Below are 118,052 nucleotides of genomic sequence, written 5' to 3' on the forward strand. Positions count from 1 at the left end.
GGGCACTTTTTTTTATGACCACTGTCTTCATAAAACTGACAGTTCACCTGTTTTGTCAAAAAAAAAAGGGTTCCATGTTATAGACTTGGTGTCTTTCTCAGTCCCCTTTGGAGTGCCCGGAACTTAATCTCAAACTTTTTGTATACAAGCAGAATCTTTCTAAGGTGAGTTTCAGAAACTTGATCTTGAAGCATTGGCGAGCGAGCATTCTAGAGAATCTATGGCAACTGCCTTTTGCAACAGGGATGAGGCCAGGATTTGAAGGTAACCCCATGCAAATTTCCAAAATTATAAAAGAGCATCCATATTTTTAAAAAAATATTTCTATACTGGTTTGCTACTGATAAGAAGCAAACAAATTCATTTTTAGAATATAAAAAAACTAAAGAGCATATTTTTAAAAGCTTTGTGACAGCACTTAGTAAACCTTGTTTGATCTCAAAAGGTTAAGCAAAGTCAGGCCAGGTTAATCCTTGAATGAGTTGTCAGCAGGGCTGTAGGCTAATCTGGAAAATTGAAAATAAATGTCCAAGAAGAAGGCAATGTCAGATCATTTCTGTCAACTACTCAGGGATGCATGTCTATGAAGTCCACAGGAGTTGAGCTCAGTGATACTTTATCTGTTTATTTAAGAAAAGAAAGGATTTATGTAACACATTTTTTCTCCATGCCTTCATCACTTCTAAATAATTAAGATGTTGTGAGATGAGATTTAAAAAAAAGCATTTCTTGTACCTAACATTCTAACCCCTTGGCAGAAAAGACCACAGCAGATCTAGTGGCTTCTTATAAAGCAAACAATCTACTGATTATTATATAACTCAGCCGCTTAATTTTCATGCAAGCCTATGTGCTAGCTATTAATAATGCATATTCCTGGTCTTTGTTGATGAGAATGTTTCACCTCCAAAGAACAGCAGCACAACAATGAAGTAGAAAGGATACTCACTGAAATAGCACAGCAGCCTGCTCTCTACAGCACAACTAAACAGAGGAAGCAGGCCCTTTATTCTCCACATCCATAGGACTGCAGACTACAAATGGGGGATGGAGGTGGAGAGGACAGTATAGGAATGGTAGACCAGATATCACTCATCTATCAAAAGGAATATAAAACAGATCCATCAGGCCCATACTGTGTATTGATGAGGTGATATATGAGGTGATATATGATGACAGTCCCAAAATGTTTCTCAGAGAAGCATTTCCTCCTGCTACTATAGAAACAATTATGATGGTTATTGCAAGATTTCCAGCAACTCCACAACCAGCAGAAGATTCCAGTGGATGGGTGCTTCCTGGCATTTCACACTGTCTCTAGGGGAAGATTTTGCTTGGGATGCATCTGGATAAAAATATTTTTAAAAAGGAAGAGAGACAGATTTTACAAGGAAACCTGAATATCTAGTCAATGGGTTGCTTTTTATTGCATGTACTGCTCAACATCTTCCTCTACCTTTCCCTTACAATTTTAAAAAAGGGAGTAAAATAAGGATTATATTTATGGACACAGCATACACTGTTCCTTCAGAAACACAAAATTAAAACTTGCACTTGTAAACAAACTGGGGAAAACTACTAGAGTTAATATTTCACATGTTATGAGCACATATTATGATCTATATTCTATAATCTACTTTATGGCACATAATTAACTTTATGGCAGCATATTAAACAATTCTTTCTGTTTGCAATTCATACCTCTATCTAACCAAACAAAAAAATCATATCTTGTCATTCTGGGCCTACCAACATATACATGCAATAAATTTCCCTGATAATTTAAAGGTACACATAGGTGACAGAAAAGAAAAGCAGAAGTGAAAAGCTGAAGGTGCCTGATTTCATAACATTCAGAACATTATTAAAATTGTCAGACTGACTCTGTAATCCAGCACAGCTGCAAGGAAGGAGAAACTATTTGTATGGCTGCAGTATTGTTGCCATTGCCTGGCTATGTTTCTCAAATCTGATTTTTAGAAAAAGCTTCAGCAGAATTTAGGGATAGTAAATATAATGGTCAAGGAAAAACACAGTATTATATGGTCCTATCTTTAAGATGATGTATTAATCTATTTATTTCACTGGACCATGTCCCTGTAAAAGTATCACATCTAAGAGTAAACATGTAGAGTAAAAGCGCTAAAAATATCCAAACATGCTATGTCTCAAAGTATGAAACTGTTGAAACTGTTCTTGCAAGAGGATTCTCACAGAAATTCACAAATGAGAAATGAAAAAATGACCTCGCTGCTGTGATCATGTACAATATCAACTTAATTTCATCCAGTGTGAAACCCTTTACTATACCCAATAAGAACAATTGTGGGGAAAATGGAATTTTTCTCTTCAAAACATTCTGCATAACCCACCATATTTTAATCCAAAAAGCCTTAACTTTCTTACAATTCCACCAAACATGATAATATGTAGCATCTAAACAATCACATCTCCAACATTTTGGCTGAACATTAGGATACATACAGGATAATTTCTTGGGATCTAAATGCCATCTGTAAAACATCTTATAAAATTTTTCCCTCAAATTCTGCGATTGTGTAAATTTAACATTCTGAACCCATATCTTTTCCCATGTTTCTAACATCACTGGTTCTTCAAAATTTTGTGCCCACTGAATCATACAATCTTTAACCAATTCAGTTTCTGAATCCCTTTCTAACAAAACATTATAAAGCCTTTTAATATGCATTGGACCTTTCTCTTTTATATGTCTGACCAATTCTTCCTCATGCAACATAATACCAGTTTTTTGGTCCTCTTTCCATCTCAATTGTAGTTGATTATATTGTAACCAAGTTAAATTAATTCCTTCATCCAACAGTGTCTGTAATGTCTTCAACTGCCATCTGCCCGCATCTGTAAAAAGAATCTCTTTATATAAAAACCCCCCGAGTGACATTATATTTGTATTCCACATAGTATGACCAAGATCCAGCCATAACGGTATTTTGTAATCCCATTTGAGTCGGTGCTTCTTCCAAACTCTCATCAAAGAGTCTCTAAGTATATGGCTTTTAAATACTTTATCCACTTTGTTATCATAAAATAAATAAGCATGCCATCCAAATTCAAGATCAAAACTTTCTATATTCAATATTCCAGTCTTTTTCCTTCCAAACCAGTCACTTGCTTGAGTCAAAGCTGCTGCTTCATAATATAACTGTAGGTTTGGAAGTTTAAGACCTCCCCTTTCTGGAACATCTTGCATAATTTTCAATTTCACTCTCGGTTTTTTCTCATTCCAGACAAACTTATTCAGTCCTCTTTGCCACTCTTTCAGTTGTTTATCACTTTTAAGCACCGGAATCATTTGAAACAGAAATAGAAATCTTGGCAAAATATTCATCTTTACTGCTGCTATTCTTCCAAGTAAAGAAAGCTGCAGTTTTTTCCATGTCTCCATGTCTTTTTGCACCTCTCGCCACAAAACCTCATAATTATTTTGAATCAGTTTCATATTAGATTCTGCAACCTGAACTCCTAAATATTTAACCTTTGACACAATCTCAAAACCTGCCCTCCTTTCAAGTTCATATTTTCGTTCTTGTGTCATATTTTTGACTATCATCTTAGTTTTTTTCTGGTTCAGTCTGAATCCTGATACTGCACCATAATCTCTTATAATGTCTTTCATCAGGATTATTGATTCCATCGGTTGTGTTAGGGTAACAACCAGATCATCTGCAAATGCCCTTATTCTGTAATCTTCTTGCCTTATCACTATACCTTTCAAGCTAATCGAATCCCTTATTATATTCAACAAGACTTCTAATGTTAAAATAAAAAGCAATGGGGATAACGGACAACCTTGTCTTGTTCCTTTTTCAATTTTGAAATCTGTTGTCAAACTTCCATTAATAATAATCTGTGCCTTTTGCTCTTGATAAATTGCTGAAACCGCCAATATAAATTGATCCCCAAAGTCCATTTTTTTCAAAGTCTTTAATAGAAAATTCCAATCCACTCTATCAAAGGCTTTCTCCGCATCCAAAAAAGCCAGCACTGCAGGGATCTGTTTATTCTTCTCAAGATATTCCAGTAAATCTATCACTTGCCTTACATTGTCCTTCATATATCTACCCTCTATAAATCCCGCTTGATCTTCATGAATCACCTCTTGAATCACTGGCATCAACCTGTTGGCTAATACTTTTGCATAAATTTTGTAGTCATTATTCAGAAGAGATATTGGCCTATAATTTTCCGGTTTTTTAGGACCCGCTTGCTCTTTTGGTATCAAAGAAATATAAGCTGTTTTCCATGATGGGGGTATTTTACCCCCTTGTTGTATATTACAAAATAAGTCTCTAAGTTGTTCCACCATTTCTGCTTGCAAAGTTTTATAATACACTGCAGTCAAACCATCTGTTCCCGGAGCTTTTGCAGTTTTGAGTTGTTTTATTGCTACAATTATCTCCTCAGCTGTTATAGGGTGATTCAGTCTTTCCTTTTGTAAGTTAGTAACTTTTGTAACTCTTTTATTTTCTAGATATTTTTCTATAAGTCCATTCTGTATGTCATCTTTAGCATATAGTTTAGTATAGTAATCTACAAAAACTTCTTTAATTAATTTTTGTTGATAAATTTCTGTCCCTCCAATGTCAATACAGTCGATGGTCCGCATACTCTGCTTCTTCCTTAGGGTGTAAGCCAGCCATCTGCCCGGTTTATTGGCATTACAAAATGTGTTATGCTTTGCATATTGTAAATTTGTTGCAACCTGGTCCGCCATAAGCATTTGGAATTGGTCTTTCAAGAGTTTTATAGCACTATGTGTTCTTTCATCTGTTGGATTTTTAATAAGTAACTGTTCTTTTTTCTTTATTTCTGCTTCAATTTCAATTCTTTTCTTTTGTCTATTCAATTTGTGCTTAGAGTTCATGTAAATGAGTACCCCTCTCATATATGCTTTACTCGCATCCCATACAATTTCAATAGGGGTACCCTTGTTCAAATTAATTTCAAAAAATTCTTTCATCTGCTTCTTAAGTTCTATTATATTTTTTTCATATCTAAACAGATTTTCATTTAGTCTCCATGATCTTCTCTCAATTTTTGCAGTCTCAATTTCTATCCATACTGGACTATGATCAGATAAAGTTCTTGGAAAAATTTTTGTTCTTTTTGTTTTGACAAGTAAATCATTTGATACTAAAATAAAATCAATCCTTGAAAAAGATCTATGTCTGTCAGAAAAGAAAGTATAATCCAAGTCTTTTAAGTTATGTATTCTCCAGACATCCTTTAGTTCCAAATCTTCTTTCATTTCAAAAAAAGTTTGTGGTAGTCTAATCTTTGACTTCGCCAGACTTCTTTTATCTAGCTTGGAATCAATTACTCCATTCCAATCTCCCATAATCAAAATTGATCTATAGTCCCATTGCAACATTTTAGTATGCAAAGTTTTATAAAAGTGATCCTGCTGTTGGTTGGGAGCATAAAGCCCAATCACAAGAATTTGACCATATGGGGTACACAGTTCAATTGCTACAAATCTACCACCTTCATCCGCTTCTATAATTTTAGCTGAAAATCTTTTGTTTATATAAATAACCACGCCATTCTTTTTTTCCAAATTTGATGCTATGAAATGTATTCCTAACTTTAAGTTTATCAAATATTTTTGATCTTGCGTTCTGATATGAGTTTCTTGTAAACAAATTATATCATTATTAAATTGTTGTAAATATGTAAATATTTTCTTTCTTTTCTGTGGCGAATTCAGTCCATTCACATTCCAAGACAAAAACTTAACCATCATGTATACCTTTTTGAAGCGACGAGCAGAATTGCCGGATGTCTTCCGAGGCCACCGACGTTGCTCTCCCCATGGCTTCCCTTTGATCTGTAGTACTCTTAGCTCCTTTTTTATATTGTTGTGCCGTAGCTCTTTCTTGCAATTGTTTTTCTTTAAGTTGTTTTGAAACTGCACGAGTTATTCGCTGGTCTTTAGCTTCAGCCATATGCTCTAGGTCCAGTGCCACATCTCTTGTAGTCAGAATTGGAGAAGATTCTAACAGGGGCTCATCCAGAAAACCTCCTTCAGCACCCTGCGCTTCCGTTGGATCTAGTTCAATCTGCTTAAGCTGCGCTTCCAATTCTTGCTGGGGTTGCTTCTCCTTCTCACTCTCCTTTATCTCCAGTACAGTAGATGAGCGTGGAGATGGTGACCTCTCTTTAAAAACATTGTAGTAAAAATATTCCGCTTTTTCAACAGTATTCAGTCGGTGTTTTTCCCCCTGGTACTTCAAAATTATACCCGTTGGGGCATCCCACCGAAATGGAATCTGTAATTTGTTTAATTCCTTTACTAGAAAACCAAAATCTTTTCTATCTTTCAGCATCTTTGGCGGTAACTCTTTATAAATTCCAACTTGAGTTCCCTCAACTTGCACAGAGGAAAGAAAAGATTTTTGCAGAATATCATTTCTCATTCTTCTGTCTGTGAAATAAATCACCACGTCTCTTGGTAATTGTCTTTGTCTGGCCACCCACGAGTTCACTCTGTAAATTTTATCTATTTTGCATAAAATCTCATCAGGATCAATTTTTAACAACACAGCCAAGGCATCAGCACAAACCTGTCTCAGATCTTGCCGGTCACTCTCCTTGATACCTCTAATTCTTATAGCAAATTCCATGGACCGGAATTTCATCATCATGGAAAAATGAGGCTTTACCCACTATTGAAGAATGGACTTTGAAGATGGCCAGTTTTGCGGAGATGGCGAAGATCTCAGCATTTTTAAAAGATCGCTCACAAGAGATTTATGAATGGGAATGGAAAAAGTGGATAGATTATGTGCAGAACAAATATCAAGTTAGGAAATACCAAATAGCTTTTCATTGAAAGTATTATATAAAAATAGAAATGTATGAATACTGTGAGGGGGGGGATTTTTTTTTTTTTTAAGGGGGTTTGAGGGGTTCAAGTTTTGTAAAAAGGGGACTTTGATGGGATTATACTTCATGGAAGTCAGGGGGGGAGGGTTAGGGGGGGTTTGAGGGGGGTTAGGGTGGGGAGCGGGGGGTGGGATGGGGGGGGAAAATGGGGTGAAAATGTAATTGTAAAACTTTTGCAATAAAAAAAAAAAAGAGAAATGAAAAAATGGCAGGACACCAGAAAAAATATCTTGGATGCCTGCAATTCATTTCCCTTTGATGTGTTCAAAGATGTCATCATTCTAGCAGGGATTTGAGTTCAACTCATTTTGCTGGTTGGATTACCAGACTTCTGTGGTGGTGGGGGCTTTCCTCTTCTGTGCTAGAGGATTATTTTCACGCTTGATTAATACATGAAGTATATGGTAATATAAAACCAAGTATCAAATGCTGAGTTAATAAAATGGAAGTTGTTTCATGCCTTGCATTTGTGGTTGCACTTGGAGGTACACTATATATATATATTCTTCTTAGATAGTAGCAGAAATCATCGCTTAATTATGTTAAATAAATACTCAAAGAATTCAGGAATTTCTTTGGTTCTCAAATTTTGGTTACCTAGAGTTATCTGATGGCAAACGTTTGTGGAAACATCCTTTGTTTTCACAACCTGACTTTGAGGTGTCTGCCCACTCTAGAATAGCATGGAATTACATTTCTGCTTTGGAAGAATACAGTGAAACAAAAGCATTTTTCTTCTCCACCACAGAAGCAGCAAAATGTGTAATAGCTATAATTTAATAATTTAATATATGCTGATAAAAGCACATGACCACTCAACTCACTGAGATAACTAAATCAAATCTCTTGTATTTTTAAAGAAATGACTGTACAAATTTACTCTAGTAATCTTAAACTGATTTGCATAATTACCACGCAAAGTTTTGACTTCTATCATTTTTTTTTCATCACCATCCACCACCCAGACACTGGTCACTTCATATTATTTTAAAGAAGAATAGGAGACACTGATATTTTCTCCTTGGTTAGAGAATTCAGGATTGTAAGACATCTGCTTCTCTTTTTCCCACCCAGCACTGATATTAACATAAATGAAATGGCCATGTCTGTAGATAAAATTTTTGTCTTACTGAATAACATCTGTACTGTATCTCTTAGATTTGAATCTTACCATTTTGTCACCCTGGTGGTGCCCATATAGATCGAAGACTCAGGAACCATCATGTTAGCCATCATTAAAATGGATGAATGGATACTGTACTTTCTCTCCTTCCACAATGTAAGCTTAACAAGCTTTTGTGCCTGCACAAAGGACCTTAGTCCTTTGTACAGCATTCATGCATGCTTTAGAGAAAATGTTTGTCAGCCTCAGCTTGCCTGCTTCAGCTGCCATAAGAAACGGGGGGAGGGATTAGTATGGAGCTAAGGGGGGGAAGGGAGCAGGAGTTGACAATGTTCCTGAATCAAAACGATTAAGCACAATTAATCTGTAAATATTTATCAGCTGGTTATGAACTGCTTTTTTATCCCTCAGTAAAAATCAGGTGAGAATGAAATTCATAACAGATGTTGAAAGTCCTCTATTACCACAGGGTTCACAGATCATATTGTATATTACTGAAATATGGCAGTTTTAACTGCATCAGCTTTTTAAAGTGATAATAATTCCTGGGATTCAATAGCTCCAGTCCAGCCCTTCTGAAGTCTGTTCTGAAGACTGGGTAGGGGAACTGGCATTGACACATACAGTGGGGCAAAAAAGTATTTAGTCAGCCACCAATTGTGCCAGTTCTCCCACTTAAAAAGATGAGAGAGGCCTGTAATTGTCATCATAGGTAGACCTCAACTATGAGAGACAAAATGAGAAAACAAATCCAGACAATCGCATTGTCTGATTTGGAAAGAACTTATTTGCAAATTATGGTGGAAAATAAGTATTTGGTCAATATCAAAAGTTCATCTCAATACTTTGTTATATATCCTTTGTTGGCAATGACAGAGGTCAAACGTTTTCTGTAAGTCTTCACAAGGTTGGCACACACTGTTGCTGGTATGTTGGCCCATTCCTCCATGCAGATCTCCTCTAGAGCAGTGATGTTTTGGGGCTGTCGCTGGGCAACATGGACTTTCAACTCCCTCCAAAGGTTTTCTATGGGGTTGAGATCTGGAGACTGGCTAGGCCACTCCAGGACCTTGAAATGTTTCTTACAAAGCCACTCCTTCGTTGCCCGGGCGGTGTGTTTGGGATCATTGTCATGCTGAAAGATCCAGCCACGTTTCATCTTCAATGCTCTTGCTGATGGAAGGAGGTTTGCACTCAAAATCTCATGATACATGGCTCCATTCATTCTTTCCTGTACACGGATCAGTCGTCCTGGTCCCTTTGCAGAGAAACAGCCCCAAAGTATGATGTTGCCACCCCCATGCTTCACAGTAGGCATGGTGTTCTTTGGATGCAACTCAGCATTCTCTCTCCTCCAAATATGACGAGTTGTGTTTCTACCAAACAGTTCTACTTTGGTTTCATCTGACCATATGACATTCTCCCAATCCTCTTCTGGATCATCCAAATGCTCTCTAGCAAACTTCAGACGGGCCCAGACATGTACTGGCCTAAGCAGGGAGACACGTCTGGCACTGCAGGATCTGAGTCCCTGGTGGCGTAGTGTGTTACTGATGGTAGCCTTTGTTACGTTGGTCCCAGCTCTCTGCAGGTCATTCACTAGGTCCCCCCGTGTGGTTCTGGGATTTTTGCTCACTGTTCTTGTGATCATTTTGACCCCACGGGGTGAGATCTTGCGTGGAGCCCCAGATCGAGGGAGATTATCAGTGGTCTTATATGTCTTCCATTTTCTAATTATTGCTCCCACAGTTATTTCTTCACACCAAGCTGCTTGCCTATTGCAGATTCAGTCTTCCCAGCCTGATGCAGGTCTACAATTTTGTTTCTGGTGTCCTTCGACAGCTCTTTGGTCTTCACCATAGTGGAGTTTGGAGTGTGACTGTTTGAGGTTGTGGACAGGTGTCTTTTATACTGATAACAAGTTCAAACAGGTGCCGTTACTACAGGTAATGAATGGAGGACAGAGGAGCCTCTTAAAGAAGAAGTTACAGGTCTGTGAGAGCCAGAAATCTTGCTTGTTTGTAGGTGACCAAATACTTATTTTCCACCATAATTTGCAAATAAATTATTTCCAAATCAGACAATGTGATTGTCTGGATTTGTTTTCTCATTTTGTCTCTCATAGTTGCCCCACTGTACTTGCTGGAACTCTACTGGATTAAGTCAAGAGACTAAATGAGTGATTTAACATGCTCTATTCATTTTCCTCTCTAGGGTTTCTGTTCAATTTGGTCTCAAAGAGTGTACTTTATGTTGAATTCTCAGGATATACTACAGATGTTATTATACTCAACCCATTCTGCTGCCATTTAGTCATTCTCTTTTTGCTGAAGATGTGGCTCTTATATTAAATGATGAAGATTCCCAGAATAGTTCTTCTAGAAAACCTTATGCATCACACAAATTGCTATTTTCTACATTGCAAGTGTTCAGTATACTTCTGAACTGTAAAATAACCTCTTCTAAAACTGTTGTACTTTAATCAACAGAAATTTGCTTTTTAATGGTGGAAACGTGGAACTGAAAACTAAATGAATACAACATGGAGGGCAGGGCACTTAATTAGCTATCCCCAAGAATTAAGATGTTACTAATTTTTTCATTTGGTTGTTAAGTGTTGAAAAATAACCTGAACTATGCAAAATAGTCTAACTTGCTTAATGATGCTAAACTCATTAGCTTCATTGCATCTGAAAAACACTGGCCACTGCTTGGCAAGAAGGGGAAATGATGATAGTGAATATTCATTCATTCTTTCTACTTTATTAGTTTTGTTTATTTATCAACAAATAAGAGGGAAATGCAGCACTGGTCTAGAGTCATTTCAATCTTGAATCAGCATGACTAGCTGAGGAATTCTTGGAGTTGTAGTCCACATAACTAAAGTTGCTGAGTTTGAGAAGCACTGTTCTAGAATCTTTGGTAGTTAAAATGGTTCTATTCAAGGCTGAGCCAGCTCCGGAGAGCTTTATTGACACTTGGCAGTTAAGTGGTGACTCACAAGTTATCTTTTTGCCCTTATCTTTACTAAATCTTTGAGCACAGTCATCATAGGCTTTAGGTTAAGACCTCATCTGTCCACTTTATCACATACAGTGTTGAAGTGGACAGTATTATCCTGAAAGGGGATTGTACATCCATTGATACTTGAGGATGGTGAAGAAGAGAAGTGTAAAAAACAAGCCATGAGCCATGAATTTACAGAAATACAACTTTAATCAGATAATGTATGTGGGAAAGATTCTTTTCCAGAATTTCTCCCAAGTGGTGAAATTAATTCTTTTCTGAAGCTGAAAGTGTCCACGCTGGCTGCTTACAAAAGGATGTCAACCTATATCCTTTAAACCTAACTTTTAGCAGTTGTTATTGTCGTATTTATTACTTTGTTAAGTATATTGCAGATATAAAGTAAGTCTGATGGTGAACATGGATTTTGTCGACATTTCTGCTTTTTTTATCTTGAGGAATTTTCTCTCCCTCTCTTTTTATTAATCATTCAAGGCAGTGAACATATATAGTACTGCTTCCTCTTCTTATTTTCCCCACCTTGTGAGATGGGTTGGACTGAGACAGACTATTTGATTTCTAAATATTTTTGAATGTTTTGAATATTTATGCATATGTCATCAGCAGTTATTAAAGCAGCACAAGCATATCCTTTAGCCAGATAGCACCACTATCAGAACAAAAATTGGCTTATTAAGTTTCCTGTTTTTATTTAATTACTAGAACAGGTGTCAAACTCACATCGTCACAATGTCATCATGTGACGTATTGCAACTTTTTTCCCCTTCGCTAAACCGAGCATGGTCATGGACATTGCGTAACGTATCTGGCCCGCATCTGATGTTGGGTGTCCATTTTAGGTCATGAGATATGGTAGAACCTAGAAATTTGAAGGTCTTTACTGTTGATACTATGTTGTCTAGTATTGTAAGAGATGGTAGTATGGGAGGGTTTCTCCTAAAGTCCACCACCATTTCTATAGTTTTGAGTGTGTTCAGTTCCAGATTGTTCCGGTCACAGCACGAGGCTAGTTGTTCAACCTCCCGTCTGTATGCGGATTCATCATTGTCTCGAATGAGACCGATCACTGTTGTGTCATCTGCGAACTTCAGTAGTTTAACTGATGGATCGTTTGAGATGCAGTCATTGGTATATAGAGAGAAGAGAAGTGGAGAGAGCACACAGCCTTGTGGGTGTTATCAACTAATGATGTTATCAACTTGATAACCTTGATATTATCAACTAACCTCTGGATCTGAGAAGGAAGGAAGAATCAATAAATACTATGATTTTGGGATTCTCTGAAAGGGTTTATTGGATTGCAATCTTAAATGTATTTAAATGTGATATACTACTTAATTTAATTTAAATTTGTTATGTGAGTGAAGACAGTGCAGTTGTATACAGTAGGCAATTACATTTTTCTAGATCAGACATGCATTTTGGCAGTAATCGTTGTTAAACTTGAGTTTTTACTGTACTGTATGAAAAGGAACCACAATGCATGATTGATTCATAGTCACAGGTAATATTCAAGTCAGTTTGTTACATATTTCTCAAAGTTGTGCATTTGTTCTGTAAAATGAATAAATACATTATTTCCTGAAATAATATATATTTTTTAAATTCTAGTTCATATAATATGGCACATGAATCTGGTCATTAACACCAGATCTATTGGTAATGTAAAATTTGATGAACTAATAGATGTGAAATTTTTATTGCTTAAATCAACGATGTAAAAGCATTAAGAGCATGACTATGTACTCGAAGGACCAGTTAAAAATATTCTGCCTCATTTATTTTGATTTTTCTGGAAAAAGTAATTTATTAATAAATATTAATTTGAGTGGGCTATCTACACAACATAGCTAAGGTACAACTTTAATTAGAAAGCCAGAGTGACCGTGGGCTTTCTACTGATCAACACTCATACACTGAAACAATACTACCCCAAACTATGCTTCTAGACTGAAACGTAATGTTTAGCAACAACATTTCATTTAAACCTCTTAATGGAGGAATAAATCATGAATCAGTATTTTTCAGTTCCAGAGGAAAACTCATAAAATTGTCTTATCACTGTTAGAACACATTAGCATGGATTTTGCAATAAATATTGAGCATATCTCAATCTCAAGTCTGAAAACTTACTGTTTAATTGCTGCCTCACCCACATGGACAGATATCGAATGGCACGCTTCCCTGCCTCCTTCACATTGGTTACAAAATAAGTATATCAGGAGATAAAACCTGCTTGAGTAGGCTTTTCTACTAGGTTAAAACTCACAGAGCCAAGAAAATCAAGCTGATATAAAACAAGACTTTGCAATTGATTGCTGTGGGAAAAGAAATGACATTTTCCTCAATTACATTCTTGCTAGGTTTTCACAGAATAGATACATTCTTATGACATATGAAAATAAGAGCTAATGGCATCAGTGTTCTATCAATGCTCTATAAACTTGAAACTGAATCTTGGTAAAATGTTGAAGTACACTGAACATTTTTTCTATGGCATTCATTTCAACTAAATATTAGCCAGGCCAAATACAGAGTCCCTGATTACGACCTTGTACATGAGAACAAACTAACTTCACTACTAACATGGGCAGCCTCTTGCCCACGCCCTCTTATCTTTCTTGGTGACCTCAATCTACCTCTTATTAATTGGACCCTAAACAAATGTACAACAGAACTAATACATACAACCATGTACAATGCCGTTACTAATCTGGGATTGGGTCAACTAGTAACAAACAACACTAGACTCAACAACTACCTTGATCTCATCTTCTGCAATAGTATAAACTCAATCTATGGTCTACAAATAAATGAACCCTTTTCCAACCGTGACTACAGTATGACTAACTTTTGTCTCAATCTATGTCCTTACAAATACGATCATAATGATGGTATCCGAAAGTATAACTTTAGAAAAGCCAACTATGATCTCATAACTGACTACCTCTCATCTCTTGATTGGCAAACTCTGTTCACAGGCTGCAACACTGCCAAAGACCATTATAACATTTTTTTGCATGAAGTCAAAAGAATCATCAAACTATATGTACCACTAATAACCCCCAAAACCAGGAAAAACAAATTACCCATAACAATAAGGAAGCTTCAATTAAAAAAAAAACCTCTTTGGCGCAAAAACCAAACTGGCTACGTAGCTAACTTCAAAAGTCACTGCAAAACCTTATGCTGACAGATAAGGACGGAATGCATCAGATATCACAGCAAACAAGAGGAAAATCTAGTACGCATGAAATCCACCCTCAATAATTCAAATTATTCTCTATTACCCATACTGTACAGCTAAAGACAATACAATCTTTTCTCACTCATGCATGAAATTAAAGTGATGACATGGAGATCTAACTGAATAAAAAGTAATGCCAAGGCGTTTTTGTGCCATGGTTTGTTGCAAGTGGGAAAATCCCTTAGTGTGCCTCTTGGAAGTTTGTTAGCTCATTCCTTAGGATTATCTAAGGATGGATGAGAACAGCTGCCAAATTTCTAGTCTTGGGGATCATGGCAGAAAAAGTTCCTTTATTTCCCCAGACAGCAGAAATAGCTTCTTAGTACAGTTCAGACCCAAACCTCAGTCCAGTTCAACCAAAGGACCAGGGATTTAATTCATTGAAGTTCAATTTATTCTAATTACTAGCAGGACGCCCATGCTTCGCTACGAAACTATGTGCTCAGGCTTGATAAATTGACACTTTCAGCCTGAAACTTAATGTAGAATGTGTAACTCCATAGTATCAGAGTGTGTTGATATAATGCAACTGGCAGTTGGAACAGAGGGGGAAGGGATGTAGAATGTCCCAGTCTGCAGCATCAATCAGAATTCATCTGGCTATTATCCTGTCAGTGTGTGAGAGAGTTGAGGGTTTTTTTGGAAACTCAAACAGCATTTGCTGTGTGAGCAAGAAGGAGACAGGAAGGAGGCTGGGCGTGGCTTAGCTCAACTGTTCTGTAGTAAAGCTGCTTGCTGCTGTGAAAGTAAAACTGAAAGTGAAACTCCTCTCCTCTGCTTGTGTTTTGCATTTGGAACAGATTTCTTTTGAGGTGGGGAGAGTGAGTAGAACTCCTTAGCATCAGAGCGTGGAACAGATTTTTTTCAGGTTGGGAGGGGGAGTAGAACTCCTAAGTATCAGAGGGCTGTTTGGAAAGTGAAACAGTATTGCTGTGTGAGCAAGAAGGAGACAGGAAGGAGCCTGGCCGTAGCTTAGCTCAAGTGTTCTGTATTAAAGCTGCTTCCTGATGTAGAAACCCACGCAACAAAATGGAGGAGGCTGGGTCTTTACAAGCCCAACTGACTGCCAGTAGACCCCAGCTGGATTTAGACTATAGACTCTATAGGCAGTCAGTTGGGCAGCTAAAGCTTGCAAAGACTCAGTCTCTACAGCCTGTAGTCAAGGCAAGGTTTTTAAATGGGATAGAGATTGGAGGGTTTAGTTTTAGTGCTTCATTGGCGCTAATGGAAGTGGCCACCTTTTATGCAAGGGTCGGTTTCCCAAAGGAGAGCTTTGCAACCTCCAGGGTGCAGGAAACTTTGAAAGACTAGGAAACTGGTTCCCCCCCCCCTTTTTTTTTTTACCAGGGGCAAAATTAGGAAAAGCAGCCCATGGCCAGGATCTTCCTTCCTCATTATTGTTCTCTCTGGCAAGACAGTCAGCTGTATGGTGGCGGACATGCCAGGCACCCAAGAGGAAGAATTGTAGGTTTTCTTTTACTTGCTGAATATATTCACAGTTGTTCAAAAGATGGGATCTTTGAAGGAACAGGGTGTAGAGAGTGAGAAAGATGATCTTGACAGAAATATGCAGGAAATGTTACCTAGGCAAAAGGGTTTGAAATTTAAATAGGGAACGATGTATAACATTTGAAAGTAACTAAGGCAAATGCTTCCCTAATTCACTGAAATATAAGGGGGAGGAGGAGGGAAAGCATAATCAGACTTGCAAAAGTTTTGTTATTTTGGCCAGTTTCAATAAAAGTAGATTTCATGTGGACTTCATTTCCTGCTCTGGTCTACCTAGGGAGGCTACAGGAGGCAAGTGATAAGCAATTGAGTTGGGACCATAGAATAGCAGAGCTGTGTTTAGACTACAAACACAGCTATGAAACCTTAGGTAACTGTTTTTCAAGATGCGTAGGTTTGCTGAATTGAATTGGTCTGTTCAAGTGGCCTCTTTCCTCACCCCTCATAAAGTCCTTGCCACTGGCTGTCCTCTGGGAAGAGTGTGCATAGTGACAAACTCAAACCTGGGGGAAAAACACACTTAAAGCCTGGAATCCTCCCTCCACTATCTATATGACCATTTCCACCAACTGCCTTATTAAAAAGATTCTAGCTGTTGGTGCTGTTCCTTCGCACCCCTACTGCCCAAAATAGCTTTAGGTTTCATAATGATTGATGTTACTTGCAAGCTGTCTGGTATTATTAGTATCTTGAAAGATGGGATATAGGGAACAGTGATCAATTATAAATCTCTCTCTCTCTCTCTCTTGTCTTAGTTTTTCTCTTTGTCTCCCACCAGTTCCCGTGAATACCTCCTGATCAGAAGGAACTGAATATACATATATATGGCACTTTTATTTATTTATTTATTTTAAAAAATTGCTTAGTTGTGAAGTGACTAAAATAAGTATAATCTCGATTTCAGCAGAATTCTCAGCATTTCTAAAATGAATAAACCAAGTGGCAATGTTTCAAGAAGTGATTTAAAAAGGGGATTCCAACTATTTGAATAAATCAGGGATATTGGTATATCTGCTGCTGAGATAATTGGATATGTTATTTATTGGCATATTTCATCCCCTTCTCAGCAACTCTGGACTATATAATAGTTTTTTTTTTTAATTCCGCAAGCCATCATGAATTCAAGGGGAGCACTCATTATAATACCTTCCTGAAATTCCGAATTACATTTCCGAAAGAACAGTTTGTCCCAATCTAGTAGAAGGAGAGGGGAAAGAGAGAGGGAAAGGAAGTATTATAAGAGGACAAAGGGGAGAGAAGGATTCCTGAAAGAGAAACATGGGCTCTACCACTGCTAGGTGTTGCCCTGTCTAAGACTTGCTCCAGCACAATCCATCATCAGCAAATATTTACTCTCCAAAGATGTCCGAAAACAAAGTTCATTCTTGCTCTATATATTATAGCAGATTACTTAATCCTATTACACAGTACTGCAGACTGTTGGCTAGATGCAGCACCCTCCTGAAGAAGATATGCCTTTTTTCAGATACATAAGGTGTAACATACCACAGCTGCTCTCTCAGCAGGAGAAAGAAAAGGCCTGATCCTTTCAAAACTAGAAATTTAAGAGAAGTTGTACTGTAAAGCAGGGGACACAGCCATGTTCCTTATACTCACTGAATAATATTTGGAATTTCCAAGAAGCTGAGAGAATTAACTGAACCAGATAACATTTGTTCAAAACATGTTATTTCTTTAGAATTAGATAGACAGTTAACCAGAAATCTCTCCATCTGAAAAAAATCTCTCCAAATGAAAAAAGTTTCATTTTTATATTCTGTGTATTTTATATACTGTGTATTCTATATTTTTCTGGTGAACTAGGTATATATCTAGCTCTATCCAAACTTAAGGCTAGACATGAAGATATCATTTTTATTTTTGTGATCTGAAATAATTTGAATTCTGCTGCAATATCTTTATATACTTTTTAAAAAAATAGTGCAGCAGATCATTGCCATCTTGTGGTCTTAACAAAACACGGCATTTTATTTTGGGATTTCCTTTCAACTAATTTGCAAAGAGTTGCATGGGGTCCTTTGATATGAATAGCCCTGCAATTTATCCCCTTCAACACAGATTTTTGATTACTTAAAATTAAGGTTTAAATTTTTTATTTCTTTTATTTTTTTTCCATAGTTAGAATATTTTTACAAGCAATAAACAAAATCAGTCTTCCAAAAGGGAAGAGTTGAATCCTCTATCCATATGCCTTCAAAGTGATAGAACTTTATAGAGCTTTTTTTTTTTTCAACTTCCATATACTGATTTTCTAATTACCAGAAAGGCAGTACCTGTTGTGACCATCCTACCTCTCATACACCAAGGCACCTCATGGAAGACACCTTGGGGCAAAAGAGCTGCAACTCGGTACAGGAGGTAAAACCAGATCTAAAGACCTAGAGGGCTTCTAGAAGGGAAGATTTGAAACCTCCGTCCTTACATCATATGGAGTAAGCTATATTACACTGACAAAGGTGCATTGTGATTGACCTGGGATTCTTTAATAATGAGAAGAAATAATATTTTGCAAAGTTGAGTTTCCACTGTTGAACAAATGGTTGGGTTGTGAAAAATAATGATAAAAATAAGAAACAATGTTCTTAAATGTTCTTTAGTCTGAAGAAGAGACCAAATAAACAAAGTATAATATGAAGAAGTAAGCTTCTCTGTTGCTCTAGAGCAGTTCTCTATTGCGTTAGAGCATAGTAGTCCACTTTATCAAAGAACCTAAAGCTCACTCTAGTACAAAATACATATATATAATATTTAAATAAATTTAGAAGTGGCTGCTATACTTTACCTGGACTATAAATCCAATCTATGGTATGCATGCAACTGTTTGTGAGCCACTATTCTAGAGTGTATGGCTTAGAACTGGGTAGACATTTGAAGAAGCTAAAAAAGTATTTGATGTAATAGACTGCCTTGGTAGTAACTAGATTCTTAACCAGATGGAGAGATTTCTGTCAGGGTCAGTGTTAGAATATCCTGCACTGGTTTGGTTTATATCAGAGGTCACCAACTGGTGGTCCGTGGACCACTGGTGGTCTGTGGGAAAATTTTGGTGGTCCGCAGAAAAATTATTTGCATTTTTTATATTGCACTAAATCAGGGGTCCTAAAACTACGGCCCCTGGGCTGGATACATGCAATGAACATTTGTGTTGCTGCAGAGAGTCTCCCCCTTCGGGGTCTTTTTGTGCAGGTTGGGGGAGGGGGGAGAAATTCAACTTGGGGTCTGCTTCAGCCTCCTGGTGCGGGGCTTTGGGTGAAGGCTGGAAGGAAGTGCCACTAGTGGTGAAGGGGCGAGTGGGTCTTGTTCCAGTGGGACTGCATCAGGGCCTGGAACTGACTGACAATCTCAGCTTGTGAGCCTCCAAGCGCCAGTACCTGGCCTTGCACTCCCGCAGGTCTTCCTTCTGCTTGGAAAGCCTATGTTCGTAGTCCTCAGTGAGGTGCTTCTGCTGAGCCTCCTTCTCAGTCAGATCCAATTTGAACTGAGCTAGCTGTTTTGCCAACTCTTTCTCATGGTGGCTGCTTAGCTCCAGCAACTGCTTCCTGTTGGGGCCCTAAGGAGCTCGGGTGGGCAGGCAAGGAGTATCAAGTAGAGGCTGGCAAGGCACCCCTTGACGTGAGTGACATCGAGTTGGCCATGCCCACCCAGTCACATGACCACTTTGCCACACCCTCCCAGCCAGTCATTAGGCAGATCATATTAGTGGTCCACAGGATTTAAAATTATGAATTAGTGGTCCCTGAGGCCCGAAAGGTTGGTAACCCCTGGTTTAGATAATGCTCTTCTTCTGGGCACCTCCCAAAATATTTTTGAACTAACATTTAATGGATGTTAGTATCCATTATTAACTGGGTTTAATTAATTAAATTTAGAATGAAGTATATGTTTTAACTGCCACTAAAATGCTAAATGTGATCCTGAGTTCAAGAATAGTGGGATACACTGGTCTACAGTCCCAAAGGTGCTTTTTCAAGAGGCAACTGGTCTTTCTTGTTTTTCTTTGAAGACGCTTCGCTTCTCATCCAAGAAGCTTCTTCAGCAGCTAAAGAAGCTTCTTGGATGAGAAGCGAAGCGTCTTCAAAGAAAAAGAAGAAAAACCAGTTGCCTCTTGAAAAAGCACCTTTGGGACAACTATGTCCTGGATGACTAAGAATCTCAATAGACACTTGATCTACAGAATTACTATGGAAACATAGAATCTGCCACCTGAGATAGCATCTAGCAGGCAAAAATCCTCATCTTATGTTTGATACTAAGTGGAGGGCATTACTTCAATAAATCTCTAGATGTACCTTTCTTTTTCTTCAGAATTCTCCTTTTCATGCCTGAATGTTTGTTCACTGAATTTGTTTTTATTTACTTGAACTGCAAAAACAACTGACCCCAAATAAAACTTATTTCAATTCAAACATTAAATCTATACTATCTTCAGAAATAGTTAGTGAACTGCTAATGTGACATTGTAATTATAATAATTTTCTCTATTAGATATTTCAACTTGTTTGCAGTTTAAATGGCTTATAAAGACATTATTCTGTTTTTGACAAATACAGCATGTGGACTATGCCACAGTTATAAACAAAATTTGAAGAATTATAGACTGAGATACATCCTTGTCTCCTTTTGACAAAAGATATTCAGATTAACTCATGAAACAGTGCATTTTATTGTTATTATTATTTTATTTTCCACTTCTGTTTTCAAGGGAACAGGGCCGGTAAGCGTGAATCCATAGGCCAACTGTCAGAAATTGTTTGGGATAGCTGATGAAAGCAGATGAGACGGACATTTGTTTGTCAAGAATTCCAAGGATTTATAAAACACTACCTGGATCGTGAATAACTGCAGATATGACCAGAAGGGGAGAAAAAGAAAAAGCTTTTAATTATAATTGTCAGCAAGAAGCAGAAAGATAAATTACATGATCTTTGGACTTGAGAAATAAACTGATAAAAGTTTTTCTGCCCAGTAAGCGGAGCTTTCATGTAAAAATAGAAGTTCAATCATGCAACTGAACCCAGGGAGCTACAGGATTACCTTAATCTATATTTTATCTTACAATGAAGCCCAAATAGAGCTCAGGTTTTTTCTGCATGCGTCCACATAAAACAACTACCGGTAAGTTTAAATGTGTGTGGTCATCACATAAGCATATATAAGTATACCTTATATAGTTCCTGTATGCATCTCACTTGATCATGGCAACTATGACATTTCATCCACGCTGCCTGTTATTTGTTGTTGATTTAACAGTCAGACTGGCAAGTTATCCTGACTAAGTTTCTTCTCCTCTCACCTTAGCATTTCCTTTGCTCTTTGATTTTGCATTGAGGATTCCACACATTGTGCTGAGCACTGTTTGAGCTTATCTTTAGCAAGAACACTGTTCTTTGTGAGTTCCCTTCGCCCCTCCTATTAGTTATATCAAAAATGTATGCAATTCATCCTTCCCCTATTCTGCCTCTTGCTCCGATTTGCTCCTTCTCATCTGATACCTATCAAAGTTATGCAACAGTCTGATCACATCAAACCTAAAAATGGCAACAGTGCTCTTATCTACTTTTTCTGCTTAAAACACCTGCCAAACCACCTTCATATCCTTTGTGTCCATGATTCTTCTGTCATTTTTTCCCCTTATCACTCTGATCCCACAGTCCCTTCTTTGATTTCTATCTGGGCTTCCTGTCTCCTCCTGAGTCCAATTCCGACATTCCATGGGGCTGGTCTCCTATTCCCTCGACTGTCCTGTCCTGATATGTGCCTGGCCTTGGTGTTGCTGCTACAGCTCTGCTATCACATGTAGTCCAAAAACCTGTTTCTTCTGTCTGGCAAATGTGGCCTTAGCTATCTTCCCTAACTGGGCGAGGACCTTTAAAATGAATCAATTATTGTCCAGCCTTAAAAAGCAAACCACATATATTAAAAAAGTGTGCAGCCTTTTCAAACAACATCTCAATAAATACTTAAATGAGGATGGGACAAATAGGCAAACCAATGACAATTCAAAATCAGGTGAAGCGACAGTGCTTTAAATATTTAAAATCTTCCTGTGTAGAGCTACAACTTTCAAAGACTTCAATAAAATAACAATAAGAACCTACCTTCAAAACTTGCAAAAATGATGAGATTGTCATTTTTAACAAATTTTTTCCGATACAATTCACTATATGGCAAGATGTAATGCCATCCCCATCCAGGGCCTATATGAGTGTTATAGAAAGGATCAAAAGTTCCAGTAATGTCGGCCTTATCCCAAAAAAATTTGCCATCTGTCAAGAAAATAAACAAATAATCATAAAAAACTGAAGTGGATCAATATTTTATATATACAACCACCAACATTTTTAGTAGGCTATATAAGATTCAAATAATCAGACAACATTCCCATCCAACCTTTTTTATAGAAAAAGTACCTATTTGGAATATAAGATAATTTTGCCTCAGTGGTGGTGGTGGGGGGTGTGAATGTTGTCCTCCCTACATTATTTTATAAAATCTGTGTTAATAAGCTATATCATTCTACAGGCGAATTCCTGAAAAAAAATCTAATTACCATAACTTTCATTATAATTAGCTTCACACGTTACAGAGTATGGCTACTTCTGAAAAATAGAGACTTGGCTTAGACACATCTTGTTTATGACTTGTTTCTGCATTCTATTTTGCCAGTGAATACAGATGCAGCTAGATGCATGTTTATTTTCAGAGACATGCTGTAATTTAAAATGCTACTAATAAGCTTTAAAGAGTCATGTTCTGAGTGCACCTGCTGTCCCAAATGGAGGAGCTGGGGGAATTATCCAAGTAGCCTTGACTTCTGTAATACTATTTGTAAACACATTTCCAAGTGCCTAACATTTTGTTTTCTTTTTAGGTTCAAACTACAAATACTTTTATACCTGATTTTTTTCACTTTATTATCACCTGAATTTGTCATAGATTCTAGGAATTGTCTCAAATTTACCACTAATCAAAGAATTTGTAGAATTTCCAGATTGGATTTCACTCAGTAAATTAGAAATGGAGGAAAGGGTATAAAATACAATAGTTAATTCAATTCTGCACAAAATTAGACCTGCTTCTTGATGCTAACCTAACCTTCCAAAACTAAAAGTTCTATTCTATTGATGCTACACTATCTTCAACAATTCTATGATTTTTAACCTATACAATTTGATTTTAATCTATCCAGTCATAGGGATCAGATTTTTAGCAGCTGTACAATTATGCTTCTAAGCAAGAGAGAAAGCAGTCAGTTGTCCACAACCCAAACAACTGTTAGACTTACTGTAACGCTGGTTGGGGTCTGTAATAAAAGTTCGGCTTGCTGACATCCTTTGGGTGATGTCAGGATCTTGCTCCATTATGGTGAATGTCACTTGCCTGTTCCCAGCTGGCCACTCTAATGCTCCATCATTCTGGCCACTACATAAAGAAAAAAAGATTCCTAGATAATCTCCATTTGAGTTGTATGGACCACGGGGATAGAGACTGAGCACAAAGCAGTAGCCTTCAGAGTTATAAAAGATAGGGCTTGACACATAATCTCCTTTTGAGGAACTCTTTACAATGGAAGTGAAGTTTCTTATCTGCCAAACGCTGGTAGGACATTGCGTTTCAGTCAGAGTGATATCATCAATGTGAATTCCTCCTTTGGAATTCTGTGGGTCTCCTTTAAGGCCATGAAAAGCATAGCGGAATTTGGTCCGGCTGTTGAAAGGAATGTTTGCAAAGTTCCACTGCTTCTCTCCATCACCTGAAAGGGGAGAGGGGGGGGAGATCTAATATTTGATTCATTTACACATTCAACCCATTTTATGCTACTTTTCCCGCGATTATCTCAAAGCGATATTTAGCAGACATTAAGTGAGGAAGATATGACGATGAAATTACTATAACTTAAAAGAGCTAAAGAAACAATTGTGCATTTTAAAAAGTTGGAAGGTCCTCTGCCATAGGAGAAGGCAACGATATCTGATGCTCCCTTTAGAAGATAAAGTGTAGTCCTGGATGTGTCATTGTAACTAAATCTTCAAAGTTTATTTGAGAACTTACGATGGATGCTTTTCATTTTCATTGACTTCCTAACGTTTCCAGTACCATCATCAGTTTTAAGCCATATAATCAGCTCATCTTTTGGACTGCCATCAAATTTGTAATAAAATTGTAGACACTTTTCATTTCTTCTTGGATAAAGAATACGGGACTCCAAAATGGCTGTTTCACCTGAAAGGCCTTTGGTGGTATCAAAGCTCATAACATAGTCTTTCTCTGTAAAGTAAATGAAGGTGATTTAATGTCCTGTGGACCATGATTCATTTCAGACAATTGTGCAGGATTTCACTGGGTTTAAACTGAGGCGCTCGTGAAAATGTGCTACTGTAATCTTATAATAATAGTAATATTAGCATTCATAACTTTGGTTTCCTAGCCCTGTCTACTTCAAGGGGCTGGCATCATTTTTGCAGGTCTGAATATGCTTCCCTCTCCTTCCCTTCTTCCTGTTATCTTTCTGAAACCCGGGAAGGGTCAATTCTGAGACACTTTCTCAAATTACTTTTGCACCCCAGATTTCTTTTGTTTGGCCATTGCCTTGGTTGTGGGTCTCCCTCCTGATCCTCAAGGTTTTTCCTTCTGCCCACAACATATAATTTTTTTAATGCCCCTATATTTGCAAGAGGAACATAATAATAATAATAATAATAATAATAATAATAATAATAATAATACATATATATATGTATACTGGTATATATATCATGCTTTGCGTGATATATATACCAGTATATCACGCTTTGCTTGCACAGACACGAAGCCGAAGGCACCAGCCTGAAGATAACGAATGGGACCTCGTCGAAACGTCGCCAAGATACTCTCAATCTTACATGGGAAAAGACCCAAATACGCCAAGACTTGCATACATACATACATACATACATACATACATACATACATACATACATACATATATATATATATATATATATATATATATATATATATATATATAAATATATGAATATATATAAAGAATTTCATTTCTGATTACTTTGTCACATATTAACACTTTGGATATAATTAACATTTCTAATTTTGTCTTTTTCTTTCATATGCTATATCCTTCCTATTGGTTTTCATTACTAAATGATTTCCAGTTGTACAGCCACTTTCTCATCCATTTAAATTACACATTAGTATGTTACCTAAGCAGTTGTTATTGTTATCCCGACTTGTAGTCAAGGTATGTTTCCAGTCCGCATCGTCTCTTCCATTTTGCACCATGCCACAGATATTGATGGACTCAAATGTACATTGGTCAAGCAGAGTAAGACTGGAAGCTGCAGGAAACAATCCCCACATTTCAGATTAAAGTAATCTAAAGACAAAGAAGACAGGTCTCTGTGCTGCTTAACAAACCTCTTCCCAAATTAGCGTTGTGCTCCTTCAGAGAATTAAAACATCATCAAAACTACCTTGTTAAGACAACCTAGGACAGTTTGAGAACCATTCCCAGCTCCATATGAGTGAGCATTAGTGTAGCATGATGTGCTATAAGTGTTCTGAACAAATAATCGAGTCAATTTTACACAATCTTTTATAGACTAAGGGATGTAGTGAAGTAGATGATCAGAGGGCACTAAAGGCAATTAATGAGGACTAATAGTTTGATCCCTTCTGCTTCAGGGTCATAGGCAGCCTTAGGCCACAGGTTGTGTATTCATTGATTATGTAAGTTTGGTGGTTGTTGAATGAAACAATGTGGATGTTACTTCTTTGGTTAATTTAATATCATTGCACTGGTCCTTTTCAGAGGTGATAGATTGGATAGGAGAATTCATGCGTAGAAGCTACTGAAAGATTCCTTGGTAAAAAAACATGTTGTATGATGTTGTATATTCTTGGGGGATGTCATGCAAGGCTTAAGAAGTTGCAATGGGTGTGTCTGCATTCTGATGAACCCCCCAAACACCTTTGTGCTTTCAATTCTGTAGTTTTCATAATTAATATAATATAAGGTGATAGACTTAGTTGTTAAGGAATATTTAAGATTTAAGTCACAAAGGTGCTGAGGTGAAGAAGCTTCTTGGATGAAAATTGAAACGTCTTCAAAGAAAAACAAGAAAGTCCAGTTGCCTCTTGAAAAAGCACCTTTGGGACAACCATGACCTGGATGACTGAGAATCTCCATAGACATTTTAACATGTAAGGTCACCACTACTATAGCATAAAAATTGAGTAAAATAGAATAAACTTACCACAATGGTACATGCGGTTAAGCCTTTCTAGATCTATCTTGCTCATATCCTGGCTTTGCCCAATGATATTGTTGAATTCTGGAATTTTTGTCGTAATTGAAGGGACAGAACTGTTCTTATTGAACGAATAAGGTCCATAATGCAAGACAGATTCATAATCATATGGAGTGTTTAAATCAGAAATGAAACTGTCATCATATTTGTCAAAGTTATATGCCTGACCTAGAAAAGAAAATACCAAAGCTTTTAGGCAAGTTTGAAAATTAATGCTTTAATATGTTATTAAACGATTAGACAAGACAATCAATTATAACAGATCAAACTTGTACAGCTTGGTCCCTAATACATTACTTAATACATTATTTACTTTGTAATACATTTTCTGTCCCTTCCACTTACCATCAATGATTTGATTCCACCAAATCTTAACATAGTCGTCTCGATCAGTGCGTGACTGTTCATGATAAAATCCAAGGGCATGCAAGAGTTCATGCTCCACAGTTTCTTTATATTCACAGCGTGATCCAATAGAAACCACCTGGCCATTCTGAAGATCTCCCACGTAAGACCAGCATCTGTTATACCATGATATGTGCATTCATTCAAAACATCTGATTTAATATGACAACTAATATAAATACATAACCGTTTAGGCTAGAGGAGCCAAATGATAGCGGAATGAGAGCTTCCCATCTACCACATAGCATACCATCTTACTTGTCTAAGCAACCCATTCAAAAAAAATATACTTTATATCACCCAAAAGCAATTGTTGGATGATACCATTCTTATACTTCTTAATAGACAAAAGATCATAGGGCTATTCAGATCTTAATAAACAGGCCTTATATCAAACGTTCATGAGTTTTGCAAAAATGCACAAAGGTACAGATGAATGTACAGAAACTGTACAGAGGGGAAACTGTAGGCATGTACAGAAAATCTGTCTATATTCTTTCAGAAAGGAGGGGGGGTGGATGGAGAAATAGTCTAGTTTGTGCTTTATACTAGTTTCAGTAAAGAACGAGGGAAGGAATACAGCATCATTTTGTGCACTTAAACTATGGGCAATAATTATTTAAATGCTACAGCTTTCTATTATAACATTAGCTTGTCTGTTTGAATAAATTTACCCATCCAGCTTTTCGAACTGGAGGTAGGACTTCTCTCCTTCATAAGGTTTAAAGTCAATACAAGACTTGAGTCGAAACATCTCAAATGCTTGAATTATGACACCCTTGGTATTCAGGTCTGAAAGAAAAGAATGCATGTTTTATATTCTTATCCAGACTGTAGACAAATGAGAGATTCAAAATTTGCTCTTAAATAAAATATGTAAGATATTTTTACATGGCTTTGGCGATACCATAGCTACCCACAAAAACATTATATACTTTGACAACAATATAAGAAGTAATAAAGTAGACAAAAAAGCGAATGCTACTAGAAGGATTCTCCCAGTAGTCATTCGTTTTTTCTACCCATCACAGCTTTAACCAATGATTTGAAGCAGGGATAAAGAAAATGACTTGCAAAGCTACTTTCTTGAGTACTTATTATTGGAGCAGTATGTTACTTAGTCCTTGAATAACAGTATTTGGTTCTCAACAGTAGCACCCTTTGATATTTGAGTTCTTCTTCAGCAGTAATCAACATTAAATGATCAATACACACACACACACACACATTACATGATATAAATATATATATATTTAAGAGGTATGTTAGATTTTGAGATGGAACAAGTGAAGATGACTAATGACTTCGCACTAACATTAACATTCCTATCAGGCATCCTGACTGTTTTGGGTTATCACTTTACATGTTTGGGGTTGATTTAACACTCCACTGTGATTCATGACTTACAGCAGGAGGGGGGGAAATGAAACCTATGGAAATCTCTTTAAATCAGAAGTAATACTTTTTAAAAATGACTCCCTAAATAACTGTGTTTCATTACCAGAACCCTCATTCTGACTCAGTGCTCCTTCCTCTCTATCAGGGCTTGACTAGAAACATCCTGGAAGAAAGCAAACCGCTTCTGTATTGCTACCAAGAAGGTTACATAGAGGTAGCTAACGGGTCAGACTCAATGAGATTTTGTCTTTATCTACTAGAAGCCTCAAAAGCTGGCTGGAAACGTTGAAACTGAAAACCAAGAGGAAGTAAGCACTCAATTAAGGGAACTCTGAAGGAACATTTTAAGGGAGTGGCAAAGGAAAGAGAGAAGATGATCCACTCAATCTGCCCTTTATTGGAATTTACTGCTTAATCCATTCTATCAATCAAATTAATGGTCAATCTAGTGTTCTAGAGCAGAAAATGTCTTGTTACCTATACTGGAGCCAAATTTGTATGGAATTGGAAGTTTCCATCTATAGGACTCGTCCCTCAGTGCATTCCTTTCAGGCTGTTAAAAAAAATTAAACTATGTTTTTTAAAAAGTTCATTTTGTAACCTCTTTATAAAGAAGTAATTAACCTTACATACCGGCATGATAATGTCACCTTCAAAGAACTTCTTTCCTGTTGCTAAAAGTAGAATGAACAATAGTTAAGGGCAAAGCATTATTTAAAGAATCATTAGACATTTTGTGTCCCCTAATTTTAGATGCATAAACAACAACAACAAAACCAACCAGCATTTGATAGAATTTTTTTCGGTTTACTATTTAACATGTCCATATCTAGGCTGGGAATCAGATTGGATTTTTGCTGCATTGCTATACACTTTAGCCTGAACATTTTTTTACTGGACATAACAGAGTGAATAGACATAGATTGGATGTCATTAGTCATATACTGATGTAGGTTCTTTATCGTAAACAATCTCTCAGACCATTCTCTGATGTAGTGTGTATGAAGTAAAATAATTGTGATAATGAGGAAGATATGATCAGTGGAGAAGGGAGACAAGAAATAAAGGAAGCAAGTCATTTTTTTTGTTTTTTTGTTTTTCCAGAATTGTCCTCAGAGAACAAATCAGGTCTTCGTTTATATGACATCCCTTCATAAACTTGAAGAATGCAGTCATAGGTCCTTCAAAGTTTTCTTCTCCAAACTAAACATTCCAATTTCCTTATTCTCTTATGATGCTTCTAATTTTCTGTTTTGGCAGTGACAGAACTCATTCGGATTCATTACTGTAGTACTCAAAACTTCACATCAAACAAGATAGTCCTTCCAGACCTCACCATCAAGAATGGCTGAAGCCAATATGCTATCTTGATTGGTTCTTTGTTTTGATGTTCTGTATGTAGCCCTACTCTTTTCTATTGATATCAGTGGATCCCAAGCAAGTATCCCTCCCCCTCCCCCAATTTATATACATAAATATACAGTACAATAGTTCTCTCCAATGGATTTGCTTACCTGCATTGATTTCAGGAATGCCTGGCCTAGGTTTTCCTTCATCTAAGGAGTGCCCTTCTAGATAAATAAATACATACATTAGTATTCAATACGTACTTCTTTACAGATAATTATTTCAGATTGCATGCTTCCCACCTTAGAAAAAGATACTTATTTCTTTTTGAGTTTGTTTTTATTTACCTTCATGCTTTGCTGTCCTCCTGATCTGCAATGGCAATTGGATATTTTTAGAAACTCAAGCAAGGAAAATAAAACAGTATCATATCAAATCCAGAAGTATCTAGGAAAGTATCATACCGTAAAGGTGGAAGAGACAATCAGCAGTGCAGCCAGGCACAGGAGCCGAGGTGAAGACATTTTGGAGTGGCTTGGAATGATTGAGGGCATGGTATAAATAATGTGTAAACATTCTGGACTTTGTATTCTGTGTCAGAGAAATTTATTATGAATTAGGCAATCACAGGCTAATATTTAAGCCATCTTATTATTTCCTAATTACACCCTAAGGATCAATAAACTCATTTTTTTCTTTATATAGTTTTCCCTTCTTTCTCTAGAGAATCAGAAATAATGATATTGACTTTATAGCTTATTTAGATGTTTAAAGAACTGTTCATAAATTCCATGAATAAAATATTCATCTATATGGAACCATGTAAGTACTGGTATTAATAAATAAGATAATGGTCTGGCCATTCTCTCATTTATTAATAAATAATACATACTATTTTATGTATTATTTATATATTATGTATTTACCCCTAGAAAACAGATGAAGGGAGAAATGAATCAAATGAATGGAACAGGTAAATATCCCTATCTTTCAAAAGAGGAGGAAATAAGAACTAAGGAATTACAGGCCATCAATCTAACAGCTATATTTGTGGCAATTCCAGAACAAATCATAAAGGCAGCCATCTGTAAACACTTTGAAAATAATATGACAATTACCAGAAATGAACATGAATTTGTCAAGAACATATCTTTCCAGATTAAGTGTACCCCATATTTTGACCAGATAATTTACTTAGTAGATTGAAGGAATGCTTCAGTCATGATATGCTGTATTTGATTTGACAAAGTATCCAGTGACATGGTTGATTAACAAACTCACTACTTTGCAGTGGATAGAATGATCATTAAACTATCCTGACAGATAGGCTTATCAATGATTCCTCATCATATTGGACGGAAATGTTAAATTTAATCTTGGTCTTGCATTTTTTAAAATATTTATTAATGAAAAATAAGGAAGTTTGTCAATCTTGCATATGACACAAAATAGGTGGGATACTATTCCCTGTAACCCAAAATACAGAAAATTCAAAACATTCTTGACAGGCAATAATAATATTTTTAACAGAAATTAAAGTAAATGTATATAAATAGGAAACAGAATTCAGATGATTACAAAACGGATCTTTTCTTTATTATGGGCGATACGTATCAATTCAAAAGTAGGCTAAGGAGAAGTTGCAAGGATAGGCAAGTTTGATATAGGTGAATGGAATGAAACTGGCGATCACCTAGTGCCGTGATGGCAAACCTATGGCACACATGCCACAGGTGGCACATGGAGCCATATCTGTGGGCACACGAGTGTTGCCCTAGCTCAGCTCCAGCGTGCATGCATGCGCCGATCAGCTGATTTTCGGGCCTTCCAGGCCCACCGGAAGTCAGGAAACGGACCATTTCTGGCCTCTGTAGGGACTCCGGAGGGGTGGGGAAGGCTGCTTTCACCTTCCCAGGTTCCAAGAAAGCCTCTGGAGCCTGGGTAGGGCGAAAAACGGGCCTACAGGTGGAGTGCAGGGGGGGGGGTCGCATGCACATGGGTGGGGGTGGGTCGCATTGAATTATGGTTGTGGGCACACATGCGTGTGACCCCCCCATGCTCCCCCCCCTGCTTTTGGCACACGACAGCAAAAAGGTTAGCCATCACTGACTTAGTGCAATTTTGCTTGGAAAATCATCTCAGCATAACACATGGTTGTGTTGAATAAACCAACACAAGCGACATTTAAACACATGGACAGCACTAAATGGACAACATTAAATTAGGTAGAATTCATTTTATGCCAACAATGCTGGAAAGATTCAGTTATATCTGTTAAGACACTTCCTGGCACTTATTGCAGCTCTGACCATCAGTTATTAATGGCTAAACTGAAACTCAAACTGTGCAAAAGGGAAAAAAAATCCCCAAAATTCAATGTGAACAATATCTTACCTATCTATGCCATAGAAGTTATGAATAAGTTTGAACCAGTGAATCTAGAAGGGAAAGATCAAAATGAACAGTGGCCAGAGATCCAAGGTAACATGGAAATTGCTGGAAAGTATGTGTCAGGCCAAAAACCAAAGAAAACAAACAAGTAACTATCTGATGATACCATCAAACTAGCTGATCAGTATAGGGTTGCCAAAGCCAAAGATAATAAGGATGAAGTTAAAAGGCTGAATGCAATTTTCCAATATGAAACCAGGAAAGATGAAAAGAGGCAGTGGGAGAAGGAGTGTCAACACCTGGAAGAAGATAATAGGACGGGACATACTAAGGTCATGTTTGCTTTAGTGAAAATGATGCGATCCAGCTTTTCAGTATGGTAAGGAATTGTTAAAGACTGCAACAGGAATGTACTAAGTGACCAGTGGGAAATCAAGAACAGATGGAAAGAATATACTGAATGACTCTATTACAATTTGTTTTCCATCAAGATGATAATGACAACCCAATTAATAAAGAACCAAACATCTTGAAAGAAAAGGTAGAATGGGTCATGGAGAAATTGCCGAACTGGAAAGCCCCAGGTATTGATGGAACACCTGCAGAATTACTAAGACCAGTGCCAGTTAACATCATTACTGCCCTGTGTCAAGAGATATGGTCTACATGTCAATGGCCTCAGGACTGGAAAAGATCTGTTTTCATCCCATTAGTAAAAAAGGCAATGCCAGGCAATGCTCCAATTGTCGTACAATTGCATTGATTTCTCATGCAAGCAAGATTCTGTTAAAGACCATTCCATGGAGGTTACAGAAAGTCATGGACCAAGAGTTACCTGAAGTACAAGCTGGCTTTAGAAAGGGGTGTGGCACTTGAGATCACATTGCCAATATTAAATGGATTATGGAAAAGGCACATGAATATCAAAAGGATCTATATGTGTGTTTTATTGATTACAGAAATGCTTTTGACTGTAGAACACAATAAACCATGGGTGAGTTTGCATCATCTTGGTGTCCCAACCCAGACTTATCAGATCACTATACACTGATCAGGAGGCAACAGTGAGAACACTTTATGGCAAGGTGTCAAATTTGTGGCTGGATGCATCACGTGCTGGCCATGCCCACCCCCGGTTTAGTGAAGGGGGAAAAGGTAGTGATACGTCACGTGATGACGTGACATGAGTTTGACACCCCTGCTCTACGGCAACACAGATTAACTCAGGATCAGTAAAGGAGTTAGACAGGGATGTATTTTATCACCATTTTTGTTCAATCCATATACTGAAGAAATTAGACCTGGAACCACCTGATATGGGAATGAAGATTGGAGGAAGAACCATAAATAATTTGAAGTATGCAGATGATACAACACTGTTGCCTTAAAAATAAGGAAGATCCTGAAAAAGACCCTGAAGTTTTAACATCAGGAAAGCAAAGATAATGGCAACAACTGCATATGGACATGAGATGTTTAAAATCAGCAAGGAGGAAATTGAAGTAGTTTTGAGAATTTATCAATGGATCAAGAATTGTTCAAGATGGCAGTTTTATTCTGAAATCAAATGCAGGACAATCTTAGACTGTACTGCAATGGTTAATATGAATAAGATCTGAAAAAGCAGAGATATCGATATAAATACAAAAAGGTTAGTTAGAACAATAGTCTTCCTTATAATCACTATTGGTGTGAGTTGGACACTAAGAATGGTTATTCAAAGAATTGATGTCTTTGAATTGTGGTGCTGGCATAAATTATTGTGTATATCATGGACAGCCAAAATAACAAAAAAGAGACACTGAATCATATAAAACCAGAAACATCACTATAAACCAAAAATCACAAGACTACGTCTGATTTTCTTTGGCCATGTCATGTGTGCAAATTCATTGGAAAGGCAATGATGCTAGAATGGTTAACGGATCAAGAATGGGCAAGCAAAGAATTTGCTGGATTATAGTTAAAGCTGATACAAAGATTGAACACCCAATAACTGAAAGAAGCTGTACTTGACAGGGTAGCATGGAGAGTACTTGCCTATAAAGTTGCCAAGAGTCAGAGTGACTGGTTAAAACTAATTATAGAATGGATATGGATATAGAATGGAAGTTACTTGGCTTGGCAAGTAGCAAGATACTAGGACAATAATTAATATTGATATGGCTGCAAAAAACAGCAAATGAAATTATAAATTGCTTCAACAGAAATGATTTCTAAATCATGTATTGTGTATCATGCGGAGGGAGTAGAAAAAACAGGTTTAAGCACAAGACCTTGAAATAATCTTTTTTTTAATGAGTGCAGAAACAGCAATAGCATAGATAGTGTAACTTAATGGCTTTTGATTAGAAAACAGTTGGAGGGAGTGCCATTGGTGTCTGACTCAGGACTTCGCAGAGCACTTATTTTCTCCCTTTTCTAACCTGCTAATCTTGCAAAATATCTAGTCACAACTTGGCAATAGGCTTCCAAGTCTTGCTGACATAAATGGGATCACTGTAGAGGTGAGCAAATGGAGTTTTTAAGTTTCAGTGATATAGACAAAGAGGATTTTATTCATCCTCTGGAAAACAGCTGTTGCTTTTCCAATGCAACTCTTGATATCCCTCATTGCATCTCCATTTCAAGCGATTACACTGCCCAAATAGGTAAAAAACCTTTCTACTTCTTCAAGTGGTTGTGTGATCCATGTGTGATTCCCTGTATCTGTGCGGTGGAGCTCACATACATGATCTACATGATTCCTCCATACTTATGCTGAGGTCAATTTGGTTGCTTCTTCATCTACTGTAAGGGAGTTGTCACTTGTATTTTCATATCATCTTCCTCAAGTAGGACAATATCATCTGCCACTCATTACATAGGACAGCAATTTGACTACGTACATTTGTTTTCACAGTCTGTTGCAAAGATTAAGTTTAAAAACTAGTCCCAAAATCTTACTGGTAATATTTTATTTAACTTTACATGGCATTACTAGAATATACCCTGGAACATACAGTCACTATGGCATCTACTATTAGTAAACTCCTGTTATTTAGGACAGTCATGCTTAGTTCACACGTCTTATACACCCAGCCCTGAGTGATCTTTACCATGAAGTCAGCCAGAAGTGTTATTTTACTTGGATTCTATCTTTTGTGTCTCTGTCTTTGGCAAATAAACTGCCTTAAAATTGTGGAGCATCCTGATAGATTTTTGATAGAATTAAAATATACCGGTAGTTCTTTCCCATTTTTTCCAGTCATTGCAAATTGCTACTTTTTCATATTAATGTGGAAAATTAGGAGCAAATGTGTTGTTTAGACACAGAAGGGACTTTGCTACTGTATATCATCTAAAACAGCTGACAACATGTTCTGAGCAGTAGCAGATAGCAATGTCCTAGGAACAGTAGCTATATGATCCAGTTTACCTCTTTTACCACTCAGAGAACAACTAAATTGCTGACCTATAATTTTATAATAATTGAGTTAGAAGGAACATAAAAATGCTAACTCTCAGTTAAACCAAAGCTAGCATTTTAATTAATTGACACAGAGACAATAGTTTCTGTTCGAAGGTAAATCCACTATTGTGATCTATATTCATGCAAAATTTTTAAAAATGTGCAGGAAGAGAATGTGCTTTATAATCCCTTTGCCAGTGTGGTTTTCCAATCCACTGGATTCTTTTCCATAAAAACACAAAGTGTTTTTAAAAGGAGTTAACTAACAGGAATTGCACTTTTCTTAATAACTGTATCCTGTGAATTATTCTACAATGCTATTTTTCTACCTCACAGAGTTCCTTTAGCAATAGTGCAATGTTTTTCAAACTTGGCAACTTCAAGATGTGTGGATTTCAGCTCTCCAAGAATCCTGGTTGGGAATTCTGGGAGTTGGGATCCACATATCTTAAAGTCGTCAAGTTAAAAAAAAATGCAACAGATTGTCCTAACTTGCCTATGTTACTATGCAAAGCGACAAAAGAATTGTTTAGATCAGGGGTCACCAACCTTTCGGACCTCAGGGACCACTAAATTCATAATTTTAAATCCTACGGACCACTAATATGATTTTTTAAAAAAAGATAAATAGTATTTAGTGCAATATAAAAAATGCAAATAATTTTTCTGTGGACCATCAAAATTTTCTCGCAGACCACCAGGGGTCCATGGTTGGTGACCACTGATTTAAATTAACAAAGATAAAAAGGAATTTGGAAATCCTCTAATCTAATCTTGTTTAAGCAGGACACCTTATATCATTCTGGACAAATGACCATTCAATCTCTTAAAAATCTCCAGTATTAGAGCACCCATAACTTTTGAAGGCAAGCTGTTCCATTGATTAATTGTTCTCACTAACAGGAAATTTTTCCTTAATTCTAGGTTGGATCAAGGAGACATTTCCTATTCAGATTTCCAGGTAGCACAGAAGTCTTCTTATGTAGCAACTCATTCTATAACAGGACATGGAGGATCCCTCAGTCACCTTCTTTATTGTGTAATATACCTTTGATTTTAGCCAGTTACATTCTTAAGAGGAAACTCAATGCAATTTGGATGCTTGTGGTTAGCATGTCATGGCTTTGGGTGAGCGCAAAATAACCAGTTACTATGAAACCAGAGACTCTATGTGTAAGCAGTCTAGCCAATATATATCCTCTACCTGATCTGAAATGAGACACCAAATCAAATTCAAGCTCAGAAGAATCTTGTTGAAATGCAGGATCAGGATAAATAATGAAAATTTGATTGAGCAAGAAGGAAGAAATGTACAGTCATCCAAAGCTCACAATAAAGTTAATGTTCACTCACGGCAATTTACCTTAAGAAAAAACTTATTCTGTTTCATTTAGCAATGAAAAGAAAATGGTCAGTGAATGCCAGAAGAATTTTATGAAGTGGCAATTCTTACTTGATTGTTAACCCACGTGGGTAAATATTTCTAGGTTTCAGATGAGCTGCTGGAATGGAATTGGAAAGAGCCATGCTCTAATCCAACCTCAGCAGAAATCCATTGGGTAACTTTGGCTCAACCATTCCTTAATTTAGTGCATTTCACAAGGTTGAGGGGAAAATGGGAGAAATGAGTGCGATGGATGCCAAACTGAATTGGGCAATATACTATAAATTGAATACATACAGTATATACCTATATACATGTGGGGATAGGCAATTAAGGAAATAAAAGGTAATATAATGCAATCATTTATTTCCATAGTGAAAAAAGCAAGGCTGTGTGAAACTTGTTACCATCATAAATAATAACCCAAAAAAAATGGCAAGCAAAGGGGCAAAGTTCCAAGAATGGCTAGGCTTTTATGGTTAGTCATAAGATACTTGGATTTCTTAGCTGTTGAGGTCGTTATTGGTCTAGCGATTAAGGTACAATGTTAGGAACTGTGAGACTATGATTTCTAGTCCCACCTTAGCTATGAAAGCTAGTTGGGTGATTTTGGGCCAGTTACTCTCTCTCAGCCCAACTCACTACAAAGGGTTGTTCTGGTAGGGAAAATAGGAGGAGAAAGGTGTGTTGGATATGTTAATCACCTTGAGTTATTTATAAAAATAATAAAAGTCGGAAATAAATAAAGTCACTGAATGTTTTCAGAGTTACACTGAAGTGACACAGGAAATTGAAATCCATTTATTAATTCTTGGTAGCACTAAGATCTCTAGTTTTTTCTTCTATGTGGTATCAGCCACTTATTAATGATAATTTTTTTCCCCAGAGCAATAAAAAATAGCGTCTCGAGCAATCTGTGATGATCTTCCAAACAGAAGTATGAAGCTTACAAGAAAACTGGATTTAGCTTCCTAAAAAATTAGGATTGGGCCCACTCTGTAAGGCAGAGCCACCAATGAAAATGCTGTTACCTGGTCTTATGCCCAGTGAGGTATTGGAATACTCAACAGGTGCGTCCAGGAAATTCAAACAGGCTGATTTTCCCATGGCATTCCCTCATAAAAACTGGTGCCTCCCCCTAGCCCCCTAATCAGCACTTACATGCATTTATGTCAAACATAGAAAGCTGTTGATCCAGCTTCTAATGGTGTACTTTAGAACTTCTTTGCCTTCCCATGAACTCTACTGTGCCAAGACTAACTGACAGCACTCAAGGCTTTCCACAGTGACTATAGAAAGTTGATAAATCTGTAGAACATTTGAACCTGTCCTTCATGCTAGCTTTTTCCATTGGTGTAGAACCATCTCTTAATTGCTGTCCACGCACTAAAATCTAAGTTCTTCATACTTCAGTAGGTTTCAAATGTTTGGAATAGAATTCAACATTACCTTATTATCATAACCCCTTATTTCTTATCCAAGCACCTTGTTTATAAGGTCATAAGTATTAAAGCTATATGAAGTATTAACTTCCAACATGCAGTAACCCAGCCCTTGCTATCTTCACTGTAAGGTATCCTATATGCAAAATATATAAAAAAGAAAGAATGTTATCAAAATAATCTTAAAATAATCTTAATTTAAAATTTTTGAAACCCTAACCTAGCACCTTGTTAAAGCACAATATTCCAACTATCTGCATCTTTCTCATGTTTATCGTCAAACAATTTGTTAACAATGAATAAAACTGTAAAGTTTCTTTATATACATTAAAAAGCAAGAGAAATAATTTTCATCTGCATTTAGTGCAACCTTGTTTCACACTTTGGCTATTGTGGCAGCATCTTCCAATTAAAACATGGCCCAAAACACTAATAAAATAAAAATAAAGAATATTAATATTCCCCTTAATGTTAATAAAAATATTAAGAGAATATTACAGAAAAGATAGACATAGTGTAGTCATAAAGCACAAAATTTTATTAAATTAGAGGAAAGCTTAAAAACATGAATATATTATACAAAAGTGCACAAAATGAATCAGGCATAAAGCATATAAAAATAGTATTTTTCATGCATGTTTTAAAAAATGTCTTAAACTGAGATAGTGACTAACTAGTTCAAAATAAGAAAAATAATAAATGAAATAGATGAGTTGCAATGACTACAAAGTTAAGGTAGCTGAGACCCTCTTGTCTAGCTTATCTGAAATATAGCATTCTTCTCATTGTTTTCTTAAAGGAAGTTGCACGCCATCCTTTCCGTGCATCTTGTGTTTCATATGTTTCTTTGGAGAGAAGGGTTTACTTTTCAAAAGTTCTTCCTTCTTAAGCTCCCAAGCTTCATCCTTCTCATCCAGTTGGATTCCCTTTGATTTTGCCATCTGGCAATATGCCCTGTATTCTATTTCAGCTCTAGATCAAAAGGAAAGAGGAAACAATTTTGGATAGTTGATAAATGGGAGATATTGCATCCGCGTTGACCATAAGCTCCTCTTGACCTCAGTTCTAAAATTAATTAAAAGCAAAACAGCTTTGGCTTTGCTTTCTCAAAGCCTAGAGGACACTAACGCAACAAAATATGGGGAAATTCCTTAAATACATATGGAGGCTTTATCATTACTGCAGTTCAGCTCTACAGAGAAATATCATTTTAAGAGCAATGAAGACAACATCACTGAATGCTTATTTAGGCAAAGAGAAAGCAGGAGGCAATCACTCATAAAGATTTGCTAGTACAATTACTATCCTCAATCCAACTGTGTTATATTTTACTTCCTTGAACAGAGGGTTGTGAATTTTAAAGTTGTGAAGAGTTCCTCATAGAATAGAGGATGTGGAGAGAGCAGATGGGAAGGTGTCAAACGTGAGGAAGAGGGGATTTTGGGGGGGGGGAAGAGAATGACATAAAAAGGCATACAGGTACTCTTCTACTTCCAACTGTTCATTTAGTGACTGTTCCAAGTTACAATGGCACTGAGAAAAGTGACATGACCATTTTTTCACGCAACCCATTGCAGAATCTCCATGGTCACATGATCAAAATTCAGCAACTGACTATTTGTGATGATTGCAGTGTTCTGGCTTCATGTGGTCATCCCTTGCAAGTCAAGGACAACCTATACTGATGGAAAGAGCAGGTCCCAAAGACCAGCCCACAAAGGAAAAGCAATTAATTGTTTGCTTTCCCAACATGCATTGGGAGAAAAGAAGCAGGGACATCCACCAACTGGAGATTTGGTTAAGTGTAATGTGGTGAAAATGGAGGAAAAGGTTGAAGGTTTAGAAAGGCTGAGAGTTAAATAGATTAATACTGCTGTGCAGAAAGTTATTGGGCTTTAAAGCCCAAACATTTTGAGTTGATTTAAGATCATTCTCAGAAACCCTGCTCATTATCCATTATCTTCATCCCAAACCGTATGATCTGGAAAAGAGCCTTGGTACTACAGTGGTTTAAAGCACCCTGTTATTAACACAGCTGCCTGCAATTTACTGCTGGTTTGAATCTCTCCAAGGCTCAAGGTTGACTCAGCCTTCCATCCTTTCTAAGGTAGGTTAAATGAGGACCCAGTTTGTGGGGGCAATAAGCTGACTTTGTATAAATATACAAAAGGATGAAGGCTATTGCTTAACGCACTGTAAGCCGCCCTGAGTCTCCGGAGAAGGGCGGCATATAAATCAAATTAAAAAAAAAAATGCAAAAAATAGGAGAGGTGCAGCTCTTATGCCATTGCTCTAAAATACTACTCCTAAAGTAGATTTGGCTGGCTGCTCTTTTAATGTTATTTTAAAAGGTTTTAATTTTTGAAAGATCTTTAATATGTGATTTGACTGTTTTTTTTTAAAAAAAGCAGATTTTTGTATTGACTGATTTGGATACTATCAATTTGAATTGTTTTGATAATTTCATTTCCCCCTCTAACTCTGGACTGAAGTAAGCCCCTTTGCTCCACCACAAACTAGCATTAGGAAAGTTACAGGGTCACCTGCCTTAATTCTTTTGCCAATACCGTGCTTACATTTCTAAGAATTTGACGCAGGCTTTGTGCCCATAGATTTCTGCAATTCTTCTTGGGACATCTCCATAGAGATCTGGGGCATCCATCGGTGCGTGCAAGGAGTGCAGTGTTCTCAACACGCCCAGTTGCCCTGATTCTGCAGCAAAATGAACTGGAGTCCAACCTGCCTCAGTTCGCAAAATCAAGCGAGCACCACGTTCCACAAGCAGCTTTACTATCTTTGAGTGGCCTGTTGAAAATGCAAACAGATTAGAGTGATAAGGACAAGGGCAAAAGTAGCTACTTCTGTCTTTCCCCTTAAGACAGTAGCAGCTCTTTTTACACCAGCCTCTGGAATCTCTTGTTTTGGGAAACTTTTTTTTTTAATTTGGAGAATTGGGTTTGTTGTGACTTCTTCAAACTATTAATTGGAGAACTTTTTCACATTCTGCAATGGCTGAAATTTTCCTGAATTACCTGGGTGGATATCATGCACTCCATTTTTTAAAAATGTCTATTCATACAAATACATGGTATAAAGTTACATGTCACTTGGCATTTACCTTGTAACCACAACATATTGGAGATTCATGGTTCACATATTCTAATTTATTTATTTACTTATCTGAATGGTATACAAAGTTAAAAGAACAAAAAAAGCCCAAAACCACAGAACCACCATTATAAAGACCATTTAAAAACATTAAAAAATAATCCACAGGAAAACACACTCCTTTTCCCTATTAATACAGCTCCTTTGCAGGCACCTCACCCACATCTCAGGAGGGCTGACTTGTATTCCCCCTCTTGAAATCTTTATACTTATCGGTTTCATGAACAACACAATGGAGGTATTATTTACCAATATATCTACGTTATTTTTGGGGTATTTTCTTTTCATGAATTTAAATAGGTGTCTAAAATATGTAGATCCTTAGTAGGGGAACACATGTGAGGCGATAGCATAGTGACATTCCCTATTGGCTGCCTTCCCGCCTTCTGACTCTTGTGTAAAAATTCATAGATGTGGTGGATGCCACAGATCAATGCCAGTTCTTTTGTCCCAACAATTCCTTGTAAAGGGCAAGTCGGGCCTTCGCCCCATGCTTGAGTCAGTGTATTTTGCGTTTAAATCATAGTGCTTGTCATTAGAGGTGTTCTCATGTGTTGGCACTGCTTTATGCCCAAAATTGTAATGCTAAGCACTCTATAGCATAGCATATTTTTTTTTCAAATCAAATTTAAACTTTAAGACTGAAATCACTTTTGTCATTCACAAACCTTATTTTCAATTACGTCAATATTTTTTATTTTATTTTATTTTAATCTGGATGGCGTAGCATTTTTTTTTCAAATTAAATTTAAACTTTTAAGACCGCAAACATGATTCTGGGTGGCTAATAACAATTTTAAAAAAGCAGATCAAACCAAGAATCTTTTCCCAGCATCCCATGGACACTTCCATTGAGGATTTGGGAGATGGGCAGGAAGGGGGACATGCTTGGAGTCTGCTCCAAGCATGTCCCCCTTCCTGCCCATCTCCCAAATCCTCAATGGAAGTGTCCATGGGATGCTGGGAAAAGATTCAGGGTCTCCATCCAGCCACTTCTTCTCTGCAGGTTCTGCTGCTGACCATGTCCTCTCATACCAAAATACAGGATTACAGATTCTGCACTTCTCGCTGCCTGGGGAAGCACTTGTAAGGCACACAACAGCACCTCATTTTAACCCCAGGGAGAACTCATGAAAGATCCGTGGTGAAAATGTGAGTGAAAAGGAAGATGCTCCGGGGTTCCTGCTCTCATTCTTCTGCCTCCTGCAACGTTGCATAAAAATCGTCCCCGTCAACTCGTTTCTTTACTGAGGCGGAGCAAAGGAAGGATCGCCTGGCGCGCCCTTTCCGCTTTTATTCTGCTAGGTACCTAAACTGGGATAACCAAAGGCCCCGCCAATAACCCTCCCTGGTAATCAGCCGCAGCACTGATTCCAGAATCTAAAAGGGAGGCAGCCTGTTGCTCCTGACTGTCTCGACCTCTGCTTTTGCCTAACTTTTACCTGCTTTTGATTTCTGTTACACCGTGGGGATATATCTTTGCTAACCGATAGGAGCGGCTTGCGTGCTTGCTCCGATCAGGATGTGGAGAAGGGCTGGGAATATGCCGTCTGCAACCCGAATGCTGTGACTTGCCTCCACGCACACATTACTTCGGGCACAGCGCCTGTCCTCGTTTCCTCCTGGCGCATGCGCGTCCCCCGGGCGATTGCTTACCTTTTGCTGCCGCCCAGTGGAGGGGCGTGCGGTCGCTCCAGTCCGCATCTTTGCAATTTGGGTCTGCGAGCTCCCTCTGGAGGATTTCTTCCGCTAAGTCGTATTTACCCAAAGCCACCGCTTCGTGCAGCTCCGTCATGCTGCCTTTGGCCAAGTTCTTGAAGTTGAACCCGCAGCTACGAGTTCAGCAAAACCTCAAAAAAACCAGTTTTTGTCCTCAAGAGAGGCGGGTCAGATGTGGCGAATAAATTATTCCGGACCCCTTTCTGCTGCTGCCGCCATCCGCCCCAAACACCCCAAGGGCTGCTAAGGGCAACATAAACAAAGAGAGAGCGCCATTTCCCCCCTCCCTGCCATTAGGACCCAGCTATCTCCCGGGCGACACGAATTGCTACTTGTTTCCTAGAGAAACTGGCTCCTCCTGCGGGGAAGCCTTCGAGATGCCCCCGCGAGCCTTCCATTCACGGCGGTCGGCAGGAGGGCGACTCCGAAGGCAGGAATATTATGAAGTGGTGCGTTGTTGCTTTTTCTGGTGGCCAGGCGTTGCTTGAACGAGAGGAAACCCTCTTTGAAGTGCAGCGAAGGAGCAAAGCTGCCCTTCAAGCGGTCAGGTTCGCCTCTGCTGGATAAAGCGGGGGTCGCTTGCAGAAACCGGGGAAAGTTTGGGGGGGGCTAGTTTAGGCACCTGCTGCTTCGGGCACGAGTTCTGCCTCCCCAAACAGCCGCTGATCCTCCCAGGCAACCGCGCAGTGTCTGTCACCACCTCTCTCTCGGGGTTGTTGTTTTTTTTTCTTTGTGCTTCTGGTCCTACAAATGGCGGTGTAGAATCCCCTTTCGAGTTATAATAATGGATCGGCGGGACAATCTTCTCCTTTCTGCCCCTAAATACCGAGCATCGGAACCAGCCTTCTTAGTTGCTTCCTTATCGGGGTGGGTTCTAAAATTTTTTTTACTACCGGTTCTGTGGGCGTGGCTTATTTGGTGGGCGTGGCTTGGTCATGTGGGTGTGTGGGTGTGGCTTGGTGGTCATGTGATTGGATGGGTGTGGCCAGCTTGCCGTCACTCATGTCAAGGGTTATGGTTAGGGTGCCTGGCCTCTCCTCGCCTCAGTGGCCTACACCAGTGGTCCCCAACCTTTTTATCGCCGCGGCCCGCTGAGCGCGCGCAGGGGTGGGGGCACGGCCCAGGAGCTTTTGCGCACGGCCCATTGCGCACGGCCCAGGAGCCTTTGCGCTGCAGCGTTCATGTCCCCCGGCCGCTGCACGGCCCGGTGCCAGGTACTCCACGGCCCGGCACCGGACCGGGGGTTGGGGACCACTGGCCTACATGGCCTCAACAAGATACAGTTTCTCTTTCTATTTATTTACTACTACTGAACATCCAAAATATATTATTTAATCCTATGTACATATGCCATATGTGTATATGCATATTACATAGTATAGTGTATAGGCACACAAAAAGATACATTGTTTACTATATATACTGTATGTGTATGTACACACACACACACCTCTTCTAAAACTATACATATTGAACCTCCCTTACAACATTTGGAAAAACACACCCAGAGTCCACTTTCTGCCACACATTTAACTATAACTTCTATACATTTAGAACATTACACACACCTTCAGATGTTCTTCCCTAACTTGTACATCATTGTTAAAGCCAGGAGAGATCATGGATTGAGTAAAATGTGGTGAAACTCACTTAACAACGCTCTTGCTTAACAATCAAAATTTTGGGCTCAATTCTGGTCATAAATCAAGGACTATCTCTGCCTTTCTCTGCATGGCAGCCTTGTCCTAGTAAACTCCATCTCCTTTCTGACAATTTTCCTCTCTTAGAGCACCAAAATAATCCAGGCGATGTAAGGTTTCCTGCTGGAGCAGGGGGTTGGACTAGATGGCCTCTAAGATCCCTTCCAGCCCTAGATTGCTATCCTGTTTCAAAGCGTCTTCTAAAGCCACGTCTAAGTGCCAGGGTTTGTGGTCTTTCCTTCCTCTTTCTTTCTTTCTTTCTTTCCTTCCTTCCTTCCTTCCTTCCTTCCTTCCTTCCTTCCTTCCTTCCTTCCTTCCCCTTTCCTTCCTTCTTTCTTTCTTTCTTGTCTCTCCCTTTCTTTCTTTTTCTTTCTTTCTTTTTGCTCTCTCTCCCTTCCTCTCTTTCTTTCTTTCTTTCTTTTTTCTCTCTCTCCATTCCTCTCTCCTTCTTTCTCTTTCTTTTTTCTTTCTTTGTCTCTCTCTCCCTTCCTTCCTTCCTTTCTCTTCCTTTCTTTCTTTGTTTTTTCTTTGTCTCTTTTTCTTTCATTCTTTCTTTTCTCTCTCTCTCCCTTCCTTTCCTACTTTCTTTTTCTTTCTTGTCTCTCTCTTCTTCTTTCTTTTTTTCTCTTTCTTTCATTTTCTTTGTCTCTTTTCCTTTCTCTCTCTTTCTTTCTTTCACTTTTTCTCTCCCTCCCTCCCTCCTTCAAAGTCTAGGAGAGTGAGACTGGGACTGGGAGGCCCGAGAGAAAATGCCTGGCCGTGGTGGCGGCAGCAGCAGCGGCACCCAAAACAGGAGCTTCAGGCCGTGGCAGGAGGAAGCCAGTAATTATGAGATTGGTTTTTATGAGAAAAATAAAGGTTATATACTGTATAGGGTTTCCTACCTAAGCTGGTGGTTGGACTAAGAGACCTCCAAGGTACTTTCTATTCTATTCTATTCTATTCTATTCTATTCTATTCTATTCTATTCTATTCTGCCCTAGAAATAACTGTTGGAAAAAGGGAAAGTTGCTTCTAGAATTCTCTTTTTATTCATTTAAAAAACTTGCTTTGTTTTGCTTTTTACTTTTTTTCTTAGAAATTCTTTAGATGCATACATATAATTCTTTTTTGTTTTTGCTTTGCTTGCATGTTTTAACCAATAATATAATAGACAGGGTTTTTTTTAAAAAAAAAATTAACAGTTGGAATTTTTTAGATTAAAGCCTTTTCAATAACAAATGATATTTTGAAATGATCTTATTTGTTATTGGAGATGCAGTGAAATTAATACTTTATTTTGTATTTTTGGAAAAAAAAATAGAATCAAAACACTCACTAAGTGAGAAACTACATGGTTATGGATGAAACATGTAACAGTGATACCCATTGTCATTGGGGCACTTGCTAGCATGTCCAAGAATTTTATAAAACATTTTTTTTATTAAAAAAAATCAAGAAATTGCAGCTTCCTGTAATAACACCAGCAGAACTGCAAAAAACTGCGCTACTTGGAACATCGTAAATGTTAAGAAGATACTTGGTTGATACTTAGGATGCTGGCAGCAACCTGTATCAACCATTAGCACCAGTCAATGGTATTTGTGATACATTTTTAAATGTTTGTTGACTGAGTTTCACATTTAATGAATAAAAGAGATAATAATAATTGGTCATCTATTGGGCTATTGTTAGTCATCTAGTCTTCCCTAATTTGGTGTGGGTTGGGCAGCATTTTTATTGTGAGGTCTCATCACAATGAATAGGTATCACATATGTCCCACAAACTAGCTAATAAACACAAGTTCTAGACTGTTGCATAAACCCACTCTCTGAAATTCAGATTCAGTGTGTTGTAAGTACAGGATGGTGGAGCAGGAGCCACACTGTAATTACTCTGCCAAGCACAGAAATCTGTCCAATTCTTTCCTCTGTACCATCTTTCCTTCTAAATTGTGCATATTTTTCCAGAGATCTCCCTGCTTTCTTCAGTGGCACTAATTTTTCAATGGCATTTTTGTTGTTAGCTAATCTTCTGATTCTACCAAACCTATCAACAGGATTTTGTACTGACACTTTTATCAATATTGAAAAATAGAAAAATAAATAAAACTCTGAGTAGCCTTCATTCAGCCCATCAGTTTGCTTTGCTTTTCCTTTGTGATGAGCTCACAAAGGGGAGGTATATAAAATCTTGGGGTGGGCTGAATGAAAGTTGCTCACTGATGAGTTTTACTCTGTGTGCGCGTTGACTAGTGGTAGCTTAGATCAGATTTTGGCTTTCTTTAACTTTTCAGTACTTGTTTGTTTGTTTGTTTATTTGCTTATTTTTCTTATACTTGTTTACTTAGATTACTTTACACACAATATTTATTTATTCATTTATTTCTTATATTTATTTATATTTATTTCTTATATTTACTTATATTTATTTATTAATTATATTTAATATATTTAGTTTAGGATTAGAATCATTAAATTCAGGGCATTAGGGATGGAGATATTCCTCTATTATGGGGGGAAACTACTCTTTGAGGTAAGAGATCCTTTGTTTTATTTATTTACTTGCCAACTTGTATGTGCAACTCTAGGATTAGTTCAGGATTTGAAATTCTATCTGCTTCTTTGGCAATTTCTTTAGGAAAATTGTTGAAAAAGTGATGAGGCTCAAGACTTGGGCAGAAACAGCACTGGTTGCCCCTGGTGAATGGTTGGGGAAGGGCACCTTTCTTGGTTCTTTTACATTTCTAAGGGCTTCAGTATTATTCACCAAAACATCCTGGACTACTTAGAAGGGTAGGCAGTTGAGAACAACTTGTGGTGATACTGCTACTTTCTGAGTGGGTTATACCAGTTATTGGAAATAAGGGAGGAAAGGAGAAGTCATCCAGTGGCTGCTCACTTCAGTACATGAAGCTGCTGAGGGAAGGTCATCCCTCAGTTTTGGATGTAGGATCACTGATATACTGAGGAAAACCAAGTGCATATCCCAGGGATGTGCCATGGATATGGTGAAAGTCCTGACCGAGTATTTGGGGGCTGTTAGGTTCTAAATCAGGAGTTTCAGACTCGCAGCCCACGAGCTGGATACCCCATGTTGGCCCCATCCCCACCCAGTTAAGCAAAGGGGGGAAAAGTCCTGATACCTCACATGATGCCGCCGTCACGGCATGAGTTTGACACCCCAGCTCTAAATGAAGAAGCTGAGATTTAATCTTATGTTGTCAATTTTATTATACGCAACACTGGAACCAGAACAGTAGATGTAGCAATGTCTTCTTTGATAACTGTATCGGAGGAAAGATGGATAGAAGCTGGCTCAGGCTGTATTATTTAATAATACATAGTATTTTTATATTGCTGGCTCCATAGGAAGTCTTGACAATTTACAAACATCTGCATAACATCCATACAACTAGTAGTCACGAGGTCTAGAATCACTTTACACTAAACTAGAGATGGGAGGATCCTAGCTTCAGACCAAGTTGTCATCAGCACTATCTTGGAGGCTCTGTCAATTGTTTGTACAACAAGGTTTATCTTGGAAGAAGAGTGCCATTAAAACATCACTTTAACAGCAGAGCAACTAAAGGCAGCTTCAGCTGTCCCTGCAGCTGGCTAGAAGTGAAATTCATGATGTCATGAGGATTGTTGCTTAACAATGGTTAATGAGGGTCTTCATGCTATGGTTAGAGGGACATGAGGATGAACTAGCTGAGTTGATTCACTCTAACTTTCTAAATAAGATTAGCATATGGGATCCAATGGAACTTTTGTTTCTGTTAATCTTTTTTCTATAATTGGGAAATTCTACCATATGTATATTTTTAAAAATCCAAATGGCCTTCTGTGTCCAAAATCCTTTCTTTCAAAATTGAGTTGACTTGCTTTGACCATAACAGCAAAATACCATCTGAAGAAAAGCCTTGAAAGTGTAGTTTCCCAGAATTATTATATTTCTCAGTTTAAAAAAAAAATCTGAAAGAAGACATTTGCCCATCATTGATTTGTGCTGCCACAAAATTTAATGAAAGCATGAATATAGTCAGTAGGGGGTCTCATTCTCTCTCTCCCCCTCCCCATCTCCACTAACTAGGACAGTGTATCTCAACCTTGACCTCTTGAAGATGTCTGGATTTCAACTCCCAGAATTTTCTCACCAGCATGAATTCTGGGAGTTGAAGTCTACACATCTTCAGGTGGCCAAGGTTGAGAAATACTGAGCCAGTGATGCTAAATTTTGCCTTAATTATGAGATAGGTTTTTATAAGAAAAAGATTATGAGGCAATGCTTGGTTTTCTGCCCTAGAAATGTTGCACAATCTTATTGGGCAGAACAGAGTTTGCTTTTATGCATCTATATTATTGACCATCTTAGACCAAGCCAAGTCCAAAAACAGGAGAGAATTCCTGGAAGCCTAGCATTCTGACAAACTGGCCCTCAAGAGATACATAGACATAAACAATAACTACATACTATTCAAGAGACAGTCAACAAGACAAAAAAGGAACAAAAAGATTAAAATACTTCCCCACCAAAACAACACTTAGATGAGCATAGACTAACACTGAGATTAAAATCCTACCAACAATCAAGAAGTAAACAATACCCCAATCAAGGAAGTACCACACAAGCTAATGCAAATAGCGCAACAAAAAAATCTCCAAGACTACTCCCTCCAACAGTGACAGGGCAAGCTACCAGAAAATAAATTGAGAGCAAACCCCACTCCTTCCTAGCACTGATGATGTTACCTAGTTCGGGAAATGAAACAGCTGCAAGAAAGGAACCAGCCTCAGAAAAAACCAAGGATCCCTCATTTCTCATTATTGTCCTTTCTGCTCAAGCATGTTTCTGATGTGACTTTCAGCAGCAGTGTGGATGTTCATAAAGAATTAGGATTGGGAGTGTACTTAGAGTGATGCAAGGCCAAGCGTCTCATGACACATCTTTGGAAAACTGGGCTGCCTGAGCACATTTTGTATTGCCTCAGAAGTACAGGCCAGAGGCAGGAGGTGCGCTACGTCTCCTTGTTCAGTTATACAGAAATAGCCCCCTATGTTCACATCAGAAACTTTTTGTTCAACATAAATAAGGAATCATGTTGATTTTGACTTCAGGAAAGATGGCAAGCAAGTAAGCAAAGATGATTTGTATTATTCGTCAAGCATGTATTTTAAGATGGATACAAGTGTAAACATAATTATAAATACATGAAATGGACACGAATAAAAGAAAGCATTAGGACAGGGACAGTAGGCATACTGGTGCACTTATGCATGCCCCAAAGACCAGTCAAGTGAAGCAGTGGGAGTGGAGAAAGAACAAAGAAACCTAATCCCCGGACATTGATTCTATAACATGTGGGCCTCACCATTTTCACTTGATGCAGCATGGCAAATTGAAAACAAATTCTAGGAGTACTTCTTGCAGTACTATTCTTGCAGTACTATTTGTAGAGAGTTAGAAACAATATACTTTAAAAAATGGGTTCAATCTGCCAAATTGTACAGCCTATGGAAATTGCTGTTTTTTCTCTCACACTGACTTCAATAGAGAAATACTCCCCCAGAAATGAATAAAGAAATAAATAAAATCCCAAGAAAATTCAGTTTAGCTCTTATTAACCTGATTTAACTTAACAGAAAACAATCTATTATGTTCTACTAGCTGCAGAGGCAGAGCACATAAAAATGAACCCTTTTCATTAATCCAAGCAGTTTTTGTTGACCTGTGAGATACACACACACACACACCCATATACCCATACCCATATACCCATACATACATATTCATATATATATATACACAAACACACCAGTGGTCTGAACCGGTTTGTTACCAGTTTGGTGGCCATGCATGTGCACTGTGCACCAAATACACCCTGTGTGTGCATGCACAGTGCAACCAAATACACACTCTGCACATGCATGCATGCACAGTGTGACCAAACATACGCTCTGCATGCGCACGCATGCACAGTGCAACCAAACACATGCTCTTCACGTGCACACATGCGCAGTACGACCAAATGCACGCTCTGCACATGCATGCATGCGCAGTGTGACCAAATATACGCTCTGCATGCACACGCATGCATAATGCAACCAAACACATGCTCTTCACGTGCACACATGTGCAGTGCGACAATGCACGCTCTGCACACACATACATGCGCAGTACGCGCCAAAAGGAGGCTTGGGAAGGTAAGTAGAAGTGAGGGGGGGATCAGCTGTGGCGCACGATTTAGCTTCGCTAGAAAGCAGGATTTCCTGCTTTCTAGCAAAGCTAAACCCTGCTGCACAGCTGATCATCGGAAATACCAGTTCGGAGAAACCAATAGCATTTTTTAACTACTGGTTCGCGTGGACCGGTAGCTTTTTTTTACTACAGGTTCACCTGAACCAGTAGTTTTTATCACTACTGGTTTGCCTGAACCGGTGCGAACCGGAAACATTTCACCCCTGAAAAAAAAAACCACACACACACACACACACACACACACATATTTAGAGCTACAGGATTCCTTACAAATTTTTAAAAGTAGAGGGAAGGTCAACAAAATAATTATTCTCAGCAGCTTCATCTGTATTCAGCCTGTTTAAGGATTGCTGCTAAAAATCTAAATCTACCATATTTTGTCCCATCTACAAGTATTAACATTTTCCTTAGAGGAGGCATATATAAATTCCACTAAAAACATGAGGATGCCACAATGTAAAACTGACAATAGATTGATGTAGTTACTTTGCTTTTTAAAAGGTGGCTTTATGGTCCAAGCATTTTATTTTTTTATTTTATTTTATTTTATTTTATTTTATTTTATTTTATTTTATTATTTTATTTTATTTTATTTTATTTTATTTTATTTTATTTTATTTTATTTTATTTTATTTTATTTTATTTTATTTTATTTTATTATTTTATTTTATTTTATTTTATTTTATTTTATTTTATTTTATTTTATTTTATTATTTTATTTTATTTATATACCGCCCTTCTCCCAAAGGGACTCAGGGCGGTGTACAGCCAGCATAAAACACACAAATATAAAATTTAAAAACAATTTAAAAATATTAAATAGTTTAGCCCATATCTAATTAAAATAAATTTTACCCAATTTAGACATTTAAAATTAAGAATTAACAATTAAAAAAATTAAAATTAGGCAGCCTGGCTTGTTGAAATAAAAGCATCTTGAGGGCCTGGCGGAAGGTGCGTAAGTCGGGAATCCTCCACATCTCGGGGGGCAATTCGTTCCAGAGGGCAGGAGCCCCCACAGAGAAGGCTCTCCCACTGGGGGTCACCAGCTGACATTGCTTGGCTGACGGCACCCGGAGGAGCCCCTCTCTGTGGAAGCGAATTGGCCGGTGGGAGGCTGTTGGTAGCAGCAGGTGGTCTTGTAAGTACCCAGGTCCTAAGCCATGGAGCGCTCTGAAGGTGGTAACCAATACCTTGAATCGTACCCAGAGGACCACCGGGAGCCAGTGCAGCTCGCGCCATGACGCTCCCATAACCACCCGCACGGCCGCATTCTGGACCAGTTGGAGCCTCCGGGTGCTCCTCAAGGGGAGCCCCACGTAGAGAGCATTACAATAGTCCAGGCGGGACTTTTGCCAGAACTACTGCAAAGTGTTTTAGAAAAAATTGCTAGAGCACAGCCAAAGGACATTGCAACTAGATAAGACTCCAGCCAGTATGATTGTATCCAGACTATGGTTTATAATACTTAGTAAATTCGCCTCCTCCAGTTGGCTTGTCCTCAGGTGTTGACAATGTCTTCTTTTGGCAGGTGTGTCTGAATAAATATAAACAATACCAAAGAGACCAAAGTAAGTAACCAACTATTTTGTTTCTGTGAAAACCTGTAGCAGGAGTGGGGATACAAAGACAGTCCTCCCTCTGCCTCACACCTGACCCTTCCTATTTAATGGCCAGCCTTAACTTTCAGTGTTGTTGGTGGGTTAATATGTAATGTCTTTTGTGAATATTGTTTAATAGCACAAGTCTTTTCCCATAAAAATACAGAAATAAAACGCATAGAAGAACTTGCGTTGCTGCAAGGAAGAGAGCTGGCTGAAAAAAACGTCACAATAAGAGCTGTAAGTCATTCATTTCCCTTAAAATGTTGTTTTTGTCCACGTATTTATATTATATGACTGATGTTTGCTTCTTGTAATTTCTGCATCTTAGTTGGAAGAGGAGAACAGCCATTTAGCCAGCAAAGTGACTGTTCTTTTAAGGGAGAATGAGGAGCTGGAGAAGAAAATAAAAGACAATCCAGAAAGTGAGTATCATTTAAATTTAATATTTTAATTGTTTTCATTCTAAAAAGAAAAGTGATTTATTTCATTTTAAGTTTGACTGTATTAGTTCTAGTTCTTTTGTTATTTTTTTGCCAGGAGATGCTGACAGAGATATGTATAAGGAGTATGAGGTGCTAAAGGACAAATACGAGATGTACCAGAAAGTCATCAGAAGAGCAAAGACTGTAAGTATCGTACATGATAGTAAGAAATTAGAACAACCTTGTTAATCAAGATTTCATCATGCATTCACTTCCGGCTTGCTTCTCGTCGCTGTCAGACGGTCCCTCGGGACCGCCAGCCCCATCGCCTGTAAAGAGCCGCCTTTACAACGGAAAGGCGGCTCGAAAAACTCCATTTCCAGGAGGAAATGTGAGATAGAGCAGGTGAGTGTAGGTAGAGCTTTCCGCGAAGCCCCCAGAGGTTTTTTTTTTACTCTTGGGGGTGAGCGGATGAGGCTCCCTATATCACTCGCCGTTCGCTCCGGGCGTTGGGAGACCTCTGCTTAATGCAGAGCAAGGCGACGAAAACAAGCTTTTCAAGAAAACTAACAGACTAAGTAAAGAGGATGAGATTTGGACCTGGACCTGTGACCCTAAATCGCAAGTATTTATACTTATTTTGCAAAGGATATTGAACAAAGTAAAAAAGAACTTTTAAAATGACGACTGCCGAAGTTTGAGCAGGGAAGCTGAAAAGGGAAAGTCCTTCCGTTTCTTATTAAACCACAAAGTAGCGGAATAAATACTCCTGGCTACAATTGAAGAAAAAGCTCCACTTTTGTGTTTTCTCTTTCCTGGAGATTTGATATTGATCTTGTTTGGAAAGAAGCTTTTTTCTCTTTCTTTGTTTTTTTTTTCTTTTTTTCTTTTTTAAGAGCGTTTGTCTGTGTGGAAATATGGCGTTCAGACTTACAAAGCCAGACAAACAAGCAGTGGGGGGGGGATTCCCCCATCTATAAACTACATGAACAAGTTCTAAACCTACAGACTCTGATTTTACAGAGTTTTCTACAGAAAACTGATTTTAATATAATTGAATTTCTCTTGGAGGAGATTGTAAGAAGATGAGATTGTGAATCAGAACTTTGAAAAATTTAAGCAGGAAATTAAAGAAATGGTGCAATTAAAGTTTGATATTTTGCAACGAAAGATTGCAAAAGTGACTAATGGTTTTTCAGAAATTGTTATGAAGTTGGGTACAAATATTGACTTATTAGAGTCTAAAATGGAGGAAATTGAGGATAATTTGGACAATAAAATACAAAGAACTGAAAATGATTTGATAAACACTCAAGATAATAGCTTAGAAGAAAAACTTAAAATGGAAGCTGATCATAAGACTTGTAATGCAGAAAATACAAAACAACGGATTGAAAAAGAAGTTTTAATGATGCAATATAATCTCACAGAATATGCGATTAGACTGAGAGGATTACAGGAAAACAACAGAGATGACTTAAGGAAAATATCTTCTGAAATTCTGGCTGGGATCTTAAAGGTTCATCCTGAGGAAGTATTTTGTAGGATTGACAGAGTTTATAGAATAAACTCCTGGATTGCAAAGCAAAGGCAATTGCCAAGAGATGTGGTGATTTATTTTACAGACAAAGAAATAAGAAATAATATCGTGCAAAAATCTTTTAATTCTACTCTGCATTTGTTTGGAAGAAAGATTTGGATATACAAAGAGCTACCACCTAAGATGTTATTGGAAAGAAAGAAATTTGGTTTTCTGGTGACTGAGCTTAAAAAGCGAAATATTCTATTTAGGTGGGATACTCCAGTTGGTATAATATTGAGATATCAAGGAGTAAGATATCAATTAAATACTGTTGAAAAAGCGGAAGAATTTTACCAAAAATTTTTGAAAATGAGTTCAACATTTTTATGCATAACACAAGATAAGCAGAAGGAGTTGGAAATAAAGGAAAAATATCGAGCTATAGAGGCCTCTGTAGATGAATCGCCTTTGGATTCTTTAGATACCTCAGCTGGATTATCCATAAATAAAAGAGATGTGGCATTGGATTCTAATGTGATGATTCATCAAGTCACAGACAAGCATGGAAATCAATTAGTTGATACACAACTTATAGAAAAGAAATATGAGTCACAAAAGCAAAACCAACAAGATCAAGCTATAAATCAGAATGAAAACCGATTAGTCGATATACAACTCGTAGAAAGGAGATTAGGATGGAGATCAAACCCATAACAAGTCAAGAAAAAAAGAAATAGATCTCGCAAAAATAAAAATTTCTAAATTAGGCAACAGTGAAGCCAGTTATTTAAAAGATGACTGAATACATGAAAAGATAGTTGAGGCGAAGTATTGGTCAATATTATCCTGAGGAGAGTGACAGACCTCTGCAATGCTGTAATTTTGGGATGTGAAAAGGGCCTTAAATTGTTGGATTGGAATTATCCATTTTGGACTTTTTTTTTTTGGTAAATATATCATGCTTATCCTGAGCTATATGGCAAGAGAGCTATGCTGGGGCATGCAGAAGATCTGGTTGTTACCCCATTATGATGGTGTGAATTAATAATCTTGAAGAAATCCACTATTACAGATATTATATGGAATACAATTATAATGTCACTCGGGTGGTTGTTTTCCTTTTTTATATACATGAAGATATTTATTATTGATGGGGGCAGATGATAACTGAGGATTTTGAACATTCTGTTGCAATCAGGATGCTATGTTACCCTAATATGGGCGATGGAGTTAACAATCCAGTGGAGAGACATCAAAGAAGATATTATATTATATGGATTATAAGTTTAAAGTCATTGATTTTATCTATAAAAGGGAATATTTTTTTTTTAGTAGGGTGGGCAGAAGAATAAAGATATTAAGAATTGTTATGTATGGTAATTTTGTAGGAAAGTGGGTGGAGACAGGTTAGTTTATTGATTGTTTAGTTTAAGAAAAGGGATGCTTAAGAGATACATTTATGGGAGTGGAGGAAATGGATAGAGCTGAATAAATGTTAAATCAGGATTTATTATATAGCTTTTTAAGGGAAGGCTGCTTTGAAATGTTATATTAATATACATTAAAGATTAAATGGTAAAATAGGATTTATTATATAGTCTTAAAGTGGAAGGTTGTTTTGAAATGTTATATTAATATATAGATATATGTATGGGGGAGGAGAAAAAGGGCAGATTTTTGCTAAATTGGGAGTTATAATAATGTTATTATGTTAAACCAGAAGTTATTACACAATGTTACAGTAGAATGTTATTTTGAAATGTATGGTAAAAGGGGGATGTAATAATATTATTAGAAAGAAAGGGTCAGTATTTGAGGAATGGAGTAAGGGGATGGTAAAATATATAATCTGTTACGAATTTGGATTTTATTTTGAAGAAGTCACAGGGGGATGGGTGGTGAGGGGGGGTTAGGGAGGAGGGGGGAGAAAAAAGGGGGAAAATTTGTATTTGAAAAACTTTTTCAATAAAAAAAAAGATTTCATCATGCATTAAAAGTTAATTTTAATGATTCAAAATCCCTTTTTAAAAAATTTGATAGATTTGTGGAATAAATGGAGATATTGGCTAAATGCCAGGAATTTCCATTTCCACCACCAGTGTTAAAGAACACTGGTGGTGGAAATGGAGAAATTCACTAAGATTGAATTGAAAGAATGGATTAGTAAACCAAAAGAAAATCAAATATATAAATTGGAAGACTGGAAGAACAAGATAAAGAATGTAACACAACTAAAGAATGTTTTAGCAGATATTAAATTATATTGGTTGTATTTAATACAATTAGAGAAATGAATAAAAGTGGAAGAAAGATTTGAGGAGAAAGATAGATAGTTAACAAAATTTGAAATGATTATAAAAGAATCTGAGGTGAATGAAGAATATATAGGTTAAGGAAAAATTTGGGAAATATATAGAATATTAACTGAATTAGAAGAGCAGCCAAAAGGTTTATAATTAATTTGGAAATCAGATTTAGGATAAATAAATGATAATGATTGGAAAAATATTTGGAATAGAAGAGTATATAAGAATATGTCAATTAGAGTTAAGGAAAATGGATATACAGTACAGTATATGGAGGTGGTACCTAACACCCCATAAATTAAATCAAATAGATGGTAAATATACAAATATTTGTTGGCGGTGCAAGAAAGAGGTTGGAACATATAAACATATGTGGTGGGATTGTGATAGTGCACAAAAAATACGGGGCATGGTTTTTAGAGAAATTAGAGCACTTCTGAATGTAAATTTAGATACATCATTGAGAATTGCATTACTGTTGCAAAAACAGGATATAAATGAAACAAAAAAGGAATTGATTGTAAATTTGATAATGGCAGCTAGATTAGTGATGGCTAAATATTGGGGACGAAATTGGGATATTCAAAGAAATGAGTGGTATAATGAAACTTGGAATGTGGCAACAAATGATAAATTAACAACAGAAATTAAATTTTAAAAAGGGATGATCAAAGCCAACAATTATAATGAAATATGCAGGGATTTTATAAAATCAGCGTTGGTGGAAAGCAAAGGGAATAAACGTACTCAAAAATATATGTTGTTTTGGAGGAGATAAGGGCACAGTTAGAATATATTGTATATCTTTTAGTTGTTATAGAAGAAAAAATAAAAGGGAAAAAATGGTCGCTGGGATGGGGGTGGACTGTAAAATTCATATTTTTCCCCCTTTTTTGTATTTAGGTATGTATTATGTTTGCATTGTTTGTATTGGTATTTAAAATATTTTTTTTTTAAAAAAAGTTAATTTTGATTGTACTTCACCAATTTCTTTTTACAGGAGGTCTCAAAAGAAAGGGAAAAAACCAGAGAACTGGTAAGGGCTCGGGATCAGGCAATTGATGACGTCTGCTCTGAAATTGTATCCCTACCAGTCCGGGGAAGACCAAGACGGTAAGATTTGTCCTTCCGTTTCTTGGAGAGAAATACACGTGTTTCAGTTGATGATTCTCTACTTTGTTCTAAAATATTTGTTTAACATTTTTCAGTCTCTGCCAGAGAAGTGTCCACAGAAACACCTGATTGCGTTCAAAAGGTAAATGATACCGTTTTTAAGACATTACATATTTTTATTCTGTAGAAAAGTTGTTATGCAACATTTGGTAATAAAAATAAATCAATTTTGCAACAGTGTTTATTCTTTTACAGAATCTAGGCGTCAAGCTGTCAGCACCGGCCCCTCCAGCAACTGAATCAGAGGAGGAGGTGGCGTGGGATTCAGGGTCAGCAGCAATGCCCCTGGCCAGTCGATGCCCCAAGGCCCTGAAACAGGGTGGCGGACTTTGACAGAGTATGTTAGTGAGTTCCATCTTTGTACAAACGCCATGTGCCAAGTAAATAACTAAATAATAAACCTGCTTATGAACATCTTTCAAATTGCTAACTGGTTTGGTCGCTGATGTAGTCCAACACTGTCTAATGAAAAACAAGCTCTTTCCATCTGAGCAGAAAGAACATTGCCCTATACAGAGGAACAAAAGTTCAACTCCTGATTGACAAAATAATTTATGGAAACTGCAAGAAAAGCAAGACCAACTTGAATGTACCATGGATTGATTACAAGAAGGTGTTTGACTCCATTCAACCTGATTGGATAATCAAGTGCCTAGAAATATCATGGGTCAACAGAAACAGCAAAAGCTTTGTCAAAGATCAATGTCACAATGGAAGACACAGCTGCTGGTCAATGGTGATAACAGACTGGGAAAGGTTAATATCAAGACTCTTCCAAGAAGACTCCGTATCACCACTATCATTTGTCATTGCACTAATGTCTCTGTCAACAATGCTGAATAACTCAGGCTACGGCTATCAAACATCAAAAACATCTGCAAGAGTATTCCACCTCCTTTACATGAATGATCCAAAGTGGTATGGAAAAGCACCAACTGAAATAGAATTGCTGCTCAACAGTGTTGAGCCAAGGTATCACAGTGGAGTTTGGACTGGACAAATGTGCCACTGTCACCATCAAATGAGGAAAAATAGTGAAACTGAAGGAATCAAGATGCTCTACGGAAATAACATGAAGAGTTTAGATGAGGACAATCACTAGAAATACCTGGGCTGACAACATCAAGCATACTCAAGAAAAAGGTTAGAAATGAACATATCAAGAGATTGAAGAAGATCTTAAAGTCCAAACTGGTTGGAGGAAGTACCTTCAAGGCAATTAATACCTGGGCAATTCCAGGCATTGAATACACAGAGGAAATAGTGAATTGGACTCAAACAGAACTAAAGGCCATCAATAGGAAGATCAGAAACATAATAACAATGTATCATGCCCTTCATCATTGCAGCAATGCTGACGAACTCTACATGCCCAGCAAAAAAGATAGGCCTGGAATGTTGTAAGTACATCAGATTGTTGAAGGGGGAAAAAAAAAGGGCATTGTAAGAATATCTGAAGGGAAGGGAAGAAGATGCACTGAAGCTAGTGTATCAGGAAGACCTACTGAGTACTGGAGAGACCAAACAGGCCTGCAAGAAAGACCAAATGAAGAACAGAAATGAGACATGGGAAGACAAAGTATTACGTTGTTAGCATGTTAAAAAAAAATAGGCAGAGCTGATAATACTGGTAATGGCTAAGAGCAGGAAAGTTGAAGAAAGAGACCAAAGGGCTAATTCTGGCTGCACAAGACCAAGCCTTAAGAACAAATGCACACAAGGCCAGAATTGAGAAACTGGGAACAGATAACAAGTGCTGCCTTTGCAAAGAAGCTGAAGAAAGAACCACCTGATTAACTCCTACAAGTAGATCACATTGCAAGATCTGCAAAAAAAAAAAAAAAAACCATTTGCCTGCAAGCAAGAACTGTTGGGACTATGAAATAAAGGCACAGGAAATGAAGAAGCTAAAGGGTTCTAGGACTTCAGAATTCAAACAGACAGGTAGCTGCCATATAACAAGCCAATTGTCAATAAGAAATACAAAACAGTCTTGGAGAGTGGATATGGCAATACCTGGGGACAGTGAAATAGAAGAGAAAGACTGGAGAAGATAACAAAATACCAAAACCCACAAGTAGAAATAGAACAATCCCCATTGATTAATTGCAAAACGCATATTTACTCACAACAGGTTACCTCCAGGGACAATATCTCTAAAACCATTAGACATTAACGTCTGCCTATCCTAGGTTCTTGGGAAGGACTCAACATGAATAAAAATACCAAATCCATGTCTGAACATCTGGCTGACTGTGCAATGAACCATTATAATAACTAACTGCAAAACCCCATGCTTTCTCCCCTTTACAAGGATCCCACATGTAAGGAGGCTGCCTTAAGTATCCTTAGCAGAACTGGTGTGAAAGGAAGAATATTTTTCTCCTTCCAGCCAGCAGTAGATTCCCCAACCTCATCTGTTGTATAAAATCTGTTAGGCTTTGTCATCCATCTGTGTATGGAGGGAATTTAGATAACCACCAAGATTGGGAATAGCATCAGGACTGGGATTAGCAATCGAGACAGGTATGGTGTATCTTTCTGCCAGCTCTAGGATTGGGGGAGTGAGTGAATGAGTGGGTGGGTGGGTGCATTAACAGCAGCGGTGGAGAAAGGTTCCAGTGCAACCCCTGGCTGTGAAGTGCTCAGAAAATTCCACTAGATGGAGGCAATCCCTTGCATTGCTGAATTTCAAGCATGAGAGAGGATGTCAGCTGTTTTGGAAGTGTTTGTCCAAACAGCAAAAATTAATAAAATAGGAGAAACATGATGTAACTGAAAGCAAGTCTTGGCAAATGCTTTGAGACAGTAGGGGAAATCTTATTTTCTGAGTGAAGATAAAGCAGTGGCTATAAATCACATTCCACAATGTCATGTAATTAAGCATGTACCTAAGTGCTCAATTGCAGGGTGTCATGCTGCATACCACGGTGAGGAAATGCAAATCTATGTAAGACTATACTATAGTAATGTCTTACATAAACATGACATGACATGACATGACATATATAAACATGACAAAACAAACCAACAAATACAAAATTATGCATATACCCACATATATTATATGACACAGAGAAACAACAGAGTCTAGTTCAGATGTATACATGTACATGGTGAGAGAAACCAATCTTGCAAGTTTACCAGATGGATGGCAGGTAAACAAAGCTGTTGCAGAATCTTGTAGTCCTGCTAGAAATACTCCAAAACCCCCCCTCAGAGCAGAGCAATAGAAACAGACTATAAAGTCTTGTATTGGCCTTCTGTGTTTAGAATCCTTTCTTTCAAAATTGAGTTGATTTGCAAAAGATCAACCGAAGAAAAGCCTTAGAAGTCTAATTTCCCAGAATGCATTTTTCTTTTTCAAAAAAAATCTAAAAGAAGACATTGACCAACCATTATTTGTGCTGCCACAAAAATTAATTAAAGCATACATATAATCACAAGGGGTCTCCCTCTCCCTCCCTCCCTCCCTCTCTCCCCCCTCTCTCTCCCTCTCTTTTGTATACAGTTAGTTCAGTTAGTATATTAGTTCAGTTTTTCTCAACTTTGACAACTTAAAGATGTGTGGATTTCAACTCCCAGAATTCTCTTGCCAGCATAAATTCTGGGAGTTGACGTCTACATATCTTCAGGCAGTCCTGGTATGCTTCACGGTTTCGAGTTCACTGCCTGTACTTTCTTAACCCAACGCAAACATTTTAGTTTTAAGGGTCAGAACTTTCTTCGTAGTGACTTAAAAATGCATTGGGGGAGATGGGAACAGGGAGGAAAATCATGGATATTCTCAAAGCAACTCACTTGAATTTATTTGTGGGGTATCATCTCTCAGCTTACCAGCAGCAGCATTTATGGTGATTTATTTAACACACTGGTGCATTTCTAGAACTGAAGTACAAATTTCTTCATTCTGAATCCCCAGGAAAGAGAGAAAAAGCAAAATATTTTGCCAAGGACGTTTTAGTGAATTTTTGGCCTTACCCTTTCAATATTAGGCTGTAAAATCTACAGTGAGAATGTCCTGGAATTTGCCCAAATTTAAGTTCATTGAATAAATAATACTATTGAACCATTTCATCCTCTGCTGTCCCCTTCTCCTTTTGCCTTCTATATTTCCCAACATCAGAGTCTTTTCCAATGAGTCCTCTCTTCTCACTTGATGGTCAAAATAGCTGAGATTTAGCTTTCCTTTGATCTGTCTTTCCAAAAACAATCAGGGTTGATTTCCTTAGGATTGATTGATTTGATCTCCTAGCAGTCCAAGGGAGTGCTAAGAGTCTTCTCCAACACTGCAATTTGAAAGAATCAATTCTTTAGTGCTTGGCAAGGATGCTGTGAGAGGGTTACCATTTCCTTCTCTAGTGGACCACATTTTGTCAGAACTGTCCACTATGACCTGTCCATCTTGGATAGCCCTGCACATCTTAACTCATATCTACTATGGGCTGTGAAGCCCCTTTGCCATGATAAAGCAGTAATCCATGAAGGGGTATAACTTTTAATGGATTATAAAATATATATTACATACTTATTAACTGGCTTAGATTAATTAAAGTTAGAGTGAAGTACATCCTTTAACATACCCCTCAAATACTAAGTCTGACCCTGAACTACAGTAAAAAAAACAACAACCTTCCTTTTTATGACCCTGTAATCCCTTAATATGAGGTGGAGACGAGCAACTGCATGGAGCTGAGCGTTTACAAGCCAGATGCTCTTCCTGATGCCATGTACAGTTCGCAGCAGATTTTTTTTCTTTGTGTCCTAGGAGAGAAACACCTGCCGCTACCTAGAATTGTACTCTCAACCTTCTAAGTGGGAGGTGACTGTCTTCACCACTAGGCCACCATGCCGCTCTGGATACCCTGATATACAGTATTACTATGAAAATGTAGAATCTGTCATTGTCAGGCAAAAATTCTCATCCCATATTTGATATGGGCATTATTTCATTAATTCCCCAGAGGTGTATCTTCCTTTTACTTGAAAACTCTCCGTCTATCATCAAACATATATTCACTGTATTTTTTTTTATTTAGCGATCTGCAAAAACAGCTAGATTCCCAAATAAAACCTACTTTTCATCAAATATAAATCTATACTGTCTTCTGATATGTTATAAATAATTTTCACTATTGGATATTTCAACTGTTTGCTGTTTGCAGGTTTATATGATGTGATTAAGATGTTGGATTTGTCAGCCAAAAGGTAGGAGTTTGAGATCCAAGTGGCACATGATGCAGTGAGCTTCCGATACTTGCCCAGCTCCTGCCACCTAGTTTGAAAGCATGCAAATGTGAGTAGATAAACAGGTACCACTTTGGTAAGAAGATAACAGCATTCCATGTGCCTCAGAATATAGTCATGCTGGCGACATGACCATGGAAATATCTTCAGACAACACTGGCTCCCTCGGCTAAGAAACAGAGATGAGCACTGCCTCCTAGAGTCAGACATGACTGGACTTTACATTTTTTATGACTTAAAAAGTCATTTTTTTTGACAAATACAGCATGTGGACTATGCCACAGTTATAAACAAAATTTGAAGAATTGCAGACTGAGATACAAAAGATATTCAGATTAACTCATGAAACAGTGCATTTTATTATTATTATTTTATTTTCCACTTCTGTTTTCAAGGGAACAGGGCCGGTAAGCGTGAATCCATAGGCCAACTGTCAGAAATTGTTTGGGATAGCTGATGGAAGCAGATGAGATGGACATTTGTTTGTCAAGAATTCCAAGGATTTATAAAACACTACCTGGATCGTGAATAACTGCAGATATGACCAGAAGGGGAGAAAAAGAAAAAGCTTTCAATTATAATTGTCAGCAAGAAGCAGAAAGATAAATTACATGATCTTTGGACTTGAGAAATAAACTGATAAAAGTTTTTCTGCCCAGTAAGCAGAGTTCTCATGTAAAAATAGAAGTTCAATCATGCAACTGAACCCAGGGAGCTACAGGATTACCTTAATCTATATTTTATCTTACAATGAAGCCCAAATAGAGCTCAGTTTTTTTCTGCATGCATCCACATAAAACAACTACTGGTAAATTTAAATGTGTGTGGTCATCACATGGCCAGCATACTTTATATAGTTCCTGTATGCATCTCACTTGATCATGGCAACTATGACATTTCATCCACGCTGCCTGTTGTTTGTTGTTGATTTAACAGTCAGACTGGCAAGTTATCCTGACTAAGTTTCTTCTCCTCTCACCCTAGCATTTCCTTTGCTCTTTGATTTTGCATTGAGGATTCCACACATTGTGCTGAGCACTGTTTGAGCTTATCTTTAGCAAGAACACTGTTCTTTGTGAGATTCCCTTCGCCCCTCCTATTAGTTATATCAAAAATTTATGCAATTCATCCTTCCCCTATTCTGCCTCTTGCTCCGATTTGCTCCTTCTCATCTGATCACATCAAACCTAAAAATGGCAACAGTGTTCTTATCTACTTTTTCTGCTTAAAACACCTGCCAAACCACCTTCATATCCTTTGTGTCCATGATTCTTCTGTCATTTTTTTCCCTTATCACTCTGATCCCACAGTACCTTCTTTGATTTCTATCTGGGCTTCCTGTCTCCTCCTGAGTCCAATTCCGACATTCCATGGGACTGGTCTCCTATTCCCTCGACTGTCCTGTCCTGATATGTGCCTGGCCTTGGTGTTGCTGCTACAGCTCTGCTATCACATGTAGTCCAAAAACCTGTTTCTTCTGTCTGGCAAATGTGGCCTTAGCTACCTTCCCTAACTGGGCGAGGACCTTTAAAATGAATCAATTATTGTCCACCTTAAAAAGCAAACCACACATATTTAAAAAGTGTGCGGCAGGAGTGAAATCCAGCAGATTCTGACAGGTTCTGGAGAACCAGTAGCAGAAATTTTGAGCAGTTCGGAGAACCAGCAAATACCACCTCTGGCTAGCCCCAGAGTGGGGTGGGAATGGAGATTTTGCAATATCTTCCCCCAGGGGTAGGGAGGGAATGGAGAGTTTGCAGTATCCTTCCCCTGCCATGCCCACCAAGCCACACCACACCCACCAAGCCACGCCCACAGAACCGGTAGTAAAAAAAATGGATTTCACCACTGGTGTGCAGCCTTTTCAAACAACATCTCAATAAAAGCTACTTCTTAAATGAGTTTGGGAAAAGTAGGCAAACAAATGACTATTCAAACTCAGGTGAAGCGACACTGCTTTAAATATTTTAAATCTTTCTGTGTAGAACTATATTTTTCAAAGACTTCAATACAATAAAATAAATAATATTTTGAACCTACTTTCAAAATTTGCCAAAATGATGAGATTGCCATTTTTAAGAAAATTTCTCCGACGCAATTCACTGTGTGGCAAGATGTAACGCCATCCCCATCTTTGACCTACGTGGATATTATAGAAAGGATCAACAGCTCCAGTAATGTCAGCCTTATCCCAAAAAGGTTTCCCATCTGTCAAGCAAAATAAACAACCATAAATAAACTTAAATGGATCAATATTTTAAATATACAACCTCCAATGTTTTTAGTAGGCTATGTAAGATTCAAATAACCAGGCACAACATTCCATCCAACATTTTTTAATGGAGATGCTTAAATTCTATTTGGAATTTAAGATAATTTTGATTCAGTGGAATGGGAGCGTTGTCCTCCCTACATTGTTTTATAAAGTCTGTGTTAATAAACGTTCTCATTCTCCAGAGTAATTCTTGAAAAAAATGATCCTGGTCTAGTTACCATAACTTCCATTATATGTTATGCTGGGGATTAACTGTAAAGCCCTACATGGCTTGGGAGCAGGGTACCTGAGAGATCCTCTTTTTACAAGAGTTTCTACCTGTCCAATTAGATTAAATATAATGGGCATGCTGCAGATCCTGTCAGCCAAAGATTGTCAGCTGATGGGAGCTAGAAAAAGAGCTTTTTCTGCAGCAGCCCCTGTTCTGTGGAAAATTCTCCCTGCAGAGATTAGAATGGCTCCTACCCTGTTAACCTACTTTAAAGCTTTAAAGACCTGGCTATGCTCCTCGGCCTGCAGCACTACATGCGACAAAGGCCCTGCTTCCTGGCTTTATTTTTAAGAAGCCAGATGTCTGGTTTTGTACATACTCAAATTAGATGTTTTAATGTTTTTTTTAGTATTTAAATGTCTATGGAGATTCTCAGTCATCCAGGTCATGGTTGTTTTTTAAACACTTTTAATTGTTTGTTTTTATTGTTTTAAAATGTTTTTAAGATTTTAATTGTAATTATGTTTTTGAATTGCAAACCACCCAGACTTGTTTGCTGAGATGGATGGCTATAGAAATTGAACAAACAAACAAACAAACAAGCTGGATTTACATGTTACAGTGTTTGACTATGTCTGCAAAATGGAGACGTAGCTCAGACAGTATCTTGTTTATAACTGAGTCTGCATTATATTTTGTCAGTGAATACAGATGTGGCAAGATGCTAATTTATTTTCAGAGACATTTAAAATGCTACTGATAAAACCTTGAAAAATCAAATGATGGTATACAAAATCTAAAAGAGCCTGAGTGGCACAGCAGATTAATGCTACTGTTAAAGGTAGTATTTAGCTTCCAGCTGCCTGCAATTACTGCGAATTCAATTCTCACCAGGCTCAAGGTTGACTCAGCCTTCCATCCGTTCTAAGGTAGGTAAAATGAGGACCCGGTTTGTGGGGGCAATAAGCTGACTTTGTATAAAATATACAAAAGTATGAAGGCTATTGCTTAATGCCTTGTAAGCCGCCCTCAGTCTCCGGAAAAGGGCAACATATAAATAAATAAATAAATAAATAAATAAATAAATAAATAAATAAATACATACATACATACATACATACATACATACATACATACATAAATACATACATAAATACATAAATAAATAAATAAATAAATAAATAAATAAATAAATAAATATTACTGCCATGGTCTAAATACACCTACTTTTTCCAAATGAAGGAGATGACGGAATTACTGGTAATAAAGTAGCATGGAATACTAATAATAGATTCATTTTTAGATTCCTTAACATTTTCTTTTCCTATCAGGTGCCAACTACTTTATGCTTGATATTTTTTACACTTATTGTCACCTGAATTTGTCATAGGTTCTAGGGATTGCCTCAAATTTACCACCAACCCAAGAATTTGTGGCATTTCTAGATTGGATTTCACTCAGTAAATTAGAAATGGAGTAAGAGGTGTAGAATATAATAGTTGAGTTCTACTCTGCAGAAAATTAGACTTGTTTTTTATGATAACCTTAATACTTATTTTGTGTCCAGATAGTGCTATAGTATCTTAAATAATTATGTGATTCTTAACATATTTTAATCTATCCAGTCATAGGGATTATTTCAAACTCTAGGCCAGCTGGCATTGTTTTACAAAACTGTCATTTAAGTTCAAAAATAGTACAGATTATTGAAAGACAGTTTGAATACATTGTCTTAGATATATTCTAATTATTAATCATAACCTTGAAGATTTAATAAGTTTGCCTGATTAATTGATAGAGCCACCTGTGAAATTTGCCAGCTTTAACCTTCACTTGCTTATTAACAGAATTACTTTAGATTACTTCACTTACCGATAGCATCTTTGCATCACACTTGAAAAAGGATCCGCTAAGCAGCCATAGAATTATGCTGCTAAAAAAGAAAGCAGTCAATTCTGCATAACCCCACACCCCCTCGACTTACTGTAACGCTGGTTGGGGTCTGTAACAAAACTTCGACTTGCTGACATCCTTTGGGTGATGTCAGGATCTTGATCCACTATGGTGAGTGTCACTTGCCTGTTCCCAGCTGGCCATTCTAATGCTCCATCATTCTGGCTACTACATAAAGAAAACATCATTCCCACGTAATCTCCATTTGATTTGGCTGGACCACGGGGATAGAGACTGAGCACAAAGCAGTAGCCTTCAGAGTTATAAAAGATAGGGCTTGACAGATAATCTCCTTTTGAGGAACTCTTTACAATGGAAGTGAAGTTTCTTATCTGCCAAACGCTGGTAGGACATTGCGTTTCAGTCAGAGTGATATCATCAATGTGAATTCCTCCTTTGGAATTCTGTGGGTCTCCTTTAAGGCCATGAAAAGCATAGCGGAATTTGGTCCGGCTGTTGAAAGGAATGTTTGCAAAGTTCCACTGCTTCTCTCCATCACCTGAAAGGGGAGAGGGGGGGAGATCTAATATTTGATTCATTTACACATTCAACACATTTTATGCTACTTTCCCCGTGATTATCTCAAAGCGATATTTAGCAGACATTAAGTGAGGAAGATATGACGATGAAATTACTATAACTTAAAAGAGTTGAAGAAACAATTGCATTTAATAAAGTTGGAAAGTCCTCTGCCATAGGATTGCATTCCACTGATGCCATGTTTGAGGTCCTTTACGTGACCACAGAGAAGCAACAGTTTTGTCAAGGCGTGTTCCAAACTTTGCTTAATATTTGAATGTCTTTTCAAAGAAGACTGATTTTTGTTCATTCTTTATTTTTTAGATTTAATCCTTCTGATCTCAGCTGGTCACATATATGAAAGACTAACCTGACGTATTTTAACAGAAGGGGGTTTCTTAACTTTGGTAACTTTCAGATATGTGGACTTCAATCTCAGAATTGGAATGGCTGTCTGACTGGGGAATTCTGGGAACAGAACGCCACACATCTTAAAAGTTGCTGAGGTTGAGAAACACTGTAATAGAGTGATGAGAAACTGTTTGGCATGGAAATTAGGAGATAATTTGCATGCCTGTGTGTGCCCCAATGTGCATGCACGTGCACACACACAGCCGTTCCTTTCTACTTGCCACAGATCTCAACAAAATCCCTGAAAGAGGAGAGCTGTGTGGCTTGGTCTGTCTCACAAGATAGCTTCTGAGTTAGCTGGATGAGGGGGAAGGTTCTTCCTTGTCTCAAAACAGTAACAGAGTTGGAAGGGACCTTGGAGGTCATCTAGTTCAACCCCCTGCTCACACAGACCTGTACAAGGGATTCGAACCGCTGAACTGCTGACCTTTCTGATTGACAAGCTCAGTGTCTTAGCCACTGAGCCACCTAGTCACGCTATGTGGAAGCTCACAGACTGCACTAATAGGCTTGCAGTGTGGCATGAAGGGGGAAGCCAGGACAATTCTTATTCCCTCTGCAAAAGGCCACCAATCTTTTCAAAGTTTTTCTGGGTTTATAACACACACGAATTAGATATCGGATATGAGGAGGCGAAGATATCTGATGCTCCCTTTAGAAGATAAAGTGTAGTCCTGGATGTGTCATTGTAACTAAATCGTCAAAGGTTATTTGAGAACTTACGATGGATGCTTGTCAGTTTCATTGACTTCCTAACGTTTCCAGTACCATCATCAGTTTTAAGCCATACAATCAGTTCATCTTTTGGACTGCCATCAAATTTGTAATAAAATTGTAGACACTTTTCATTTCTTCTTGGATAAAGAATACGGGACTCCAAAATGGCTGTTTCACCTGAAAGGCCTTTGGTGGTATCAAAGCTCATAACATAGTCTTTCTCTGTAAAGTAGATGAAGGTGATTTAATGTCCTGTGGACCATGATTCATTTCAGACAATTGTGCAGGATTTCACTGGGTTTAAACTGAGGCGCTCGTGAAAATGTGCTACTGTAATCTTATAATAATAGTAATATTAGCATTCATAACTTTGGTTTCCTAGCCCTGTCTGCTTCAAGGGGCTGGCATCATTTTTGCAGGTCTGAATATGCTTCCCTCTCCTTCCCTTCTTCCTGTTATCTTTCTGAAACCCGGGAAGGGTCAATTCTGAGACACTTTCTCAAATTACTTTTGCACCCCAGATTTCTTTTGTTTGGCCATTGCCTTGGTTGTGGGTCTCCCTCCTGATCTTCAAGGTTTTTCCTTCTGCCCACAACATATAATTTTTTTTAATGCCCATATATTTGCAAGAGGAACATAATAATAATAATTGTATGTATGTATGTATTTATTTATGTATGTATATTAGTGTGTGTATATACTGCATATATATATATCATTATAAGGAGAATTTCATTTCTGATTACTTTGTCACATATTAACACTTTGGATATAATTAACATTTCTAATTTTGTCTTTTTCTTTCATATGCTATATCCTTCCTATTGGTTTTCATTACTAAATGATTTCCAGTTGTACAGCCACTTTCTCATCCATTTAAATTACACATTAGTATGTTACCTAAGCAGTTGTTATTGTTATCCCGACTTGTAGTCAAGGTATGTTTCCAGTCCGCATCGTCTCTTCCATTTTGCACCATGCCACAGATATTGATGGACTCAAATAAACATTGGTCAAGGAGAGTAAGACTGGAAGCTGCAGGAAACAATCCCTGCATTTCAGATTAAAGAAATCTAAATACAAAACTACCTTGTTAAAACAACCTAGGACAGTTTGAGAACCATTCCCAGCTCCATATGCGTGAGAATTAGTGTAATGTAGTGTAGGCACTGGAGGCAATTAATGGGGACTAATAGTTTGATCCCTTCTGCTTCAGGGTCATAGGCAGCCGTAGGCCACAGGTTGTGTATTCATTGATTATGTAAGTTTGGTGGTTGTTGAATGAAACAATCTGGATGTTACTTCCTTGGCTAATTTAACTTCCTCATTGCACTGGTCCTTTTCAGAGGTGATAGATTGGGTAGGAGAATTCATGCATAGAAGCTACTGAAAATTCCTTGGGAAAAACATGTATGATGTATAATCTTGGGTGATGTCATGCAAGGTTTAAGAAGTTGCAATGGGTGTGTCTGCATTCTGATGAACCCCCAAAACACCTTCGTGCATTCAATTCTGTAATTTCCATAGACTTATTCCTAATATAATATAAGATAGACTTAGTGGTTAACTGTTCTTTGTTGGTAATAAATATTTCAGATGTAAGGTTTCACCATTACTGTAACATTAAAAAGTTGAGTAAAATAGAATAAACTTACCACAATGGTACATGCGGTTAAGCCTTTCTACATCTATCTTGCTCATATCCTGGCTTTGCCCAATGACGTTGTTGAATTCTGGAATTTTTGTTGTAATTGAAGGGATAGAATTGTTCTTACTGAATGAATAAGGTCCATAATGCATGACAGATTCATAATCATATGGAGTGTATAAATCAGAAATAAAACTGTCATTATATTTGTTGAAGTTATATGCCTGACCTAGGAAAGAAAATACCAAAGCTGTCAAGCAAGTTTGACTATTAATGCTTTAATATTTTATTAAACAATTAGCAGAAGCAATCATTTATAACAGATATAACTTATACAACTTCATCCGTAATACATTATTTAACAGTTGGTTTCATCACATCCCTTATATTTTATTTAATATTTATAAGAATCCACTGGAAATTGCTTTGCAATTTTGAGTGAATTAATTTGTTGTTGCATTTTAAATTCCAAACAACGGACAGAGTTCAGTAATGGGTTGGTTTTTTGTTTAATAATTGAAAGCTTTACTAAGTTTTACTACTTTAATAACTAATAACTTTACTAAGTCTGCACTGCTATTAATCTTCTCATCATTCCTATCACCCATCTCCTCCCACCTATGACTGTATGACTGTAACCTTGTTGCTTGTATCCTTACGATTCATATTGACTGTTTCCTAATATGATTTGATTGCTTATTTGTACCCTATGACTATCATTAAGTGTTGTACCTTATGATTCTTGGTAAATGTATCTTTTCTTTTATGTACACTGAGAGCATATGCACCAAGAAAATTCCTTGTGTGTCCAATCACACTTGGCCAATAAAGAATTCTATTCTATTCTATTCTATTCTATTCTATTCTATTCTATTCTATTCTATTCTATTCTATTCTATTCTATTCTATTCTATTCTATTCTATTCTATTCTATTCTATTCTACTCTACTCTACTCTACTCTACTCTACTCTACTCTACGATGGAGCAGTTAGATATGTTGAGAGACATTTGATCCAAAGAGTAGTAGACCATTATACCTCTTAGAAAATAAGATTTAAAGTTTGGGAATAGTCCTCAATCTATAGAACATTTATTCTTGAATAATTAAGTGGTAAATAAAATCACACACATAACATAGATTTGTAGATTGGTCTGTACTTAGTGCATACTTAATGCACAACATTGTTGCATTATATTGAACTGCTGTTTGGTACTTTACTTCAATCTGCCTTTTGTACATCTTTAGCCATGTGGCCTTGTGCCTTTCTTATTTTCCCTATTAATTGAAACAGAGATTGATAAATCTATCTTTCATATTTAGGAATTGTCTTTTAGTTAAGAAAAACACAGAATTGTTCATCCTCTCTTGAAGCAAGTAGGAGGCCCAAAATACTCAGGTCAGTCTGTTTTTTCCTTGCCTGAGACATGTGGCATTACTGCATTATGATAGGTTTAATATCCTTTTTAATAATTATAAGGTAAGTAACACTTTCTAAAATCAAATTGAGTGAGATGATTTCTAGCTCAAATCTATCTGAAGTAATAAGAATCCAAACGGGAACAAAAGATTTGAAAGGCACCAAATCTTCCTAGTAACTTTTCTGTCCCTTCCACTTACCATCAATGATTTGATTCCACCAAATCTTAACATAGTCATCTCGATCAGTGCGTGACTGTTCATGATAAAATCCAAGAGCATGCAAGACTTCATGCTCCACAATATCTTTATATTCACAGCGTGATCCAATAGAAACGACCTGGCCAGTCTGAAGATTTCCCACATAAGACCAGCATCTGTTATACAAAGATATATTTATTCATTCAAAATAGCTGATTTAACACAGCAACTAATATAAAACACAAAGCCACTTAACTTACAAGAGCCAAATGATAGCAGAGTGAGAATTCCCCATCCACCACACAGGATACCATCCTACTTTTCTAAGTTATCCATTCAAAAAAATAAACTGATACTGCTTTATATCAACCAAATGCAACCCCTGGGTGACCCCTATTCTTATAGTTCTTAATAGGCAGAAAATCATAGGACTATTCAGGACTTATATCGAACAATCACAAGTTTTGCAGAAATGACTGTGTATTCAAAGACTTCTTTGCTGTAGACATTAGCCTCATATTGATGGCAACCAAGGGAGGGTGATGTCATGTGAACAGAATTCGTCAACAGGAGTCTCTAACTTGGTTCCCTTCTCATTTAGGTATCAAGATAAACAGGTTTACTAACATATATATTCATGTTTATTAATAATCCATGTGATCCAATGGGGGGGATGGGAAAGGACTATTTACTGCATGTCCCTAAATCAAGATCTTGTAGAAGACCTCAGCTTTGTTTATAAAAACAAACAAACATTGTAGCCCATTTCCAGGTGGAGTTATCATATTTAGTTGGGGGTGTGGGTTTGATGAATTATTTATGCCAAGCAATCCAGACTGCATTATCACTGAACAGCAAGGAATTTCCCAAAGCATTGCATTTTTACTGAATAATCATTAAAAAATGTATAGAGGATAGATTACAGACATATACAGAAAGAATAGGGAAGTTGGATGGGAAAAATTGCTTTTATTACAATGCCCACTGAGGTGATATGGTAATCCATTACTTCAGACTATAAGCAGTGTGTGTGTCTTATAAAGGGAAGAAACCTTATAGAATGCTAGCATGTCAGGAATTCTAGAAATTCTTCCAAGATACTTAGGATTTACCTACATGTTTTCTTAATAAAGCAGTGTCCAGCTCCAAACAAGAGATTCTGTGTGCAGTAAGCTAACTATGGGTCTAGTGATCTCAACTGGAACTGCAATATGCAACCTGGGGAAGATGAAGAGGAAATCTACCATTCCTTCTGGCAACAAGCAGGGAATAGGTTTCCTTGAATACACTGACTTCTCAAAAGGCTGTACTGCAGACTAAATGACACCGCAAGGGAAACATGCCAGGTGGTGCAAATAATAGGTGGAGAATATCCAGATGACAAGAAGGACATGCAAGGGCTACTTCTTCTTGCTTGGTAATAAAGCATTTCAGGGAAATCAAGGAAACACAACCTGATCCAGCCTTGAAATATGGGCAAAGGCCTAGTTTGTACTTTATACTAGGTTTCGATAAAGAACGAGGGAAGGAATACAATATCATTTAACTACTTTAACTACTGTGTACTTTAATTATGGGCAATAATTATTTAAATGCTACAGCTTTCTGTCATAACATTAGCTTGTCTGTTTGAATAAATTTACCCATCCAGCTTTTCAAATTGGAGGTAGGACTTCTCTCCTTCATAGGGTTTAAAGTCAATGCAAGACTTGAGTCGAAACATTTCAAATGCTTGAAATATGACACCCTTGGTATTCAGGCCTGAAAGAAAAGAATGCATGTTTTATATTCTTATCCAGGCTGTAGACAAATGAGATGAATGTTATTTAGAAATATTGGATATTTTATTACTAGAACCCTCTTGCTCACTCAGTGCTCCTTCCTCTCCATCAGGGCTTGACTAGAAACAGCCTGGAAGAAAGCAACCACTTCCATATTGCTGTCAGGAAGGTTACATGGACGTAGCTAATGGGTCAGACTCAAGGTGAGTTTGTCTATCTACTAAAAAGCCTGAAATCTGGAAGAGCTGGCTGGAAAGATTGAAACTGAAGCCCAAGAGAAAATGAGCACTCAGTTAAAGAAAGGAACTTTGAAGGAACATTTTTAGGAAGTTGCAAGGGGAAGAGGGCAGATGATCTACTCAATTTGCCCTCTACTGGAATTTACTGCTTAATCCATTGTATCTATCATGGTAATAACTAACCTAGAGTTCTAGACCAGAAAATGTCTTGTTACCTATACTGGCGCCCATTTTGTACGGAATTGGAAGTTTCCATCTATAGGCGTCATTCCTCAGTGCATTTCTGTCAAGCTGTTAAGAAAATTAAACTATATTTTTTAAAAGTTAAAAAATAACTTTTTAAAAAAAGTTAAACTTTTTAAAAGTTTATTTTCTAATCTCTTTATAAAAAGTAGATTAACCTTACATACCAGCATGATAATGTCACCTTCAAAGAACTTCTTTCCTGTTGCTAAATTTGGAATGAACAATAGTTAAGAGCAAAGCAATATTTAAGAAATTATTACATGTTTTTGTTATCAAAGTCTTAGACACATAGATAAAAAACAGCATTTGATAGAATTTGTTCCCCGTTTACTATTTAACATGTCCATATCTAGGCCTGAGAATCAGGCTGTATTTTTGCTGCATTGCTATACACTTTAGCTTGAACATTTTTTTACTGGACACAACAGAGTGAATAGACATAGATTGGATGTCATTAGTCATACACTGATGTAGGTTCTTTGTCATAAACAATCTGTTAGAGCATTCTCTGATGTAGTTGGTATGAAGTAAAATAATTGTGATAATGAGGGAGATAAGAATGTCTGAAGTCAACATGCTATCTTGATTGGTTGTTTTGATGTTCTGTATGTAGCCCTACTCTTTTCTATTGATATCAATGGATCCCAGGCAAGTATCCCCCCGCCCCCCAGTTTATATACATAAATATACAGTACAATAGTTCTCTCCAATGGATTTGCTTACCTGCATTGATTTCAGGGATGCCTTGCCTAGGTTTTCCTTCATCTAAGAAGTGCCCTTCTAGATAAATAAATACATACATTAGTATTCAATACGTACTTCTTTACAGATAATTACTTCAGATTGTATGTTTCCCACCTTAGAAAAAGATACTTTTTTGTTTTGGAGTTTATTTTTATTTACCTTCATGTTCTGCTGTCCTCCTGATCTGCAACAGCAATTGGACATTTTTAGAAACTCAAGCAAGGAAAATAAAACAGTATCATATCAAATCCGGAAGTATCTAGGAAAGAATCATACCGTAAGGGTGGAAGAGACAGACAGCAGTGCAGCTAGGCACAGGAGACGAGGAGAAGACATTTTGGAGTGGCTGTGAATGATTGAGGGCATGGCATAAATAACATGTAAATTTCCGGTCTTTTTATGCAGTGTCAGAGAAAATTATTAAGAATTAAGCAACTACAGACTAATATTTAATTCATCTTATTGTTTCCTAATTATACACTTGACAAGGAAATCACTTTAAACAATTATTTTATTTATACACTCCCTGTCAACTTCCTGATTCAACAAAATGTAACTTGTCAGTAGCTCAGAGGAACAATGGATAAGACAGAATAGTGTCTTAGTGCTCCTCTGTCCTGGTCCTGTTAGATCTCTCAGCGGCTTTTGATACCATCGACCATGGTATCATGCTGCACCGGTTGGAAGAGTTAGGGGTGGGAAGCACTGTGTTGCAGTGGTTCTCCTCCTTTCTCTCTGACCGGTCGCAGTCTGTGTTGACAGGGGGGCAGAGGTCGACCCCGAGGCCCCTCATATGCGGGGTGCCACAAGGGTCCGTCCTCTTGCCCTTCCTGATCAACATTTATGTGAAGCCGCTGGGCGAGATCATCCGTGGTTTCGGGGTGGAGTACCATCAGTACGCTGACGACACCCAGCTGTACATCTCCACCCCAGACCACCCCAACGATGCCCTTGAAGTGATGTCCCGGTGCCTGGAGGCGGTGCGGATCTGGATGGGGAGGAATAGGCTCAGGCTCAACCCATCCAAGACCGAGTGGCTGAGGTTTCCGACGTCCTGATATAGTCAATTGGTGCCATCACTGACTATTGGGGGCAAATCATTGGCCCCCACGGAGAGGGCACGCAACTTGGGCGTCCTCCTGGATTCACGGCTGTCTTTAGAAGAGCACTTGACGGCCGTGACCGGGAGGATTTTTTATCAGGTTCGCCTGATTCGCCAGTTGCGTCCCTTTCTGGATCGGGACTCCTTACGCATGGTCACTCATGCCCTCGTCACCTCCCGCCTGGACTATTGTAACGCTATCTACATGGGGCTCCCCTTGTGGAGCACCCAGAGGCTCCAACTGGTGCAGAGTGCGGCCGTGTGGTGGTAATGGGAGCAACATGGCATTTCCATGTAACACCCCTCCTGCGTGAGCTGCACTGGCTCCTGGTGGTCTTCTGGGTGTGCTTCAAGGTTTTGGTTACCACCTTTAAAGCGCTCCATGGCTCAGGACCTGGGTACTTGCGGGACCGCCTACTACCACCAATAGCCTCTCACCGGCCGATATGCTCTCATAGAAAGGGGCTCCTCCGGGTGCCGTCGGGCAAACAATGTCGACTGGCGGCGCCCAGGGGGAGAGCCTTCTCTGTGGGGGCACCTACTATCTGGAACGAGCTCCCCCCGGAGATACGGAGGATCCCGTATCTGCACACCTTCCACCGCGCTCTAAAGACTTTTTTATTTCACCAGGTGGGCCTGGCCTAACTTTCTCCCTCTTTTTAAACATTTTTAATTTTTTAATATTTTTTAGTATTTTTAATATTCAAAGTTTAAATTTGTTTTAAATTGATTGGGGTTTTAAATTTGTCTGGGCCAAACTATTTAATTCGATATTATCTCTGCTTTTTAAATTTTGTATATATGTATTTTATTGTTGGCTGTTCACTGCCCTGAGTCCTTCGGGAGTAGGGCGGTATATAAATCAGTAGGGCGGTATATAAATCAGATAAAAGTAAAGTAAAAAGTAAAGTAAAGTAAAGTGTAACAAAGACCCCATAAACCTGTCACTCAGTTACTGTAACAGCCAGGCTGAAACTCACAAAGAGCATTCCTCTGAAAGAATGGTGAACCAGAAAAACCATTTAAAAAGTAGGGTTTTAAGAACATACAGGATGCCTATATGTACACATATGTCTAAAGATAACCTGAAAGATTTAGATGAGGCCATCTCTATTCCAGAGTTGTACAATTGTAGGAAATAAATACTTCAAAACACATTTATACAAGGATTTGCTTTCTCTATAAATACCTCTACCTTGGAACACTGAAATTTACAGAAGAGATATTTGTAGCTCAGGGTTGAACTCTGGCAACCTTGATGTTCTCTGAACTTGGTGCTTTTTCTTGCAGACCTTTCATTACCAAGTTAGGTGACATAATCAGTGCTAGGTGGGAGTAGGGTTTTCTCTCTTTTTATATACTACTGACTTGTTCTGTTAGTAGTGGAAATGTTTTTGCTGGTTTCTTGATTAGGCTCTTCTTTACTGTTAGATCGTTTGTATGTGTTGATAGTTCCTTGATTAGGGTATTCATTTAATAGAATAAAGGGACTTTGGAAGGGACTTTGGAGATCTTCTAGTCCAACCCCCTGCTCAAGTAGGTGACCCTATATCATTTCAGACAAATGGCTTCCAGGCTCCTTTTAAAAGTCTGCAGTGATGAAGCACCCACAACTTCTGAAGGCAAGATATTCCACTGGTTTATTGTTCTCTCTGTCAGAAAATTTCTCTTTAGTTCTAGGTTGCTTCTCTCCTTCGTTAGTTTCCAACCATTACTTATTGTCTTGCCTTCTGGTATTTTGGAAAATAAGTTGGCCTTCTCCTCTTTGTGGCAGCCCCTCAAATATTGGAACACTGCAATCATGTCACCCCTAGTCTTTCTTTTCAGTAGAATAGACATACTCAATTCCTGCAACCATTCATAGCCTTCTGTCCCCTAGTCATCTTTGTTGCTCTTCTTTGCACTCTTTCCAGAGTCTCAACACCTTTTTTATATTGTGGTAACCAAAACTGGATGCAATATTCCAAGTGTGGTTTTCTCAAGGCAATTATAAAGTGGTATTACTAACACTTCTTGTGATTTTGATTCTATCACTCTGTTAATCCAGCCTAGGATTGCATTGGCTCTTTTGGTGACTGCAGCACACTGCTGGCTCATATTTAAGAAATTGTCCACTAGGATTCCAAGATCTCTCTTGCAGTTTACTGCTATTGAGCCATGTTTCACCTAATCTGTACCTCTACATTTGGTTTTTCTTGGCTAGGTGTAAAACCTTACTTTTCTCTACAATGAACTTCATTTTGATTTATAATGCTCTCTACATGGGGCTCCCCTTGAAAAGCACCCGGAGGCTCCAACTGGTCCAGAACGTAGCCGCGCGGGTGATTATGGGCGCAGCTCATTACACCCATGTAACACCTCTCCTACGCGAGCTGCACTGGCTCCTTGTGGTCTTTCGGGTGCGATTCAAGGTGTTAGTTATCACCTTTAAAGCGCTCCATGGTTTAGGACCTGGATACCTACGAGACCGTCTTTTGCCACCAATAGCCTCCCACCGACCAGTTTGTTCTCACAGGGAGGGACTACTCAGGGTACCGTCAGTCAAATTATGTCGACTGGCGACTCCCAGGGGGAGGGCCTTCTCTGTGAGGGCTCCAATCCTTTGGAATGAACTGCCCCCGGAGATACGGAATATCCCTGATCTCCGTGCTTTCCGCCGTGCCCTCAAGACCCTGATGTTCCAACAGGCGGGGCTAAACATATGAACATGTGAATGATTTTTAAATGTTATCTAATTCTGGGTTTTTATTTAATTGACCAAACTAAGTAATAATTTTAATTAGCAATTTTATGATGTTTGTGTGTCTATATTTTTCTTGACTGTACACCGCCTTGAGTCCTATGGGAGAAAGGCGGTATAGAAATATAATAAATAAATAAATAAATAAATAAATAAATAAATAAATAAATAAATAAATAAATAAATTTTATTAGATAGAGCCCAGTGTTCAAGTCTGTCAAGATCCATGTGGATCTTGAGCTTAACCAGAAGAATAGGAGTGTTGGCTATTCCTGTCAGCCTTGTGTCGTCTGCAAATTTGACGAGTTCCCCTTCTATTCCCTCATCTATAGCATTCTGGTCTAGAAAGAGGTTAAAATGAAATATATAAGAATTGTTCATAAATTTCAGGAATAAAGCATCCAGGTATATGGAACCATTGAAGTATTAATAAATGAGAAAATGGCCTGGCCAAACCGTTATATATTATCCCTGGAAACTCCTAGGGAACTGCACTACCTGACACTGCGGTTTCTTCCCCTAACCCCCAAAATGTTAATCTTAGACTGTCTATTGTCGGCCTCACCCCATTCCTAAGGGGCGTGCATAAGCGCACCAGCGTGCCTTCAGTCCCTGTCTTAATGTTCCCTTTTATATGTATCCATTTCATGTATTCATAATTATGTTTATACTTATATCTGTTACCTATTACATTCTTGAGGAAACAAACAAACAAGCAAACAAATGAATAAACGAATGAATGGAATAGGCAAATATCCCTATCTTTCAAAAGAGGAGGAAATAAGAACTAAGGAGCTGTAAACCATTCAATCTAACAGTTATATTTGTGGCAATTCCAGATCAGATGTTAAAGGCAGCCATATGTAAGCATCTTGAAAATAATATAACAATTACCAGAAGTAAACATATCTTTCCAGATTAATTGTATCCCATATTTTGACTAGATAACTTACTTAGTAGATTGGAGGAATGCTGCAGTCATAATATACTGTATTTGATTTGACAAAGTATCCAGTGATATGGTTGATTAGCAAACAAGCTAAATATGAGCTGGATGGAATGATCATTAAACTGTCCTGAAAGCTAGGCTTATCAATGATTCCTCCCCAAATTGGAGGGGAATATTGATTTAGTCTTAGTCTTACACTCCCAAATGTGCTTTTCAAAAGGCAACTGGACTTTCTTGGGTTTTTTTCCTTGAAAACCTTTCACTTATCCAAGAAGCTTCTTCAAGTCAGTTCTCACTTCTCAGATGAGAAGTGAAATGCTTTCAAGGAAAAAAAACCAAGAAAGCTTAGTTGCCTTTTGAAAAGCACCTTTGGGACAACCATGACCTGGATGATTGAGAATCTCCATAGACTTGCATTTTTCAACATGTTTATTAATGATAGATGAGAAGGTTTATCAGTCTTGCTGAGGACACAAAACAGATGGGATGCTATTCCTTATATCCCAGAAGACAGAAATGAGATTCAAAACAATTTTGATAGGTTAGACAATTATAATATGTTGAACAGTGATTAAAACAAATGTACAGTATACAAGCAGGAAACAGAATTCAAAAGATTATAGAATGAGATAGATAGAATGGATATAGAATGGAACTTATCTGGCTTGGGAAGTATGTGTACAAAGTTATTGGGACGGTAATTAATTAAAATTGAATATGAGTCAGCCATGTGATATAGTTATTTTATCAACAGAGCAGCATTCCTCAAACTTGCCAACCTTAGGATGTGTGGACTTCAACTCCCAGAACTTCCAGTTAGGATTCTGGGACCTGAAGTCCATGCACCTTAAAGTTGACATGTTTTTTTTAAAGACATTGCAAAGTTCTAGCATATGTTACTATGTGAAATCACAACAGCTTTCCTGATAGCACAGGAAAAATAGAATATGGAGAAACAGAGATGGAAGAGACCTCAAAGGTCTTTTAGTTCAACCCTCTGCTCAAGCAAATGGCTATCCAATCTCTTCTTCGTAAACTCCAGTGATAGAGCACCCACAGATTCTAGAGGCAAGCTGTTCCACTGGTTAATTGTTCTCACTGTCAAGCAACTTCTCCTTAGTTCTAGGTTACATCTCTCTTTGTTAAGCTGTCATCCATTACATCTTGTCTTGCTCTCAAGTACTTTGGAGACTAAGTCAATCCCTTAGTCTCTGTGACAGCCTCTCAAATATTGGAAGACTGCTATCATGTCACCTCTAATGTTTCTCTTCATTAGATTAGAAATACCAAATTCCCTCAACTGTTCATCATATGGTTTAACTTCCAGTCCCAACGTCCACTGCATATAAAGAAAACTTATACAAAACATTTTATAGATGGCACTTCCCCCTAGCAAGATTAACTAGAATGTTTAAGAATATGTCTGCCAAGTGTTGGAAGTGCAACCAAATCCAGGGCTCGTATTATCACATGTGGTGTCCGAAAGCAAAAAAAATACTGGACCAGAATACGCACCTGGCTAGAAAAGATGATAAAGGAACATATAGATCTAAAACTGGAAACATTTCTGTTGGGCATCATACTAGACAAATACAGTAAAAGAAATGCATACTTAATAATACATATGTTAACAGTGGCCAGAATTATGTTTGCACAACATTGGAAGGGCGAAGAAATCCCCACAGAAGAAAAGATAATAAGAAAAATTTTAGAATCTGCAGAAATGAATAAACTAACATTTGAAATTAAAGAAATGGAAGACACTGAATATTTTGAGGTATGGGATCTGTTCTATCAATGGCTGGACAAGAGAAACGAGTTAGAACTTCGAAAATTACAAGAGAAAGATTAATTTTATTATTAGGGTTGTTTACTGTAATTTATTAATTTTGATTAATTTTGATTAGTATTAATAATATGTGTTAATATGAGGGGAAAGCACTGTTATTATAGGATTACTATTGAAGAATGCAATTATTGTTACTATGATGAATGTTACTCAAAAGAATTGTAACCAGACAACACACTGTTTATATGGATTTTGAACATGTTGCTCTTTTTATCTATATTACTAAAAAAAAAATTAAAATTAAAGTGTAAGAGAAATAATTTTCATCAGCATTTAGCTAGTTCAATTACTATCCTCAATCCAGCTGGATTATATTTTACTTCCTTGAACAGTGTTGTAGATTTTAAAACCGTGCAGAGATGTCCTCGTAGAATAGAAGAAATGGAAAGAGGATGCATCAGATGGGAAAGTGTCAAACATAAGGAAGAGGGGATTTTGTGGGGGTGGGGTAGAGAATGACATAAAAAGGCATACAGGTACTCCTCTACTTCCAACCGTTCGTTTAGTGACTGTTCCAAGTTACAATGGCACTGAGAAAATTTTCCCCTCTAACTCTGGACTGAAGTAAGCCCCTTTGCTCCACCACAAACTAGCATTAGGAAAGCTACAGGGTCACCTGCCTTAATTCTTTTGCCAATATCGTGCTTACATTTCTAAGAATTTGATGCAAGCTTTGTGCCCATAGATTCTGCAATTCTTCTTGGGACATCTCCATAGAGATCTGGGGCATCCATCGGTGTGTGCAAGGAGTGCAGTGTTCTCAACACGCCCAGTTGCCCTGATTCTGCAGCAAAATGAACTGGAGTCCAACCTGCCTCATTTTGCAAAACCAGGTAAGCACCACGTTCCACAAGAAGCTTTACTATCTTTGAGTGGCCTGTTGAAAATGCAAACAGGAGATTAGAGCGATGAGGACAAGGACAAAACTTTCCCGTTGAGACAGAAGTAGCTCTTTTACACCAGCCTCTGGAATCTCTTGTTTTGGGAAACGTTGTTTTTTTTTTAAATTCGGAGAATTGGGTTTGTTGTGACTTCTTCAAACTATTAATTGGAGAACTTTTTCACATTCTGCATTGGCTGAAATTTTCCTGAATTACCTGAGTGGATATCATGTACTCCATTTTTTAAAAATGTCTATTCATACAAATACATGGTATAAAGTTACATGTCACTTGGCATTTACATTATAACCACAACATATTGGAGATTCATGGTTCACATATTCTAATTTATTTCTATACTTATGGTAAAAGAACAAAAAAAACAACACTCACCAAAAGCCACAGAACCACCATTATAAAAACATTTAACAATAATCTGCAGGAAAAACACTCTTCTTCTCCCTATTAATACAGCTCCTTTCCAAGCACCACACCCACATCCCAGAAAGACTGACTTGTATTCCCCCTCTTGAAATCTTTATATTTATCAGTTTCATGAGCACCATATGGAGGTATTATTTACCAATATATATCTAGGTTATTTTTGATGGGTATTTTCATGAATTTAAATAGGTGTCTAAAATATGTAGATTCTTAGTAGGGGAACATGTCTAAGGCAATACTATAGTGATATTTCCTATTGGCTGCCTTCCATCCCCCAGAATCTCTATTTTTAATATCTGGCTAATGCCTTCCATTCGATATTATGCCTATAAACCCCATTGCATTATATCCACACTCAACTGATGATGGCCAAGACCAGCCCTTATTTGTTCCATTACTCACCAGTCTACTTAATATGGCAACTAGATGAAGCACAATCTTATTGGGGAAATACCTTCTGACTCTTGTGTAAAAATTCATAGATGTGGTGGATGCCACAGATAAATGCCATATCTTTTGTCCCAACAATTCCTTGTAACGGGCAAGTTAGGCCTTCGTCCCACGCTTGACACAGTGTATTTTGCATTTAAATCATAGGACTTGTCATTAGAGGTGTTATCATGTGTTGGCACTGCTTTATGCCCAAAATTGTATGCTAAGCATAGCATTTTTTTTCCAGATCAAATTTAAACTTTAAGACTGCAAACACGATTCTGGGTAGCTAAGACCAATTTTTAAAAAGCAGACCAAAGCTAGAATCCGTTCTCAGCATTCCAAGGACGCTTCTATTGAAGATTTGGGAGATGGGCAGGGAGGGGGACATGCTTGGAGCAGAGAGTCCCCATCCAGCCATGCCCTGTTTTTGGCCTGAATGGCCTCCTGCATTTTGCAGACCAAAACAGGGCATGGGGGGGCTGCGCCTTAGTTTGACACCCCTGGACTATAGCAATGAGGTGGATCCCCAGAAGGGAGAGGGTGCATTCTAGAGAAATAAGAGGCGACCCAACCCAGTTATTATGTGTGGGAGAAAGAGGGAAATACAGGCTCTCCCTAATAGTTCACAGAGTATATTGTACAAGTAGATTGTAGGATCCTTAGTCGGCCAATAGTCTAAAGTGTGAAACAGGAAAGAATCTGAAGAATTGTCACGTTATTCTTGGTTTTGGACCTGACAATATCCAGGCTTATACTCAGAAGCTTACATAACATTTACTTACAGTATTTGACCTGTAGGAAGACTGCTTTTCCTAAATGATTACCTGCAAATGGCATAGTCTCATTTACATCTACAATATCTATATACTACTAAAACGCTCATTGTCATGCCTTTCAACTGGGTAAAATGGCCCATCAGAGTTCTTGAACCAAGGCACTTCAAATGGGCTAATTTATAGAAGGTGTCCAAATCTGGGACCCATGACTCTTAAAAGGATTAAATTAAGGAACGTTGTGGCTGCTTAGTGCTACTGGTTGCTGCTGTGCTGGTGGGCTGATGCTGCAATCATGTGATCTTCATTTTCAGTATTCTATGACAGTTTCCCAGACAATCTCCCAACTCTCTGCTTCTTCCCCTACCCAGCGGCCTCCACTAACCTTCCTGCTAGAAGGGAAGGGAAGGGAAGGGAAAGAAGGTTTCTCATGCTCTCTGCCAGCTTCCCATAAAAAAACTCAATGTGGAAGCTAGCAGAAAGTCAGAAGTCGTTTCCACTCCCACTGCTTTTTTGCCCACCTATGGTCATTCTATTTCTTTGTTTAGGTAAGGAAATATTTCTGAAATGAACACCCAATGGGGCATGGGTTGTCTAGCCCCTGAGAAAAATAGAAGTTGTAGAAACCAAAGTAATGAACAAAATGAAGATTGAAGATTAACCTAACGATGACTAATGCTTAAAAGTGGCTGTTTGCCTGCTGAATGTACAGGCAGTCCTCGAATTAAAACCACAAATGAGCCAAAAAATTATGTTGCTAAGTGAGACAGTTGTTAACTGAGTTTTACCCCATTTTACGATCTTTCTTGCCACAGTTGTTAAGTGAATCTGGCTTTCCCATTGACTTTGCTTGTCAGAAGTCGCAAAAGGGGATCAAATGACTCTGGGACCAGTGGTGGGTTGCTAACAGTTCTCTCCGGCTTGGGCAAACCGGTAGCAGCGGTAGCGGGAGGCTCCGCCCACCTGCCTGGACACTTCTGCACATGCGCAGAAGCATCATGCATGTGCGAACACGCACGCACAAGCGAACCAGTAGCAAACTAAATTGAAACTCACTACTGCCTGTGAAACTGCAACTATCAGAAATTTGAATCAGTTACCAAGCATCTGAATTTTGATTATCTATCTAAGGGATTCGACAGTTGTCAGAAGTGTGAAAAACAGTCATACTTTTTCAGTTCTATTTTAACTTTGAATGGTCACTAAATGAAAGTTGAGGACTACCTGTAATCTTTTAATAAGATTCAGAGAGGGCTTTTCTGTTTGTTATTTTTTCTTCATCTCCATTAAGTTTTGTTTCGATCTTTTTATTTTCCAGAGCAGTTTCTGTTTCCTCATAGTAGCTTTTCCTTCTCTTTTTGTTGGAGGGATGGAAAGGAAAGCATGTATTTGTGTGAGAGAGAATAGTTGGTGTATGGAGATGGGGAATCAATGAACTCTGGGATACTTTATTTATAGGCAATTAATCCCCCAAACTGACTTTTCAAGGCTACCAATGGTGTACCCTTGTCACTGTAATTGAGTCCATCCACTCCCTGTTGATTATCCTCTTCTTCCATTTCCTCTTTCCCAGCCTTAAAATCTTCTCAGGTGAGCTGGGTCCTCACATCTTGTGTTCAAAATTTGAGCCTAGTCATTTGCAATTAGTAAATTAAAAATTAGTAAATTTCTACTTTATTTTTTGGTGGGCGGGATCTTCTGGCAGATATATCTACACACACATATAATTGTAATATCTCCACATTAATTGAGGGGCTGAGATTTCAGGATTGGTTTTAGCTGGTGTTGGCCTCCCTTGATTGATAAGATAGAAAAGCTAGCTATGCAGGTGGTTTTGGACTGTATTGATAATTAAGAGACTAAATTATCTGTAGCTCAGAGTTGAATCTTGGGTGCTCTTTGACTTTGCTTCCTTACTTGTCTGCTCTGCAGATATTTCTTTACCAGACTAGGTAATATATTCAGTACAGTAATTCTTTTCTCTATTCTAACTTTATGGAAGCGGGGTGGTCAGTTTAAATTACAGGTTGCCTTCCTTTGGGGTAAATACTATACATTCTAGCTTCATAGCTAAGCTAGTGTGAAGACCAATGAAAGGGCAAACATTTCTTTTATAAATCCTGTGTTTTCCTAGTTTTTGGCTACTGCTATAGATGAGAATGTGACTTTAATGATCCTAAATCTATTGTCAGAAATACTGAGTGCTGTATCTCATCATTACTATCACCATCACTATTCATTGGTTTTCATGTGGTCACTGCTATGGCTGTCATTGCCCTAAATTCTTGCACAGGACATTTAAACTAAGAGAAAAAGTGGGACTAAAAACACCAGAAGATTATGCTCTTCATATCGCTTTCCATGGGGCAGGAAGAAATCTTGTGCAGTAGATTCACAGAAAAATGGAATTTGGTTAAGATTAGAGCTAGGATGAATGGGTAATATTGATTTTTAAAAGAAAGAAAGAAAGAAAGAAAGAAAGAGAGAGAGAGAGAGAGAGAGAGAGAGAGAGAGAGAGAGAGAGAGAGAATGAATAAATACTATGGCAAAAAGGGAATATATAAATTGTGTTGAAATGACTAAAAATTGTTTAAATTTGTGAACTGGCCAATACTCTATTCAGAAAAAATACATTGTATGTGTGTCTGTCTGTGTGTCTAAAAAATAAAAAAACTTTAAAAAAAAGATTCACAGGGATTGCACAATAGTTGTTAATGGTTACATTAGAATGATGTCACAATGCTTCTGGAGGAAAGCATGACATTTTTCTTCAACTTATATCCATTGAGAATGTATAATAATGATATGCATATAGGAGTAGGAAGGTACTTTATTAGCTATAAATGTAGGAAATAACTTCAATAAGCGTTGTAGACAAAACAAAAACAGCTGCAGATATGACACAGGATAAAAGAGAGAAGATTGGCATCAAAACTAATACTAGCCAAGCCAAAACAAAAACCTGTGATCAAAGGACCAAAAAAAAACTTTCTACCACTCTTTTGTAAGTATATCATTACTTTGACCCAAGGAGAGGGAAGCATTCCTGGTCACTGTTGGGATTCATCTTTCTTGGGCATTTGCCACTTATTTTGAGACTGCATCTAATTCAGTAACAGGGCCTAAAGCAGTGATGGTTAACCTTTTCTGAACTGAATGCCCAAAGCGTGCGCATGCATCCGAATCCCTAAAATGCAGTGTGCATGAGGCCCCTTTGCATGTGCCCCGCACTCAGTGGTGGGTTGCCCCCGGTTCACATTGGTTCTATAGAACTGGTAGTAAAACCAGCGGGAGGCTTCGCCCACTGGCCCTGATGTTATCAAAATGCTTTTGCGCATGCACAGAAGCTTCTGTGCTTGCGCAGAAGAGCGCGAGTGAAGAGCAGTCCCATTGCAAACCAGTAATAAAGGTAAGTAGAACCCACTCCTGCCTGCACCCCATGCATGCTCACGCCCCCCCCGCATGCCCTCCCCCCGCACATGCACGGCAGAAACCCGATGACTAGCTGGCTGGTGGGAGGTATGTGCGCATGCGCAGCAGAGGTGAACTGAGGTGACGGCTCACATTCCAACAGAGAGGGCACTGTGTGCCACTTATGGCACGCATGCCATAGGTTTGCCATCATGGGCCTAAAGGAAGTCCTTTCACTGCAACCCAGATTGAAGGATGTTATTAAATCAGGGCCACATATATGCATGCACCCAGACATGAAAAACACAATAGGCAGACAAGGTGTCCCATGCTGTTGCAAAGAACATCTTACCCTGAACTTCTGCTTGCATTTGGAAAACAATCTCAGTTTATGTAGCAATTTCACTGGAACCATGGCAAGGGTTAAAAGGCTGAACTCCCCATTGCTCATGGTAGTCATTTATGCATCCATGTGGTTGCTATTTGCAAAGGTTATTTCTTTCTCTTGGCCACTTAATAATTTTAGTTATTTAAGTGAATGAATGAATAGAAAGAATACATATATAAAAATTTGGATTTTTGCAGGAACCTTTTGGACACTGAGGATGAACTTTCTAGTATCCGGTGGGATTCAGTACCTATGGATGTAAAAGAGTGGTTAACAGACACTTTTGCAAAGAAAAAAGAGGCATACAGACTGCAACCTGATGAAATAACAAGCATTCGGAGTATTTCATACGCTTTAGAGAATGGCGTTGTGGTAGAAAGGCAAGCATAGATTGCATAGCAAATTATGAGTTTTTCAGAATATGACCTAAATGATGTAGTTGATAATTAGAAAAATGAATTCCAGAATCAGAGCTGGAATTGACCAGAGTTGTTGTTATGGGAAAAGGAGGAGGAAGGAGTATTATGTATGTTCACAGTCTAATAAATAAATCTACAGTAACAAAAAAAATAAAAAAGATCATCTACTACAGGGATTAAACTGTTTCAGCTTTAGGTAGGAGTGTTAGGGACTAGATCCAAAAATAGTTGATCATGTTTTTATACCTATATAACAGTGATGCCAAACCTTTTTGGTGTTCTGACCTAGGCTTCCTGATACAATAAAAGCACACAATGAGTCCCAAAAACCCTCTTTTTATTTCAACAGCTGTGAATTCTGCTCATTCAGAGCCTGTTCATTCTCAATCTGTTCATTCACAGATGAGTCCCAAATAGTTGTAAAGTGTCCGACAGAAGTCTGCCACAGTTCTTCTGATAAGGCTAATAAACACCCACCTTTATCTCCTTTGACATGCTGCCAAGACCTAATTGGCAATTAACTTTGCAAGGCCATACGGAACACAGAGTCAACACGGAGCTGCAGTCTTGAAACCGGCCAGCACAAACAACAGTTGCTTCCTGCAAAGGCCCATGTGCCTTTACTCCTCCTTTATGTCTTATGGGAGGGGCCAATCATCTCCAAGTCTACCCTTTTGTTTTAACTGTTCTTGCCTTCTGGCAGCTCTGTGCATGTGTGTACTGGGAACAGGCTCCCCATGTTCCTCTGCCTCCCTGATGTCCGACGCTGAAGGCTCCGGAGTCCACACATAACTCCCAGATGGTCCTGGCCCCATCTCTGCCTCTGATGCAAAGCCCTCATCCAAGCCTTCCCCAGACTCCAGGACTGGCCCATGTTCCTCCCCAGCCTCCTCACTGTCTGACTTTGCTGCCAGCTCCGCAGACTGCCGGCAGACCACAACATTTGGCACAGAGTGCCCAAGCCAGAAGGGGAAACCCAATGACCAACTGGCTGGCATGCATGCGTGCCTTGGAAACCTGACGACCAGTTGGCTGAACTGGGGTGATGGCACTCGTGCCCACGGAGAGGGGTCTGCATGCCACCTCTGGCATGCGTGCCATAGGTTTGCCATCACAGCTATATAATAGAGTGCCATAGGCTGTAATCATCATTGGGGCTATGTAATCCCTGCAATTTGTGAACCTGTGCAGAAAATTCAAAATGAAACATGAATCGTGTTAATGCAAGTCCAGCCCCTAAAATGTGTGTCTTTGAAGTGTATAAAAACCAACATGTTCTTGCTTGCTATTCCTTTCTTTCTATGTTTTTGTTTGGAATTTATGGTGGCCCTTGCACTCTCTTTGTTTTTCTATTGTATGATGTAAGAGATGACCAGGCTGTACCTGAGAGAGGGGACAAATGCATCCTTAGTCCCTTTGCATCCACAGGAGATCTAGGTCCAGCCCACTTGAATTCCTTTGAAGCCATGTTGACTATTAGTAGTTCAGATTCTTGTAGAGAGCTTTAGCTTGCAATAAATCTTTATATTCATTTGAACTGCCTGGGTTTCCTGATTTTCCTGGTGCTTGACATAATCTCTCTTACCAATGTCTTGCCAGCCCCAACTTCAAGCTGTTGAGCCATTCATCACTTCCATTAAGAAGACTACAAGTAATTCTTGATTTAAAGCCATTCATTTAGTGACCATTCAAAGTTACAATGGCACTGACCTCCAGTTGCAACCTTGGCATGAACAGCTGGAAAATAGCGGGCTCTGCTGAGCCGTCTTGTAGGGATAGTGAAGGAAGGAGAGGCACTTCGCTGACCATGAGGAATCTGCAAATTCCTCGTTAGGTCCGAAGCAAGATCTCCCTGAACAGCAGCAGGCACGGCTGCCCCGAAGCCAGGACAATTGGGAACCAAGATTGTGCAGGAGTGGTGTATGGACAGAACATTGAAATTGGGTGAGATATTTACTAACTTTTACTTTAACGACTTGCAATAACAAAAAGATTATGAAAAGAAAACTCCTAAGCTTAAAATAGTGGTGAATTGACACACGGAGAAAAAAAGAAAAAGCTGGAAATGACAAGGTGAAAAAAAAGCCCAAGAGAAGCTATAACACTATAGCTATAGCCCAAGAGAAGCTATAAAACACAGACAGCTGGAAAAAGCCCAAATAATCTGAAAGCGACTTTAGGGAGAAATTATTTGTGTATTTTAATTTCTAAACCCCTTGGATTTATCCCACAAGCAGCTGTTTTTGACAGATTGCTTATTTTGGATTGGGGCATAAGAGAGCCATCTACTGGAGAAAGAGAAGTACTACAATACTATAGCCGCAGTATATTTAATGAAAGCTAATCTAATACACAAAGTCTGATACACAGAACTGAAGTAACAACATCTGGTGAATGGCCTGACCTTGACTCTCTTGTTAGAAGATGACTGGAAAAATTTGAGAACATTCAATAGTGGTTTTTTTTTTCTTTCCTTTTGAAGAGTTATAAAAGGAACTAATTTGCAAATAACTAAATCTTACTAAAATTGACTTGGATTATAGATTAGAAAGACTGGAAGAATTTAGTGGACTAACCTGGACAAATTTGGACTTGGACTATTAATGTTATTTAATAGAATATTCTAAGAGGCAAAAGAAGAAAAGGTCAGAAGAAAAGAGAGAAGGAGGAAATAAGATTTTAAAATTTGGACAATTGGGGAACTATAAGGCTGAAAACTATTATGAAATAAAATGTGGGGTTTTGGCGATATAGCTATGGGATTGATGTAACTTGATTAAATAGAAGTTTCTTAAATATTGAGATATTGGAATAATAGAAATATACTTTTTATAAGCTGTATTAAATCACTATAAAATGGATTTATCATTTTACATAGGAAAATAATGTAAGATCTTGAATCAGCTGCATGTAATCCTGGGATAAAGCTCTGTATTATTGGAAAATCTTGAAAGCAGGTTTTATACATTCACTCTGGGTAATCTATAAAACTACTAGAAATTTACAGAACATGACTGTATGTAACCATCCATTGATTCCTGTTAAGTGTATTTATAAAAGTCTGACTACCATATTTTTCGGTGTATAAGATGCACTTTTTTCCGCTCCCACACCTCTTCCGTTGCTGTGCATGCTTCTCCCTCCATCACTACCTGGGATTGATCTTCCTTACTTAGCAGAGGAATAGGCTTTCCAAGAGAGGGAGGTGAGCAATGGCTGTAAGGAGCTCTCCCAAAACCAAATTAGGTTTTTCTTTTTTAACGTTTTTAAAGTATTTTTATATTTTTAATTCATTTTTAATCTATTTTTATTTATACTGGACTTTTACAAAGCACATATAGTGTGGCTACTGTTTGTTTTAGACATATTTTAACAACACTACAACCTGCATTCCTGGCTTAGGCTACTCCTGTGACTTCTCCTTGCAAGGCCTGAAATTCGGATTACCGGACTTGTTGACAAACCTCAGTGGAGGCCCCTAACCTCGGAGGGGATTTTGAGCTGTTTGTTTTTGGAACGAGTACAGTAAGGAACTGGCTGGCTGCAGACACTCCCGGTAGGCCTGCTTTTAATGAAACTCTATCAGCTTTTTAGTCTCTTTCTCCCACATATTTCCCTTGTGAAATAATTTAAACAATTTAAACAATTCTGAAAATAGATGATAGCAAAGAAGTGGGAGTAAAAGACAAGCCGTTGTTTGGAAAGGAGATTGGTTTTTACCTCTGTGGTGCCTCGGCTGAGACCATCATTAAGGCCTACCTTAACTACGATTGCTGAGGGAGGATAAATTGTTGCGATATTTAATTTCGCTGGGAGATACTGGATCAACTATCTACCAGAATGGGAAAGAAAAGTAAGAGGCAGAGAGCTTGCTCTCTCTCCCCAAAATCTATGACGGAACTTAATTACTCCAAGCCTCTTAAACAGCTTAAACTGGATGACTTTATGGAGAGGTGTAATCCAGAACCCCAATCTGAACTTCGAACTTTGTCTCTGTCGACTGTATCATTGGGAGGGGGAGATACAGAAGGGGAGTTTTCTTCCCGGATTTCAGATTCAAACTCCCCTGCTAGAATGGGTGATTTTTCAAGCTCTATCCCCTCTCCTACTCCTAGCTGCTTAAAAGAAGTTCCGACATATTCAGACCTCAGAGAGATGGTCTGTACTCAGAGTATGTTAACTGCGCACACAGTAGATTCAATATATGACTTACTGACATCGATCAAAAGAGACATCGAGAGGATCTTCCAATTCTTAAATGGCCCTCACTCTGCAGCTAAGGAGGGTGAGATTGCACACCGTCCTGAGGCGCGGAGAGAGTGGGAGGGTGTAAGACCTCAACCCAAACAACAAAGCATTGCAAGTACTGATGCTAACCCTCATCAAGGAAGAAGGTTGTTAAAGAAACAAATCGCTTTAAGGATAAGGAAAATCCCATGCAATAGAGGACGATGGACTTCAAAGGAAAGGATAACCCTCTCACTTGCACAGCTATTGAAATCTGATCCTTTATTAATAGATCTACTCAGATATGAAAAACTTCCCCAGCATAGCAATTGTGTCCGACTAATACTCCATTTTGACAGCAATACTATACCGAACGCTGTAATAAAAAGAAAAGGATCCCTGCTCAGATTTGAAGTCATTCCTACAAGAGTCTTCTCAAGTGGGCCCATTAAACCGCTTTTACAAGGACTTAACCAAACATCAAAAATGGTACCCAAGAACCACGCTGCTACCTCCAGGGTCTTTCCTCCAGAATCCGGAGAAACTATGGAGGCAGGTCAGATCAGGGAGGTCCCACATATAAAGGCAAGCACCGACAAACCAGAGGATGCTATAATCAGCGAATTTGTCTCCTTGTCTCCAAAGGAGCAAAGGTCGATGTTAATTGAATTTGATTTATTAAGATCTTCGCTAGCACAAGCGTGTAGTTCAACGAGAAGGCTATCCAAGTCGGAAGAACGGGGAAAGCATGTGCAGACAAGGCCTAAAGTCGTTAAGTCCGTCCAGCGGGATAGAAGGGAAGGCAAAAGTCTTTTCAAAGAAACAAAGACCATGAACGTAGCGGCAGAAGTTCACCCTCCCCCAACAGTGCAACTGCCCTCACCTGTCTCATCTTCCTTAAGAACGGAGGAGGTACTTCCGCAACAAACAGAGGCCACTTTTGACCCTTTTGGCACTCCAGAGAAGGCGGTGGTAGTAATTCCGGACCCCCCCACCAGAAGGGTGGAGGAAGAGACACAAGGAGTAGTGCCTCGGGGTGATTGACTAAACAACAAATGGCCAACAACTAGGGTATCTTATATCCCTAGCCTTTCCCTCCTGTCCTGGAATATAGCGGGCTGGAAAGGCATTGCAAACCGGATGGATTTTATAAAATTGATTTCAACACATCATCTCATCCTCCTTCAAGAAACCTGGCTGACTACTAATGATCCACAGATCAGTTTACCGGGTTTTGCCTCATGGCATAAACCGGCAGGCAAAGTCAATTTAAGAGGGAGGGCAATTGGGGGCTTAACCACGTTGGTCAAAAGGGATACGGGATGGAAGGGTGAAGAAATTTCTTTAGATCCTCAATTCCAATATATTCTGCCTATTAGATGTACATTCAGGGGGATGGACTTAATCTTAATTAATGTATATATCGCTCCATTTTCATTCCACCTTTTAGGAAGGGATTTGTGGGATGAATTAGATTCAGTATTAGCTACCTTAAAGGGACGCTTTCCCCAAGCAAAAATTATATTAGCTGGAGATACTAATGCAAGACTAGGTCCCTCAATGAAGAGCTATGCTAACCGAGGCCTGGTACCAACTGGTTACTTATATAATGAGTTCACTTGGTCCTCAATGGACAAGAGGACCAATAAATATGCCCAGAGGTTAATTTCCCTGCTGTTTATGAACGATATGCAAGTACTTAGTGGCTCGAGTGATGGCTATATATATCCCTATACTTTCTCGTCCAACAAAACCTCAACCTCTATCGATTATATCTGCACTTCCTCTAGTTTAGTACACCATTTTTCAGAAGTAAGAGCTATATTTAGAGAGGAAAGTGACCACTTTCCCATCACGGCTCTGGTTTCACTCTCTTCAGAAGTTAGGCCTCATTCAAGAGAGGAAATTGACACCTTAGCAAACGCCCGGGTTTATAACTATAAAAGGCTATATTGGCACAGACTTGATGTCAAATCTGTCACCACTTATTTGGGCTCAGACGAAGCCAGACACCTAGCAAGGGAAATCTCCCAATCTAAGCCCGGAGACAACACCCCAATGCCAGCTTATACAGAGCTAACTTCTACTCTTAGGAACTTAATGATCCAGAACGATAGAAAAGTAGATGGGGTCTCTAGAAAGTGGTTTGATGATGATTGCCATAACTTGAGGTCAAATCTAAGAGCCGCAGTTAAGAAAGTTAACCGATCCAGACAGGATGGTGATTATTCAAATATGGTTCAACTCAGGAGAGCATACAAATCCCTACTGAAAAACAAGAAAAGTAGCTATAACACCAGGATGTGGAAAGAGGTAGAAATGGCAGCAAAATCCCAATTCCCTACGATCTTTTGGCATAAGATAGCCGGTATATTAAAACAACGTTCCCCATTTATGGACACTGATATATCAGCAGTAAAATGGGAGAAGCACTATCTTGCTTTATTTGATGGTAACAATACAACAAATGTCTTGCAATTGGATATCCTCCAGCAAGAATTAAGGAAATGTCCGGAATGGACACCAGTTACCCCTACCGAAGTTAAGCATATAATTCAATCCTTAAAAGCCGGGAAGGCCCCTGGAGAGGACTTGTTGCCTCCTGAACTCTTTAGGTCCAACATTGATTTTTGGGTACCGGTGCTGGTAGCACTGTTTACTTATATCGATAAAGTAGGGATAATCCCTGAAGGGTGGAGGTTAGCTATAGTTTTTCCAATTTTTAAGAAAGGTGACAGAGCTGCCCCATCCAACTACCGACCCATCAGTCTTCTTAATATAATTTCAAAAATGTATACGAAACATCTCCTAAATAAAATAGAGGACTGGTGCTTGGATAAGGAAATTCTGGCAAATGAGCAGGCAGGTTTTAGATCAGGTAGATCTACCATAGACAATTGTTTTGTCCTTTCCCACTTAATTAATAAATACAAGACCCAGGGGAAAAAGCTGTATACTGCCTTTATTGACCTTACTGCTGCTTTTGATTCTATAGATAGGAACCACTTGTGGAGGAAACTACAAGTTATGGGGATGGACCCCAGACTTATTTTGTTGATCAGGATTCTCTATACTAATACGGCAATTAGAGTCAGATATGCAGCAAATGGGGCCTCAACAAACAGCATACCGACAACTAGAGGAGTGAGGCAGGGCTGCCTGCTGGGCCCTACTCTTTTTAACCTTTATATAAATGATATCCCAGCACAGCTGGATGATCTTCTGACGCACAGCCCCCAAATAGGCTCTAGATTTATTAACGTATTAATGTATGCCGATGACTTAGTGTTGTTTTCTAGAACCCAAATAGGAATGAAGAGACTTCTTGACAAGCTCACACGTTACTGTACTGCAAGCCACTTGACTATAAATGTAGCTAAATCAAAAGTTTTAGTCTTTGGCAATAAGAATAAAAAGCACAATTGGCAGATTAATGACACAAAAATTGAGCAAGTTACCCAATATACTTATCTTGGAATTGTTTTTTCCAGTGCAGGAGGTTGGACTCCGCACCATCAACACCTTTCTCAAAAGGTCAGAGCAGGAGCAAGCCTTGTATCCAAATTAAGCAAACGAATCCAACCAACCTCCATCTTACCTCTTCGTAAAGTCTTTCAGGCTAAACTTGTCCCGATCATGCTCTATGGTGCTGAAATTTGGGGTCTTACAGAGGCCCCCATATTAGAGAGAACTCAAAATAATTTGTTAAGGAGGATGCTTGGGGTAAACAATTCCACTTCAGCTGCAGCCGTCAGAGCTGAATTGGGACATTTCTCACTGTACACCTATACAATCACTAGGGCGGTAGCCTACTGGCTAAAAATGACCCAGATGGATGCCAGCAGACTCCCCAAAATATGTCTAGAGGAACAGCAGATTTCAAATCCTCAAAGGTATTCCTGGCTAACCCGGCTGTCAGAAATATTGAACCGATATGGCGTAGGGTTCCCGTTGTGTGACACACTGAACCAAGTTAAACAACGGATTAAAGATATACATGGGCAAATGGACATGGCAACCCTTTCAACTAATCATTCCCTTAAACTGCTGACAGCAGTTAAAACAACTTTCACCCTGGAAAAGTATTTACATTTAGAAATGCCATCAGTGGAGAGACAGTTATTTGTTAAGTTTAGATTCGAACTTCTAGATACAAACGTTAGATTCGGCCGTTATCGGAAAATCCCGTATGACAAAAGAATATGCATATGTGGGGTAAACGTCGTGGAGGACACGGCGCATATAATATTCGAATGTAGTCTCTATCAAGAAGTAAGAAAACAATATCTGTCCCCAATTATAAATAAATTTCCCCACTGGAATATAAGCCAAAAACTAGCATTTCTGTTGAGGGCTGACTCTCCTCCCCTGGTAAGAGCGATCACTCGATATCTTAAAAAAATGACAGCAATACGAGCCAGTTATATCAAAAAACATTTTATCGATTGTAAGGAAGATGAGCTCAGTTAGAGAGGAGCTATCCTATTTGGGTTATCTAGTCTTGGCTATTGAAAATTGATATTGTAAAATTTTAACGTCATCTATCATATATTTTTAAATTGCTATTTTTGTAACCGTTTTACCTTTTTCCCTTTTTCTTTTCTGTTTTGTTTGAAAAGGCCTTCGGGCTATTCAATAAACTATACACTAATACACTTTTTTCCCTCCCTAAAAGGCTGAAAATTTGGGTGCGTCTTATACTCCGAATGTAGCTTTTTTGAAGCTTTTTTTCAGCCCTAACGAGGTGCTAGCGAGTGAAACAATCTTCCAGGCTTTGCCTGCTCCCTCCAACTCTCAGCTGTGCTTCAGAAGCTTTTTTCACTGAAGCGATCTCCGTGCTTTGCCTGCTTTTCTCATTGCTTTTCTCTCCAAAGATCAATTGTGCTTTAGAAGCTGTTTTTTATCCCCAAGCAGGGGATAAAAAGCATGCGTGCACGCTCAAAACCAGCAAACTAATGTGCTGAAGCTGACCAGACTAAGGACGCTAGCCAGATAAATACCTGGTAGGCAGATTCCCCCCCTCCCATTTTCCTCTCCAAAATCTAAGCTGCCTCTTATACTCCAGTGTGTTTTATACTCCGAAAAATACGGTAATTGCTTTGATATATTCTGTTGTCTATCAGCCAAGTATTGCAGAACAAATTAGTTTTTAGGATATTTAGTTAACCATTGTAGTTGGCTGTGTAAAACAACATCATAAATAATAAAATGCAGTGCTATGGTAGGTGATTCTTTACTCAAAAGGGAATTGATGAGAATTTTTCAGAAGATGGATGGATGGATGGATGGAAGGAAGGAAGGAAGGAAGGAAGGAAGGAAGGAAGGAAGGAAAGAAATACACTATCCCCCTTCCTTCCTTCCTTCCTTTATATTCCATATATAACCAGAAGCTGACGGCAGACAAAACTCATACTGAGATGAAAAAAGGGAAGCAGGAAAGATGCCAAAAAAAGGAGTGCAGGGGAAAATCCCCCCTGATCTGGCTGGAAGTGAAGAGGAGAGCCAAGAAATATTTGCTCAAGTTCAATCAGGGCAGGAGTTGTCTTGTCTTGTTTCAGAACTTCAGCTGCATTCTTTGTCTTTCCCAGTGCATTGTTCTGCTATTATATTCTTGTTTCGCCTGAGAAATTAGAAGGAAAAGGAGGAGAAAAGTAATGAAGATTCCTAGTGAGGACTGTAGATTGAACCACATTATCTCCAGTAGACATTACTACATCAGGTCCAGGAGTCCACCCCTACTTTAGAGAGCCATGACAAAACTGTGAGATAATCTAGTTCTAAATCATTCTTAAAATTGAAATTATCTGTTAGTGGCCTCAGGTTTGAAAGCTGGGTCCCCAAGAATCCCACTGGATCCTCTGAAGTTCCTATGGTTCAAAGATCTTGGAACCAAGCATGCCTCCACCTAACTATTGGAAGCTTAATATGAAATGTCAAATTCCACCCCACTTTCTAAAAAAAAAAAAATCTAATTAAAATTATGCAGTAAATCATTTATAAATAAAGTCAACCCAGCAGCACTCTGCTGGCCGAAAATGGGCTGTGGGGAGGCCACATGTGGCCCGTTTTGGCAGGCAGAGGCACTGCGGGCCAGTCCTTTGATATTTCCAGGTCGGCCCCACGGGCTAGATTTAAGCACCCGGCGGGCTGGATCTGGCCCATAGGCCTTGAGTTTGCCACCCCTGATACAGATCATACTTACACTAGTTACTTGTTTTTCAATAAGAAAAATGCTGACAAAACCTCTGAAGGAACTGTGCATTAACAGGCTTTTAAAAACTTGCACATTGTGTTTAATAATTTCCTCCCATCAATATTGGGAAGAATTAATATTAACGATAGTGTCCTATGGGAATCTAGAGCAATCTAGTATAAAATTAGAGTCATGACCTTCAGAATAGAGGCAGATGGATGTATAAAATCCAAATTTTGTGTTCTGGTCCAACACTGTAACCCCTAAACCACCTGGTATAGCAGCCTTGGCATTGAATTTGGCCAACTCTGTACATGGGATTGTAATCTTGGTAAATAAACTCGCTTACATGTATTTAATTTGTCCTAGGGAGCTCCGTACAGCCACTACTTCAATGGGCATGGCTTATGAATTTGAAGTAATACAAGCTATGAAGGTGAAATCTTTATTATTGTTGTCTTTCAATAAAATAATAGGATAAATCTTTCAGAAACAGCAGTTCTAAAGAGAACGACTAAAACAGAAGCTACTTAGGTTACATAAGAAAACTATATGGTAAATTCCATGATGATTATGTCCAATATGGAGGGATATTAGGAATTATGATTTGATAATATTGTGGGTGAAGGAGCACCCCTCACCTTATTGTTCCTTACTGCTGTTGTAGAAAGACATAACATATGCTTTGTTTAGATTTTTAACTAGTGGTATGAGGATATCTTTGCCAAAAATATTTAGGATTATAAAGAATAAGAAAACATGGACAGATATCTTGCTAATGAAAGGGGAAGCTGCAGTACAATATTGTCATAGACACGCACAGAGAGAGAGGGGGGGGCAAAGTTAATCATTTCTCCCTTTTCCTTATAAAAATCTCCATAAAAATGCTATGTGAAAGTCTCCATAACATATGCATGCATATGATAGCTGTTTCCTATGGGCTGACATTAGCCTGCTTCTTGCTTTCCCCAGGCAATCGACAGACGTGCTTGGCAGGAATTCTGACATATCATACTCCTTTTCTCCAGCCATGTTTTATTTTCTTGCTGAAAATATTGCTTGTATGTTTACACAATCAAAAGCTTTTCCCCTGTCTCTCTCTCTTTTTTAAAAAAGAAATCAGCATTTTCAGATGTTCAAATAAATCTTGGCATGGCGATAGAGATAATGCTGTCATCCTTGCCAATTAATTAATACTTTGCCCAGCTGATTTTTGTGCAAAAATATGCCTTTCCCATTTTTGACCCTGAAAAATCTATTCATTGAGATAGCCTGGACTGGATGCCTTTCCTATATTTAAGTGACAGTTCACTCTAAATTCTCTTGCAATACAGTAAAATATGAGCAGGATTCTTAATTAAAAAGCATATTCTTTTCTTTTGCTTTTCATACCACAGCTGTGGCTCCTTCCCCCTCCCCCAAAATGCATATGCACTACTGAATGTTGTGACTATATTTTAGATTATTTATTGATTTAGCTTGATGTTGATATATAATTCACACTCACACACACACACACTCCTATACAGAAGACTGTTAGGATTGGTGCCAGGTTCAGCAGGGACTTTGATGCTCTGTCCTATTTACATAGTGGTCTCAACTTTCAGCCCAGCTCCTCCCTCATCCTCTCCCCCTTGTGGGGCCAGCATCAGACAGATACTGCTGCAAAAGAACTTTGCTGCCAAGTCTGTGGTTGGCTCTATTATCAGGTAGTGCTGGAACGATTCCAGGACCATCAATCTGAATTTATGAAAAACTCACATCCAACTTGGATGGTATGAAATTATATTAACATGATAGGTCTTTCTATAAAGGGTCATTCCATGCCACAAGTCCTGTTTTTTATGTCTATATATTTAAGAACTGTATCTGTCTGAGTCACATCTAAGGCTTTGCGAGTATGTATAGTAGAGTGGTATTATGGATTTTGTTCAAATTAATTAAATGAAACTTGCACATTTATACTGCACATGTTCTCGAATTCTGTTCTGACCCTGTTAGTATGAAATGAGACCAGTTTTGGAAAGCTAAAATACTTGTATTTATGTTTTAGCTTAAAGTTTACAGTTCTTGTTGTGGCCAATTCTGGCTAAATATATTTGCTTATTTACATATGTTTTTCATTATTGACAGACTATCGATAAATGGGATTTTAATGTGTTTACCTTAGATGAAGCTGCTGAAGGACACTGCTTAAGATTTATGATGTGTGAAATATTCAGCAAATATGATCTTTTGAAACGTTTCCAGGTCAGGAACTAAATAGAAAACAAAACCATAATGTGTTAAATCTTTCTCCCTCCCTCCTTTCCCCGCTCTGTGTGTGTGTGTGTGTGTGTGTGTGTGTGTGTGTGTGTGTATCAGGAAATACAGAAGTCCAAATTCTTAACAGGCTTAATATAGAGCACAAACAGTATTAAGACATGATCATCAAGTTGTCTTAGTTTATAAAGTTCATCAGGAGCAAAATAAGATGCTTTGGTATATCTCGCCCTTAGGACTTAAGAGAAAAATCTAGCAAATTTCTGAACAGATGTGGTATTGAGCTGTTCCTCCTGACCTTCTAAAGAAAGATCTTTTCATGATGCCCCAGTATTAGCATTGTTTTGGGCCTAATCCATGTATAATTAAAACCTTCCATATGACATTGAATACTGAAAATCAATAGTTGCAAGAATGACACCTTGTTTGATCTTGTGAATGGCTATTGTATACACTCAATTTTTTTCTCCCACAGATACCACTTAACATTCTAATCACCTTTGCAAAAGCTTTGGAAGCTGGTTACAGTAAACACAAAAATCCATATCACAATTCTATCCACGCTGCAGATGTTACTCAAACTGTGCATGCCATTATGATTCATACTGGAATGATGGTAAGAGATGACACAATACCCCAGAGAGATAAATTCTCTCTTTAAGAAGCCTCTGACGTTAAGTCACATATGATAGTTGTATCCTACATCTGGCAACTAGCTACTACCTGAAAATTAATAATGTACTTTGTGTACTCAGTGGAAAAGTAAGTTTTTACTCATGAGATTTCCAGTGGCAGATAAAGCTTTGCTGGTTCAAAGTCTATTTGCTTTCTCTGCTTCCTCATCAGTGAAGTAAAGAAGCAGCTCTGGATGCACCCATAAGATTGTATCTGTCTCCATGAAGTATTAGATAATAAGCAACCTAATGGTGCAGACCAACATTTCACAAAATGTAACCCAGATTCTATTGTCCCTCCGGTTGTTATTATTATTATCTTCCCATTCTCTCCCTGTGATGACTTCCTTGGCAATATTTACACTGTACTTTTGGGGACAAAACCCCCCAAACCAACCCAGTAATACTGCAGGAATAGAAAAATAATGGAACCAAATTGCATTTTAAGCATGAACAATGAAGCACCAGTGGAGTGCTATAAAGGCAAGCAAATCTGTGATACTTTGATCCTTCAGATGAAATTAGCAATTTGCTTTTAGTGCTTTTATTTGTTCTAAGTTCCCCTTCCCAGTTCCTATAGCTCCTATAGTTCCTATTTCAGTCATGTCCAGTGTTTTCCTTCATACCTCTTCCAAACTCTGTAAATTCTCCATCTGTTTCTGGGTTTGTAGCCCATTTTTCTAAACCTCAAGAGTATGTTGGACACCTGACATAAAAGGGAGAAGTTTCAGATGAAACCTTCACTGGTGGGATAAAGATCGTCTGGAACTTGGCAAAGGGACTTCTGACTTACTGTCTTTTGTGTGTCCCAGAGAAAGTTGTGAACTAATAAATTTGCTAAAGTTGTCAGGATGGGCATTCTAGCCAAATGTACACCCAGTCATTTACTTTCATTTGCATAAAAATGAGTAAAGCATGTGGGTCGACAGATGTTGCTAACACAGTTTCCAACATTCATCACCACTGACATCATAGTGCACATTGCAATGATTTTTGAGTTAGTGCAGTTTGTGCTGGTATATCTATGTTTATCAGAGAATCTTACATATGGAGATGCAGAAGGAGGAACTGATTGGAACCTAGCACAAACTAAAGTACCGGTACTTGATAACCCACTTGATATTTACCTGAAGCTGCCATTTATTGCATATGAGAGGACATTCGTTTCAGTAAAAATCCTTTCCTCCCACTCCCCATCTATTTTGTAAAATAAGAGATAGTATTTACAGATACTGTAGACTTCGTACTTTATTATTGTGTTAAGGAACATCATGAGCTTCTAATTCTTTCCACTAGCAATGGTTCACTGACCTGGAGATCTTAGCTATTTTTTTTAGCAGCATCATCCATGATTATGAGCACACCGGAACTACAAACCATTTCCACATAGAGACAAGGTAAATCATCTGTCCTATTCTACCTGTTGCCAAAATGGAAAGCTTGAGTGGTTTAATGAATTATGGCTGATGCTCAATAGGCATACTTAAGTTTAGCAAAGCAAATAGTCCCTGCCTGTGTCTTCCTCTGAGATAGGGAATTATTACTCCTTCTGAGATAAGGATTAACAAACAGGTAGGTATATGATGACTCAGAGCTGGAGATGAAACTTTCACTACTCAGTTCCTATAGTTGATCTCATCCAGCCATAGAAGTGTAAGAGCTAAAGTGATCTAGTGTTTGGTTTATTTCCCATTAACAGTAGTTGTAGAGTAGTTGAAGCCCAAAGCATTCATTCCACTACCCCTGTATTTCATGACAGTGAACTTCACTATTGACAGACTGCTGGCTGACAATATGCTTCTGAATTGTTTGTGGTTTCCACTAATAATTCTTTTATGATGAAAATACAATATAATCTATTTCATTTGCTTGCAGGACTCCATTTTTTAATCTCTCTTAAAATGTTGTGCAGGTGCAAGAGGATCCAGGCACGTAATTCTCTCTCAGCCAGCCATAAAGCTGCTGCTAAATAACCTCTATTCAGATAGATATTTATGAAACTGTTATTCTAAAAAGTAAACATAAAGGGTATCTCTATCTATCTATCATCCATTCATCCATCCATCCATCCATCCATCCATCCATCCATATCTGTCTGTCTGTCTGTCTGTCTGTCTATCCATCCATCCATCCATCCATCCATCATCTATCTTTTTCCATTAATTTATCTTTTTCCATCAATTTAACACAAACATTCTTTGGACTTCTACACTAGGTCAAAAGCTGCTCTTTTGTATAATGATAGATCAGTTCTTGAAAATCATCACCTGAGTGCTGCTTTCCGCCTGCTGCAAGACAGAGATACAAATATCTTAGGCAACTTAATCAAAGATGAGTGGAGGTGAGGCTATATATTGATATGTAGCTAAGCTGTTACAATATACAGTATTAATTGCCAGTTTCTTTTGCTTTCTTTCTGACAAGCAAAGTCAATGGGAAATCAGATTCACTTAACAACCATATTGGTAACTTAACTAACTGCAGTGATTCACTGAACAACTGTGGCAAGAAAGGTTGTAAATTGGGGCAAAATTCATTTAACAACTGTCTCACTTAGCAACATAAGCTTGTAAGTTGAGGACTACCTGTAGTCAAATCGTGTAAGTTGCTACAGTGTAAAATACCAATGATTTTCAATAACTCTTCAAATTTACCCTAAAGTTATTTCCCTGCTTTTTTCATGTTGGGGATGTGCTGACTATTTGAAACATTTTTCAGAAGTCCAAATGTGGAAGTTAATTTGTTCACATTTGGAGATGGCCCAGGGACTTCTTTCCATGCTAACCTCACTGAAGCAGAACAATTAGAACAAGTAGTGAAGGCATCCAGTGAAGGGCTTATACAGATGGAAATAGATAAAAAACCGGAAGCCATACTTTGCAGCAAGTGCCTGCAAATTGTTTTTCCCAAGTAGAAGATAGGATAAAGTGCCTCTTAAGGATTGGTAATATTTGGACATTCTTATTTTGACAACACCTAGAATAAAATGTTCCTCTGCTTGCTTTCAGGGAGTTGCGTCGCATGGTTATTAATATAGTTTTGTCTACAGATATGTCACATCATTTCCAGCAGATGAAAGTCATGAAACATGTTCTGCAGTGTCTCCAGTTAACTGACAGGTTAGTTGTATTGGAAAGAGAAGCTGTCCTTACTCTGAATAGGGAGTAGGAGGAGGGCATGGAGACTGCTTAAGAGTTCTAAAGTTTTTTCTGGCTAAAAAAAAGTGGATCCTTTTTTTGTCTGGTGATCAGAATGATCTTAATTTGACAGGACACACAAGGATAAAATCATGTCTTTTCTGGTACACATAGCTGATATCAGTCATCCAGCAAAGCCTTGGGAACTGCACCATCGATGGTCAGAAGCATTACTGGAAGAATTCTTTGAACAGGTGCTGGATTTAGAAGTCTAAGCATATATTATAGGTCTGTGCAACAATTTGGATTTAAAGGCAAAAGGCTGATTCAGAGCATACAGAATGCAAATGTAGTACCTGTCTGCAACTTCTTAAATGTTTTTAAGGGACTTTTTGGTCTCCTCCTCATCCCTGCCTTCCAACTTTGCTATGGAGCATATGAAAAAAAGGCAGGGGGAGAGGGGTATTTACAATGTCAATTTCACTGATGGAAAGAAATTGCAGGATAAAATCTTCTGATGTGGCTCTTGGTATTTTTGCTAAAACGTGTGTATCTCTCTTCCTCTGTTTTAAAAAGAGTATGTTCAAAATACTGTTTTTAACTGTTTTCATAGTATAGCATGTTTAAAGCATCACTTGTTCAGAATAGCTCATGCTTCTGTGAATTCCTTCCTCCAATGCTAGGGAGACAAAGAGGCTGAAATGGGACTTCCAATTTCTTCGCTCTGTGATCGCAAGACAACCAATATTGCAGAATCCCAAATAGGTGAAGCTCATTTAAAACAGGGGAGGCAATCTTTGTTTCCCCTCCACTCTTTTTACTTCTGACATTGTTGACTCTTCTTCCTAACCATCCTTCAAACAATGACTGTCCTTTATGTTAAGCTTTTTCTTTTTTTTTTGAAGCTTCCCCCGTCAGTATCAACTAGGATGCAGAGAGGGGTCTTGGTAACAAGTCAGATTGCAATTATGATTTCATTAAATTACAATGTCGTATTTTTCTCTTCTAGAGAAAATTTTTCCCTTGTCAGTCACATTGGGGCAGGGGTGAAATCCAGCAGGTTCTGACAGGTTCTGGAGAACTGGAAATTTTGAGTAGTTCAGAGAACCGGCAAATACCATCTTTGGCTGGTCCCAGAGTGGGGTGGGAATGGAGATTTTGCAATATCCTTCCCCCAGAAGTGGGGAGGGAATGGGGATTTTGCAGTATCCTTTCCCTGCCATGCCCACCAAGCCACGCCTACCAAGCCACGCCCACAGAACCAGTAGTAAAAAAATTTGAATTTCACCACTGCATTGAGGTAATTCTTTTAAGTGTAGTAAAACAACCATCAGAACAAAGAATGATTCCCTTTTACTTAGGTAATGAAATGCATCATTGCATTGGCTGAATTCATACATCACATGAAGCCATGGTTTCAATAAAGGAGAATATTTGTAGCTCAAGGGCTGAATTGAGGGGCCTTTGGTGCTCTCTGAGCTTGGCTGTTTTCTTGAAGATGTTTCATTATCCAAACTAGGTAACAGGTTACATTACAACAGGTAACATTATTCATACCTAGTATGAATAATGAAACATCTTCAAGGAAACAATCAAACTCAGAGAGCACCAGAGTTACGCTTTGTTTCACTGATGCTTTGTTGAATCACATTGATATAATTTATGTATAACATTAAGCTGGAAACAATGATTTAGGAGGCTGGTGAAAAAAATATATGCCTTTCAGAAGAAAGAAATTCTTCTTCCATCTACTTTTTGGAGAGAGATCAAAAATTAAAAGTAATGCTTCTGCACACAATATGTATATGTGAGTTCAAGTCCTGCCGTAGCCATGAAAGCCACCTGGGTGACTTTAGGCCAGTCACTCTTCTGGCCTAAACCACCTCACCAGTTTATTGTTGTGGGGAAAACAGGATGAGGAAGATCTATTGGATATACTGTATTCACTGCCTTGAGTTAATAGAGGCGGGATACAAATAAATAAAGAACCCTGTAATAATGCTATGCATTTTAGAAATTAATGACCTGCTTTTTATCAGGAGCAGCCTTCCCAAACATGGTCTCCTCCAGATATATTAGATTACAACTGCCCTAAATTCTAGCCTGCAAAGCTGATTTTTTTTAATGGTATGTGGAATGACCTTGGGAGACAGGGCAAAGTGAAACAACCCAATAAAAGACAGCTGAGCCCACAGCAATAATGTGGGTGGAGCCAGAGGCTCACAAGAGACCCTAGTTTTGGCTCTGTAAAAAGGAATGGGGGAAGAGAAGTACTGTCAGTCTTGCAAGATTCTGTTAATGTAACCTTACAATAATGTATAATTAGGTCACTTGATTGTGCTTCCTGTCTGGTCTACCTCATAAGGCTAACGGGTTTGGAGTGTAGAAGTAATAATTTTACTGAGGCTTTGACTAAGGAGCTACTAAGTGACCATTAAAGAGAGCATTTTTAAAGACTTTTGGCCATTAACCACACTCAACTGAACCTGAGTAAAGCTTATTTGTTCAGTTTTAAACTAGTCATTGTGTTTAAATTTTTCCTTTCTTTCTTCCTTTAGGTTTTATTGATGTTATAGTAAAACCAGCATTTGTTCTTCTACTTGAAAGTGTGGAAAAACCATCTACTCCTGTTACATCTGAAGCTGCTAATTCTCTATGTGAAAAAGATAGGTGTGGACATCATTGCTTATTTCAGTTACTGTTGATTCCAAAATTCTGTTTCAGCTTTCCTTTAAGAAATTTCTTGAAATAACTTTACCAAAGTAGAAATTATAATGTCATGTTCTAAACATTTTACAGGAAAGGCAAAGAGCAAGATAGCACTCTTCTTTCCATTCATTGTTTCCAACCCTGGGAACATGCAAATACATTTTCTTTCCACTCTTCCAAATATTCTTTTCCAGTTAGTTTTAATATATTTGTGAGTTTCTAGAAAAGTTGACAGGGAAGAAGAGAGACTCAAGAAATACCCAAAATGTTTGGGGCAGTTTCACAACTGGAGGAGTTAAGTTTTAACTCCATCACTTAGCAACTCTTGCAACAATGGCAACACACTGTAAAGCCAGGGTCTCCAACCTTGGCAACTTTAAGCCTGGTGGACTTCAACTTCCAGCAAAGCTGAGGAGTTCTGGAAGTTGAAGTCCTCCAAGCTTAAAGTTGCCAAGGTTGGAGACCCCTGCTGTAAGGGATATTATACAAGTAGTCCTCAGGTGACAACTACATTTAGCCCAAAATTTATGTTGAAACATTTGTTAAGTGGGTTTGCCCCATTTTACGACTTTTCTCGCTACAGTTGTTAAGTGAGTCATTGCATTTGTTAAGTTAGTAACATGGTTGTTAAGTGAATCTGGATTCCCCATTGACTTTGCTTTGTCAGAAGGTCACAAAAACTGATCAAATGACTCTGGGACACTGCAACCATTATAAATATGAACCACTTACCCAGGGTCTGAATTTTGATCATGTGACCATGGGGATGCTGCATGAGTGTGAAAAATGGTCATAAGACCCTTTTTTTCAGTGCCATTGTAACTTTGAATGGTTACTAAATGAACTGTTGTAAATCAAGGACTATTTGTAGTATTCTGTGCCAGCTTTTCTCAATGGCATTAAGGGAATAAATTGTTATAGGTAGAGGTGATGGTGTTCTTGCTTTTCCAGCATAGGTTTGGGAAGAAACTAAATAAGAGTTTACTTTCACAGGTATAGCTATCTTCTGTATTCTTTTACAATTCATGCAAAAGTGGCTTCCACATTAAGTTTACATTATAAGATAATAGTAGTATCTCATACAGTAATACTGTGTTTGCTTAGTCATGGCAGTAATTAGTAGAATCTCATAACACTTCTGTAACATACTGTATGCATAAAACACATATTATCTATTTGTTGTTGAATTGAGAAATAACAACAGAAGAGGTTAATGCCTGTTCTTTGAAGCCTGGTGAGCAGATACAAGATTATGTAGTATTCCCTAATCTTTGTGTCATATATTCTGTCTCATATATTCCAGCACTTATTCTCCCCAGTTTCCACAAATTAGGTGCAACAGTCTGAAGAAGACCAACCCTCACATTTGCTCCCACATGTGTACTGTCATGTTCAGACTTTCTCATGGAGACTAGAAGAATGTGGTAGGGTAGAATGTTAATGGAAGGATAGAGCAGAGGATTAGTGTACAGACTCGTTCAATTTTTTTCATATAATTTGTACATCTGAATAGAATTATTTCATAACCAGATCTCTAGGTCATGTTATTTATACTAGCATTGTTCATTGCTTTTCTTATAATTATTTCAGTGCTTGCTTCATATATAAGATGTGATGCTTGCTTTGTTTTGGGAGTTTTGCAGCTTTATCCTTTTTTTTTTCTTTTTAAAGATGAATATTCTGCTTTAGGAGCTGTACAATGGAATAATATAAAGCTCCCAAAGAAATTGCTTATCTGAAAAGCAGAATTTATGATAACAACTCCATGTTGCTGTAAATATTTATTAAATGGTTTATGCAAAAATATAAACAACACTATGTAAACTGAAATTAGTTCTTTTGAATGTTTTTCAAAGAAACATATTCTTTCCTGGAGATATAGAAGAACTGATAAACTTGAGACAACTATCTGTCCCAAATTTCCATGTTGCATCTTACAGAGAGGAATTAAATTCCTTTAATTTCTTGATTCAGAAACTCCCCTATTACAGAACCTAAGTGGGAGTGGGCATGCTCAACATGGTAGCACGTTCCCTGATTGCAAAAAAGCAAGTGATAGCTATAAGAGGAAATGGAATGGAGTAGTTATAAACATACTGGTGAAAAAGATCCATCCATGTAAAACGGTAAAGAAATTCAGCTCAGGATGAAGAACAGGGACCTTTGATTTTTGTGGTTTTCATCTCCCCTGAAAGCAGAGGTGAAATGCTGCCGGCTCTATCTGGCTTGCGGGAGCTGGTAGCGCCAGTGGTGGGTAGTTTGGAAAGCTGGTAGTGCCAGCGGTGGGAGGCTCCACCCCCCCTAAACTGGGACAATGTCACATCCATTTTGACCATCTGCACATGTGCAGAAGGCTTTACGCATGCATAGATGACGGTGCACGTGGTGCATGCACATCAGCAAGCCAGTAGGAAAGGTAAGTACATTTCACCTCTGCCTGAAAGGTATTTATTAAGAGCATAGCATAAATGAACTACAGTACTAAATGTTATTATAATCCTCCTTAACTGTATTATACAGAGCTGTGGTGGCGCAGTGGCTAGAATGCAGTACTGCAGGCTACTTCCACTGACTGCCAGCTGCCAGCAGTTCGGCAGTTCAATTCTCACCAGTTCAAGGTTGACTCAGCCTTCCATCCCTCTGAGGTCGGTAAAATGAGGAATCAGATTGTTGGGGGCAATATGCTGACTCTGTAAACCGCTCAGAGAGGGCTGTAAAGCACGTGAAGCGGTACATAAGTCTAAGTGCTATTGTTATTTATTAGATTTTTATCCCACCTTTATTACTTTATAAGTAACTCAAGGCAGCAAATATACATAATGCTTCCTTCTCCACCTGTTGGACTGAGAGAGAATAGGTGACTCACTAAAATAATTTCTAATTGTGGAACTATCCTGGTTATTACAAGAAGTCCTTAACTTACAACTATTCATTTGATGACTGTTCAAAGTTACAATGAAAAAAGTGATTTATGACCATTTCCCACACTTCTGACTGTTGCAGCATCCTTGTGTTCACATGCTCAAAATTCGGACAGTTGGCAATGGGCGTGTATTTGTGATGGATGCAGTATCCTAGGTCATGAGATCACCTTTTGTGACTTGACAGATAAAGCCAATGGGGAAGCCAGATTCACTTAACAACCATATTGCTAACTTAACTAACTGCAGTGTTTCACTGAACAACTATGGCAAGAAAGGTCATAAAATCGGACAAAATTCACTTAACTGTCTTGCTTGGCAATGGAAAGTTTAGGATCAATTGTGGTTTTTAAGTCGAGAACTACTTGTATTAACCACAAACCTACTGTCTCCTGTTAATTTGCTATTCCAGGTTCACTTTAAAATGTGATTTGCATTTAAATACAATCCACATTAATCCAATGACAAAATAGAATTATATGATTAAAACAAGCATGTTAACAATTCCTTCCTTCCTGCTTGCTTTCTTGTGTGACTGCCTTCCTAGGAAAGAACAATCCACGGAGAATAATGAAGTAAATCCCAGTGGAAACTGTCTACCTAAAGATTATGTGATTTGCCTAGAAAAACAGAATTTAAACCTACCAAGCTTTAGGGGCCAAATTCTGCACAATATTGAAACAAATAGAAACAAATGGATGGATAATAAAGAAGCTGTTAACAAAGGTATGGATAACATATACTGACATACTTGTGTTTGATCTTAATGCAGATATTCATATAAACAAAATTTTATATTTTTTTTTAAAAAAAATTGAGATAATTTGAGATGAAGGCAGTGCCAATAAAATTTATGCTGCCTCTCCATACTGTGGTTTATAAAATGAGGAACAACCTCCACTGAAAATTCATGACTACAGAAATGGATACTTTCTTCTTCTTCCTTCTTTCTTCTTTTCTGAGTGCAAAATTCCTCCTTCATTTTCTTAATAATTTGGGGGAGTAACATGTTGTCCAATAACTGCAAAGGTCAGACAGTAAATATTGTGGGTAGAGCTGTAATGATCAGATTCTCAAAGCAGAAATCAATTTTTAAAGGTGTACCAACCAATTCAAAACAGAAAGCCAAGCAAACACAAATTAAGATTACTTACTACTGAGCCATAAACTTCCTGAGAGTAGCTGGACACTAAGTAAGTGTGATATAATATTGGAAGAAAAATAAACTGTATTCAGGGGTGATAGAGGTGATAGAGATGAAGGCAGTGTACTATTGTACTACAAGTCCCAATCTTGTGACACATGAAAAAAGCAGAACTTGCATTGCAAAGTTTGATTCAGTTTGATTGGACAGCCATTTGTCCAGAATGATATAGGTCTCCTGCTCGAGCAGGGGGTTGGACTAGAAAACCTCCAAGGTCCCTTCCATCTCTGTTAGTCTGTTCTGTTCTGACTCTGCATATGCCATTTGGATGAAATCATTGGATCTCTTGAGGATGCCTTGGTTGAGTATGCTCTAACTTGGTGCAGAGGAGCACAGAGATTACACCTTGGAGAAAGTATAATGAGACAGTTAGCAAAACATCATCTTAGCCCAAGAAAACAAAAAAATATGTGAGAGAAAACACTTAAAGTAGACTCCTTGGCTCACTTTAGTATAAAAAGTAGGGAAAGGAAAATGCTATCAGGTTTTAAGTTTCTCTGTCAATAAAATAAGAGTTGTGAGAATTAAATGAGGAAATTTTTCTATGAGTGTCAGTCATGAGTATTGAGAAATAAACATAAGCAAAATGTTTTCTTTTTAAAAAAATGACTAAAATAAGCATAGGTAACCTTTTAAATACCCCAAATTATTCCACTCACAAAGAATTGATTATGGAGAGAGAGAAAGTGGCCCTGGTTGTAGTCCCAGTTGGTGCCTAGGACATAGAATAAGATGAATGTACAAATTTAATGTATATTCAGGTGGAAAAATTGCTATGGATATGTAGCTCCAAAATAAGGGTTCTGATAAAAAACCAAATTGACAGGGAAAATTAAAAGAGCAAATTCTTCTTACACCTTTGAGATTACTCAAACCATTATATTAAAAGTTCCCCTGGATATACCATATCACATACCAGGAAAAACACCACTAAGCCCAAGAAGTAAGAATAGTTAATAAGCATTAACAAGGAAGATTCTAGAAGGAAGAAAGGCTTCATCTGGAAATGGGTCTTTTCTAAAAAAGAACAAAAAATAACGCCATATAGTCCCATACAAGAGATGCAGGCAAGGAAAAAGAGCCACCCACAAGTAGCATGTTGCCAGGATCAAAATGCTGAAAGAATTCTTGGCGTCAGCTTTTTCACTGCAGAAATCCTATGCCTGACATGAAATTTTCCAGAAAGGAGACTGGGGAGGTTAAACAATTAGTGGTATAAAGAAGTGGTATTATAGTGACAAACTGAACAGTCTAAAAAGGTTGTCCATTCTTATGTCTATACCTGCATCCTATTTCTCCTTTCTAAATGGGAGCTCTGTGCTATCACTTGGTTTTCTGTGTATACAAAAAGACACTAACATGAGAAAAATGTACAACCGAGATAGGGAACTTGTAAGAACAAATCCAATGAAAAAATTGAACTTTAGGAAAATTCACAGGTGCTGCATAATATATTATTTTAACAGTCTTTCTTCCTATAAGCTTAGGGTTTTTAAAAAACTTTTTAACACTGTTTGAACATTTACTTTTCAGGAGAACCGCTAGATAAGGAAAGCAACAAGGCTAAAAAGCAAGTTACAGTTAAATCTAAAGGACAGCAAGGAAAACCTCAGAAAACAACAAAGGAAAAATCCCAGGTTTCTAGCCCAAAGGATTACTGTACTGCAGCACAAAATCCCTCAACTTGCCGTTGTCAACTTTGTATCAGCAAAGCATTTGAACCAATGGAGGTCAGCTTCATAGTTTACAATGCAAATTCATCAGAATTATCACAACCACAGCAGGATACTGATGTCATGGATGTCACGGAATCATATGGTATGAAAAGCTCTCTTGTACAATTGTTGACTTTGTAGAATCATTCTTTTTGCCATGCAAAATGTATCAAGGTGTCTTTGGTTATCTATAAATAGAGTTCATTATGAATTCAGGTAAAGGGGGAAAAAACTCTTGTTTATTCATAACCATAGTTTTTTTTTTACCCATAGTTCTAGAAAGCTATAGATGAAATAGATTTACAAACCAGAAAATCTATATGATGCAAATGAAAATACATAATACTATAATAAATGCAGAATTTTACTTCTGCAATATTTTTCTTAAAAAATATGTAAAGATATACCTGCAAAATTCAAACAAACTCCACGTGCCTGTGTCTTCCAAGCATTAGAAATTCAATAGAAATTTCTGTTAACAGGGTATGGGATATTTTTCCTTTGTAGATGCCTATTGCTTCATGATGAATCCAGTTGAAACTTCCACTTCACCAAATTCTCTTTGCATTTTTTCCCTGCTGTCAGAGCCGTCCCATACATGAATTACCACATTTGACAAATCCTATCTTGCTCCATCAAATTAAATAATTTTTATTAATAATTATGCAAATTTTCTGTTGCTGAATGTTCACTTGTAAATTTGAGGTGATGTGGAAATCTTTGTCTACCATCTGTAACTTCCAACAGAGAATTCATCTTTCTAAACATTCCATCACTGAATTCCAGATGTGTTATATTTTCATGTCTTGATTAGGTCAACTAATTGAGATTATGTGTTCAGCTAGTGTTTCATTAATGGGGATCACTGTAACAAAATGAAGTGGCTTATTCTAATTATAGCTTTATAAATTCTAATAAAATGTAGATTTTTAAGCATAAATCATCTCTGGATATACATGCATATTTTAGTCTTGATCAGTATAATAGCTGTTATAATTTACATCTAGCTGTCTGCATATTGCTAATACATTAGTATCTTTTTGCTGAATTACTTTAAAATTCCTTTGTAAAATTGTCCTAATACATTTTATAAATATAAGCTTACAATTTTTTTTTAAATAAAAAATTGACCTTCATTTTTTTCTAATATGAGACAGCATTACTTTTCATACAAAATGACTTAATTGAATATTCCTTTCTATGCGTTATTTTCTAGAGGAACTAGTAGATAATGAAAGTTCTTGGAGGAAAGCAACATGTCAGAATATAGATGAAAGCGTGCAAGAAATGAGAAACATGGTTCCCAAAACGAAGGTTCTGCATCCTGATGAAAGTGATGATGTTATCATTGAGGAATTTATGCCAAATGATCCAGAGCCCCCCAAAACTACTAAACCACCTGATGATGTTACTCCAATGGATTGTCAGCAACTACCTAATCTTGGATTTTTACGGACAAATTTAACCAAAAGTGACCTGGAAATTTTTTCACTGTGGAATGGTAATCTGCTGTTTCATGGATAATACCTGGGGAAACTGGGATAATTGAAATGTATTAGCAAGAAAAAAGTACATACAAAAACCAGAAATCAGGAAATATCACAATAAATATACACTTTGTGTATGAACTTTACAAAATCTTAAGTAGGACAATCAGATTTCAACTGCAAAAATGAGAAATAGTGAGAAAACTACACATCTTATTTATTTATTTATTTATTTATTTATTTATTTATTTATTTATTATTGATTGATTCGATTTATATGCCGCCCTTCGCCAGAGACTCATTATTATTATCATAATTATTTTAGGATTTGTTTTCTAAATGGTAAAGTACTGAAAAAGTTACTGTAAACTTGTGTCACACACTGGCCGTTTAGCGAAGGGGGAAAAAAGTCGTGATACGTCACGTGATGACAATGTGACTGCATGAGTTTGACACTCATGCTGTAAGGCATCAGTTTTGTTACTTTTCCCTTTGAAATGGGCAAATGTGAAAATGCAAACAGCAAGAACAAAAACCAATGAGCAAGTCATGAAAAAGGAAGCATTTCTACTGATAGGTCACTTTAGAGTTCCTAGACTGAATATAGACACTAGGTAGTATTTCAGAATACTAAAATACTATTCTTTAAAGCATTAGTAAGGTGGATATCTCCCCCAGTTAAGCCCAGTTTTGGGGGATTATAGCCTATTTTGCATGGCAGTTTTAAACTGTTTGTGTCCTTACTGAAACCAGCTGGAAATCAAGACACGTTTTTAAAAATGGCAGATTCCAATTTTTTTTTTTTTTTACTTGTCAATGAAGCTAGCCAGGGCCTCTGTCAGGATGGCAGTTATCATTAGCCTCTGAGTCTAATTGGCAGATTCCTTTATTAAAAAAAAAAAAAAACTGGTAGAAATTTTGGCAGTTTCATCTGTTTAAAACACACCCACAATTTCATAAAACAAAAAGAAAACCTAGCCTTTCATTGGTCCACCAGTGAAAAAAGGAGGAGGAAGGGAGGCTTTCAGAAGGGGGTAAAAATCCCAGCCACTTAGTATGAAACAGGTAAAAAGGGGAGCCCTCCAGTCAAATACCCAGGGCCAAGTGGAGCTGAGGCATCTGCCTATGATTAAGTGAACTGAAGTTGGCAATCTACAAAGCACTGTTTGTGCTGGCATACATCACAAAGTGCTACTTTTGATGTACAGCAAGAAAATATAGGTGGAAGTTGCCTTCATGGTGACCTGGGGGTGAGTTGAAGACAACATCATGTGTGTGCCCCTCCTTAAGAAACCATCGGAGGACCATTCTTGTGCCAGGAGAACAGGACATGTGGATGATCTTTATATACATGCCTTTTTCTTGTCAATGCCATGTGACTTGCCATGTTTCCATCCAGAATACTTTTTTTTTCAATCTTCAGGCCTAGCATATGCCATTCCTAGAAAATCCAATAATAACTAGAAGCAATGCTTCTTGTTTCCAAGATAAAGCAGTGTCAAAAAGGTGCTGCCATCTTCCAAAAATTCTATGACTTATTCATAAAATACTAGATTTTCTACAGGGAGAAATATATTAGAAAGATGCATATAATCAGAAACTTCGTTACTTCATGGAGAAGCTCTGATTAGCACATGTAAACTGAGAAAAAAAATGTGAAATTAAAAATGTGGGGGGGGGAAACCAATGAGCCTGTCATGTGACCATCTATATATAATTTTCATAGCACTTGGGAATCATAGTTTTTTAAAATCAAAATTGCATCTGCAGTGAAATTCACAACACATTCTATGTGCTTTTACAAATATTGCTGGCCCTAGAATGGTAATTATTTCAAGATGTTACTTTCTCTCTCTACAGAAGAAGTTATGAGACGTGCAGCTGATCAGCAGAAAAAAAAATTGACCGACACAACCGTACAAGTGGCAGCGCAATTGGTGCAAAATGAACAGTGTCAAGGAAGTGGAAAAGCTCCTGCTCAAAATCCTGAAACATTCATCTTACAAGTAATCTCCGTTGATTCTCCTTCTGCAACATGCCAAGATCACACGCCATGTCAGCAGGGCGTTGCCAGTACTCCCGCCCCCACCAATGCTCCTGTACCAGCATCAAATGTCTCTCAAGCAAATGAAGCAAATCCGTGTGGAGCTGCAGCTGTATCTGTCACATCCCTGAGTTATGGGGTCTTTAAAATCCCTTAGTAACTTGTTCACTTGCAGAGTCGGATTGCTCTGTCTTCAAGCAGAATAGGCACCCATATCACGTACAAGGCCAGTTGACGCAAATAAATAGATCTTTTGCCTGCTGGTGGTTCAATTTTCAATGCAGAAAATGTTCATGTGGGAACTTAAAAACCAAGCAGTTGTTTTAGTGAGGTACAGGGCATGTATGAAGTCCAAAGTAATTCCAATTTATTTTCAAAGTATGCATAGCCTTATTATTTTATTTTAACTTAATGTGGGGGAGGGGTACCATGAGAACTGTCATGGACACCGTGGCAACTATAGATCACAGTGCTGATTTTTTTGTTTGTTTGTTTAGTAACATGGAGCCACTATTGTTTGGTTAACAGAACACAATATTAAAAATCCTCATCAATATTTGTGAACATTGCTATGAAGAACAAAGTCCCTCTGAGCTGAGTACAATTTAGTTCTAAGTAAATGGTGCCACAGCTCTCCCAATTTTCAT

General features: G+C 38.0%; 5 protein-coding genes across 5 annotated transcripts; 2 read left to right on the top strand and 3 right to left on the bottom strand.

Moving 5' to 3' along the window:
• Nucleotides 1-20,510: 20,510 nt before the first annotated feature.
• On the bottom strand, nt 20,511-29,946 carry MEP1A (meprin A subunit alpha). Its single transcript, XM_034426763.3, has 13 exons — nt 29,773-29,946; nt 29,656-29,680; nt 29,476-29,532; nt 28,595-28,635; nt 28,439-28,514; nt 27,238-27,355; nt 26,504-26,679; nt 26,105-26,326; nt 25,052-25,186; nt 23,904-24,119; nt 23,137-23,604; nt 21,950-22,117; nt 20,511-20,690 (listed from the first exon to the last, which is right to left on the bottom strand). The coding sequence occupies exons 1-13, from the start codon at nt 29,860-29,862 to the stop codon at nt 20,662-20,664; spliced, it is 1,821 nt and encodes a 606-aa protein (XP_034282654.3). The 5' UTR covers nt 29,863-29,946; the 3' UTR covers nt 20,511-20,661.
• Nucleotides 29,947-38,493: 8,547 nt separating this feature from the next.
• ANKRD66 (ankyrin repeat domain 66) lies at nt 38,494-43,763 on the bottom strand. Its single transcript, XM_060689390.2, has 3 exons — nt 42,801-43,763; nt 40,553-40,781; nt 38,494-38,948 (listed from the first exon to the last, which is right to left on the bottom strand). Exons 1-3 carry the CDS (start codon nt 42,937-42,939, stop codon nt 38,759-38,761), a joined length of 558 nt encoding a protein of 185 aa, XP_060545373.1. The 5' UTR covers nt 42,940-43,763; the 3' UTR covers nt 38,494-38,758.
• Nucleotides 43,240-59,931, top strand: LOC117671116 (uncharacterized). Its single transcript, XM_034426812.3, has 8 exons — nt 43,240-43,312; nt 52,336-52,375; nt 52,572-52,645; nt 52,737-52,830; nt 52,946-53,034; nt 57,659-57,771; nt 57,867-57,913; nt 58,027-59,931. Exons 1-7 carry the CDS (start codon nt 43,241-43,243, stop codon nt 57,898-57,900), a joined length of 516 nt encoding a protein of 171 aa, XP_034282703.2. The 5' UTR covers nt 43,240; the 3' UTR covers nt 57,901-57,913; nt 58,027-59,931.
• On the bottom strand, nt 59,333-75,777 carry LOC117671091 (meprin A subunit alpha-like). The gene is made up of 11 exons (XM_087887835.1): nt 75,718-75,777; nt 75,601-75,625; nt 75,421-75,477; nt 74,075-74,192; nt 72,432-72,607; nt 70,820-71,041; nt 70,065-70,199; nt 69,171-69,386; nt 67,549-68,016; nt 65,119-65,286; nt 59,333-59,361 (listed from the first exon to the last, which is right to left on the bottom strand). Exons 1-11 carry the CDS (start codon nt 75,775-75,777, stop codon nt 59,333-59,335), a joined length of 1,674 nt encoding a protein of 557 aa, XP_087743961.1.
• Nucleotides 75,778-87,397: 11,620 nt separating this feature from the next.
• On the top strand, nt 87,398-117,667 carry LOC117671115 (dual specificity calcium/calmodulin-dependent 3',5'-cyclic nucleotide phosphodiesterase 1A-like). Its single transcript, XM_034426811.3, has 15 exons — nt 87,398-87,618; nt 88,611-88,793; nt 99,622-99,688; nt 101,386-101,502; nt 101,990-102,130; nt 103,485-103,585; nt 104,404-104,529; nt 105,197-105,307; nt 105,459-105,579; nt 106,009-106,090; nt 107,884-107,995; nt 111,503-111,681; nt 113,693-113,977; nt 115,091-115,375; nt 117,222-117,667. The coding sequence occupies exons 1-15, from the start codon at nt 87,512-87,514 to the stop codon at nt 117,560-117,562; spliced, it is 2,358 nt and encodes a 785-aa protein (XP_034282702.1). The 5' UTR covers nt 87,398-87,511; the 3' UTR covers nt 117,563-117,667.
• The last annotated feature ends 385 nt before the right edge of the window (nt 117,668-118,052 follow it).

Source organism: Pantherophis guttatus, chromosome 1, assembly GCF_059756535.1.
Source record: "Pantherophis guttatus breed Tessera chromosome 1, ASM5975653v1, whole genome shotgun sequence".
Classification (NCBI taxonomy): Eukaryota; Metazoa; Chordata; class Lepidosauria; order Squamata; family Colubridae; genus Pantherophis; species Pantherophis guttatus.

Excerpts from the sequence above, each read along its gene's own strand:
- MEP1A (XM_034426763.3), bottom strand. The coding sequence starts at position 29,862 with ATGCCCTCAATCATTCCAAGCCACTCCAAAATGTCTTCACCTCGGCTC. Across the intron at positions 29,533-29,655 it reads GAGGACAGCAAAGCATGAAG|AAGGGCACTCCTTAGATGAA; the intron begins GTAAATAAAAAC and ends TTATTTATCTAG. Across the intron at positions 26,680-27,237 it reads CAGTTCGAAAAGCTGGATGG|ATGCTGGTCTTACGTGGGAG; the intron begins GTAAATTTATTC and ends ATGGTATAACAG.
- LOC117671091 (XM_087887835.1), bottom strand. The coding sequence starts at position 75,777 with ATGTCTTCTCCTCGTCTCCTGTGCCTAGCTGCACTGCTGTCTGTCTCT. Across the intron at positions 69,387-70,064 it reads TAACAATAACAACTGCTTAG|AGAAAGACTATGTTATGAGC; the intron begins GTAACATACTAA and ends TCTACTTTACAG. Across the intron at positions 65,287-67,548 it reads AGACCCCAACCAGCGTTACA|ATGGGAAACCTTTTTGGGAT; the intron begins GTAAGTCGAGGG and ends TTTGCTTGACAG.
- LOC117671116 (XM_034426812.3), top strand. The coding sequence starts at position 43,241 with ATGCCCCCGCGAGCCTTCCATTCACGGCGGTCGGCAGGAGGGCGACTC. Across the intron at positions 52,376-52,571 it reads ACAATACCAAAGAGACCAAA|AAATAAAACGCATAGAAGAA; the intron begins GTAAGTAACCAA and ends ATAAAAATACAG. Across the intron at positions 53,035-57,658 it reads TCATCAGAAGAGCAAAGACT|GAGGTCTCAAAAGAAAGGGA; the intron begins GTAAGTATCGTA and ends TTCTTTTTACAG.
- ANKRD66 (XM_060689390.2), bottom strand. The coding sequence starts at position 42,939 with ATGACGGAGCTGCACGAAGCGGTGGCTTTGGGTAAATACGACTTAGCG. Across the intron at positions 40,782-42,800 it reads CCACTGGGCGGCAGCAAAAG|GCCACTCAAAGATAGTAAAG; the intron begins GTAAGCAATCGC and ends CATTTTCAACAG. Across the intron at positions 38,949-40,552 it reads TGCGTCAAATTCTTAGAAAT|AGCTGAAATAGAATACAGGG; the intron begins GTAAGCACGGTA and ends CTTTTGATCTAG.
- LOC117671115 (XM_034426811.3), top strand. The coding sequence starts at position 87,512 with ATGACACAGGATAAAAGAGAGAAGATTGGCATCAAAACTAATACTAGC. Across the intron at positions 99,689-101,385 it reads AAGTAATACAAGCTATGAAG|ACTATCGATAAATGGGATTT; the intron begins GTGAAATCTTTA and ends CATTATTGACAG. Across the intron at positions 105,580-106,008 it reads TGGAAGAATTCTTTGAACAG|GGAGACAAAGAGGCTGAAAT; the intron begins GTGCTGGATTTA and ends CTCCAATGCTAG.